This window comes from Antennarius striatus, chromosome 20 (assembly GCF_040054535.1).
Source record: "Antennarius striatus isolate MH-2024 chromosome 20, ASM4005453v1, whole genome shotgun sequence".
Lineage (NCBI taxonomy): Eukaryota > Metazoa > Chordata > Actinopteri > Lophiiformes > Antennariidae > Antennarius > Antennarius striatus.
Window position 1 is genome coordinate 2125942 of NC_090795.1, and position 120434 is coordinate 2246375.

Below are 120434 nucleotides of genomic sequence, written 5' to 3' on the forward strand. Positions count from 1 at the left end.
TATACATCCGCCACTAATTTGGGAAGGATTTAATATTGTATCTGCTTTATCTCTATCAAAAAAAAAAAAAAAAAGTTAAATTCGCAGCCGTTCCATAATTTATTTTGCGAGAGCCCTCTAGTTATGCCTTCTAAGCTTTAAAGAGAAGAGAGGGGAGGAATCTGAAATTAGCCTAATTCGGGGTGTTATGACCCACATGTGTCGTGGGAGCCTGATCAAAACTTCCTTCACAAAAAAAAAAAAAAAAAGATGAAATCTTAAGTTTCCAAAACTAAGCAGCTGCTTTTTTTTCTCCTCCTTTATTATAAATGTGCTGCTATTTAGAATGAAACACCGCCAGGTGCACAAAAACGGCGACGTGATTGATGCTGGTGAACGGTAGATCCCAATAAGTCATGTATATTTAATGCACTAAATGATCTTTCACCTCCAATTTCACCTGATGGATTGCACACGCGTGGTGTGAAATATTACATGGCTGTATTTTTAGTTATGTTAACAGCGCTTTGCACACCACACAGACAGAGGCCACATGGGCTGATTATGTTACAGTGATAAAAATAATGCCAGCCATCCATCAGAGGCTCAGGGGGAAAGTCTATCGCTCTGAAGCTGCAGGGGCGTGGGGTGTGTGTGTGTGTGTGTGTGTCGGGGGGGGGGGTTATCTTTACAGGGTGAATCAAAGAAAGGCAATCACACACAGAGACTGTATTCAAACTCCAAAGAGTGCTCTCTCGGAGGAGACCAATCACAGCGCAGAGCTCACGCGGGTCCATCACGCCCGAGTTAAGGGTCCAGCGTAGGATCGGTTCAAATCACCACCTGGCGGGATGACAGGTTACCAAAGCGCTGTCCAGCTAACAAGCTGCTTTTGTTGAGAAGTCATGTTGGCTTGTAAATTGGGCAAAGTGAATAAAATCTGAGCCAAAAACAGGCAGGAAAGACGTCGAGCATCGTCGTGTGGTTGTGTCATTCAGCCTCCAAATGCCTCATAAAGCAAATGATAGAGCGACAAATTATTTATCTTATTATTTAGGGTAATCTAAACGTTTACGAACCCCCCCCCCCCATACTGATATTAAACCACCTTCCATCTGTATTACCTTTTCTCAAACTCTGATAGACCGTTTCAAGGATGCGTTCCGTGAGTCTCGGAACGCAGCGCACTTCCGGATGCTGTCAGCCAATAGCATGTGCGTACGATATCACATGACTAAAAATTCCACACACAAAAAAAGTGATTAAATTACATTTTTAATAGGTAGGTTGTTTTTTTATTATTAATTAATATTATTTTTTAATTTTATTTTTTGCCATGTGGTATCGTAAACATTAGCGATGTAGTGAAGCTGTGCATCTTGAAGCACGAAGAAGCGACGGATTACTGTATGTTTAGTTTCTCCATGCCTCTGCGTTTTTTGTTTCTGCGTCGTCCCATTTCAGACTTTTTTCCAGAATCAAGACAATCCTCAACCAAAGCGTTTTACCTCTTTATGTCATCACTTCATAACACAGGCAGCTGAATACGTATATAACGACGCTTTGACGTGATCGTTGTATTCCCCGTACGTCGATGTATTCGAGCAACCGGGAGGTGTTTTTAATCTACAAGGCCAAATTCAAATCGGTTTCATATAAATCGAGAATTTTGAATTTACTCTTTTCAAAAAACGTCCTTCTGTGACTTTTTTATCTCCAGATGATTTAATCACACAGAATCACACATCCAAAAGGAAGTGCATTTCCATCAATGGCTTGTCTGCCTTCTTTTAGCCTCCCACAGGAAAAAAAAAAGAAAAAAGAAGAAGAAGTCAAAGCCAGCGTCTATCTGTTTTCATTTTAGATCAGTGTCAGATTCTAGCATTGTAAAGAAAAGAAAAATGTAAAGGGAGAGTAAATGGCAGTGTAAAAAATGAACTGCTGGTGCCTCCTACAATATCCAGGCATCTCTTGTCGAAAAAAAAAAAAAAAACCACACCAAAGTGCCAACGCTGTTCAGCAGATAATTGAAACTAGAAATTCAAGGCAGCATTTCTATCTCAGTTCCTTTGCTGGATTATTATACTATTGCATCCTTGTTTAAGTGCAATAGCAGGTGAAACCTCTCATCGCTCCTCAAAGTTTTTATTACTACCTTTAAAAAAAGAAGAGACTGGAGATCATATCAGGACAGAAAAAAATGAGGTAGAACCACAAGTTTCTATTCAGGAATGAAGCCCCCAAAAAAATACTATTTCCACCAAAATATAAAATTCTAGTGTGAGATGACTGAATCCACACACACACACACACACACACACACACACACACACACACACACACACACACACACAGGGGGAAATGACAGGGCCGGAATCAACAGAGTTAATCTCAGGCAAAAATCACCTGGGGAATAACGGTCCCTCAGCTCATCAGAGTCCGAGGCAGAGTTGAGGAAGACATCCCGGGCAAACACCGCCATAACACATCCAATATCCCTGCCATGTTTAGCTGTCTGCCCGTGTGTCCCCCACCCCCCGCCAGAGGAGAAAACCTGCAGATTAAATCCTAGATAACGGGACAGATGACCTGCAAGGTGGGAATTTAGGTCCGTGTGTTGAACTTCTCCAACAGGGGAAGCAATTCTTTCGGACAGGGCCGGAATTGACGCGGAGACACGTTTCCACGTTCCCGCGCCAAGAAGAAAAAATGTTTTTCCTACAGAAAACTGCAGCACAGACGCAGTTTATTGCTGCTATAAAGAAGAAACATTGCATTTGCTCACAACAGATTCCCAGGCCACCCCACGGGTTAATTATTATCCCTTTATAACTTTCAAAAACAGCTGAGTCCCCCTTTAAAAGTCCATAGACGATATTCCCTAGGACTAAATACACTGCCAGAAAAAAACATCCCATAAAGCCAGCAGCAGGCTCGCTAGGCCTATTTCAAGAATGAATGTGGTTTGTTTAAACGAGTCCTTTTGATGAACTTCTTTGGAACCTGATTCAGATTTAATATCCGAACAGGAAAGACGGCGCTTCAACGCGCCGTTTAATCCCAGCATATACAATATAACTTAAATTTATTAAAGGTCACTGAGTCTGTAGAGAAATCCACGTGTAAGAACGCCATAACAACCAGACTGGTGCTGTTTGCACGCTGGAGGCGGGGCATCCATAATCCGTGTGGATGGGCAGGGCACTAGGTTCCTGTGTCCCCTTCTTCCTGATGCTGTGGCTTGGGTAAATGAAATATAAATATCTAATTGAAGTGGATTGTGTTTCTGTCAGTCCGTTTTTAATGTAGCTGCAGATTAACATTCAAATAAAACTCTATTTTACTAATTTTACCATTTTTCGCTCAAAATTTTGTCGCGTCACACTCACCGAAAGCTCGTAGGAGCAGAAGCACCATTAACCAGATATAAAATAAATATTTATGTAGATATTTTTCAAAAAAAGAATTTCATTATTCAGTGAAATAGCGCTCTATTTTCCAATTTATTTTTTTTAATTCAGTTCAAGGCTCTGATACACACTCCGAAAGCCCGAAGGCGATGTAAGGATAACGGTCACGGTAGTCTTTTGTTTGCTACATGGATCATTTAAGTTCAGCTTTTGAGTTCATTGGAAAGAGATCTTCAACTCAGCGCGTTTTTTATTACATAAGAGTTCAAAATGCTCCAAATGGGTTTATTATGTATATAAAATCACATTTTCTCTGTAGCAACTCATGGATATTATAAGCAAGACTGTAGTAAGTGTAGTGACACCATATCTCATTCTTTACCACGTGTTGGTGGATGGATTCAACATCAGTGAGACCGGATCTCGTTCTTTACCAGAGTTGGCGGATGGATACGACATCAGTGAGACCGGATCTCGTTCTTTACCAGAGTTGGCGGATGGATACGACATCAGTGAGACCGGATCTCGTTCCTTACCAGAGTTGGTGGATGGATACGACATCAGTGAGACCGGATCTCCTTCTTTACCACGTGTTGGCGGATGGATACGACATCAGTGAGACCAGATCTCGTTCTCGTTGGTGGAGTAAAGACGTAGCTCGTGTGTTCTCATAACTTTTGTGTTTCTTGTCATACTTTATCATTATTTACATAACCTATATATAATTAATTATACACAGGTAAAGTCTGCGTGTCTATTGGTTGATAAATTTTTTTTTTTTTTCATAATTTAGGGGATTTGAAGCTTTTTTTACAAGGCTGGAATGGATTCGAATGATTTCAGTTATTTTAAATGGAGAACATTTGTTTGGGTTACAACTTGTTTGACTGTTCGACAGTCACTGAACGGTTAAATCTGTATCTCCAGGTACTACAGTGATATATACAGTGTTATCTTCATTTTAGATGTCAAAAAGTATTTGGCTCTCCCAGGGGTTTTTTTTCCGTGATAACTGGGTCCAAATGCTTCTTTGAGTGTTAAAGGTTTGCAACCCCTGATCTAACCGCTCCTGATGGAGATGGAGCAGAAAAGTACAGGGTGGAGGAGGGATTGCGGTAGCAGTCGGTGCGTGGTCACACGTGTTAAAGCATGCCGGGAACATGCTGACTACCTCCAGATGCTGACAGCGTTCGGCGTTCCGTTAAACCAATGAAGTTCCTCCCTGCTTCCACGGCGCCTACCTCCTTTTAAACCCCTCTTCCAAAATCAAGAAGGAGAGACTCGAGGAGCACCATCGAATTACGGGCACCCCGTCACAGAATGGAAGAAAAAAAATTGTACAGAGCTGAGAAAATTGTATTTGACTGAAAAAATTTTTTTATTTTGCACCCAAGACAATGACCGCAGAGTCTCGACTGTTTCAGTACTGCACCATTTATAAAGCATAGGCTTGAATCAATATCATACTGAACAATGTGTATCCCAATTATTCTTGCATAGCACTGATTCCTTTTAATGGAAATGTTTTTGGTGGTTTTGCTAACGCGCACATGGCATCCATATGGAGAAGGTTCCAAACGTCTCCCTGCGGTACACCGCCCGCTTCTTGCGGGTTGCAAAGAAAAAGGACTTTCATCATCTCCCTCGTAATCGACAGACTTGTTATAACTGCGTCTGAACGCGGCCACGGGAAACGCCATTTGACATCTGTTGCGGAAACCAACGGTGAAGCGTTTACAGCAGAAGAAATACCGTAATTCAGCCGTACCCTCCCTTTTTTGGTTTTCTCCACCTGGATCTCCACCTTTATGTTTCCACAATCCTCCCAGCTTCGCTATACATCCTGGTATGCTGCTAAAAAAAAATTTAAATTGTAGGTCATTTTGGTCGGGCTCCAAAAATAGAAGGCAATCCACGTTCGCCGGCCAGCAGGTCTCTGCGGAGTCTGGTAAAAAATCAGAAATGTTAGACTGTAATACTAAAACAATGTTAAGAGAGAATTCGTGTCTCTCTGCCAGTAACACACACTAGTGTGTACCGTGGAGAGAACAGCCCTTTGGAAAACCTTGTTCCATTTGATCCACATGGCTGCACAAACATGATGTTTTGTTCAGGAAACCAGGGCTTTAAATAATTCAGCTGCTGGTTTGAATGAAGGAAGTGATGACAGAACTACTGGAACTAGTCTTGGGCTGACTGTTATTTAGATTGATTACACTATTCTTTGAAGGTTATTTCATATTTCAGCATTTAAATGCACATGATTTTCTTTCTCGCTTCTTTGTCCCACCGCTCTTTGCCTGCGGTGGGTTCGGGGGGTAGGTTGGTTGGGGGGGGGGGGGCGGTTTATAAAATCAAAAACACAAAACACACCTCTGCTTTATTTTTTTATTTTTTTTGGATTCCATCATCCTCCGTTTCTCTCATGAAAGCAGGTGTTTTAATGATGAAACCTGTTGAAATAAGCCAAACCATCTACATGCACTTAGTCTTAAAGAGCACGTGCAGGCATACGTTAAACAGGAGCGGTTGCATCAGAATCGATGCATTTTGCGCCGGAAAACACGGGTGATGAGAGATCGCCCTTCCTTTAATAGATTGATGAGAATACATTTAGAAGATCTGACTCCTCTTTGTTGTTCGTTCAATCTATGTTTTTGTTCAGGGCACCACAAATAAATACCAATTTGGGAACCCCTGCTATCGTTCTATCTGTCGTTTCACCTAATATTCTGTTGTTTCAGCTATCTGTCTATGTATGTGACTGGCGAGGACGGGGTGAAGGGGACAGCAGTAATTTCCTCCTCGTCGTCCTCCTGGTCGACAGAGAGCTCTGATGGGGCTGTAATGGAAGCCGAGTGTCACAACAACATTGGCAGGATGGGAATGCGAGGAGACGGTGGCGACCGAGGCCAAAGGGCTGAGCCACCGAGAACAAGGGGGACTTTTGATGAGCTGATTGTGATGAAAAAAGGGGGGGAAGGGGCTGTTTTGGGAGCGGTGAAATGGCTTCACTCTGTGGGAGGAGCTAACAGGAAACACATTCGTTGTTTTTCATAGATAAGTTGGTCATAAAACATCTATTAGAGGGCGAGAGTAGTCATGAAAACAATAAAAGAGCTCATTCACACTAGGGACGGAGTTGTTAAAAACAGAATTGCAGTCTTTTAGTTTGTTTTAGAGGTAGAATCTTTGGCAGGAAGTAGATCACCAAGGGAACTAGTCCAGTAAATCAGGTGCATCCGGTATGATGGAGATGGTGGTAATGGGTGGACCTCGATGTGAGGATGATCTCATGACAGGAAGCCCTGATGGGAGGATTGGGTTGGTAGTGGTATCACGGGTTGAGGCGTTGGTGAAGATGACATGTGATTGGATCACGGGAGAATGAGTTATGCGTGACTAGCGAAGGGTCGTAGATGTTTCTAGAACGTTTATATCATCATTAAGTCTAGTTCCATAGAAAGAATCCAGAGTTAGACTCCATCTTTACCATGTTTCCTGTCTGTGTGGCCTGACAGCGACAGACTCATACTTTTTGTTACTTCTGATTGGTCGGTTGCCTCTCTTGGAGCATCCACCATTGCACACATGGACTCTTAAAAAGCCAGCATTACTAGTTGGTGCGTGGCCGAATGTGACTTCCAGTTTCCAGCGCCAGAGTTGAATGTCTCGCTGCTTCCACCAGGCTGCCTAAAGGTCGCCGCCGCCTGCACTGGCTCTAAATGCTGGCGTTGGACTTAAATGTCCTGGAGAATCACCCACTGTGAGCTTAATTCCTTGAAGGACAAAGCTGCTCGTATCAGCAGGCAGTAGCAACGAAGAAGAAACTTTTTTTTTTTGGTAGGAAAAGCGGTAACTCTGGTTTGCTGAGTCTTCTGCAGTCAAAGAAGGCAGATGGGAGAAACCAGGAGGAATGATTTGAATGTTCTGTTCTAGCAACCGGAGCATGTGGAATTAGATGGCAAGATGTTGCCTTTTTTTGAGCCGAGATCCCGATGACAGACTGCGATGAACATAGAATAACTATAAAGAGCCAAGCAGCAGCCTGAGAAATGGCGTTCTCGTTGAGAAGAGAAAGCTGAAGATGATGTTTTGAGGCGTTGTCATTGGCACCCTCTGGCAGAGAATGGAGCGACGCTGGCTCTGTGTAGAGCCGGAGAGAAACAGAAGAGACAAGGGCAAAGACCAGTTAAATCCACTGGTATTCATGCAAATGAAAACCCGTTGCAGCTTATTAAATTTCAAGGCTTTGTTTTGTCCTTCGTTCTCAAATGTTGCAGTCAATCTGAAGCCGAGCGAAATGTCAAACTTGTATCAGATTATATTCAAACTCTGGTATTGTCTGCGGTGAAATATGTTCCTATATGTAGCAGGAGTCTTCAATAAATGCAGCGGGGATATGTAGACATCCCTGTGGGGGTTATCATCATCTATAAATCAATATTTTGTGTCGCCATGAGCAGTGAAGGAATATATTCAGTCTGCAGCTGTTACACATTCATTAGCTGCAAGAACACAGCCTAGACAGCCAGCATGTAAAGAGGAATATACCCTCCTAAGTGCCATGTTTTCAACGGGATGTTGCAAATCGGCTTCTGCGGTGTTGCTTTCTCATCAGCCATTCATTGTCAAACCAAACCAGTGGTTAGCTGTCATTTCCTCCATTACCTCCCCTGCCAACGAAGTCCCTGTTTCCTTAAAATATATTCTAATCTTCCTCGAATCTGGCTCACTTATTGTCGAGGTGAACATCCCCAGGCGGGAATGACAGTAACGGCGCCGATGCACACAGCTGACCCCACTCCAGTTTCCTCCTCATCTCATTTCTACCTGGCTGCACTCCGCCGGAGAGAGAAAGAAGAAGAAGGCAGTCATCCTCCAAATGGAAATAGCCACTTTGAAGGAGGCCCCGGAAAATGGGCCGTCCCCTTGTGTAGTTTCGCTAGAGACTGGGGCATCAAAGAGCTCCACTGCTACGGCAAAGGATACTAATGATCCCATGACGCTTGGAAAGGGGTGCTGGAGCGTTAACCTCGCTCTAGACAACCCATCCTATGTAGGTCAAAATGAATAGGTTCTGCCTCAACACCCATCTACCTGAAAATGACAGATTCTGGCCTCCTTTTCCCTGTTCTAACACAAAGTGACAAAGGAGGACAGTTTGTGACACATTTTTGGACTTTACTGCAGTCGATGCCACATTGGGAAAAGCTTTACCATCCTAGTTTTAGTATCTTTAAACGAACTGACAATGTTTTGCCCATGTTTCTCCAATGGACGACCCAAACGCTACCTTGAGAGGAAGCCGTGTGTTTTTCTATGGTTTAATCAGCCACCTTACGTCCTACATGCTTGAAAGGGAAAGGTGAGGGGTGTTTAGTAGGTTGGAGTCTGCACACTCCCCACTCAATGCTACTAAATCCCACACATTAGACCTAAAAAGGCAATCTCTGAACTAGAGGGCTACGTTGAGATTGGGGTCGTTTAGGTTCAGCTGGACCTTCACAGATATTTAAATCTCGCGGGAAAGGGCAACGCTACCTTGGTCAGGTCCAAATCGACCAAAATTTCCAAATTTAGCTGGGTGGAAGATTAAAGTATTATTTGACGGCAGCGAAAGCCAACCTATAGTACCTTAATGCTTGTCACGTGTTTTGTAAACTAAACATTAGTGCTCAGTTCAAAATCAATATCCATGTGTTTTTCACCCTCTTGAGAGGAAACGAACACCTTATAAGCTTGATGTGGCGAGGCTTTCATTCCAGACACAATGACTCGCCCAGATGAATCTCCTTGGTGAGAAAAAAAAACACATTCTCGTCATTAGACTCGCATCTTAAAGGCCTCATACTCCACTATAATGTGATGTGAGTAATGTTAAGTGCGATATTGATTCATTCACATGCGTTCCCTTGCAACAGTGGAATAAAAGACATTTGTGAGAATTAATGAGCTGATTGGATTACGATGCAGTGTAAATTCCCACTTTCTGTACCCCTTATGAGGTAATAATAACACAATTTATTCATACAGACACATTGCCAGATTAATTTTCCACCAATTTTGAGCAATTATCATTATTGGGGAGGAATTTTATTCAAGATAAATGAGGTGAAGAAAAGTTTTGTCGGCTTCAGTGCTGATGAATACACACACAGTGCATCCTTATTAAGCACCACTTCTAATTCCAGAAGCACTCTCATTCATCTTTCATTAACATTTATTTTAGACACTTATTTTATTTGTTTTCCTCGCTTCGCTTTTATACACCCAAGGCTTGTTTCCACACACAAAAATATGTCTACTGTAGGAAATGGGAAGCCAGTTGCATCCTCTTTAAGGGTGTTTAAAATGCATTCAAGAGATACGTGTCTGTGCAAAAGCCCTCGTATGTGATATGCAGTCAGAAGGAATCAGACTCCTCATTTCTCTTTATGCTACGTTCACATTTACATAACAGCGACAGGGTCACACGTATGAGGCTGTGAAAGGGCCGCACAATCTAATTTCTCAAAGAAATGTTCGTTCCGTGCTGCTATTTCTCATTATGAACACCTTCTGCGGCTTTATTGGTTGCCATGTCAATACGTGTGTAAACCAGGAAGTTAATTAGCAACGTTTTCACCTCAGTACCACCTTCATGTTTTTATGCATCGATAAAAAAGTTCTTCAGCAACCTATATTCCAATATAGCATCTTTACACGATGCTACATGTAGATGATTTTTCTAGCCACTTGGATTCATCTACATGAAAGAGCACCGAAAACACATTTAAGACCACAATTAGAGGTGGTCTGGTACACATATGTCACATTCTTTCAGCAGTGTGTGCCCAATGTGTACTGAAGTCTCTAGCACAACAACAAGAAGCCACAACAGGCATCTTGGGTAGCATGTTCTCTCTCACCAATGTGATGTTTGTGAACAAACGGCTGGAGCTGATTTCACCATAGAAACAGCGACTGTGATCGACTCCCTCAGAATCACACTTTACAATCGTTGATTCATTTGCATTTAGCAGTTGCGTTTAGCCAAAGGGTCTTACAAGTGGCTTTGGCATTGGGGAAAATGTCCTTGTAGTGAATTTAGTATTAAATGAAATGAATCAAAGTGCCTGGTTTTACCTTTTACAGTTATTTCGTAAAGTATTAATAGGCTGCTTCCATGGTGAAAGTCCCCAGACTAGCTTAGCCAGGTGTTTCCTTGGGATAGATATGCTCACATCAGCTATCATGACTGACAAGACATTTCCTTTGGTTCATCCTGCTAAAGTTAGCGACAGTCCTCGACCAGGTGTTTCCTTTGGTTGGTCACGCTAACGTTAGCGACAGTAAAAAACAGGAAAAACCTTGTGGAACAATGTCAGTGACACATTCGAAATACTTTATTACTTTCAGTGAATTCAACATGCGTTACACGTACTGTTTATTAACATTTGGCCAGCGGCGTCATTTGGGTAAAGTTAGATGAAGATTGTACAACATTATTAGACTATAACGTGATTTTGTTGCACATGGGGTTGATTTGCAAATGAACAAAAGGAATAGTTTTAAGTGGAATCAGAAATATTTCATTGGAAAGGGATTTAAGACAAACCTGGTGAATAAACTCAAAATATCCAACTGTTTTCTGGTCTGCGGCGGTCCTGTTTACATCTCCTGGCCCAAGCAAACCTCTTAACTCTGTTTTGATGGCTTAAATAAAGGTTTCCCAGCAGCGGGACGACCCACGAGCCCTGCTTCTTAAATCTTCTCTGCACAGTTGAGTTTCTGGTGTTGACTCCCATTCATCCGTGCCTCCGTGTCAGCTGACACCAGCCTCGTGTTATGCCAGCAAGAGTAGCTCGTGAACTTGTTTGATTTTGTTGTAGGTCTGCGGAGCTCGCTTTTTTGATTACAGTGTATCTCCGGTTTTTTTTGTCGTCTTTTGATGAGAAAACCTTTTTAAGACAGTCTTTCATTCCGCGGAGTAATAACAGCTTGTCTTTCCAGTTGTGAACTGCTATTTCGCTACCATGATGACAGCTAAGTGCCCCAGTAGAGTGTTCTACTGACGATGTCAATCGTATTTTAAGAACCGAATAATTGACAACCTCTCAGATCCTAATGGATCTTTTAAAGCTGCATTTCTCAAATCACTTTCTACTGATTTTTTTTTATTTTACTTTCAATTTCAAGCTGTTTCTAAAGGAATGCACTCCCCGAGAGAAGCCACGAAACATGTTTAGAAGGAACAAATACTGACAGCGTGCGTTCCATATGCAACGTAGGCTACACTTTGTGGACAAGTGAAAGATAAATGAAACGATAATAACCTCCGACTCTCTTGTATACGCTATTTAGAGGGAAATCTTGTGCATCTTTTTCCTCTGCTTGTGTGCAGCCCAGTTGTCGCCATATCTGTGATTGTATCTCCATGCTCTATGTGTGCATTCCTATACACTGAGTGCACTATGTCCAGAAGCAGTCCTGTGATGCACCAGACTACAGACTAGAGATACGCCAGCACTCCAACTCCTCTTTCTCCTGCAACTGCAAGACATTTTCTATCTCTGCAGATTATTCCCAGCCAGGCCTATAGCTTTCATCTAAATGTCAGCTGCAAAGGCGTGTCAGAGAGATAAAAGCTCAGATAGAAGACCAACATTCAGGCATATTCAACGGTGCGGGGGTAGCAGTAGAGAGCAGAGGATTGTATATGTGTTGGGGTAAGGTATTGACGGATGCTACACACTGTGATCTATAGTCTCTCTCTGTGTGAAAACACCTTTTTTGCCGCGCATCTAAAGTTTTATCTCCTGATTTTGTTTGTCTTCGGTTTTGGCAAGTTTGGATGGGATTCCCGCGGTGAATGACGTCTGATTCCATTCCATTCCATTTTTTATTTTTTTTCCCCCTCGGCATCTTTTATTCACCGCGAGCAAAAAAATTCATGATGCAAATTAATTTCCAGATGCCTCGCTATTCTATCCTTCCAGCCTTTTTGAGTGCCATGGCACAGCTCATAAAGACAGACTGGCGGTATCTAGGCCACCGCCGTTCGCTATCAAAATAATAAATACGATGAAACAAACAAGCTTTATGAAGTGAAAATGTCTTCGTCCTTTTTTTTTCCGGCGTTTTCTTCTCCACCCTTCGCCCTCACTTGACCGCGACGCCTCGGCGCCTTCGGCTCAAAGTCCCTAAAGTCTTCCTGTTTCGTTTGACCCGGACAATCCTTTACCCAATGATGCGCATGATGCGGTCCTCAGCGGGGGCGGGGGGGGGGCTGCCACCCTGGCAAGACTCCCTTTCAGCCTGAACTTTAACACAAGGCCACGGCTTCACTCTCTAAGGGGGCGACGGCCACAGATGGGGGCCAGGCCGCCCGGGTTCGCCTGCCGGGCTTGATCTGGGAGCTGAATCCCGGCAAGACAGGACCGCATCTGAATCCGCCTGTTCACAAATAAAAAAAAATAAAAAAAACACAGCTCTGTGTTTATGTTAACTCACAATGATTGGTTTCACTGAGCGCCGAGGATAATTACCAAGGGCTTTCCTTTATTGAATGGTAATTACAAAAGACAAATAGACTCCAAGCAACTGACTTCCTGAGTAAAACAACTCTCTCCAACTTGCAGAGCTGTGGGTGGTGATGCCAGCCAGGAGCAGGGAACGTTTATTGGTGTTGCCGTCCATTCAAAAACACTGAAACAGCCAAAAGGTGTCTGATTATAAAGGGAATAATTATACAGTTTAGCGTGTTACGGTACAAGCTCTCTTTATTTTCAGCGAGTGGAAATTGCTCACAGCTTAGGTGAGGGTAATAAATCAGAAGCCGTCATAAGCGAGCGCTCATGCCTGCTGCTTGGCTCCTTCAATCCCACAATATTTCCAGTGAATCCTCCCGACCTTCAGATTAATGTTGTAACGACCTTTGATGAGCCTTCCTTTTTCCAAGGCCGGCCTGGTCGTAACGTATATACGAGCGGATATGGAGATGGCACATCATCATCACCGTAATTGACTTCTGTCCAGGTCTTGACTGAAGGTCACGCAGGCAGCCAGACAGATGAGTAATTAAAATGTCTTCTGCTGTTTAAGACACTCATTGAAGTCCACCCTTCATTTGGTACATCATTAGTCATGCTACGACTGACTCGAGCTGTATATCACGAAACTTCCCCGGCGCACATTTTCATTCGCACACAATGTATAATCATTAGCAATATCCTAAGTAATTGAAGGTGGCACTTGGGAAATGGTTACCTGACACTGACAAGCAGAGGATGGAGGGCGCTGTCAGCGAGGTGCCAGGCGTGTTCACCCTCCTTTCCTTCGCTTCATCAGTCTTGACCTGTCAAAAAAACGCGTCAAAAACGGGTTGGAGTTGAAAGCGTACGCCCAACTCCGGTTCCCTCCACTTTGAAAAGGATTAGAACGAATCCGTAAATATCTCATCTTCAGTCAAACACGACTCCGCGCAATCGTCTGCGCCAATTAAACGCCGACTGTCGAGCCGGTGTTTACCGTGCAAGTCCTCGCTAATCAATTTAGTTTAATACTTGATTGTTTTAAAAAGCTTCTCTAGAGCCACTTTTGCTCTACAAGAGGACAAACAACTCCAATTAACTCTTAAAGCAAATATCCCTGAAAAGTCAACACCAATTACCGTTGGAATATTTAAGCCGGAATAACAATAAGAGGAGAAAGGGGGGGGGGGCGAGAACATTAGAAAGACAAATAATGGCAAGAGTGTGTCGAAAGGGGCAAAAATGCAGGTTGGAATTGTAGGCGTATGCAACTGAATGAGCAATTATGTGCATATGTCTTCACAATGGCCCTTCTATACAGATTTAATGCATTTGTTATAGTGTTTTCTGTGAAAGACGACACGCGGAAATAAATGATTGATCCCCAACATTAACGTACGTCCATATGCAAAGCCTACAAACTGTTATTTCTCACTGAATGAATTAAATTACGAGATGAAGCCATCATGACTTTACTTTATCTGAGCAGAGTAATTTGTGGGAGGTTCTGAAACGTTGCAGATGTAGTTATTCGGCTTTCTTCGGGCAAATTGTTCCGCGATTCAGCAGCTGTCAATGTGACTAATTGTTAGGCTTTTCTATTATCTTGTCTTGGAAGCGAACACCAATGTTCAGGCAGTTGTAAACAGGAACAATGTGCACACTCACCCGTTCACCAACAGATACCAACACACGCACGAAAAAAAAAATACAAATATAGTGAGCGACAAACAGAACGGTTGTCCCTGTGTTCGCAGTAGCGCCGCTCTGCAACAGCGCCGCCAAGACAAACCTTCGCCTTTATTGTGTTTGGCAAATAAAGTGATTTGTGGGTCTGTTTTTGAAACAGCGCACCCATAACTGGAAAAAGAAACGGATGACACGCACCCGGACGCTCACAATCATGCGGACAGCTCTGGCCGGCTGTGGTGAGAGAAGGGAGAATGGACACATCGCAGCAGCCCGCGGTGCTGATGGAACCCGGCCCGTCCGTGGCCTCGCCAATCTGTCATCTACCGAGTGCCCTGCGCTTATGCACACACACGCACACACACACACTGCACACAGCCTGAGCGCTTACCCATGAATCAGTCATCTCCTGCTCTTCCGCAGCCTCCACTCACCGCCATTCGTTTCCTGACTGACAAAAGCAGAAGGCTGGACTGTCACAGCTTGGTTCCTCTCCTCCCTGTAGGAACCTGTGTGGAATAGCAGCTCTTTGATTCCTGTGTGAACCGCAGGCTCGACTCAAGCCCGGGGGCGGCTTTATGGCCTGGCGGGGTCACCACCGGGTCGGGTGTTCTGTCAGGAAAAGTTTTTGAGAAACATTCCGGGTTGAGATAAAGCATCCTTAAAAACACAAGCGAGCTGGAATATATAGACATCCTCTGAGTTTGGACTGATATCCACACCAGTCAGCTCATTTCACTCCAGACTGCGAATGTCACTCGTTGTTTCCGATCTGCACGGTCGCCGTTTTCACGCGGCGTCATACAGACGCTGAGTTTTGTACTGCCTGTGTTGTACTGCCTGTGTTGAACTACCTGTTGTACTGCCTGTTGTACTTCCTGTTGTACTGCCTGTGGTGTACTGCCTGTTGTACTGCCTGTTGTACTGCCTGTGGTGTACTACCTAGCGTACTTCATGTTGTTCTGCCCGTGTTGTAATGCCTGTGTTGTACTACCTGTTGTTCTCCCTGTGTTGTTCTGCCTGTGTTGTACTGCCTGTTGTACTGCCTGTTTACCATTTGTCAAAAAGGACTGCAATTCCATCTGTGCTGTATGTCCTGTATATATGGTACACTTGACTATAAAGCTGACTTTGACTTTGAGACGCTTACCTGCGCCGTCTCGTGTTGCTGTCGGATGTTAGCGTCAACTATGACGTCATCTGGAATATGCATCAAATTATCTTATCTGATTTAGAGGCTGACAATCTCTCACATTTCACTGCACTACCACCAGTGACTCTTGACTTATCTGGACGACTGGTTGAGTATCTCAATTGTGCGACACACACTAGCAAAAAGGTGCTAGATAGCCCTTTACAAAGGGCCTGATGTCAGATCGCTGTTAGAGGCCAAACAATACAAGATTAATAAGGAAGGGGAAAAGTTTTACTCAGCTAATTTATTCTTGTATCTTGTAGTAGGTGAGTCAAAGCAAAGGAGACTATAATGATTGGCCTGACCGCCCAACTCTACCCCATGCAGGCCTCGCAAAAGTCTCTAACCTGGCAGGTTGACAGCTCGCCCAAACTTTGTCCAATTAACAAGCTACATTTGAGTCCATGTGACTTTTGTTTACAAGCCCTGGTTGGCTTATAATTGGGAAGTTCTGGCTTCAATGAATCAAGAGTAAAAATGCACCAAAGTAAAGTCGACTGTGGTTGACAGAGAAGAGAAACAAACCGCCAGGCACCGGTACCTACAGTATCGATGGCTTGTCAGATTACATTCATCACATTATGCTGCTCTGTACATTCACAGCCTTTCATGGAATCCCCCTCCGCAGGAATGAAAGGAAAGAATAGGGCTGTTGGGAGATGCGCTTCAGTGATTTTTAAAATACGATATTATTTCCTGCAAATGCACCAAAATGGATGCTGATGACCGAGCAAAACGTCGGCTCAGAAAGCCGTGAATTCCACCGTCTTCCATCCTCTTTTTCCGGAACTCAAATGAGAGGATCAGAGATGGGGGGGGGGGTTGCATATTCGCCCAGCGTTGTGTTTGTCTGATAAACTTGTTTTTTCCTAGCAAGCCAACAGCAGCAGCGGCGGAGGTATGCAACATCCAACCCCCCCACCCCCACCCCCCCACCCGGTTCATGAATAAAACATTTTGCAAAGACAATCAATCTCTCTTTTGACACATAAAGTCAAATCACACGTCCGTTTCTCTGATGACTGTCTGCTAGAAACGCCAGCGCCGTCTTTGTTGAGCGTGTCAGGGAGGAGGTGAGGGAGATGGAGCAGGCAGAGAAGTCCATTATCTGTTCTCTCTCACTTAAACAACGTGGCTCCCCCCCCCAACTACCACCACCATCACCCCCCTCCCGCCATCACCTATGGACTTTCTCCCATGGTTCAGCAGCAGGCAAGTCTGATAATTGGTTAGACTGCTGCACAGTCAGAGAAACACTGTTCTTTTCTTAGCTCATTAGAGACAGCCATACAGCTGCATGGAAATTTCAATAAGCTTTTTTTTTTTTTGGATACAACCCACTCTGACATTTGCAGATATTTTATTGACTGAATACTTTCATTCTTACACCTAGGGGACGTGGCATATTTATTTATTGTATTTATTTGATTTGGCTCACGTGGCGAAGGGGCAGAGCTACTCATCTGAAAGGATGGATCAAGCGTGTTAAAATCGCACGTCTGCGTGGAAGTAAAACGCCATGTCGTCTACGTCGGATACATATAGGGCTGTTTATCTGGAAGCCGGCGCTTTAATTGTGTTAACCGTATTGAAGGCTTTCATCAACCTACGCTTTGTTTGTGCATCCGCTTGTGGAAGCGTCGAACATCGCAGGATGCATTTATTAGCAGATCGTACATTATGCAAAAGGGACGTACAGCGCACACACACACACACACACACACACACACACACACACACACACACACACACACACACGCTAAATGTTACGCTCGCTTCCTACTGTTTTAGCCTTAGCAGGAGACCGTGCTAATGATTGAGTCTGTGAGTGTTTTGCATCACAGGTTGATTAATAGATTGTCAAAAAATAGATGAGCAGCATCAGCTGTTTGGCCAAGTCTCTTTTAGACTAAAACGAAACGCTTTAGTTTGATTCAGGAAGTTCTAAAAGAGACTTCAACAGGAAGGAAGTGGAAGCGGATGGTAAAGAAGCTTAAAAAGTCACATTTTTTAATATTTTTACAAACAAAATCCACAAAAGTGTGAATGTCGGAACTGTTTCAAAATGACCGATTTGACGTTAGCGTAATATTTTTGTGAGCTGGCGATAAGTAACTCACTTTTTACATGAAAAATATAGTAAAATGATATCATACAACATGTTTACATCATGTTCTTTACTTCAAAAATAGAGTAATCCCTCACGCATTCGCGCATCAACACGCGCGACTTCATCACATCGCAGATTTTTAGTAGGCAGTCATGTGATACCGTACACGCATTCTATTGGCCGACGGCATCCGGAAGTGCGCTCCGTTCCGTGAGTCTCAGACTTCCGTGAGACACAAAAGTTAATCAAACAGTCTATCAGAGTGTTTTAAGGGTAATACAGATAGAAGGTGGTTTAATATCAGTATGGGGAGGGGTCAGAAACGTTTAAATTACCGTAAATAATAAGATAAATAGTTTGTCGCTCTATCGCGGAATTCGTTAATCCCGTGTGGTTCCTGAAACGTATTAACAGTGAATATATATTCAAAATATATTCGCAGACAAACCAACGAACATTTTTTGGAGACATTTTAGCATCTGACGTTAGCGGTCTCGCTCTAAATAAGAAAAATTACTCCAGTTTATCCTCCACACACACTCTTATAACGACCCAGGTATGTGTTGCCTATATTGGGCCGGGCTTGGCCTTTTTTGTTGTTGTTTTTTCTGCCTTGCCATTTGCTCAGCCTTGTGGGATATGACTAATGGAGTGTTGTGCTTAAAGGATTGTGGTGTCTGGTGCGAGTGTCCTGGGTCGTGGTGAAGTTAATTACCTCGGATTGAACAGTTACTTCGTCCCCCCCTCCGGGGAGCCGGTCTGCAGACAGCGGAGGAAAGCGATGCGTCTTGAACTGGCTGCATATCCAGGTCACTGCTGGGAAAAACAACACCTTTTTTTTATTTTATTTTTTATTATTTCTTTCTAAGCTTTAACCCTCCTGTGCGTCTCCTCGGTCTCTGCATATGGCTTAAGAGTCAGACTCATTTCACCGGAGCCATAGGACGCCAATGCCTCCCCCTTAAGGAGGCAGATAATGACCGCCTCTCTCACACCGCTGTTTATTCCCAAATGTACTCGCTTACCTCGTCCTCTTTTTCTAACACCCGTTCTCTCTGACCTTCCACAAACCGACAAAACATGTTTCTCACTTTATTTTAGATTGTCTAAAACAGCTTTTAGAAAAGCGAGCTTTCCATTTTTTCAAAGAGCACAATGAGTACGCCGTATAGATGATGAGAGAGGAAAGATTTACCTCCAAACAAGGCAAAGCCTTTTTATTTCTACCTGATAAGCATCAATTTTCTGTAATAACAGCGGTCACTTTTGTAAATGTTATCAGCTACGCCTGGCTTTGTAATTAACCCAACATTAACCAACGGCTTGGAAACGCCGTCATCCGACTAAGAGCTTTGACTTTTCCATGTTTTCAGCTGAATAGCTGCACAATTTTTCTTCATCCACCCGTTTTTTTTCTCTCCTCTACCTCAGAGGCGGTTGGATTCTCACACGCACAAACATACGGAATATTTTAAATGATATAGAAAGCGATGTGAGCGTAGCAACACTGAATGTAGTTACAATAGGAGGCGAATGTGAGACCCCGGGCCTCATCGATTCTTCATTTGGTGTAAACTGTGTCGCGTATTGGAGAATATATAACGGCTGTATTGAACACATAAATTTTACTGAGTCTGCAATCGCCGAGGAGCCTAAAGAGATCATCAAGTTTTAATAAACAATGAGCGGTTATTATAAGGACGATAACATGAATGAGCACTGAATCATTTTCATGACGTCGTAATCTGGACGTGAAAACGTAATCTGTATGGAATAACACGGATGCTTGAAGTTAGTCAGATGATGTATATTTTCTACTCTACTGTAAGGAAGTTGAACTTTGATTGGGGGATGGGCGGCGGCTGGTGATGGCTAAAGAGAGGATTAGCCGATGCAGAGAGATCCTCCAACGCACAAAAAAAAAAAAAAAAAAGCAAATAAACGCATGCAAACAAAGAGCGAGGTCACGGGGAGTGGATAGCCTGAACAGCTGTGTTGTATGAACGGGGTTTAAACGCCGCGGGATGAAGAGCGGATGATGACGAGGAGGGGGATTGATGACTGACACGCCCTACGGACACACAATCGTTTTAAAAGAGAGGCAGATAACGGAGGATGATGATTTCAGACAGATTTTTCCGTGCATGTCGTGAAACGATTTATCACGACTATTCCGCAGTCGGGCGTCGTATATAATGCCTACCGTTTGTGCGTTAAACTAGCAAACTAGCTATTTGTGCGATTCCGGCGAATCCGAAGTGACAGAAACGATCGCTTAGGTGTTCTAAAGGTTGGTTGTGTGGACTAAAATCCAAAGTGTCAGCTCATTTTATTCATTATACCACACAGAAAAGGGCAAAGAGGTGAAAAAAAAAAAGGCACTGGATAAACTTCATTCTGGAGTCGCCCGACCGAGGCGTTGAGGCTTTACAGCTTCCTAGGATCACAAAGTAGCCTCAAAGAGCAAAAAACATGGAAAAACACATCAAAAAGAGCTCCATCTGTCGCACTTTAGATGTCAAGCCTTAAACACTCAACCTCTCGCCTCGCTCTTAAGATGTCAGGTCTTAAACATTCAACCTTTTGCACTACAAAAAACCACTGACACATCCCAAACAACTGCGCTCCTGGCAACAATAACGACCATTCGGTTTGAGGAAATAATTTAATATGTGTAGAGGGAGAAGAAATTAAAAATAAAATAAAATTTAAAAAAAAAACACTGGAGAAATCCCCACGAGCACTGGAGCGTTTATCATGGGATATATATCCCCAACTAGTTGGCAAGTGTGCAATGAAGCCTGCCACAGTGTCACGCCGCGCCGTGGCTTTTAATAGGAACACGGCTTAAGAGGCCCTTACATCTTTCGTTTCACTTGAAGTTGTCACTCAGTAATCCCTCGGTAAAGTGTAATGCCGCTGGATTAGCGCCGCAACCCCCAGATTTTCCAAATTATCATCTCAAAAAAACCCACTGAATGATGTCTCTAATAGGAACCAAATTATGCAAAAAGAAGGAGAAGAAGTCCGTCCACAGATTTCTACCCTCTTTCAATTCGCCGTGTCACTTTTTTCTCTCCAACTTCCACAACGAGCAGATTAGCACGCCGCTGTGCTCATGTCCACTAGCTGGAATTTAGAAGGGAGGCGGGAAAAGGGAGGGTGGGGGGACCATATGAATATACAGCATCAGAGGAGGATTTATTAATAGGGGGCAGTCTCAGTCCATCTGTGTTGAGCTGGTGCCTAATCCTTCCCTGAATGAGACTGTACAAATTCCCCGTGATGGCCCACATCAACAGCTGCTGGAGTGGGCGGGGAGGATGAGAAGCAAAAGAGAAAGCAAAGGAAAAAGCATCCAAGGCCTCCACCCACTGTCCACACTCCCTGGAGTCATCTTAACCAAAAGCTGAAACCCAAGGCTGACCATGTTTGTTGTGATCGCTAAGCCCGGAGACTTCCGCTTTCAGGATAAAGATGATTTCCACTGGCCCTCCTCCAAACCCACACACCAAGTCTGACTTAGATTCTTTCTTTTTTTTTTGGCAAACTGGTACTGTCTGCATTCTCCTCTTCTTCCTTCTGCCTCCTCGTATGGCACTTTCATGTCTCTCTCTCCAAGTTAAAAGACTGTGAAGACTTCCTCCCTCCTCCACCACCACCACCCCGGTGCATCTCTGCACACTTCAACCACGCTAAAACACAAGCATTGGGGGGGTATCTTGTGCTTGTTTTTTTGTTTTGTTTTTCATCTTCGCTTTCTCGACATGATATTAAAAAAAAAAAAAATCCAGCAAAGTCGCCTTTTTGTCGTTGTGGTTGGCGACGACGGCCTGCTCCCCCGTCGAGACTCTGGATAGAGAGAGTCTTTCTTTCTTTTCTTCAGACACAGCCAGGGGACACCGGAGGGGAAGGAAGGATGATGGGAGCTTCGGCCTGCCCCTCGCAGCACAACTGGGCTGCCTGCCACGAGCCCCGATGATTTATGATGCCGTCAAAATGTACACTGTTTTTTCTGTTGCCTCACCAAGGGGTCACCGTGTTGTCTTAGATGCCTCTATCTCCCCGTTTGCCCCGCAATCCAGAAAACAGCCGCTAATCTACGTCCATTTATCTGCTACGCCGGATGTTAAAATACTAAGTCGCGTCATTTTTAACATTCTTTCTTTATTTCCCCGATGCTGTGATAGGATCCATTCTCCAGCTCTTGCTGCAAGAAAAGGAGCGGTAATTTAGATGCTGTGTGCCGACATAGTCTTCAGATGTTCTCACCAATTACTAGAGAAACCTGCAGAGCTGCATGCAGACTTAGAAGGGAATATTAGGCTTTGAAAATCACCTTAAATGGTGAACCGAGTAAATTTCTACCTTTACATATGCATGAAGCTGTGCTATTCAAATCTCAGTAGAGCGTCCAGGAAAAAAAAGCAAAACTCCCACACACCTTTGCAAAAAATCTTGGAAGAAGCGGAATTAGCATCATTTAACGGGACGTTTTTGTTTGTGCTTTTACTGCCAAATCTGGAAGAGTAAACGCGACGTGACAAACTGTTTAGGTGTGTGGCCAATTCATTTACCCAACCCCCACTACCACACACACACACACACACACACACACACACCTGACAGGTAGAGAGATCTCTCTCCGTCAAAGGACACGGTTCGGCTGGGCTGATTAGCTATGCCCGGACGCCGAGGCCCCCTCATCCTTAAGAAAGAGGTCGAATGGATTTGGCTTCGGGAGGGGTGGGGCAGCAGGAGGATGGGGGGGTGGTTTTGTTGACTGTGAGAGGTTGCATGCTAATAAACACAGGGTGTCACAGTGTCATGCAAATATAAACTCCCCTTGGCGATTTTTTTTTCCTGCATGTCTGATGCTGCTGCTGCTCAAGTTTCCCAAAATGCCCATTTAAAATCCTTTTCAAATTCTTCAACTGCAGTTTATTGAGTGTCGTATCTGAAGTGCCACCTCCCCCCGCCAAAAAAAACTAGCACTCCTGTGCGAGAGTCTACGAGGACTCCAGCGAAGCCTAGTGAAGACTTTTCAATAAAACCCACCCAAAAAAAAAATCACCACGGCTTGATTTTGCATCAGCGAATCACTCATCTGAAAATGAAAGTCTCATCATGGTGATATGTCTTTGTTTAAAAAGTATGAATATTTGCCAATAAGGTGTTCACGATCTGGGATAAATTAGTCTTGCGGGCCTCTCTGAGCTGCAAGAAAATCCTTTAAAATATTCCCCTTCGCTAATCTGCTGATCGGCATGAGGTATGGCTGCCATTCCTGTCAGCAGAGAATTATGTTGATTACCGCACAATGTCAGAAAATATGCAGCAAGTCGGGGGTCCTTCCAGACGCCGTTATAGCTCTGCACATGACACATTTCCACTCAGTGGAGAGTAATCACAATATTATGGTGGGGTATGGATGAGACTTCCTGGATTGTGTTTTTCTTTTGAGGAGAATTGAGACCTAATAACTTTGAAAAATGCTGCTTGGGGAAACTTGGGTCGATTAATTATCGGAAGTAGGATCCCTCTCGTTAAATATCTACGTTAAGAGCACAGAGACCTTATCAGTTTTTCAAATTAGTAATATGAGCATGGAGGAAACAGCTGTCTAACTGTTAGCATGCAGAAACACTTTAATTGGCTTCATGCTTAGATGCTTTTGCCAGCATCCTATAAAAACATGTTATAGCCGCTTCCTATATGGAGCCACTGCACCGCACTGTAAGTTAGATTAAACAGCAGCTCTAAAGTCGTTAGGAGGTACATCAGATGGACTTCACTGACTAAACTAGCGTAACTTCAACTTTTTTTTTTGCCTTTATGTATTTAGCTTTCATTTTGAAACAGAAGGTTTTAAATAAATACACAAATGAAATGTGGAGTGGAAATGACGTCCGAACAGCGGCACAAGTTTCCCGCGACGCTCGCCGAACAAAGCGAATTTGAACTAACGATTAGCCGCAGTCGCTAACGGTCTGATCAGGTGACGCTGCTGTGAGTGAACGGAGATAAACTTCCAATCGCTGATGAATGGACTGTGTTGTTTGAAAGAGAGAGAATGTGTTCCCCTTTAATATGGCTGCACAGCAACATAATCCTGCTTCAAGCAATATTCAGAAGGTTGAGAAAAATATTGAACAAAAAAAACAAACATCACTTGATTTTTTTGTGCATCCTCGAGTTACGGGGGGGGCTACCAACGGCTAGCCTGAGGGCCAAATCCAAATCATGAGATAGTCCCATCCAGACTTTTAAAGCATTGATATATTGTAAAAAAGAAAACCAAGGGGTTGTTATAATAATAATAATAATAATAATTTATTATTATTATTATTGTTATTATTATTATTATTAATAATGATAATAACAAAATAAATAATAATATTATTATTTTTGTTGTTGGAAAGTCTTTGGGATATCATCTCCATTGCTTTTCGTAATCTGGTGGTGACGGCGGCTGATGACGCCGCTGAGACGGACAAATCCAAGAAAGTTGATGTATTTATGATGTTGGTGAATCTGCGAAGACCCTCCCCCCTCCATGTTCATTTACAGGAACATTTGTGGTGGGGGGGGGGGGTCAGCAATAGGCCTATATGTGGTTTAATGGATGTTCGTATCTCTGTACATTCTTTTCTGGTTGGGCGTAAATGCGATTGGTGGAAAAAGGTGATACTTTGAAGCTACATTTCACCAGCTTCAAGACTTAATAAGATTTCACAACTCGCATTATTTTACCTTACCATCTGCTCCGACTCTCACCTTGTCAGTTTCTCCAGATGTGAAGCATTTTTTGCACGTTAGCACGTGTTATTTTTCATACTTAGAAGGGCTTGAAAAAGCCCAAATCTTTTTTCTTTTCTTTTTTTCTACCTTTTTCAGGAAGTCAGCTTGGTCAGCAGTCAAAAGAAATACATCCCATAACCATGTCACACCATTATTAAGGTCAAACCCCTGAGCACCGGAGAAAACAATCCACCACACAGTGCAAAAACTTGTGACCATCAGCTGTTTTAAGTGTGAGTTCCTCAAAAACAGTAGAGCGATTGAAGAAACGCCTCAAACTGTAATTATTCAAGTTACTGTGTTTTTGGCGCTGGAGACAGAATTGCTTCTTTATTTTTAAGTGTTGCTTTATCTTTTTGTAGGAAAATGACAAAAGAAATATTGTCGACTCGAGGCAGAGTTCCAGCTCACGCAGGAAGCGACGCATTATTTGCGACAGAGTGAATATTTATGCCTCCTTCCAGTTGAAAGATCCAAACATTTTGTTGTATTTATTTCTCTTGGGAGTTGGGGAAACTGTTGATAAAAACTTATCTTCACTTCTCGGAACAGCGGCGTATCTGATATTCTTTAAAAAAGACTATGATATCTGTTATACCGGGTGCTCGGCGCCTGACTCCTCTGTGCTCCCTTGTTCACTTTGCTGTAGCATATTGATCTTTTTTTTTTTTTTGCTGCTATTGTTTATAGGACTAAAACGAGACCTATCGATTTCCTTTTTTTTGGGGGGGGGGGGGGTTGCGCCACAGCAGAGGTCTCTTGTCTCGCACATTAAACGCATCATAAAACAAGCCAACTTAATCAAACGCAAAGAGTCTCCGTAGTGCAAACACACATTTTTTACGCTAAATGTGAATCTTTTTAACATTTTTATGACAACTCGATGTGTTTTTCCTCTTAATTTAACTCCAGAAATTGTGCATAAATTGTGTGTAGGAGGTAAGAATGAAGCAGAAATGCTAACATATGTGAATTATTACACTGAGGATCTTCTATATTATCCATATTGTCAAGAAAAACTCCTTAGGATGACAAACCTATCTCAACTCTCGATGTAATCCTTCATTATAACGACCAAAAATCACTTTATGTAAACTAAAATATAGCTTCTGTTGCTCATTGTGAGACAATCCTACCCCTACATAAAACTCCTAGTGAACTCATGGAGTCATAAACAATGCAGACATTTGTTAGCTTCTGTTCAAGCCTATTATCTCCAGCTGAAACAATGGGCTCAGCGCTGAACGCCGCGGCTATAGGCCGGCGCGTGACATCACGCCTTTAATCACTGCTTTAACGTTCATAATAACCCGCATGTGTAAACACAAACAACAACAACCACAGCCAAATTGCTCAAACAAGACAGAGATAATGAGTGTTACTATGGGGGGAGTGAGTTGTGGTTGGCATGTGGGGGGGGGGGGTCTCCTGGGGCCGGATCTCATCGTGATCTTAGCTCATTGTGTCCTGCATTTTTATTTATTGTTGTCTTCACACACTTACTGGGCAAACTGGGAGGTGTGGATTTTTTTTGGGGAGGGGGGGGGTATTAAATATGTGTGTCTCTAAACACAGAAGACAAGACAAGATCAAACGAGGTTGGATTTGCAGATCTGATACTCAGAACGTTTCCTCTCCCTGACAAATCTTAAAGGCATCTCAGCTGTCAGGAATAATAGGGGTGCAAATTTGTTCTGAGGTTGCCCTCTGCGTCTCCTGTCTAACTCCATGCCCCATAAATGTCATTTTTCTGCAAAGTAAAGCACGGTTGCACGAGGCGTTCTGCTCTCGTCTGCTTGCAAAAAAAAAAAAAACAGCACTTCTTACAGACGTTTAGAAGGATTTTAAAGGCGTATATTGAATTGTTTTTTTGCAGCGGCGACGCCATTTGCTTGCGTTAAGTTATTCAAGATGCAAACTTGCGCTAATTGCAACGCGTCTATTGTTTCATTTTAACAAGTGGCGCATATGGCACATCAGGACAAATCTGCACTCCACTTTTTTTTTTTTACCCCCCTGTTTTTGATATGTTTACAGGAGCAGGCTGTTAAATAAACTGCACGAAATACTGAGGCGATGTAAGCTCATTGAGTAGCAATGATGCAGTCAAGGGCAGCGGTTATTCATCTCAGGCTGATCTCCTGATGGAACACGATGCCAAATGCAGACGTCCCCTTGGCTCGCTGCGTTCTGTGCCATAGGCAAGAGTTTGATGTTTGGTTGAGAGGACAGGGCAGCAGCAAAGTGGATGCTTGGAGCACTTCCAGGGATTAAACTCATGAATCTAACAGCAGCCAGTGGTCATCATGACACAAACAGTGCATGGGTGGTAACGCATGCACAGCGTGGGGTCTCCGGATTGGAGAAGAAAAAAACAAAAACAAAAACAGAAAATTGAAACCATAAAACCATAAATGCCTGCAGACCTTACCTCCATTTTTACGTTGCACTATTTTTTTGCGTGTCTTGATTTTATTAGATGTGGAGCGTGATTCGTGGGGTTAAGTCTCACTGTTTTAAATCTGCCTGACATAGACGGTAAAGAGGTTACTTGTATTAAATGTCATGCAATCCTTCTTTTTTTTTACACCTTCACCTTAAAGCTTGCGTCTTAAGTCGTGTGTAGGAATCATATTTAGCGGTTAGCAGCTAATTGCTCATTTTAATCGCGCTACTTTTATTTTAATATCACAATTTAATTATCTCATTATATCAGAAAAAAAAGCCTACTTTATTTACTTTTGATTATAATTCCACTATCTAATTTTCAGGAGCTGACTTTACGACATCGCAACTTAATTACTGATTTGGCTGATTATGAAGCCAGTTTTTTATACGTTTTGCGATGACATAATCTAACTCTTGGGTGCTAAATGATGGTGTGATATGGTTTTCCACACTGAAACTAAATGGGATTCTCTGAAAGGTCAACACCAGCTAAATGGTTGTGAATCACATATGCATCATTAATTGGTTATTATGAGATAATTAAATAGGCATTATGATACTCCACTCCTTGTTTTTAAAACTGTACATCATCATAATTTAGTTTAAACTGTATGCAGTTCAGTATAACTGCAAATTATCTTAATTAAATGCATCAGATTTTCTATCTGGAAATATTTGAAACTGTTTTTTGGTACCGACTTGTCGAGAAGTCGCAACCTGTGTGCAAAAACTACATGCAACTCCGTGCAACCAGTTGTTTGCATCATGTGAAGCCAAACTGAGGTATGCAAAAAAACTACAAATGCTACCCTATGCTAACTGATAGCTGTGTTTACTGCTAATGCTTGTGCAGAACATGCTTCTAAAACATGCTAACTCCCCATCAGTATTGTCGTATCTGCAGCTCTGACAGCAAATACCAGAGTATGTCAAACGGGCATGTGCGCATACAAACAGAATATAACAGATTACAGCGTGTAATCTGGTCAAAGCAGGGCACTGGATGGAGCATTAGTTTGATTACTCTAAAAACCCTCACAGTTTATGTTCTCGGTCAGGAGTCAGATTTCCCTCCATCCTTCCCTCCGAGCAGCATCTAGCATCATTAGCAGCTCTGCACATCAATAGACGATGTAGAACAGATTCTTCTTGTACAGGTACACAAGGTCTCGCTTGTAAATCACAGCTACACACACACACACACACACAACACACACACACACACACACACACACACACACACACACACACACACACACACACACACACACAAAAGTGACTTTAAGAAAGTCTAATCAGCTGCAAACGAAGAGCTGAGGTGAAACCCGACCTCGGCGCACTTTTGTTAAAAATAGCAGCACGACTGAAGGTGTTCGATGTAAAGGTGTGAAGGCTTACGCTGTTGATGGAATTATTTGTTATTATTAATATTAATGCAGGTGTTGTTTTTATGCTCAAGAGGTCATTCAATGAGGAGACACAAACTAAAACATGCACTAATTGTCAATGTTAATTGCCACAGCTGATAAGTGATCATAACGTCTTCACGGCGTTGACTCATTTAGATTTTGCACTCAGGTGGCGGCGGCGGCTGATGACTCTGCTGAGACTGAGAAGCCGATTCACTTTGGAAGTTGGTGGATCTGGATTGGTCCACGATGGGGTGGTGGTGGTGGGGGACCAGTCATAACAAGAGCTCAATTTTAGCTACTGGAAGACATGCTAACTGTATTAGCAGCAGTAGCATTAGCCACATGCTATTCTTTAACAGAATGACGCATCGGTTTTACGGATGACATGTTAAAAAAAAAAAGAAAAAACAAACAACAACGACCAAAATGTGAATTTCTCAAAAATCAAAGCCACAAAAGTAGACTTGTGTGACTGATGCCCCCCCCCCCCCCACTGGCATCAAAACCCCCTTTTGCCACACTTCTGGATGAGATTTCTGGTGCATTTAACCGTTTCCCTCACGCAGAGATGCTCAGATGGAATTCGTCTCTTGCAGCCACGCATGATCCGCGTTTTTTTTTTTTTTTTTTTTGCGTTGATTTCTACCAGAAATAGCTTTTTTAAAATTATTATTATTGATTGACTCCAACCCACACTTGACTTTGCAAGTATTAATCAGGGAAGATTGTGCAAATGCAAAACACGTGGACAATAAGGTCTTACTAAACTTGAACATCCACAAAAAAAAAAAAAAAACAACAACCCACACACACCCCAACCAGGAGCGCTGGTCTCCCTCTCGGTGTCTCACCTCCCTTTTGTTTTTGTCGGTGGTGTATTTTTTTTTTTTTCTACCGTGTTCTTCTGGGGACTTGTGAATGGCAGCCAATGGGAGGGTTGAGTCCCCTCAGCCTCTCAGCCTCCCTGACATCCACAGCGAGAAGTGATGCAGCGCGACTGAGACGCGCAGTTGAGGTGGAACAACGGGCAACAAAAGCTGCAGTGTGCGGATACGCTCGGCTCCGACGTGCGCCCTGACGAGAGATCAACCTCCCCTAGAATAAACTTCTGCGTCAGGTGAGCGTTGCTTTACCTTTAAACTTGTTTTTCCTCTGTTAGGTGGGGGGGGAAATGGGCTCGTTTGTGGCGCATTCCCGGGTGCGTTTGTCGTCGATTTCGAACGGTCCCGCACCGGGGATGAGGCGGCTCGAACGCCCGGTGACCTACGCGTAATAGTTGTGCCGTTTATATAAGAGCTCCATGTCCTCCGGTAGCCTTTTAAAAATGCCATGAAATCAACCGCTGGAGCAAAAAAAAAAAAAAAAAGTGTATCGATTAAATGTTGGAACAGCTTCGACGTTTTTTGTCTTTGGAGATGAGTTTGAATCGGAACTTATTTTATTTTTATTCCACCGCCCGCTCTTTTTTTTTTTTTTTTTTTAAAAAGAGGGGGTTCGATGGATTGTGCTCAACTTTTTAAGATTCTGTTCAAATGCTTCCGTGCGTCATTCCTCATCCATATGCCGCTGCGGTGGGGACTGAACGTGCGCCGGCACGGAGCTCCGTATGCCGGACGCGTTACGCTTTTTGCCCCGCCGCGCTGAGCTGATTCGGACATACAGGCCCGGACTCCGAACGCACCTTCACCATATTTTGTCTGACTTGAACCTTTGCAAAGCTTGCTTGAATATATTGGGGGTGGGGGGGTGGGGGGTGGTCCACCCCTCCCGTATCACCGATAATCGCACTGCAGCCAGTGGCAAATCCACGGGATGTGAATCGATGCAGGTGGGACAGCGCGCCCCGATAAAGGCGGGTGGCTGTCGGTGGTATTTCTCTTTTATAGTGGAGATATTTGCTGCAAAAGATCAGTTTGAGGCCCGTTTTCTGTTGTTTTTTTTTAAATTTTGTTTGGTGGGAGGTGGTGGTGATAGGGTTAAGCTAAGGGGTGATGAGGGTGGGGTGGGGGGCACACCTAGAGTTGACTCAAGTTTGCTAAAACAACTGTCCTCCAGCGTTATTGACTTCAAGATGATGTGGCTGTGAATATTTAATGGAGCTGCTGATTAATGCAGGCTTCAAAGAATTAACTTGGCTCCATTCCTAAAAAGTCGCAGGTATTGACAGAGTTGGGGGGTGTGAGTGTGGGGGGGGGGGGGGGTAAACCTGAAAATTGAATTTAGCGCTCTGGGAAGTTTTACTGTCGTCCTTGTTGCCTGCAGATTTATCCATGTTAGTAATTGCTCTGGCTCAATGTAAGCCTGAGGTGATACGCCTGAAGCCAGCCAAGAACTTGTTTTTCTTATTTTATTTTATTTTTTGGGGGGGGGTGTTGTCAAACTAACAGTAATCACATCTCCTCCACACGTATCTTTGGAAATTCCCAGCTGGAATAAAGCTTTACATCCGTAACAAGTCGGTTGACATCGCTGCTCCTCTGCCTTTTCATTTTATTTTATTGGAACAACTTCCTGATTGATCCAGGAGGCAAAGAGCAGCTTGGTGTAAAAAAAAAAAAAAAAAAAAAGGGGGGGGGGGTGTCTGAACCAGAACACGTTTTGTGGTCCAGGTTTTTCCACACGCTGGTTTGAAGTTCAGAGATGAAAGGGACAGAGTCGAATCTGTGGCTGATCAAAGTCATACAGAAAACACGGCAGGTGCTGAATATTTAAAGCCTCTGCAAATAGAGTTCCTGTGTCTCTCCATGTGTGTGTGTGTGTGTGTGTGTGTGAGAAACCTACATCACGTGGTGTGTATGGATGTTATACCTTCCTGGTCCGAACGCTTCCAGGTGAAGTCATACAAAGCAGAGGGGGGCAGCAGAACTGATTTGGCAAACGAGGAAGGGTAGGGGGTAGGCGGAGGATGTGGACGCATCAGAACCATCTGCATTTTGTACAGCGGGGGCTCAGATTTCAGGAGACAGTCGCTCACATTTCATCAAATGTCTTCACCCTTCATCGACTGAAGGGATATTCCAGAAAGCTCCAGTTCTGGATGTCTCCGCCCCGCCCCAGCGGTGGTGACATCACGGGACGGTGGGGTTTACCCGACGGCCACACGATGACGACCGGTGACCCGAGCTGATTGCATTATTTGTGCTCCAGATGGGCGGCATCAGTCTGATGCGTCCCGCTCGTGATATATACGGAACGTTTCTTGTCTTCTCTTTCGACTGGCATCTGGAGGAGATAAAATGTGTGTGTGTGTGTGTGTGGGGGGGGGGGTGCTGCTTCATTCAGGGCCTGTTTGAAGTCAGTGGCAGGGAGCACCCGTGGGTTTTGTAGTTCACTAGATGCACCTTGATTGTTTGAGAGCATTAGTCACGGTCTGCATGAGGCGATAATAAATCATGACGTTGTTTGTACTCCAGCCGCTCCGGGATTCCTCCGAAGATGCCCCCCACCACCACCACCACCACCACCACCACCACACATCTATCTGGAGTCGCCGCTTCCAAACGCCTCATTTCTGTTCCTTTTACTCTCTTGCTTTTTGCATTTCCTTTTCAGGACGTTGCCCCCTACTGTTCAGGAAGTACTTGTTTACCCACTCAACATTTTATCTTATTTGCCCCCCCTCTCTCACTCTCCGCTACCATGACATTGTCTTTTATTTCTTGAGGCATCTCTCGACCATTAGAGCAAATTTCCTGAAGACACAATGGCGACTTAATAACTGCTCCTTGCTAATGAGACAGATTCCCTTCAGAGACGCCTAATTACGGTGCAGTCACAACCGCATTTGCACAAAAAAAAACAGAATCAGGAGGGATGGGGTTGGGGGGGGCAGAAAATGCCTGTTTCCGGCTGAATCTGCCTCTGGCAGGAGGCCGGGGCGTCACCTCCTCTCTGAAGGTCAACCCCCAGTCCCCGATTGAATTTGCGGCGACTGTAGATGTCGGAATCAGACGGGACATGGTTTAAGCTACGGCGAGGCTGGTTCTCGACAGGTTTGAGAGCTGGACGGAGGCCAGGGGGAGTCCGACATCACCGCCACCCCCCAACCGCCCCCCAAAAGAAGGCCTGTTTTAGTCTCCATGTGCAGGGAAGATGGAGTAAATACCCAGTTCAGACGATTTAAACCTCGCCTAACAATGGTTAATTATCTCTCCCCGCTTTGTGCAGGGAGAACACCAATTACACCCAAATACACACATAAATCTATTTTCCAAGTGGTTGGGGCGGAGCATGTGTGTGTGTGGCGTCCACACGGCGCTGGACGGCGGCGATAGGATACAGTGCGTGGCTTAAGAGACGATAAGAGACGAGTCCGGCTTCATACAGTATGGCCAAGCTAGGAGGGATGTGACTGTGAAATCACTTAGATTCACGTCTTTGGGGTGGGAGATGGAGTAAATTGCTGCCAATGTTGAATAATGCAGTCTGCCAACACCTTTTTTTTTTTTTCTTCTTCTTCTTCTTCTTCTTCCTCCCTCTTCCCCCCTCAAACTGTGGCTCGGCTCCACAGCTTTTCTAATTATGAAGTGGCTGTGAGATAGCTTCACAACTCCGATAGCGCAGCGGTGGCGGCGGCGGCAAGCGGAAACTGGCCGAATAACAATCTAACTGAATTACCAACAAAGCCTGACAGACTTGTGGAGTTTAGTGAACATATTTGGGAAAGGAACATCCACACCTTACCTATTGAGTCACCCAATACAGACGCCCCGGACGCATATTTTGAAGTAGGCGCACGCAAAAAGAGCGCATGCATGCATGCAGGCAAGTAGGGAATGCAAACAAGCAAACCTAGTACAAAGAGAGAAGGTGTACAGTTCTGTGCACGCTTCTCAGCACAATTTAACAAGATATATTAGTCACCCAGGAGGCAGCAGAAAGCCAGGCATCCACAGTGTACAGCAGACTGCAGTCTGACAGTGGGAGATAGTGATTTACAACAAAGCCCCGTAGACCATGGCACAATTTCAGAGTTTTCAAAATGACACTGGTAAAGCAGGGGCATGAAAGTATATCCACCAAGCCACGTCTCGTTTCTTACATCACTTGCCCCCCGGAAGGGCAGGGATGGCTAAGGAAGGAGGACCTATGGCGAATCCGGCGCCGTAGCTACCTCGACAATGTCGAAGTCTGAGAGCCGGACTCTGTTTTGGGGAGTCGTCTGAAATACGAGCGAGAAAGCCCAGAAGGAAAGCCGCCTTCAAGGACACCGAAACAGTCCTGTCTGTCTTAAATTTGAGGTGAAATCGATTTTGTGACCCTGCAAGTGCACCGTTAGGGTTTGGATTGGATTTGGAATTAAATCTCTGTATCCAATATGTGGGAGGAGGAAAAAAAAAAAACAATAATCATCTAATAGTGAGAATCACAGATCCAGATCACTATCAGAATCTAATCATCTTTTCCGTGGCTCCGGGCCGGGCTTGCCGCTAAATTCCATGGAAATGTGTTCATTTTTCCGACACCTTGCTGACATACAGATAAACTAACAGGGGTGAAAAACAACTTCCTTCCAGCTGATCTGGGTGTTCATGTAAAATAAACAATTTATTTTTTATATTCCCTCTTCCAGTACTCCAAAAAATCTGTATTAGATGGAAGGGATGTATATACATGCTCCAAATTTTTCAAAAAAAGAGTCCAATTTTAATTTGGGAGCTGCTGCTTGTCCAACAGGAAGGGAACAGATATCCTGGAGGCATGATGCTACGTGTGTCCATGTGTGTGTCCATACGTGAGTGTGTGTGTGTGTGTTCCTGCTTCGCCTTGAGGTAGCTGATGCAGGAGGAAGAGTGTGAGTGAGTGTAGCAGACAGATCATGTCCGCAGGTCTTGCTTTCCCCCTCTAGTTGGATTCCTGTCTGTGTAAAGCCCAGAGGCTTAGCTCTCGCTCCAGTAAGTGGACTGAGGAACGCTAAACACTGTCTGGGGGAAGGCTGCTGAACATGACAGCCAGTTAATAAGTGTATGGAAGATGAGCTAGCGTATGAAGGAGTGGAGACAGGGGCAACATTGTCTGACTGACTTTCACCAAGGCAAAAAAAAGGTTAAGGGAGAGTGAGGGGAAGGGTTGGTCAGGATGGAAAGGGGGTGTAATATGGACTGTCTGACGAGATGAGAGGGTAATGGGAGATCAGAGAGTCCGGCCACGGGACAAGGAGCATTAGCGCCTGACTGAAGTACAATGAAGACCGAGGAGGGAGTGAAGGGAACAGGGTCGGGTGGTGTGTATAAAAGACTGAAAAAGTGTGATAGTTGTTCCGAGTAGAGGGAGGAATGGCGGTAGGAGGCGTTAATGATGCTGACTTTACCCCTGCGAGGCAGCCGCGGAGAGAGCTGTCAGCTTCAGGCGGCGCTGGCTGGTGGGACGATGCGATGTTAACCCCCCAGACGCCTTCTGACAGTACGTGATAGATTGCGGGTGTACGATTACACACGCGTGTGTGCGTTGGTTGGTTTGTTTGCGAGTGTGAACGGCGCCAAGGGTGAGTCTGCTCGTGGGCCTTTGTGCGTCGTTGTGTGCGCATGTCGAGGTGTGTCTTTTGTGTGACTTTTAGAGTGTCAATTTTTCTTGGCAGCGGTGAAAGCGGAGTGATGTGATTTTCCCCTCTAACAGCCTCCAGGAGTAATGATCCAGGTTATTGCAGATGACGTCTAACACCTCAACCCGGCGGCCATCGGCGCTGTCCTTATAGGTTAGGCTTCAGGGAGACTGTTGTCTCGGCGCACAATTTCTCCGTCTTCCAAAACCTGTCACCTTCAGACGGGCCCCTCCTTCTGTGGATAATGGTCTCCTGTCTATGTTGTGAATGATATCTGGACTCCATTGTGCGCTCCTTTCCTTCTCCGAGCTATTGTCCCTCCGAATGCCTTTGTCATTTTTTATTTGGAACAGGTACAATGCGCAAGATGTATTCCGAGGTATCCGTAAATGAACAGGCGAGGAAATCAGCAAAGGTCCTATTTGCCGTCGGTCCCCGGTGTGAAAAAGACAGGTTTCCGCCATTCTTCTGCTACTTCTCAAAACATTAGGATGGTTCTCATTGTGAGCAAAAGAAACGGGAAGACCTTCGCTCAAACTACACGGCGAACCAAAGCTTGTGTGTACCTTTCTGGGACTGCACATTCCTCAGGGAAGGACACAATACAAGCTTTCTGCAGCAGAATGGGACACATGGTAATAACCGTTGCTCTACTGTATGAGGCAGAATAATACCCAGGGCGTCTCACAGGCAATAAGGGAAACCTGTCCCTTTTGAGAAAAGGTCAGTCTTTGAGAACCCCAACAGCTGCACACTGCTTTGACATGAATAACTGACAAACGGACGTGTACGGGTCTTGCAGGCCTCCAATTACTGTTTGACGCCGCTGTCCATCAAAGGCAAATGGGGCAGGACCCGCCAGAAGACCTTCAAGTTTGCAGGAGCAGGCAGTCTCAGCCAAACCTTTAGATAGAGGACTTGCAAGCACTCTGCAATAATTGAGTTTGATCTAACGAAGGTGATGCCAAAACTTGGGTTATTGTTTGCCTGAGGACAATACGAGAGAGTTGAATTCATTGTTGAGAGAGAGAGAGATGCCAGGGGAATTTCTTTGAAATGGAAAAATTGCATTAAACATTCCATTTGTATTAATTATATTGCCTCTTATTAACGTCGGCTGCATTCAGTAGCGGCAGAGGCAGCAGTAGCAGAGCTGCCGGTGGTATTTGGCTTAAAGCTGCACTCCAAGCACTAATATTAGAGGCAACCATGCCAGAGGCACCGAAGCTGCTGGTGATGTCACCGAATGAATGAATATAGCTTTTATTCTAAAGCGTCGCGTCTAGACCTTTTGGTCCTACGAGACATCAGTCACTCAAGTTACTCACCACTAAATTCAATTAATCATTGCCTTAATTCAATCGGACGGTCAGGCCTCCCAGCTGTAAGCCTCTAAGTGGGTTTTAAGAGAGCTGGAGTCTGGTGGTGTACAATCCTTCATGCAGGAGCTGAAGGGCTGCCTGTCTTGCTGGGGATTTAGTGACACTCCAGAGGTCAAGGGTTAGACTCACAGGGGCAGGTGGAGTGGTCCGTTTTACACTGCAGCAAAGGTGTAAACACAAATAGTGATGTTCTGCTTCCATTCCTTCCTTCCTGGCTCCAATAGCTGAAGCCACATCTCTTTTGGTGAATACCAACAATGTCAGGCCATAAACGAGCATTTTAAATAAGCTTGTGTTGGTTTCTTGAATGACCTTTTGTAAAATATTAAGAAATATTTGCAGGGATTAATAATCCCGTTCAATCTTTCCTTTTATTTTCTAGTTTGATTCTCAGTCATAACTAAAAAAAAAAAAGGTTAAGGTGTAATACAGCGTCCCTTGCAATTTCAGTCACTTTATAAAGCATTATCATTTCCTCATTGATGACATGTTGTTTGTGCTGATCACTTTTTATAATAGATAACCGTAAAAATGTCGTTTCTGATGGCAGCACAGCACGACTTGCCATGTTGACTTCTGTCTCAGAACGAGGAAGACCAACCAACTTCATCCTGATAAAACCACTTTTGCAAACTTTTTTTTTTTTTTGGAGGGGGGAAGGGAACAATTCTGACATGCCATTTTTCCCACCGTCAACCAATATGGATGCATGAATAGATACGTTTACTGACACGGGCTTGAAGTCACACAAGTTACTTTTTGCAGCTTGTAGGTTTACAGGAAATTGGTCGAATCGGCACAATTTTTGTGTGTGTGAAAGCTGTGTACAAATTGCAGGATTCAGTTTCGTGGCCAATTATATGATATCAAATTGGCACGCAGACTTGACATGCCTGCTCATAACGACGCAGCATTGTTGCATCAGAAGCTGTTTCCAGCTCTGAATAAAATCAGTACAATCCTGGTTTTTGGGGGCGAGAATGCAAACAACCGGACCTTTACATTCAGCATCACCCTCCACCGCAATCCGGGGAAGAGAGTGTGTACGTATGCATGGACACACACACGGAATACATTGTCAGAAGTCGACCTACAGTAGCAGGAGCAGACACTTGTGAAATGAGGTGTAGATCTCCTCAGTCTCATAAATAATGGACGTTGGTGAAGCACCTGTCAACTTTTCTGTCAACCCTGCCTCCAGATGGGAGTCAGGCCAGAGCAGCATGTTACATACACATAACAAACCTCCATCCAGGGTGTCTCATGCCCCACCAGCCCCCCACACATGTACATCAGCACGCTGACATCCGTCTTCACCTACACGCTTCAACCTATCTCCTGTTTTATTGGGTCCTGCACCCGACCGTCCTTGACGACTTCATCTTGGAGCCGCTCGCAAAAGCACACCCCAGATGGTTCAAATCTAATCCCCCCGCAAGAAAGAGGAACCTCCCCTTGGTGCAATAAATAATCTTTTTTTTAAATATATGCCTTGCTCTCTTTTTAAATAAACACGTGCTTCCAGAAATCTCTTCCAGGAAACACATCGGTAGCAACCCCTCCACTTGGTGGCAGGGGGTTCTGGTCAACACGCACCTCCAGTACCTCACATATCTGTTGATTTAAACGTGACACCGCTTTCTAAACATTAAACACTCGCTGTGAGTTCCTTCCTAACATAGCCCCGGAGGCGAACCCTCGCTAAGTCATACTTCCGTGACATTTGGGGCTGGGAAAAGTCAAGATGCGTTGTCCATGGGCACGAGGCCAGGAAAGGGACAGCGAGCAAGTTCAGGGTTTGTGCACTGGAACAAGTTTCGACTTGGTTTCTGCCTTGTTTCCCTTCAGTTCCCACCACCACCACCACCGGCATCAGGGTGGTAGGATGAGTGGATCTGGTGCTGCCAGGTGGCGGTTACTGTACGTTTGCTTTATGGACTGAAGCACTGTCTTCCCGGCCTTGTCGTAATAGAGGATTCAGCTCATAAAGCAGCATCATGATTTGCAATAAGCAGAGTTAGGGGAGAGTAATGAAGGTGTAAATCAAGTGAGCCATCCCTTTTTTTCCCCCTTTCTTCTTTTAATCTGACATTGGCAGTCTCTCTCCTTCTCTCTTTTTAGTTCTGTCTGCCTCCCCTTCCAGCCTCCCCAACGCCTCCCCGCCCCTCTTCTCTCTGCCTTTGCAGTAATGGAAAGCCTGGAACGCCGTAATAAAGCAGAGTGAGCAGCAGTATTAGTAAACCGTCCCTGCAATCATTCAAGTCCAACTCCTTTATTTTGTGAGTGTGAGTGTTTGCGAGGTATTTCATACCCCCATACGGTCTCCGGCTTGTGGGCGTGAAGGCTAATGAATGAGGATGGAATGAGGAGTATTTAATTCTAGTCTGGGAGAAGGAGCAGCGGGGTCCATTTGTTGGGCCTCCTCATAAGAACGCCTTTGTTTTATTTTTTTCACAGACAAAAAAAGGCTCTCTTTTCAAAAGCAGCGTTGGGAATATAGATGCAAATTTGGTCCACACAAGCTTTGCAAAGAGGGGAAAAAGGGACCACACAGGCGCCGACAGGGCACCGGGGTTCGCCTCGCTCCCTGGAACCTTTTCTCAAATAAAGATGTCATCAGAATTTTTTGAAATGGACTTGCAAGTTGGATTGGAAGCCGTCATCAAAAGAGAGGACCCAACAGTACTCTGAATTAAAATGTCTGGCTGGGAATCGTGTTAAAAAAATTTCCATTCCTCGCTCAAAATCGATCGTATGGGTCCCGGCTCTCCAATATCAATGGTCACCTTTGCCATAAAGTAGGGTGTTGCTTCTAGAACACAGTGGGATTTGATTCTATGACCAATAGGGAAGGAAAAGAAATGGTGACCTCAAATAAAAAAGGTACGATGGCTGAGAATAATAACAAAAGAGGGCAGAATTTTCAATCCATATGTATATATATATATATACTTTCCCAGTTCACAAGAAAGATTAGTTGCTTGACATCTGCCCATGACATTGGGTTGAATTATTTTCCTCGCCTGACTGTTTAACTCCAGGTAGCCTCCGCGGACGTGTTAATGCAGTATTGATTGTTTATCTGTAATAACACCATGCTGTTTCCCTGCTGGTAACAACCCTGGAGGGAGGGGGCTGTACAGGAGTGGGTCTGGGGGATAGAGCGGAGGGTGCCGCGGGTGGTAAGGTGGTGATAGATAACACTCTGTACCCTCTTTTGACTCGTGGCTGTCGATTGTGAATCTGCAGGTAAAATGTGGTTGCTGAACATGTCCTATCTGGCAATAGTCCAGGTGTGAAATGGGAAATAGAAAATGGGGTGAAAACGTCAGTGCAATGTGGCCCCCGCTCGATAAGGCCCGTCTCAGAATAATTCAATCTCTTCCTCCAACCATTCGGGTAACTTCCCAATGCCAACGCCACCACGGCGTCCGTCCAGTGTCCGCCCCTGGGCGTGGAGCCCATATGGCCAGCGACAGTGTCTCTCTCTGACCTCTGTCCGGGGCTGTTGTTCAGCCAACTTTCCCCTTCCCCCGAGGTTTTTGGTCATTACAAATAAGCTGGATGTCATGCCAACCAAGGGAAAAAGGTGAACAAGATTAAAGATGTGAGCACAGCAAAGTTCAAGGGGGTGCTCCGGTGGCATGCCAGCATATTGAATCCAGTGTCTTGGCAATGCTGTGCAATCAAATGCTAACAGATCAATCAGGCTTCTTTGTTCATTATAGTTGTTGGTTCCCATGAGTGGGAATCAAAAAAACAACCCACCGCCACGCTCATTTCAATGACGAGGACCGCTGTCCCTCGGGGATAAGTAGCCGAGGTAAATAAACATGAGTCACAGTTAAGGTCAGAGGAGATCACGGCCGTCTGTTGTTCATCTCAGAAGGACGCCTGCATCCTTTTTGACATGATTGGATTGAAAGCAGCGAAGAAAGATGCTTTTTTTTTTTTTTTCCCCAGCAATACTCGCAGGATTTGTTCAAAATGCAGCAAATGAAAATATCCTCCTCTCGTTTCTCGAGGAGAGTCGTTGAGGAAATTTGTATTTAAACAAGGCGTTTCATTTCAGATGCCATCGCAAATTGTGAGGCTTATTCTTGAATGTTATTCATACAATTCATAATACTTTCATTTGTTTGGTATCCCAAGGCTGGTGGCTGATACCCTGGCAAGAAGTTACGCTGTGACAAATGGCTTCCTTAACACTCGAATGCCTCGACGGCTTCAGTTGGGTGCTGTTTGAGGGAATGCTGCCCAATTTAAGGACAATCAGAATATATCAGCACAAGTCTCCAGCTTTTGAGTATTCCTGATATTAATAATGTATGAACAGGTGCTCGTAACTGTTGGTGTGTTTTCATGATGGGCGTCTAACAAAGGTCATTACTCTTAGTCAACGGGGGGACACATTTTCTCTACCTAACGTTTCATTAGGGTCATATTTTAGGTGTGTGATGTCTTGGTTGGAGCCCAATGTATTATTTAGTGTTGTGTGACAATTGTGTTTGTGGCTGCCTCGTCGCTGACCCGCTGCTACAGTCAATATACGCCTGAATGGAAATGTGCTTCCACGCCTTTCCCTCTCATGTAATTGTCACAACAGGGAGGCCGAGACAAACGTGAGAACACAACTCCTTCACTGATTTTCAATTCACTGGGCCAAGTTTGACCTTTGTTCAGTCCAATCAATGGATTTGTTTCCAGAGACACGCTATTCATTTAAAAGAAACAACTGCAGTGATCTAATATCCCGGTGGCGCGGTATTATCAAGCAGTAAAGAGCATTATTGATATAGAAATAAGAGCTTTTAATCACCAGATTTAATCTGGGGGTATTATTCCCTACGCTGAGGCAGCGTTGGCCTTTTGCTCCAGACTGTGAAAACCTAAATGAACAAAAAAGACTCTAGCGCTTGAATGCACCACCACTCATATGCATAGAGACGGGGGCTCCCGTAACCAGCAATGTATTACCACAATACCCACAGCGGGGGGAAGCAGGAAGCAGGCGGACCCCTTCCATCGAGCCCCTTGCCACAACCCCACCCCCTCCGTCATTGTCAGCCTCTCTGAACAGAGCTGTTTGCTAGACCACACCACCACTGGTGACAAAACATATGCTCCAATGAACATATAGAATAGAAACCAGGGATGTCTCATCCGCTAACATGCTAGCAGATGAATACCATTAAGCCATGACTCCTTAGCAGTCCATGTGAGAGGACGTCTTGTGCCCATTTGTTCAGCCGTTGAGTAGGGATGACCACATTTGTTAGCCACCAGGGTACTAGGCGTTATTAATCTTCGCAAGAGGACATTTAGAGAAATCAAACCTCCATTTATTAGCCCCCAGTGCGGGATTGGAGAACTGGCGAGGGGAGATAATGACTTTAAGCTCTCGTTTAGTCAATTAATTCTGAGGAGGAGAATCAGAAACTACTCACACAAAAAAAGTGAGAGTCTCTGTTGTTTATGGTGACACAGTTCAACGCCATATTTCAGGGCAAAAAGTCATTACTTGGAGCTGGAGTTGGAGGAAAATAAAGCTCCTCTAATACACTGGGTGAATTTGGAGTGACTTCACACAGGAGGGACCCTTTAAAACAACGTGCCGAGAGGTCCTGAACTGCGCTCGACTGCCACCTCCGGCAAACGCAGCCATAAACACTGGTGCAGGTTCACAGAAACTCATTTTGGGTTTTTTTTTTTTTTTTTTTTGTCAAAGTGACAACGGGGAGAAAAGGAAAGGCAGCCAACTGGAGAGGTGGCAACTCACAATTTAGTCCAGACTGTAGCGACGCAAAATCGAGTGCACTTGAGGAAGGGTTACTTCAGGAAGCCCTCTGTGGTTTAGAAACTGGGCCACTGTTGCGACGGCTGCGAGAGCTTTGGACTGAGTGATGCAAGCTCTGCTGAATGATGGCGTGGAGGAAATAACGAGAAAACTGGGAAAATAGGGGCCTCCATTGGCCCAGATTGTATGATATATATGGGTTATTTGGTATGCATTTGGGCAGCGAGGCAAGGTAATGTGTTTGCAGTGAGCTCTGGAGCGGCACACTAGAATGAATGCTGTGGGCACAGCCCTGCCTGACGGGGACAGCGTGAGCTAGTGTTGGTTTTACTGTCATTCAGCTACACATAGATTCATATCAGTGTCATCTGTGATCAGGAAGCTGAACACACTTTTCATACCTAGAGGTGGTATAAAATATATCGGAGAAGGACTTAAAAGTGAAGTCAGTCCAGGAAGTGGAATCCCGGCCACGTCGATGTCATCTCCACCATTTACGTAACGAGAAACCGTCGCTTGTAATCTTTAACGTGAGCACACACCCTTCCCGTCAAAGTTGCAGAAGTTTGAATTTGCGATCTTAAACAAGTCTATCTATAAACGAGTCTATATTAAAGTTTTCAGCTGTGGAAAGAGTAAATAACATCTACTACAATCAGTGTGAAAAATCGGGACATGGATGGTGTCTCGTAAGATATATGGAGTAGCTTTATGTTTGCCTTTGGCTATTTTCACATCTTAAAAGATCTCATTTAGGAGGATGGTCAGACTTTGTAGACTAAAAACATCACAGTTTTCATTTTGATGTCAACAAATTTCCTACTTTTTTAAAAATCGAGAAATAATGTTAAAGAAAACCACACAATTTTACCTCATTTCCTTATTTATCCTCCCAACTCTAACTCGTACCAAAGCTTCCTCTGTTCTTTTTGTTGCCTGATATTTATTTTTCAAAACCTGGTTGTGTTCGAATGAAACTAATGTGCTGTTTAGAAGCAGAGAGGATCTCAGTCCTGTTCCAGTGTTGTAGGGTGAATCCTAATTTCAGCTGGAGGACTCGGGGAACATCAGTTCAGCTTTGCATTCCAATTTGACTGGGGATTTTCAGCTGTTTATGTCAGTGTTCTACCGTGATGATTTTTTTACCCTCCTCAATCCATGAACATTTTGTACTTTCCTTTCCTGGTAATATCCCCCATCAGTCTGAAATCACATTTTAGTGATCAATTTCCTTGCCTTAATCTGTGAGACGTGTGCTGCTGTATGTCAAATTGGAATGGGGGGGTGTTATTTCAACACAATAGGACGGCGTGTCTAGACAGTGGTACTCGGGTAAACAAAGGATCAATACGTATTGACAGGCTTCTGAGGGAATCTTTTCCTCTTTGGTCGCATCTGGTAGCATTTAGTTCCCAGAACAAGGGACGCAAATCTTGTTTTCATACATTTGGAGCACAAAAGTTATGAGTTTTTCATAATTTACCAGCAGGAACCCGGTAGTGAACCAGTAACCCACATGGAGCGATAAGACAAATGGAGAGGCCCAGATTTGGGTTGAATGCACGTTTTTCCAGTTCCTGCTCGGGATGTGGTTGTAAATTTGTCCAGCCTTTTGTGTGAATCTAATTTGAGAAAGACACCTCCTAACAAAATGAATCCAAGATGAGGCGGGTAGATGTGTGCGTGTGTGTGTGTGTGTGTGTGTGTGTGTGTGTGTGTGTGTGTGTGTGTGTGTGTGTGTGTGTGTGTGAGGATGGGGAGAAGGGAAAGTATAGATACACAGAGGAAAGATGGTGAAACAACTTGCTGGTGACACCTCCACACATTAGCAGCCTTTAAGGGCCTCCTCTGTGGATTCTAGCATGACCATGTTACCTGTGGCACCAGCACCCAACCCTTCTCCTCTACCCCCTCCCCGTCTCGACAACCACCCCCCACCTCCTACCGCCTCCATCCACCTTCTCTCTTACTCGTCGCCCTGGCTGACATTCTCCTCTCTCACTTTTAATTGCACCCCCGGGGCTCTTTCTGGGTTGCTGTGGAAGTCTTCAGCTCAACGGGCACGATAGGGTGCTTTTCCGTGTCGCTCATATCCCTCGTTAGGGAAAAAAGAAAAAAAAAACCAGGAAGACGAGGTAGAAGAAGAAGGTAAGAAGGGGATAGGAGGAGAAAGCCTCCTCTAAGAGGCCACTCTCTAGTCTAGATTAGGCTAAAATGCCGTTCAAGACCATTGTGCGGAACAGCACACGTGCACTGGAAAGGCCATTAGCTGGCTAGATCCAATATGTATTGACAAATGCATTTGTGTGACTGTGTGTGTCCCCGTCTCTATCCTCGTGGTCTCGTGTTCGATAAAACCAATAGATACATTTAATAGCTAATTGTTCTGATTCAAAATGTTATCCCAGGCAATTCTTTGACCATAGAATCCCAGTTACGTTGGAAAATTGGCCGCAGACACATTAATCTTGCTTACCCAGCACCCAACACAATGCTCAAGTCTTATTGCTCGATGGCGACTTCCGTGCAATCTGTGACAGGCAATTTAAAGCAATTTACTTTTTTTTTTTTCTCTTTTTTTAAAAAAACGCAATTAAATGGCATATGATATGAAGCGAGGACAGGCCAGGCGAGAGGACTAGACAAAGGGAGAAGGAGTGTGTGAGGAAATAAAAGGCAGCCTTGTGCTAGTTGTAAACACTGGCTCTTAACGGGGAGAATATAATTATGGTGTCATGTTCTATTATACACCTTCATTATGACGATGGTACTCCCTGAGAAAGCGAACAGGGAAAGACAAGACCTGTAAGTCCTTTTCAGAAAGCACCTACGGCGACGTGCATTCAGGGAAGATGGCTGCGAACGACTACACAATCTTTCTCTGGCGTTGACACAGCCTCGCTGCAGTTTCTGTTTCTCTAAGGGAAAGCTCAGGTTTATTGCTATTAGAGTTTGTCGTTAGGGGTTTTACGTCCATCGGTTTACGGTGACTTGTGTGACTTTTGTCACATTGCTACTCTGAATATTGCTACTCTGAATATTGAAGTAGCTTTAGATGAACTTTATTTGGGGATAAAAATGAAGTTAGTACACCCTTTATGTACGTTAATAAAACTGAGTTCTCACGCTGACAGGTCAAAGTTGAGGAAGGACTTCAGTCTGTAAACCGTGGTTGATGTTTACAACCATTTTCTGATTCAAATTTAGTGCGGCGAAACCAAGGTTGGCATACAAACTAAAGGACCGCTCGGGTTTTTCAATATTAATCCAAGTTAGCAGCATGCTTCCAGTTGAGGGGAAGGCCAACAGAACGAATGAGATCCAAGTTGCAAGAAATTCCCTTCAAGTGTCCCTCCAGCTTCCCTCTCACACAGCACAGATGTAAGGAGGCAGGCATTTTGTCATTGCCGCTGGACTCCATGTGGCACCATAGCATTCTTAACCTGCTGTGACATTTCTTGACATAGCAAAATAAAGCTTTAGCTGATTTACTCCTGGTCGTGGTCCCTTGTCAAGAGAATTATCAGGGCAGGGAACTGTACAATATGGCTTCCAGGGTATGACAAATGTGGTCAAGGGGCGAGCACTCCTCGGGGACAGTAGAGCCCTTCATACAGTGAAAGCATTAGCTTTCCACTGTGACGTTATGAAGAAATCTATTGAAAAGGCCGACTTTCCGGTGCTGGGGGGACCCGAGGTAGAAAGCTTCATGAGTCCACCCCAGAGACAGACTGATATTTCCAACTACGCATAAGCCTACAGCAAATCAATAACTCAAAGTCCCTCATGCTCCTCACCAGCGTCAATTAAGTAAATTCATAAAGTCGAGTGCACTGGGAGTTGGGAGAGGGAAGGAGCAAAAAAAGGGGGATGGATTGGGAGAGAGAGCAAGGAAAATTCGTCAAATCATCTAGCAAATTTGGATAGGAAACAGAGCTTCTGTCATGAGATTTGCGGCTTAGAGGAAGTAGACTGGTGGTCTGAGAGACTATTTCTCTACGGGCATTATTAAGAAGGCTGACAGTCCATCTCACTTTCACCTGCCTCCATCAGCACACGCACTGTTGACCTGGGAGTCTTTTTTTCTCCTACTCGTGCTGAGCCAAGCAGAGGACACATGCAAAGTGACTAGCTTTCAGCGAAAAGCCCCGGCGATAATGCATATCAGCTCCAGCCTATGCAAGCAAAGTAGGCAGCGGCAGGGGGATGGGGTTGGGGATGGGGGGGGGGATGGTGGAATGGGACGTCGGGGCAGGATGGGGGAGAGAGTGGATGTGAGTTGAAGGGCTCTATAAACTGCAACGCATGAGGGAAAAGAGAAAGAGGGGACCTAACCCCCCAGCTTCGACTTGCTCGCAATTTGCCTCATAAGGGGAAAGCAGGGCATGCCTTGGCTGCCTCAGGAAGACATGTAGCGTAATGGATGGGCCGGTCCTCCAGCCTGACTGCTGACGCTGCTCCGACAGGACATTTTACCTCTCCTTCACTTCCCCCACGCCACCCCCTTCTCTCCTTGTTTGCCCCCCTAGTGTTGTCACAGTAACTTCCTCTGATATCAGAAACTTTTAGCAAGTAGGTCCTGAGATACATCAAGAGGACGTCAAGGAATTTTGAAGGAACAAACACTGGGATGGGGTAGAAAATGTTCAAGAGATTTCAACTGACAATTACTTTCATCATCAGCGAAGTTGCTGATTCTTGTCATAGTTAAATACGTTTAAACAAATTAAATCCTTAGATGTGAGAAACTAGAATAAAAGAGTCGCCGAGAGTTTTGGTCAAAACACGTCTTCGTTCGTTCAATTAATCCGTTGTTAAAATCTCTGCAAAATAATTTCCTCTTGATGGATTGATTGATTAATTGTTGGAACAGGAAAGAGTCTACTATTGTACGTGATAAATCTTTGTTTGCAAGTTGAACAGCTGGTGACTTTTTTTCCTAAGTCTGTCAGTCCAGTAATCCGTCGTTCCTCGCGGTTAATGCGTTCCAGGACCACCTGTGAAAAACGAAATTCCTCGATATAGCGACAACCTATTAATCTTGTTATTTATGTTAATTAAAACATTCATGAACCCTCCCCATACTGATTATAAACCACCTTATATCTGTATTACCTTTTCCCTCACTCCTATAGACTGTTTGAAACACTTTCAAGAAAGTGCTCTGCGTCCCGTGAGTCTCTGATTGCAGCGCACTTCCGGATGCTGTCGGCCAATAGCATGCGCGTACGGTATCATGTGACTACCTACTAAAAATCCGCGATGTCTTGAAGCCATGCATCTTGAGGCACAAACAAGCGAGAGATTATTGTACTCAAAATTGCTTAAAATAGATGAAATGCTATTTTATTCAGGATTCATACTGACGAGTTTTCTCGTTTTCTATATTATCAAATAAAATCAAGAGCTGGTTTCCTCCGTTTAATAAAACAGGTTATTATGAAGTTATTATAAGTGTGTGCTGTGCTGTGACTGTGTCCTTTATTTCCTTCCTTTTCTTTCCTGTGTCATGAATGCTGCTTTGAAAACCATAAAGGGGGAAGAGGAAAAAAAAAAAAAGGCTCTCTTTCTAACTAGTTAGCTAACAATGTTCCGCGGCTCGTTGCGAGACGTTTCTTTTCACCAGGGCCTTGATGTGTAAACAGTGGTGAAGTATGGCATTGTTGATTAAAAACTGCTCACATTCAACGAGTACTTCGCTGTGATAATGCGTCCTTTGGAAAGTACTCGTAAAAGTGAAAGACGATAGTCAAACTGTCTTTATTAGCCGGCTGAGCGGGCGACGCAACAAAATAAAGCACCCAATGGCTCTCTAATATGTTTCCAACCAAATCTTTTCTTTTTTGCTGCAAACGACTTGACAGACTGCCACACAAGAGAAACGCACGGCTACTGTATTTAGTTTTATCAAGTAAACAAAGACACCCGGTCGACATCAAACCCCTGTACAGAAGTTTCTAACAAAGCCGTGGATGTGTGAAGACGTCTCTTCGGATGAAGCCCAGCGGTTGTTGTGACATTGTTTGATCGTTTGTTTTTTTTCTTTCCGCGGTATCAAATTTTCAGATAGCCAAAATTAGCTTTGCTATCCAAGACAAATTTGGCGGGATTGTGACAGCGCTACCTCGACTCCCCCCTTTAGCCGACACCTTTCTACGGTCCTCTCTCGCTCCATTTGTCCCAGTCCCTTCAGTCCGTCTGGCTCTACTTGCGCATGCAGGTCAGGGTACTTAATTCATACCTGGAGACGTTTCCTTGTTCCCCGCGTACCGGCTGAGGGAGGCCGACCATACACCGGGACTAAACTACACCCACCCTTCCGCCCTGTTGCCCCCCACTCCCTCCACCAGCCTTCTGAGAACATGCGATATGGAGGTAACGTCGCAGACGCTCCCCAGCGGACCGGCTGATAACCCTCCCACCAAACCCCCCAGCTGAGGAACACTGGCAGCCTGGATATCACCCAGCCGGGTAGAAATAATGAGAACAAAAGAAGAATACATGTCCTTCTTTCTCTTCCTACCTACCCCTCCTCTTCCTCCTCCTCCTCCACCACCTCCATCCCGCAATGTTCCCTCTTGTTCTGCTTCTTTCTCACATTTGCCAAAGCATTCTGCGCCGGCCTTCAGAGAGAGAGAGAGAGAGATTGAGGAAAAGGGGAAGGATGGGCGATCTGTCAGACGGGAAGCGGCGCTGTTCCGATGCCCACATCAAGGCCTTTTTCTCTGCGGTTTGCAAACAGTCATTTTGTTTTGTATCTTTGCACTGATCTTAAGGTAATAAACTGGGGTTGACATTGCCCTGGGTCTCCATTGGCATTCTGCTGGGCCTGATAACAAAGTGTGCTGAAGCAGATTGTTGGGAAAGATAGAACATAGAGCCTCGAACACTATTAGATGTTGATTCAGAGGCTTAATGCAGATAAAGCAGCGCTACACATGCTGTACAAGCGGTAAGCCCATACGTCAATGTGTAATATTTCTAATCTGATATTTATCACATTGGGCGGCACTCTGCCTGCCTATCAATCCAGTGACTGACATTCAACATACAGCAGGCGTGTGCTCATGAATGCATATCGGGGACTTGTGGAAGTCGTTCACGTACCGTCAGAGTTTTTTAACGTCTGCTCTCCAGATTATCGGCGTCAAGTGGCTTCAGAAGGGAGCGTTTATTTACACCCGTGTCCGTTTGGAGGTGGATTTAGGTAGAACTACGCAGCAGCTCTTACGTAAATCTTGGTAGGAGGATGTAGCATGGGCCAAGAGAGAGATATTGTTTTCAGTTTTATTTAACCCTGCAAAAATCTACTTTTCCCTCAACTACGCATAAAGTTGACCTTAAACTTTGCGGATGGGATGCGACCGGAGGTGTTTGCACACCTGAGTTCCTAGAAGTGAGTTTATTATGAAAGAAAAAACCCCTGAAAAGTTTAAAAAAAATCTGTGAAAAAGAAAGAAAAGAAAAACTTTCAATTGTAAAATCAGTAGAGGGAAATGATCAATCACATTTACACTGCACTCCGGGAAAATTTGAGTTTCTTTACTCAAGTGCTTCCAGTTGATGCAGCTTTTATCTTATTTTTTCTTCGCTATATAACATTTTAGAGGAAAATTCTTGATTTCTGTTTATTTCTTCACATTTATCTGACAACCGCTTTTCAAATTGAGAGTTTTACAATTGCCAATAATTTGCCAAACGACAAATGAAATAAGCTAAATCCTAACCATTTGCAACTTTTAATTGCTGACGATATGACATACAGTCGAAAACATGAGAAATTCTGCTGCTGCCAACTGACGCGATATTCATGCGCAACTGTGAGACTTTAATTTTAATCATAGGACTACATTCTATTTTAAGGTTCTTGGCATGCAAAAATTGAATGGTTTTTTTTTTTGCTGTTGTTGTTTTTATAAAAACAACTTTCACGCAGCGCCGCTGTAGAAGAAGCCTCTGAACACGAAGTAACACATTTCTAATAATGTTAATATCTGTGCAGCCTTGAGTGGAAAAACTGAGCAGATAACTGTCATTTGCATCCCTTTGATAGTTTAAGCGCAATCACAATGAAATATGTTGCTGTCTTAAAAGTGTAATGTTCACATTAAAAGTGTTGATACTTGTGTAATTTGACAGCTAAAGCATGCAGGAGATCTCAGTCCTCCTTCCATCGACGTGCAAACGGGAAAACTGAAATTTAAAAAAGAGAAAATCAAACGACTGCATCAAGGATGTACAGTAGATTAAATAATTTACAAGCTCGTGTCCGGAGTGAAAAACAACGTTTGTGTCGTAAATGGGGTGAACCGATTTCACTTGAACAGGTGTTTTCATTGTTTGTTTATTGGGTGTATGTTTTATTCACTGTATTATCGTGTTTCATGTTTAATTTGTGATGAATTCTGGGATTTTACACACAATTTCTTGCTCTAAGCCAGTTTTAAAAAGAACATTAAAAAAAAACTGAACTCAAAAGTTGGCCTTGACTACAGAAGATTAAAAATAAATTAAAAAAAAGCAAGGCCCAGTAGCAAATGGAACCCCCCCGCCTTCATCGTATTGACTCTTATTTTTCTGTTTACCTGTTCCAGGTCCAGCGTGCGCCCCCCCCCCCCATGTAAATCCGAGGATTGTTTTTTACTTCACCAGATGACATCATGAGGACGGCCCCATTACTCTGACCAACCACCACCGGACACAGACCGCCGAAGGGGGGGGAGAAGACAGAAGGGTCGGGGGTGGCGTGGCCATGGATAGAAGGAAAGTTTGCGTGCTGATGGCGTTATGGGTCATGGCCCACCTCAGCTCTCCAGGGTGTGGCCTCAGGGCCCTGCGAAGGACTACAGGGGGGCGGAGGGGTTCCGCGGGGCTGACGGGGCAGGACGCCAACGGAGTTCCCCTCAGGCGCTCCAAAAGAGGCTGGATGTGGAACCAGTTCTTTTTGTTGGAGGAGTACACCGGGACAGACATGCAGTATGTCGGAAAGGTATCTGTTCTGTAACGCACACCTGTACATATATTAGTCCAGATCCTGGTCTGGTCTAATTACTGGAAGTCCGTGGCTGTTTTCCTCTGATTTCGCTCAGGGCAGGAAACAGAAACATAACGTAAAGCTGCTGCGGACCAAAAAAAACCTTATAATAAAGGTTATTCTTGATTGATCAGCAAACGCAAACAGTATAGATAACGATCATCAGGGTATTCTTCAAGGTAAAACAACATGTTTGATAGGTCATTAGCAAAAGCAGATCCCACTCGTGTGGGAGTGTTTGACTTCCAGGCTTAAAGACATTTATTCAAGATGTGCGGCTGATATTTCAGAATTAATTCATGCCTCTTCCTGTCGTATCCGGTAACGAGGAAGTGATTCAACGGGTTATTAAATGTGTTGTTTTTACCTTGAAAATGTTCCTTCGTATTGTCACTATTCATCGTGTTTTCGGTCGAATATTAATGAGGAAGCAGTGGAATAATAAGGATTTGTCACATTCTCTGTGTTTATTCCTCTTTAACGACCCACAGCTTTGAGATTTGAGCTTCCCTGAGTGTAACATCAGAGGAAAATGTCAGTCTGCAAATGCATCCATCAAATTAGTTTGGATGCTTTGAGACCAGAATAGCTCGCATTAATAAAAAAAAATGGTTAGTAGTAATACCATCAACACTCAGAATCCTATTTAACACATGTACACATGGAGAATCAGTGTTGTTTGATGCGTTTGAGGCTACTACCTTATACAAAACCAAGGTGACGTTGGCGTTTGTGTGAGATTAATGAGTAAATTCTGAAAAGAGAAGCATAAAGAGCAATGACAGCGATGTTGTCAACAAAACAAAAGCAATAATTTCCATTTATATTCCAATTATTTGCTTTTAAACACAGTGCGTTGAAGTCACAGGTTTAGGTATACCCCCATTCCGTCTCCCATTCCTTCCTCTGGGATTCTATTTCCTTCATTTTCCAAACAGCACAACTCGAGCGTCACGCAAGCCGACGTTTGAATCGTTGCTATTTTTGGATGTTTAAAATTGCCTCCTTATAGACCGTCTGGTCGATGCATATTTATAAAGACAAGAGTTTTATTATTGAATCCCCAAATGAATGCACATTTCATTCACGTCAGTCAAAAAAATGGAGAAAAAAAAATGGAATACATGATTTAGGGGAAGTTTAGTTTTGTCGCAGAACCAGAAAGAACCCTGTTTGTGTTGTTGTTGTTTTTTTTGTTGTGTGACAAATTTGTAGGTCGTATAATTATTTCCACTGCAGATTCGCGCTCAATGAGATGCTTCGTTCACGAGTGCATCGCGCCATCTCTGCTCGTCCGAGAATCACCCTGTCATGAGATACCAGACCTGACGTGACTCTCTGATCTGCTGAGGCTCAAGGATTGGCCTCCCCATGCAGTCATCCTCAGGCTTTGTTTGCTGTTGGCTGTCCGACATATTTTGCGCTTACTGTCAGCTCCCTGACTTCTTGAGCGATGTCTATTTCACTCACATCAAACCATCACAAAAAGAAGCGGTTCTTGCCTTACGGTGAAATATGACTTCCTCTTTGAAGGACTTATTTGTTCAACAATGTGAAATCAGAATGTTGACCTCGATAACATTTGGGGGGGGGTGCATGAGAACACGGGGCCGAATCGTGCTCGCTTTACATACTGGCAGAGCGGAAGTCAAGATATCGCTCTCGTCTTCGAAAGCTACTGTAATTGAGGAGATTGTGAAGCGTCGTCGCAAGGTCAGGACAACCGATGAGGGAAGAAAGGCCGTTTTGTGCGAGGACTTGAATGGCGGGGGGGGGGGGTGGCTAGCGCTTTGCATTCCCGTCATGTGTCCGCGGAGGATAGAGCCATCCACCCCAAATGAGATTCTGGCGACATACGTCCTCCCCCGAGCGAGGGGTTGACTTTCAGACCCCCGGCCCTAAAAGGATTACTCCGCTCTCCATGGCACGAGGCGAGCAAATATGAGATAGAGCTAAAAAGTTTGAGCAACAAAGAATGAATGAAGATCAAACGTAAGTACAAGCGTGATCAAACCACTTTGTCTTCAGAGAGAGTCGTGATTGATGTTCCACTCTCCTTTTAGCTTGTAAAAGGACTAATAGCAGAAGAAGAATGGATTATCGGAGGGTGGTATATACTTAGAGAGCCAAAAGCTGAGGCCCTAAGAGCCCCTCTCCTGAAGATGCCATTAAGGGATCAACCTTTGAGTACCACACTTAATCATGACTCCGAGGGCTTGTTGTTTCCTCCCCAAGCACATGCAGCTCGGAAAGCCTTTTCCTTTGTCGTCTCGCTAGCCGGTCGTCACATAGGATAGCAGTACGTACGTCTTATCTGATTTCAATTACTGTTTGTTAATTGCCAGATAGTGTACGTGTGATGAATGAGCCTCGAAATGGGGATGAATTTGCGAGAGAGAGAGAGTGGCGCACATTGGTTCGAAGTCAAGAACCGCCATCTGTATCCTCAGGTGGAGTCCGTGTTCTCGCATTGTTGGCGGTTTGAACAAAAAAAAAAAAAGCTTATGAGAGGAAGGGAAGGCCTTTGTCATTACAATTGACATCATGGCAACAACAGAAAGTGGAACAAAAAAAAAACACTTTTGCTCACGCAGAAGGGGAAAAAATGAATTGGAAATAACACAATGGCAGGTTATTATAAGCAAGGGAGCAGCTCTTGACACACAGTAAAAGATAGAATGATGAAACTGCACTTGAATTACAGCATCCCGTCTCCAGTTGTTTCGTAAACTCAATCTCCGCCGGTTGCTTTTTTTTTTTTTTTTTTCTTTCTCTCTCCTTCCCTCCCCCCTTTTGCACGATTGCATTATCGAGTTGTGAAGTGCGAACAAATGAAAGTTTAATCTTTTCCTGAACAAGCGGAACAAAAGCGGTTGGAACAGGAAGGAATTAACAGAAGTGATCGAGACAAGGGGGGGAGAAAAAAGCCGACTCTGGCAGTGTCTTCTCTGGGAGCTGGGTGGCTCTAATCTTGCTAATCTTGCTGTATTGGCCAATGATTTTTTTTTTCTTCCTGCAGGAGGCGAATTGCACAGTGCCTCTCATTAGCAGGCAAGCTGCATACAGGCCTCGAAGGGCCTGGGCTGTCACTGGGGGAAGAGAATGTTTGTTTATTTCATTATTTCTTACTTTACCAAAGGGCACATATCCACTGAAAATGGTTAATGGCCTGTGGTTTAGGAGTGTTTGTGCTGTACTATCATATCTCATAAAGTATTTACAGCCCCTGATAGGCCCCAGTGGTTCTAGGCCTGGTGGGTAGACTCTTCAACGTAGTCCCTAGCAAGTAAGCAATGTTCCCAGCATGCGAAACAAACACAAAATCAGGCACGCGAGGCCTGCAACGCTCCGGTAATAGGCTGGAAATCAGATGAAAGGAAGAGGCAAATAAACACAGACATGCTTCCTGGTCCAGAATGAGTCAGCGGCGGAGCTACCTCGGGGAAAGGACTGCAGCGTCTTATGGCGGCGGGATGGAAAAGATGCAGGGATTTGTGTGTTTTTCCATTGGGGTTATAGGGGGATTTGGTCCCTGTTCATCACCCCACCCCCACCCATTTACCAGCTGCTCACCTTGGCAAACACATGTAGAGTTTGCGGTATGCCTGAGCTCGCGCCATGCCAAAACCCCTTGTGCTCTCCAGCAGCGACGTGGAGCGTGCACTGGCAATGTTTGTTGATTAGGTGATAAGTTCCCTACTCGAGCTCTGGGAGGGGGCGACTTCAATTATATCCGTCTCCTTCGCAGCAATTGGAAAGGGTGTGATGAGGTCATGTGGCGACGAGGCTAGGCAAACATCTGTCTGACAAGGGGCGAAGCAATGTCAGAGCGAGATACGCCGGCGTCACCGAAGCACCTGACGATCGTCTCCTGTTGGTTTTGTCAGGGTGAGATTAATTGGCTTTTTATTATCAGACATTCACACCCTTTCTCTTTTTTATGGGTTGGGAGAAGTTTTATTCAAATGAATAGCCAAGTAGGTGAATTAAAAGCAACAATATTCCTATGCGAAATCTGATTCAAAAGTAATACTAGAATCAATTTGAGAGTCGTTGTACAAGGGATTATTTTTTTGGGGGAGTAGGGAGGATGAAAATCCTCTGGATTTCCAGAAACAAAAAGTGAACACATGACATCAGCGTCCTCTCGCTGCTCCGGCCCTGCAGCAAAGCGGATGCAAACTGTTCAGAATCAACCGTAATTAAAAGATAACGGGCTGGAAATTATGCAGAGGGCAAAAAAAACAAAACACACAGAAAAAAAACAAAAAGATGTCAGATGTCCACACCAGAGAAACACTATATATGTCAAAAGACACTTCACCTTTAAGCCTGACCACATATCTGAAGTTTACACTTCAGCGGACATTTGATAGGCTATTTCTGTGCTTCGTCTGAGGCTACCATCTGGCCACCCTAGAAGGCAGCCAGTTCTCGACAGGCCAGGATACAAGCCCTTAAAGGCTAACTGGCTAATTGCCCTTAGCAGCCCACTTCCAGTCCCATCTTTCTGGCCTAACTTGAGTGAAGCACAAATGGCGGCCAGATCGAGTGTGCAATAACATTTGCTACACTTGAAGCTGATTAATTTCACAAACAAAGACGGGCCGGCTTGCGGGTTCTTGCACACAGATGTCTGATGAGTACCACTTAATTTCTCAGCCTCTTCAAAATACAAGATGAAGGACATGGGAATAGAAATACATATCTTCTACTCTGGAAAATGCCAACCATTGGACATATTGTTGTGTCATAGATGGCTACTTGAATGGAAGCTTTTGTCGACGATAAAGTAATTAAATCCCTGATCGTGAAAACATCCCCTTTAGTCATTTTTTTTTTGGCTGTCTTTTTTTTTTTGACACTTTAAAGTGTTTTGTAGAAAGTGAGCATATTTCAATCCATTTCCAATGCAAAAACCACTTTCTTTCCCACTTGTCTTTTGAAATCAAGTTTTTTTTTTATCATCTTGAGTGCCGCAACTTTCCTAGCTCTATTTTGTTGTTTTTATAAACCACTTTCTGTGTTGCAAACAAGTTCAAATAAATTAAAAAGGCCCGCCAAACAATTTTATGCTCACCAGCTAATGGGAAAATGCGCCCACTTTGAAGTAGTTTGCAGTAGAGCATTAGCCTTGTTTTAAATAATAAAGATTTGCGAAAAGACCATAATGTGTAAATGGGTGAAACTAAAAGCTTGATTTTACTGTCGTATCGGTTGCTGATTGTTTTAGCTTCCGATAAATCGGTAGAAACAGTAGCAGATAGCACAGATCGTTCCAGGGGTTAAAAAAAAAATACTGTGTGAAGCAGTCCCAGAAGTGCTAGTATTATTAGCCGTAGCGTCATGTGCTCTGAAGTTTTTTTTTACAATTTGGTACCATAGGAGGGCAGAGGAGAAAAGGCTAGCTATCGATGCGCCAGAGCGTCCTGGTGGCCATACTGACTGCACATGTGGCTTTCCTTTCTCCCCCCTGTGACAGTTTAATTGTATTTTCAATATAAATTGATCAAACAGCCATTGTGAAAGCACGTTGGGCTGCCACATTGATTTCTGAGAGGGGACTTTCTCTCCACCACCCTTCTCTTAATTTGAGTGGAAGGGCAGCAGTAAATTTTCCTTGCAAGTAAGGTGGGCAACTGGGAGGGACGGGGTCACTGCAATAGGAAGAGTCTGAATGGCCTTGTAACACCCTTTTGGGGGGATGGAGGGGAGGAAGTCTTCATAGGCACAAGATCTCTCTGTTTCCATAGAAATGCAAGCATATGTCACGCTGTCTATCTCAGATCTCAGCCCAAAGGAGTGGACTCAATAGTTATTAACCGAATTGCCGTGCTGGCAGAGATAGGCAGCTTGATAGACAATCATAGAAAAGGACATTGCAGCTATAACAGCAGGGGAAAGATAATAACATTGAAGGGGATTGTTTTCAGCCAACTGAGTTTCTGTTTGGAAGAACATACTGTAAAGGAGAACAGAAAATAAATTTGAAAAGAAAAGGACAGTCTCTTGGCTTGGTTAGACAGAGGGTATAAGAAGAAAAAAAAAAAAAAAAAAGGGAAGTTGTTTTGACCAGAATTCAAGTCGGTTAATGAAACAGTGCTTTAGTGGAGATCCGGAGATGCAAAAGAATAAAATCCTGCAAACACTTGACTGGCTCTTTGAGACAGACATAGAAAGGAATGAAAACAGTCATTTCTAACAGCATTCAAGCAGGCGAACAAAATAGTGTTAAAGATGCTAATCCACAAAGCTGTTCGTCTCACACGCGCCAAGCTTTCGCACTGATAAAACAGCATGAATTAGTAAAGCTCCGAGCACCTGGGATGAAAAGCTTTTTAATATATGATGAGAAGGGAGACTTTGCAATGTGCTTCCCATGTGACCCGGCTGCGACACACAATATCCCCGCTCAGTCTGTCCAACGGCGAAGCCAAGAAACGCTTCTAGACGCCACGGCGGCTCACACTCCATGGGAAATACAAGCAAACCTTGGTTTTGGAACGCTTTAGACGTCGAACAAATCGAAATTCGAACAAAAAATTCAGAATTTTCTTGTCTTAGAAGTCAAACAAAATGTGGAAGTCGAACACGAAACGAACGCGTTTTTGGGGGGCGACCGTGGCTCAGTGGTATCGCGGGTCGTCCAATGATTCTAGTTCGGCGGTTCAATTCTCGCTCCTGCAGAATATGAACGAGGAGTGAATGAATAATGGATCCAATGTAAAGCGTCTTTGAGTGTCAAGAAAAGCGCTATATAAATCAAATGCATTATTATTATTATTATTATTATTATTATTATTATTATTATTGTGATTTCTCACCGCCAAGCGCCAGAAAAAGGCCAGAAAAGTTGAGAGAAAACTTAACGGTAATGTGCTTTTTATTTTAGTTTACTGTATTCAATAATTTTTCACTTAATTTGCGTTCCATTGCCTCTGGTACGAGTTACGGTAACTTCTGTCCAAAAGACGACGGTAACTCGTACCTTAGGCTAACCTGATTACGTCTTTCTTTCTCGTGTTTGCTTCTTTCTTTTACCTTTCTTTGATATGTTTCATTACTATACAATTTGATAGATAAATGACATTATGATATAACATATTACGTTGAAAAAAGGTAGTTTTCTAGCGTCATTTCTCGCGGATTAAGACCATTTACATTATTTGTACTGGGGAAAATGAATTTGGAATTGGAACAAATCGCTATTGGAACAGCCTTCAGGGACGAATTGTGGTCGGAAACCGAGGTTTGCCTGTACGCAGCAAAGTCAAGCATTCCGGTTAGCAAAGTGGCGGTAGCATTCCGGAATTACACGAGGGTGACCACTACAGTGCCCTTTTGCCTGCTTCCCCCCCTCCTTTAATTATCACCATGTCCTCGGCTATTAAAGAAGAGGAGGAAAGATAGTAAGCATGGAAGCAGTGGACAGGCTTGTGATGAGTTCTCTGAGATAAATATGTTGGGAGGGGGTGGGGGGGATTTGCCGGCGGAATTAAAATGTCAGCGCATGCTAAGCTGTGGTTCATGCAAGAAAAAATAAAAAAATGAAACAAGAGTTGGAGAGGAAAATATTAAGGAGAAGCCGCGCAGACGAGCGGCATGTTGGGAACGCATTGGAACATTGGCTGGCGGCGAGGACTCCAACCCACTTGTGTTCTGTTTTACAGTGAAAATGCCACCGTGGCCCCCGTGGTAAGAAGCTCCGATGACAACCTGTATGTAACACCCCCCCCCCCCCCATTTTAAATGCTTCTAGCTGCGTCTGCTTCCCCCTTGGTTGGCAGGGGATGTGAGTTTCACGAGGAAGAGGTGAAGCCACGTCAAGAAGCGAGTGACAGTTTACCAAAGATGATATGAATCAGTTGAATAACACCAAACGCTCTTATCAAAAGCTGTCAGTGTTTCTTTGCCAAGGCCCCCACTCTCCCCCCAAGAATAGTCAAGATCGCTGATACGTTGCACGGCGAATCAGAAATACTTAAGTGGGAAAAAAAAGAAAAAGAAGCTGCGATTCCGCTGTGAAATTTCATTATGTTGACATCTTTGGTACAAAGTGCTCTGACGCCGATGTTTTCCTTTTGCTCCGCACCAACCCGGAGATCATCTGTCAATCACGCCGTCATATCCATGTGTTATTCTCGAGCTTTGTGCATTGGAAGCGTCTGTGGCTATTTCTGCTCGTGCTAACCGTGAGACACCTCCCTGGAAAAAAAAAACCTAGCAGATACTTGATGCTGCATGAAAGCAAATGTGGAACCAGATTTGGAGATTAGCAACAGAAAACATTCATTCATTAACCTTTTTAATTGCTTATCCGCACTTTCGCGGGTCACAGGGGGTTGCTGGGGCCTATTCCAGCGAATTTACGAGTAAGAAGTGGGGGGACACTCCAGTCACAACGCCATTTTTTTTAAGCTTAAAAAAAGTTGTTGTCTTTTATTCCCGCAGCTTCACTCGGATGCAGATCGAGGAGACGGAAGCGTCAGATACGTACTGATGGGGGAGGGAGCGGGGACCCTTTTCAAGATAGACGAGAACTCGGGGGACATCCACGCCACCAAGAGGCTGGACAGGGAGGAGAAAGCCTACTACATACTCAGCGCCAAAGCCGTCAACCGCTACACCAACGACGCGCTGGAGGGTCAGTCCGAGTTCATCATCAAGATCCACGACATCAACGACAACGAACCCCGATTCACCAAGAACCCCTACACGGCCAGGGTGGCCGAGATGTCCGACATCGGTACGTTTATTTCATAATATATTGTGATTTCATTGCATCATTTGAATATTGCAGTTAATTTTGTTGGTAATGATTGTTTTTACCCTTCATTTTCTCATATTTGGTGCTTTCTTTGGTCGTTGAAATTGTGTTTCTGCAGAATTTGACGTCAGTCGAGGCTAAAATGTCTCCATGATGGAGTTATTTTTCGTTTGTGCTCATTTCATCCACAGTGCAAGGGGCATTTTTATTAAAAATCTTCACTTGTCAGGGTCTCAACATGATGTCATTGCCTCGATATAGGAATATTTTAAATTTCGTGTAACCTGCTGGCTACCTCTGGGATACAGCAGTTCTGCCCCCGCGGGGAAACAAACGAGTTAATAACGTCGAAAACAAACAAAAAAAATGACTTGCAGATAAGCGACAAACTGACGTCTTTTGTGTGTGTGCAGGTACAGAAAATAACGATTAATGTTGTACAATCACATCCATTGATCATGAAACAGACGGCGATTGTGCTCTCACGCAAATGACGGTGTTGTGTGAGGAGTCGGATGAAAAGGATTACGATTCAAATGGGATAAAGGCATTCTAATGTGCCAGTCTTACTGGATCAATGGGACTTTATCAATCATAATAACGATGCAGGCTCAACAAAGAGCCCCCCCGACTAATTAATTGAGAGACTAGGAGCTGCTTTATGAGCGGATAATAAACAAGGTAAAGCGTGTCTGTGATGGCTACAGCCCTGCTTGCAGATAATCTTTTAAATACAGCATTGTATCCTATTAAAACACTATTTAATTTACTCTCCAGCCATCGGAAACTGAATAATTGCAGATTTCGTCTCTGCAGCTTCCAGAGCTTCCATTTGCTGGTTTACTATTATGATTCCTTCTTGTCATTCTACTCTGAATTAAACTTTAATTCAACCGTGCACTTTGTGTCTCTGGCACTCAGTCTAAAAGTACATTCTGGGCCTCATGAATATAGATCAACAATATAAAAAGGTTTCCAATCAATATTGGCATGAAAACATGGATTGAACTCTCTGTTCTGGCCGTCGATGCTGATGCTGATGCTGATGCTGATGCTGCTGCAGCTTCGGGGACGGAGGGACATGTGACAGAGTTGTCACTCGGTTCGGTAACCTCCAGAGAGAGGCCGCCACTTATCTAAGGGCGAGCACAGGTGCCCATGGCAACAACCGAGGTGTGATGTCACCGCTTGGCAGAGCATGTGTTCACGAGTGACTGCGTCAAGACACTGCCCCTTTAAATGTGACATCCACTCGGAGTTTTTATTCTAGTCTCTTGGCTCTGACGTCCGTTTGGTCAGGGGGTGACTTTGACGCATCCTTTTCTTTGACAGCTGAAGGATTATACTTGTGGTAATCTACTGTCCCTTCAGATAAAAAAAAATAAAAAACATAATTATTCCTGGCATTGATTGTCAGAAAAACCCTTTTTCTCCAAAAGCTTAAAGTCAAGCAATGAGATGGCTGATGTGGATCAGTGATATTTCTCTAAAAAAGCCGACGTGTCAGGAAAGCCTCTTTGAGTCTAATTCCCTAGTTAAAGGTATTAGTGATCAAGGTTCGCTGAACTTTCTCAAGAATCTTTCCCAAACTGTCACTTGCACCAAATCAGACATCCGTGGTCTTTTTCTTTTTATTTCTTTCTGTCTCTAGTTTGGCTTTTTTGGGGGGGGGTTTTCTTTTGATTTTGCAGCATCCGTTACGGATCCCGTTCAGGAAACTCCGTTCCTCAGATCACCACCGACATCGAATTAGACAAGTTTCACAGGGTCGTTATCACGTTGTATCGCACCCGTTCTATATTTATACCACTTTGCCATTAAATATTTCTACTCAATTAATTTTCTACTGCATGTAATGAGGCAACACTTTGGCCCCGCAAGGCGCCATTTGGGGAGGTAGCACTTGGCTAACTGTTTCTCCCTTTTGTTTGTCTGAAATAGGGTTTCAGCTTCGCTCTCTGGAAGAGAAAACAGATCACTGGTGTTCGCCTGCTATCAGATATTTGGTTTCTTAGACACTCCAGATCTGTGGATACACTAATAGGCTTCTAAGGGGCTTCCTAAGAGGCGGCATCGGTGCCGGCTGCATGCTCAGAGAGATATACTTAGAAAAAGATACATTAGGATTTATCGATTACCTGCGAAAATCAATCACGTGTAAGGGTATAAGTGGACCGAAAGAATAAAGATGGGTGTTGGTAATGCAAGGGGACAGAAATGATCATTCACATTCTGCATGAGCGTGATTAGAAGAGGAGCAGACACCCCATCAGAAGGTGCATCAGCTTTAACCAATTATCCAGCAGGCAATTTTCAGCAGGATTGAAGAGTTGATCTAAATCATTGTCATGAATCGTCTCCCCCCCCTACAGGGACCTCGGTAATTCAGGTGACGGCAACGGATGCGGACGATGCCACGTACGGGAACAGCGCCAAGGTGGTGTACAGCATCCTGGAGGGTCAGCCGTACTTCTCCGTCGACCCGGAAACCGGTCAGTGATGATGTGATCCGGAAAAAAAATCCAGCGTGTTTTTGTTGTCCCGCCTCCTTCGTTTATGAAATTTTAGATGATACAGTGGTTCCTCTACTTACGAACGTCTCTACTTACGAACTTTTCTACTTATGAAACGCCTCAACAGGAAAATATTGCCTCTAGTTACGAAAGAAATTTCGACTTACGTAAGGTAAAAATACAGTATGGGCTGATACTCGCAGCTCCCACAGGTTCCATTGCCATTGGCTATTACCTAGCATCCTGGCATCCCATTGGCTCAGAGGGACCTCTGTGTGGAGCTAGATCGGTGTCTATGCAGCGTCCTCGTCTTTCAGCCCTCGACCCATGACGTGTTCTGATAGTTTTACGTAAATATATTAACTTTTAGAGTATTCACTATGGACCCCAAGAAAGTGACGGAGAAAAGAGGAAAAGAAAAGAAGAAGAAAAGTTTTTTGTCCGTACAAACAAAGGAAGAGATGATAGAAAAGCCTGAAAAAGGGATGCGTTTGGTTGATCTCTCCAAAGAATATGGCCGTAATGCATCTACAATCACCACGTTATTAAAACAAAAGGAAGTTTAAGGAGTTTAAGGCGTCGCGTGGGTGGTTGGAGAAGTTCAGAAGGAGGACTGGAATTCACTCTGTTGTTCATGGGGGGGCAAGAGGGCATGAACAAAAGAGGGCAAAAAACAATGAGGACAGCAGTTAAAAGATAAATGACCGTCATTATTATTCTTTATTCTTTGTTTTTTACGTTATGCACAACTCTCATTTATTGTGTAATAATCTAATTGTAACATGTATTTGTTACATGTTTTGATGCATTTTTATGCTTTATAAAACATTTATGTCTGAATTTTGGGGGGCTTGGAGCGGATTAGGGTATTTGCATGGAAAACGCGTCTCTACTTACGTAATGTTCTACTTACGAAATTTCTTCCAGAACCAGTTAATTTCGGAAGTAGAGGTACCACTGTATTATGTGATAAAATATCCATTTGGTTGATTTTTAAGAGTTTTTCAACCTGATTTTCCTGCTGAACTCTTTAAATCCAAAGCATGGCCTCATATTCATGAGAGCTGGGACTCTGGGGCTTCACAAGAGAAGCACGTCGCAAGAAAAAATCTCCATTTTCCTCCATTTCTCTTTAAAAAAAACCCAACGTCAGCATGGCTGTTTTTCTTAGGAATAATATATAAAACTTAAAGACGATGGCCTGTAGCTCCAAACGTCAAACGAGCTGATTTTTTTGTTCGATCAAACATATTTTCACTTCAAAATCCTGTGAAGAAAATAACTTTTTTCCAGAGCAGCAGTCATTGAGATCTTTTTCTGCTTAGCTGCAAGGGAAACGCGATCACAGGAGTGAGTCAGAAAACCTCATTTTTAGTCCTTTAGAATCAAAAGATAAGCTTTCTTTTTCTTTTTGATGACTAGTTTCCACTAAAATTTAAGAAATCCATCAGAAAAAAAAAAAAAAAAAAACCCCAACATTATAATTGCCTCCCTTCTTGCTCTGCTGTGGTCATGTAGGATGTAGCTTTATGACGAGAATCTCCAATGCTAATGCCCTCTCCATCTCCCAAACCCAACTTGACAACCTTCGCACGTAGGTGATCATTCTGGGAAATGTAAATCACAAAACCAGAAGCAGAAATAGAAAAAAACAAGTTGATCTTTGGTTGGAAATTAAATTTTTTTTAAAAAAACTAACTCGACTCAACTGGACCAAAAATACCAACACTCCCCCCCCCCCATTTGCTTCATGACAGGTGAATGGATTTATCTAATAGCCGCTTGCTCGTTTTTAATCATTAATGTGCGCTTTTGGAACGCACCCGCGTTTCTTTCGCTTAAACAAAAGGGAGACAACAACAACAAAAAAAAATCCATTTGCAGATTAGCGGCGGGATTAGCAGTAATATGGTTTATCCCACATGTGGTATGTAAGCTGACATCCCTCCTTACACAAAAGACATGCCTGGACATCGCATTTATAAGCAGGATTTGTTTCTCCTTTCCTCCTGAATCGTAATCATTTAAACGGTGACAAAGGTAGATGGAAGTGGCGCCGCCGCCATCGATAGCGCCGCCATCGTCCGTCAGATGTATTTCACGGCGTTGCAAAGGGAAAGGAAGAGGTTGCATTTTGTTGTTTTGGGGGTTTTTTTGACACTCAAAGCAAAGGGAGGAAGAAAAGAGCGAGTCGCTAGGCCTTTTTTTTTTTTTTTTTTTGAACGTCAGCCTCTCCGTCTTCATTATTGTTTGATTTCCAGTGTCTCGTCTATCCGGGCTGAGAAGCTGTGAAGTTTGTCAAGGCAGTTTATTTAGGGTGAAATGTCTTTTTTTATTTTTCATCTTTATTCTCCCACTTCAACCCTCCCCCATCCATCCATCCCTCCTCCTCCTCCTTCACCTGGTTCTTATTTATGATGCTTCAAATTCAGAAATGCGAAATAGCAGACAGGATTTAATACCGGCGCTGATGGGAGATGGGAGCGCACCTTTTTTTGAATGCGATGCCAATTACAGCTTCACTCCGTCTCTGTCCTGACTCCAAACTAGAGATCTGACGTGTCGGAGCAGCAGAAGTAAAGCAAAACCGCTCGGCAACATGAAAAGGCTCCGACGTCAGGAGTTCTTCATTCCAAAAGAGAAGATAAATGGCGCCGGATGAATTCCAACGCCACGTTTGGAAAAAAATTAAAGCGATGGCGCGGTCGTTGGGGTTGATTGGCCCCTCGGTCCACTTAGTGGTTACATCCAAGCCGAACATGGAGCCGTGACCTTTTTTCGTGATAAAATATACTTCATGTTGTGCACACATCATGACGCATTGAGCGCCGACCGTGGTCTTCATCGGTTAGTCCTTCGTTCTCCTGATGAAGCGCTTCACCCACCATCCAGTTCATAGAATTTTATATTCTAAAGGGACGGAAAAACGGGCGTGGTCGCCTCGTCGTTGGGAAGTCGCCAGCATCCTCCGCCCCCTGGGTCAGATCCGCCCCTAGCTCCTCCCCCTTTCCCCTCCCTGACTCCACCCTTTTGTTCCTCCCTAAAGATGCATGAATTATTTAAATAAAATTGGTTTTAGTGTAGTTTTATTTGAAAAGGGGACAATGCGATGTCATCAAACACATGATTGGTTAAAAAAAGACAGAATTAGCCAGAATTAACTAGTTTTCATCTGTCGTGAAATACATCTACAATATAGTGAAAATATACATATTCAAACACTTACTGTACATTTAAAAGCGAATAAGACGTCACAAATATCAACATAAAATTTAATCAATTAATAGTAATGTAATAAATGATAAATGATCAATTAATAGTAATGTAATAAATGATAAATGATCAATTAATAGTAATGTAATAAATAATGGGGATGAATGTGTGTTTTTTGCTCAGGCCTGATCAAGACAGCTCTGCCTGGCATGGACAGAGAAGTGAAGGAGAACTACCAGGTTGTGATCCAGGCTAAAGACATGGCCGGACAGATGGGGGGGCTCTCGGGAACCACCACTGTCAACATCGCCCTCTCTGATGTCAACGACAACCCGCCGCGGTTCACCAAGAGTGAGTACAGCCTTCTGGATACCCCCCCCACCACACACACACACACACACACACAACCCCCACACACACTCGATTGACCGATGCAAACTCATGGCTGCGCTCGTCGGCACGCGGCCGTGCCAGGCTGGCGGTCCCGCCCCCCCCCATCTGGTGTCAGTTTCAAAATGAATTTGGATTATTGCAAGGGAGCTCTGGAGGGGGGGGGGGGTGTGCGACGGAGGCGGGCCTCTTAAAGGCAGTGAATAATTAAATATAGAGCCATATGACAGAGCAAAGGGTCCAGCAAAGTGCATCAGATCAGCCCCGTAATCCCTATTAAATGAAGAGTACATTCGCTGAGCTTTATCTCCCCCCCTGCCCCCCACCCCGCCTGCTTTGTCTCTCGCTCTCTGTTAAGTCTTTATTTTGTTCTGCCTTGACTTTACTTTTCCCTCCTTTTTTTGTTCGGCCAATGAATGAGCAGCGGCGGTGGGATGGAGGAGGCGATGGGAAGAGGAAGAGACGTTGTAATGGGACACCCGGAGTGATGCTAACCGATGCTAAATACCTGTTAGCCCAGGAAAAACCTCCTCCTCGTCTTCCAGCGATGCGACCGACTCAGCCAACCCCCACACCCCCCCCTGCATGTCCGGCTATTTATTTAAGCACACCAAGATACAGCTTGATCCCGACGGGCAAGCCATCAATTTTGTGGCCCACCCCGGAAAAAACCTGGAAATCATCTCACATATAAAAAAAAAAAGAAGAAAAAAAAAGAAGCAATTAATTCATGTGGAGAAAATTGCCCCCCTCCCCCAGAAAAATTTATGTTTCGCCCTAAAGTCGCAGTCGATTCCTGCTTGAAATGAAATACCGCTTGACAGCGTACGAATCGCTCCACAGCTGATCTACAAATGTTTCAGCGCTAAACCCCCCCCCCCCACTTGCCTCACCCCATCCCCTTCCCTTTGCCGCGCTCTCTCTGATTGGCTGTGACTCACTCTTTCCCTGACTCGCGCCTCTTGCGCTCTCGCTCTATGACTCACCCGCTTACACTCCTTCTTGTCTTCCCTAACAGGGTCATGGGGAGATAGCGGGGGCTTGTGATGCCGGCTGGGGGCCAGGGTTGTTGTTTTTTTTGTCTGTTTTTGTGAATTAATCTTCCATTCCAGGGCTTTCCTTTGCTTTTTTTAAAAATTTCGATTAAAACCTTTAAAAAAAGAAGCATTGCTTTACATCTGTCATTCATGTGACCTTCTTGACCTCTTACACACTTCCTGTCTGTCGCTTTTTTGTTTTGTTTTTTCCTTTCTCATTTTCTCCACTCGACAAACCATCAAATCACAAAAGATTCAAATCTTTTTTGCTCCGCAGCCCTCTACGAGTTCAGGGTACCCGAGTCCATCGAGCCCGGGTCCACGGTGGGGGTCATCCGGGCCATGGACGCCGACATTGGCGAGAACGCCGAGATGGACTACAGGATCATCGGGAGTGACGGTCCAGGCATGTTTGACGTAGCCACCAACAGGAGCACGCAGGAGGGCGTCATCATCCTGAGGAAGGTGAGGCTACCTCCGTTAGCATCTGGCTAGCATTCTAACTGTTTATACAAGGGAGCGAAACCTCACATGATTTAAGTTAGACAGTCTTTAAAGCACAAAACTGTCTTCCTTCCATGAGCAGAGGTGACCTAAGGGGTCAGGGTTGCCTGAGAAAAAGGTCAAAGTTTGAAGTCAGACAAAGTCAATACTTAAAGGGCATTTCTCTCAAAGCCTTAAATATATACTCTAAGAGCTAAAAAATTTAAATAAAATCAAAAATGAGACAAAAAAAAGGTTTCACCTCAAACCAAGAATCCAAAACACCTCGATTTCAAAACAGTCTTGTACGTTAGTGGTCCCCAACCCCTGTTGTGGGACCAGTACCGGTCCATGGGTTAACTGGTGAATTCTCTCCATATATGTCTATGAGTCACTCTTGACGGAGATGCTTGCCTCGGTCACATGACCACCTTCTTAAAGGGGCCGCCCCAGCCGCCAACACAGAATACATTACCGCTAAAAACCGAAACTGCCCACGCTAACAGAACCAACAAGAAACACACGCTGGTGTGACGTTACGAGGACGCTGCTAATAAAGTTGATACAAACTGGATTCACTTTTATTATTATAGTTAGAATAAAGCAGCTTTTATGCTGGTTTTATTTTGTTGTGTTTATCCGTCACACCTTAGAGGACGGTCTGGGAACATTTTGTCTGACATGTTTCTTAAGGTGCTTAACTCGCTTCAATCCTCCCAAAGTCAGGTTAATTCTATTCCGATCGGGGGGGGAGGGGGGTGACGTTTGGATGACCCAATGAAAGCTCCCGATCAGACTTTGATTGAGACTACCAGGTGGTCGGGGTCGAGCCGGCGGACGGGTCCAGGTGGGTTTACCTCTGGGCGATGACAGATGAGTCTCAGCAGATGGAGAACGAGCATATTTAAAAGTTTGGCAGGTGAAAGATGATTGGTCCATGGAGAACAAATGGGGGGGGGGGGGGCAACGAGTCACTTGGGAGTGAAGATCACCCCGTGATGTCACTGGTGACAGGCGTCTTCTTTGAAACATGTTGGTGGATTCTAAAAGACAAAAGGTTCAATCCCATTTTTTTTCCCCACGGCATCCCTTTGTTTTTGGGACCGGGGGGGGGGGGGGGTCACTCGCCACTCGCCATCAAAAAAAAAAATAAAAAATCCATACCATGACCTTGTTTTTGATGAACGATGGTGTTCAGGGCTCACATGGGTGACAAATGTGTTGGGCTGTTTCACATTAAGAGCCGTCCTTTGTTTGCGTGTGTTGAAAAAAAGCCTCCGCGTGACGCGGCACGTGTTTCCCGTTAGTCCTCTCGTGTGCGGAGGAAACCGGAATGCAACACGGATGGATGGCTCCCCCAATGGAATGATGTCCGCCGTCAAAAATTTAAGAAATGGGGTTCGATTTTATGGCAGTCATAAGGATAATAAATGGAACGAGACCAGCCTTTTTTTTTTTCTTTTTTTTTAGCATCAAGCACGTCTAGATGTTATCCTGGAATTATTGCGAACTCCAAACGCCAATTTCTGGTGTAAATTGATGACCGTTTACATGACAACCGTTATTGGGACGTTCGTTTACACCCAAACAGCATTTTGAGGCCTGAAACGCCAACGGTCGAAGCGCAGGTTCGTCTGCAAAATGAATTTTTTTTTGTTTGTTTTGGAAACAAGAATGGAAAAAGTTTGCCGTTTCCATGTAAACGGGGCTTAAAGAGCAAAAAGCGTTACCGTTTTACCCCCCCGTTTTTTCCGGGGGGCTTTTTTCCATTTAGCATTGCTTGAACATCCTTGACTGCATTCAAGTTTACAATTTCTCATTCAACCGGAAAAGAAAAAATAAGAATGGAGGAAGCTACACAATGAACTGCGCTCGATAAAGCAGCAGAAACTTTTTATTTCCATATGCTCTGATGGCCAGAAGACGGACAGAAGAAGAAGAAGAAGCTACATGTGTTTTGAATGAGGTTCATCCTTCCTCTCCGATGAGAGCGAACCAGAAATATCGACGCTGCGTATGGATTGTGGCGTTCAGCGGTGCGCTGCGGTCTGTTTCCGATGTATTCCACAGAATCTAGCAGATGCCTTTTCAAGCGCCTCTTTTGCAAGCCTCCGATCGATCACGCCATCATTAAGTGGAGAATGACATAATTGCCTTTTTGTAGCTGTGGTGATGGTGTAGTGGATGTAGTTTGTGGGCTGGCTATGTGTAGGGGAGTGAGCGTGCCCTCATTCCGAACCTACTAATTAAATGGGCTTGTCAAGTGGGGGAGTGTGTCCCGTCTCCGCTCGCATCAGTCACATCGGCTCGCCGTCTCCTCACCCGCCTCACAAAGAAGGAGCGGAAAAATCACCGCGGCTTCAGAAAAAAAACGCTTTTCCCGTGCTGATTTCTCGAGTTTCTCATTGGCAGTCACCAACCCAGGCATCCTTTTAAATGTATATTCCTGCAATTATTTCCATCAATCGGTGATATCTTTGGTGGCTACATAAAAAAAAAATACAATAAACAGCCTTTAAAACCAGAAAAGAAAAACAGAAAATGCGGCCAGTGGAGCAGGAATCGGGCTACTAATCATCCGGCGGTCCATAAATTACAGGATGCGAGAGCGGCGTACGGAAGATGCGGGATTATATGGCATCATAGATGAAGAAAAATTACACAGCTGTTTCCTTTTAAGTTAACAAATAGGCAAAATGAAAGTCTGCAAATCATCTGGAAAAATCTGGAAAAAAAACAAAAAAAAATTAAATCACCCAATTTACTGGCAGAGCCGCAAAAGTGAACCGACGATGGATCGGATGTCGTCGTATCATCAGGATGATCACCGTTTTCATTTTTAAAAATTAAAAACGATATGCTTGATGTTACATAATGGTTTTTTTTATTTATTTCAGATTCACTTTTTTTTAACTAATGACTTAAAAAGTTTAGTAACTTCCAAAACCAAACATAATGATGTCATCATCGTCAGAAAACCCATTATTTATTTGTCTTTCAATTCCCCATTTTTCATCGTGAAGACTTATGATCCATCGCATTTTCTGTTACTTATTCACTAATTTGAAGCTCTGATCTCTTCATTTAACAAAAAAAAAATAAGAAAGCGAACAGATGTTACCCAGCGAACAACAGAGACGAGTTTGATTGATCGTTTTATCGACTGCGACAGGAACGAGGAAATTAAGTTGAAAAAGCACAAACGTTGGAGAAGTTGTTGTGCGAGACAAAAGCGGAAAAGAAAAATATGCATATTACGCCCCACTAAAACGATAAATACTCTTTCGTCCAATCAGAATCCTCAGTTGGGGAAGTTTTGTTTTTTTTGTGTTCATCATCTGTGAAACCGCTGTGAGCTGTTTTTGTACATCAATACGACCAAAGTGTTTTCATGTTAGCTCTTCCATCATAATACCACACCAGTCAGATAATTCAGGATGTGCCGGCTGTTGAATGAAAGGCCCCAAAAAGGCCTGATCCTGATGCAGCTGCCAATCAAAAGTCTTCTTAGCGTCCTTGAACGAGGCACCCAGCCGCTCATTAGACGACGCTCTGGAATGGATTGTCAGTTTAATGAATAAAATCCTAATCTGACCTGAAATTAAATGTGGCAGGATGCTCTCAATGGAGATTAGTTTTTCCCTTTCCCCCCTCCCCAACAAACTCAAAAGCTGAACGTGTTTCTGCATGCAGATGAATGTTTAGCGCTAAAGAGCTACGAGGAAAAACAAAAACAAGCGTCCAAAAGCGTCGCTCTTCCTTCCTTTCTTTCTTTCTTGTCCCCGCAGCCTCTAGACTTCGAGAGGAAGCGTCAGTACAGCCTCCGGATCCAGGTGGAGAACTCCCACATCAACCCCCGCTTCTTCTCCGTTGGCCCCTTCAGGGACGAGGCCAGCGTCAAGATCGTGGTGGAGGACGTGGACGAGCCGCCGGTGTTCGAGCGCGGCAGCTACGTCATGGAGGTGAAGGAGAACGCCGCCAAGAACACCACCGTCGGCTCCGTCAGCGCCTCGGATCCCGACGACAAGAACAGCCTCGTCAGGTACGTCGACGACACCCCGCATTTAAGACGTAATATCAAAAAGTAAACCAATAGCGTCATAATTAGCATTTATATGCTCCAAATGTCCTGGTTGGGAGTCTTCGATCAAGAGGAAGTCATGACAGCGAGGTGAACCTTCCACTCCGTCTCAAAGACTTTCATTTTTATGACGCACTAAGGGAGTTGGCTCTCAAGGTTGAAGTTCTGCCACTTTATTGCAGGTGTCAAATATGATATCATTCTCTTTTATCACCCATCATCAAGGAGGTAGCTACCCCGTGGCATTTAAAGCCACACAGTGGAGAAGGACCCAGGAAGCCTAAGGGCTGCCTGAGATGAGGAAGTCACCCAGACGCTTATCTTTATTAGCTCCACAACATGGAGAAGTACCGCAGTCCATCCTCTGCCAAGGACGGGGCGTGGGGTTAGCTCCGCGTCCAATCAGGACCCTGCAAATGTCTTATCGACCAAATGTATAAAACGAAACAAACACAAAAAAAAATTCAAAGTTTTTCGTACTTGAAATTATTTGTTTTGTTATCCGGGTTGATCTGAACGCGTCCGACTCTGAAGAGACTTTTATTTGTTCTTTAATGAAGTGTTTTAGTGCTTCTTTAGGGCAAAAACAAACAATGAAAACCTTTCAATAAAACAGCACGGAAGTGAAATCCCAGAACAAAAGTATCTCAAACTTAAAACCGACCTAAAATGAACGTTTGACGTCTATTTTTGACCCTTGACCTTTGCGACTGACCTACATACGACTAGTAAAAACAGATAAAGCATAAACCTGCGTGCTAGATTCCTCTTCCTGTTAGATCCGCTCCAAGAAAAAAAACTCTAAAGACCTCCTTTTTAGGGAACCCAACCCTCTGTGTCCTTCGGTCGGCCCCCCCCTCATCCGGCTGCCCCGCCTCCAACTGCTGAGCGCAGCATTTCAGACGCCCCGGTCAGGAGGACGCGGCGCGCTGTCATCACGGAGCCATTAATCAGGTTAAGCTCAGGCAGCTGAATTATTGGGAATATTAGAAAAGCAATTAGTAAAGCCCCCGGCTGATGCAGATTTAACGAGGGTAGAGTTACTGTCGGACCGGCGGGGCGGGCGGACACGAGGAGGGAGTGTCTCCTAGATAAAGACACTAAAAGGGTAGATGTTGGAGAACAGGCAGGGAGGGGCCGGGGGGGGGGGGCTTCAGAGTCTCCCCTCGGGGGTCTCCTCCTTCGTTCACCAGGCCTCCTGATGCCGGCCGCTCCATTAATCACCCTGATGGATCGCGTTAGTCTGGGAGGTAGAAAAACACAACGCCACTGGATAACCTGTTGGCTGGTGTGTGTGTGTGTGTGTGTGTGTGTGCGCGTGTGTGTGTGTGTGCACGCTACTGCAAATGCTAGCATCTTGCTCAAAAGCTGCAAAGGCCAAGCATGGAAACTTTTAGTTGGGTTGGTGCAGATCTGTTTCAGTACTTCCTGCCCACCGGATCCCCTCTAAACACACCAGTTGTCAATTTATTCAAGTCACGCCCGCGGATGCGAGTTCTTTGCACCCCTGGGAACGTCTGAGCGCCGCATCCCGCGCCGTAGGGAACACAACGCACCTCCTCACAGCCAGGAAACACCAGGCTAAAAGCCGATTCCCGTGTGTGTGTGTGTGTGTTTTTGAACGCAGGTACACCATCGATCGGCGCACGGACATGGACAGAGTGTTCAACATCCACGCGGGGAACGGGTCCGTGTACATCCTGAGGGATCTGGACCGGGAGGAGAACGCCTGGCACAACATCTCCGTCATCGCCACGGAGTTCAGTGAGTGCAGAGAAACTGTGTCTGTCGGGGGAAAGTCTGTGGAAGCCAAGCCGACTCAACCGGTTCCGTTGGTGTCTGTTAACCCCCGCCTGAGCGGCATTACCCTGCCGGGGGTTTAGTAAGAATCAATACTAGATAAACTTTTTATTCCGACTCAAACGAACCAGAAGCTTCTTAATTTGATGCAAACTCAACCCTTCCGTCGTGATTCGTATCAGCCTCCATCGCTTCTCCAGAAAGTCCTATTTCCTCGGCTTTTACATTCGTCATGGCAACATAGACTCGTGTTCCCATCACTTATCTCCTGCAAAACACAATTATTGATCTCAACCTCTAATTAATTTTGCTCTCTCTTTAGTTTTATTTGTCGTTTTGTCATTTCAGCAGCGCTTCTTCACTGAAAGCCCGAATGGAAGGAAAATAGGATGACTTTTATTTTGTCAGCTCTATACAGGAAACACATTGTCATCACGGTTTATCACGTATTAATGCATCATCACACACATGGATGAAAAAAAAAATAGCATTTAAAAATTTTTTTTTTAAAATGATTAAAAAAATGGAAATATCACAATTCAACCACCACATTTTGTAACTTTACAATGTTGGGATGACTTTTTTGCTCACCTTTATGAATATGGGTTACTTCCTTATCACAGGTACAGAAACCATTAGCCTAAACTCATTGTGTTCTCTTCTTGGTCTCCTAGGCAACCCACGACAGATCAGCCGCGTCCCCGTTTACATCAGGGTGCTGGACGTCAACGACAACGCGCCGACATTTGCCACCAATTACGAGACGTTCGTGTGCGAGAACGCAAAGGCTAATCAGGTTGGTACCGGGGGGCCAATCACGAAGCAGTCGTCATGGTTTCACCTCGACCCCCCCCTCCCCTGATATGTTGGCTGAGGATGTAATTAGTAGAGTTCAGAGAGAACTTGTAAATCTGTCACGTGTGTGAAGTGTTACCAAACGGGCGGGATAACTACCATAAAACACTTTTTTTTTTCCTTCAGGCCTATAAATAAATCCAGAGAGTATAAAAAAAAAAGGATGACGTTTTTCAACTGGTAAAGGTCGACTAACTCAAACTATGACTTTTTTTATTATAGAGGATACAAACCGTGAGCGCCACCGACCCCGACGAGCCCCTCGGAGGACACAGGTTCTTCTTCAGCCTCGCTCAGGACGTTGGCGGGAAGGCCAACTTCTCTGTCCGCGATAACAAAGGTAATCCCTTCATCGTCAGACCGGCCTCGGGTGTAATGTTTCCATAAGGCACTTACATCTGTTGTTAAGCGTAACCACATTTAATGTTGCTCTGGAACCTGATGCGATTTGTCGTTTTTCATCCCGCTCGCACTAAAAGCACGTCCCGCGGAGCAAATGAAATCTGCAGCGGAGTTGATTGAAATATTCATTCAGGTTATCGATCGCCGCTCGCTAACCGAGTTCCCTGGCTGTTTTTCAGACAACACGGCCTGGATCCTCACCCGCAGGAACGGCTACAACAGCCTGCAGAAGAGCGTCTACCACGTGCCGGTGGTCATTTCCGACGGGGAGTTCCCCATGCAGAGCAGCACCAGCACCTTGACCGTCAGGGTGTGCACCTGCGACCGCGAGGGCAACATGAAACTCTGCAACGCCGAGGCGCTCACGGCCAGGGCGGGGCTCAGCACGGGAGCCCTGGTGGCCATTTTGCTTTGCGTCATCATCCTGCTCAGTGAGTGTAACAAAACCAGGTTTGATTCCGATGCCACGGCGCTTTTTCGCAAAATATTTGTTTTTCAATTTTATCTTCATTTGAGCGGCTGATTTAAAGATTTCCTCAACCGCTGCTGGAGGGATTTCCACGAAGGCGAGTCACCTCTTGCAAGGTGTTAAGGAGACAGATTTGTATTTCAGTCCTTAATGTGATTCATGGCTTCCTGTGGGCGGGTAATTCTAGCAGTGACCACAGCTGACATGTTAATTTGATTTGAACAGAAAAGATCTACAGCGTCTCAGCTGGGGGAATGGAGCATTTGGCTTTATTGCACCACAACTTTATGCTTTAGAATCAAAAGAATAACAACACTTTCACACAGATGTGGCTTTGTCAGCTTCCTATAAGTCCTGCACAGACGCATCAGGCATGGCTGAATTCATGCAAACTCAAAAAACAATTGGAATATTGGCTACAGAACTGGCTTAAATCCTTTAAATACTCAGTATCCCATGTATTTAGCACATGGGAAGGTTTTTTCAGCTGGACAAACATCCTATAACCCTTTGTTTAGTGACTGCGCTAGGAGCTAGCGAATGTGGGTATGTCGCAACTGTGCATAAATGACGTTCAAGGCAAAACATCAGAAGTATCTCGAGATCGTCACACGGCTTCTATCAATCAATCAATGAAGTTTTATTTATATAGCACTTAATTATGGCCACAGACATTTCAAAGCGCTTTAACAGACAGAAAAACCCAAAAGAACCCTCCAGAGCATTAGCGACAGTGGCGGGGAAAAACTCCCTTGTTGAGGAAGAAACTCCGGACAGGACCCAGACTCTTTTGGGGGCCATCCGCCTTGACCTGTTGGGTGGAAAAGAAATAAAAGGAAGATGAGAACGGGGTAAGAGAAAGAGAGACAGAGAGAGAGTCAGATAGACCAGATAGAGTCAGTGTCAATATGGTTAAAGTTAGACGATTGGGATTGTTGCCTTTGATTCATGTTCCCCATCATGTAGTTGGTAAATTCAATTCACAATTACAGCTGCATGGATGACTGTCGGGTGGCACGGAGGAAGAAAGGAAGCAGGACCCCAGCTGATGGATAGATGAGGGGTGGTACAACCGTAACTCCTCAAAAGTTTGCTAAAATATTCCAGCTTTCTGTCAGTGTTGGAATTGCATAGTTTTGAGAAAAGTTTTGAGGAGTTGTGGTATTGAGAAGCCGTGTGACGATCTCGCGAAACTTCCGATGTTTTGCCTTGAACGTCATTTGTGCACGGTTGCGACCACCCTAATGAACCATATGTGTGCACATACTCACACTTGCCAGCTCGTAGCGCGGCCGCTAGCGTCGTCGGGGAAGGGTTAAACGATTTGATGCTGCGCAAGCAACACAAAAAGCTTAGTTATCTTCAGCTGCAGTGGTGGAAAAATACACCATTCAACCTTGTGGTGGTTGAGCCTGATCTACAAAGTAAGACAAAGTTCCCGAGCATCAGTGAAACTCATCCAGCATGGGCTATTCCCCCTGGACGGTGTCTGGACTCCAGAACAAGGAGAGAGAGCAAAAGAGAAGGTGGTAAAAGTCACCTAACTCTAACTTGGGCTTTGTTTTTGTTCTCCTTGCAGTGATCGTGGTGCTGTTTGCTGCCCTGAGGAGACAGCGGAAGAAGGAGCCTCTGATCATCTCCAAAGAGGATGTCAGAGACAACGTTGTCAGCTACAACGATGAAGGGGGCGGAGAAGAGGACACTCAGGCTTTTGATATCGGAACGCTGCGCAACCCGGAGGCCATCGAGGAGAGCAAGCAGAGGCGGGACATTGTCCCCGAGACCTTTTACCCTCCAGTTCGCCGTTCTGTGTTGCCCCCGACCCGGGACAATAACGGGGACGTGAGAGACTTCATCAACCAGAGGCTCCAGGACAACGACAGCGACCCGACGGCGCCGCCTTACGACTCCCTGGCCACCTACGCTTACGAAGGGAACGGCTCCGTGGCCGAGTCCCTCAGCTCGCTGGAGTCGGTGACCACCGAGGGCGACCAGGACTACAACTACCTGAGCGAGTGGGGACCCAGGTTTAAGAAACTGGCAGACATGTACGGGGGCGACGACAGCGACAGGGATTCCTAACGAGAGCCTGGCACACGGACGAGGAGAGGAACAAAGTACCATTGCAACTTTTCGGGCGATTCTGGTGCGAGAAAAAACGGTGAAAGGACCGAGAAAGGAGCAACGTTGCGTCCGAGTGCTTCTTTCACCACCATCGATCACCATTTCAGTCGTCCCTCCGGTGAACAGACGTAGGCTTTGTGTGTCCTGTCAGTGTTAGTTGCGTTTTTTGCAAGGGTGAAGTGAAAAGACTTTGTGTCGAGACTTTTTTTTTGTGTGTATATGGGGTGTACACAAGGCTCAAATATATCTATACCGATTCTTTTTTTTTCTCAATTGTTTTTCCAAAGCTGCTCGTGACGGACCATTCGACAAGCAGTTTTGTAAACCAACAGATATGCCTATGTATTTTTCAGTGTTTCCTGGACAAAAACATGCTGCATATTGTGAGTTCTATCTTAGCTTGTGTCCGTACGGTAATATGAAACATTACGCTGTACAGTTGTTTGATTTTCTAGGGATTTCTCTCGTCTAAATGATCCCTCCTTTCAGCGACGGCTGCCTCACATTAGTCACTTTTCCATAGGTGTGCCAGAAACTCCAAGTATTGTTCCGCATCGCCGTCTCGGATGAGAACATGAAAAATCATTGGGTGGTAGAGGTACACATCGTTAAAAATCTGTGCGAGGCGTAACACGGTGCTGTCGACAAATCGCTAACGTTTAAAGCCTACATGAAGCTGTGGTAAAGGAAAGTGGATTTTACATCCACAAACAAGCCAGTTTGTTATTTTTGCAGTATCTAATTTTCAACCCCACACAGCTTTGAGCTTTCGCTGTGAGGTGAGCAGAAAGACCAAATATTTCTTTATTTAGCTGAATGTCTTTGAAACCAGTTAGTACAACAGGCTCATGCTGTTTTCTACGATGCACCGATAAAAAAACAAAAAAATAGCACCAATCCAGTGTGAACCAGGTGCAGTGAGAAGTAAAATATCGGTCCTAGTCGGACCTCCTCGTGCATCTCCGTCCACATGAGTCCAGGTCACGTTTTGGTCCCCAGAAGGACGTCAAAATTCACTTTACGCAGTTACAGTTCATCATGCAATTTGACTTTTTTCCATCTCAAGTAGTTTGTTTTGTCCAGGTGATGAATGTCAAACAAGAAAAGTAGCATTTAAATCTGAAGTAAGCCTGAAGAGATTTTATGGAGTTTGTGGGTCAGTTTTTACTCACAAGAACTTTAGCATAAAAAAAAACTTAAAAACATCAATCAATCAGCCCTTGTTTGTATAGAGCTTAATCACTTCAGCAGACATTTCAAAGCGCTTTAACAGACAGAGAAACCCAACAGGACCCTCCAGGGTAAACTTAAGCGACAGTGGCAGGGAAAAACTTCTTCACTGAGGAAGAAACTCCAGCCAGGACCAAGACTCCAGAGGGCAGTCATCTGCCTTGACCGGTTGGGTAGGAAAGGATGAAATCAGCACTTGATAACTCTCTGCCCTGCACAGCTGAATGTATAATCTGTAGCGTAGCACTTCAGTAATGGCTGTGCCACACCAGTATTTCCCTTGATAGACCTTCCAGTTTCAGTAAATGTCCTGTATGTAGTACCGGGCCACAACACAGTCCCACGTGAGCTCCGCAGAGGCCAACAGCCTTCCCCATAAAGCCTCTTATCAAAGGAGCCCCTGACCTTTTGGTGTATGTGGAATAAGGTTCTCAAACCCAGAGGTGTGTCCTCGGCGTCAGAGAGAAGGTCAGAACATTATGCGGCAGTAGGGGAATACACGGCAGTTTGGGTCTTAACGCAATTTTGGAAGAGAAAAAAGTAATACCGCAGAATTAGAAAATAAAGAGTGTGGTTTGAACTAGAAGAAGAAGAAGAAACAAACTGATAAAACAAGCTCTGGTCTCACTTTAACAAAAGGCCAAACTGTGAAACATCTGACATTTATCAGATGTTTGGAGCGTAATTGTCACGGCGGTACACTTTTTTGTATCCGTACTCTGAAACAGGCTTGACATCACCAATGATGCAGCACATTTAGCAAATAAACATGACGCCACCGTGGTTGGAAAATTCTTTATGCTGAGCTATTGTATGCACGCAATCCCTGTTTTGCCCCCTTGTTTCTTTTATTAGCTTGTTGCTCGAGCTTCCTTGGTGTAAGTGGCCATTTCAGACTGCAGCGACGTCGCCATGATAAGCAGTTAATGGGTTTAGAAACCCTTCACTCAGAGAAAAGTGTTTTCTTTCTGCCTCAAGGTAGAGTGTGAGGTCTCAAATGGAAATCAACATGACAGCACTCACCAAAAGCTTTTTCTTTTTTTTGTTTTTCCCATCAGTCTTCACTCTTTTCTGTCTCCACATCGCACATTTTTGTGTTTTCCTTCGGAGGGCGGAACTGCCTCTTGAGTGTTGGCGCCATGCTAAGATAAAATGTCGCACGTCGTAACGTACCCACACTGCCACGTCTCGGGGGGGGGGGGGGGGTTGGACTGGGGGTAGTGAGTCGCCTAGATGGCAAGGCTGATGTCCTCTTTCTCCAGATACAATAGATCTGTAGTTGTTGATGTGTAGACGCTGTCAGCCTCGGGGCTCGCCTCTGCTATGGTATATTATGTTGGTGACAATGTGATTGAGCAGTGGAGTTTTGTCAATATAGAAACAAGTTGAGAGGTTGTGGTAGTGTACAGGGCCCCAAATCATCGGCCATTCATCGATCTGCTTTGTAAAACGTGATATTTTGTACTGAATATTTATATGACACAATTAAACATCTTCAAAATCAGAGCGTCTGTTTTCTTTGATGGGAAATAGCACCAGGAAGACTTAAAGGTAAGCTGAAACATCTGAAGATGATGTAATAAATGTTTGCTTTTCGGATTGACTGGTTTTATTACGAAGCGTTTCTCTTGTTTGAAGCAAATAAGTTGTAACTTCTTAATTTGATTATTTGCTGGTTTTTAACGCTGAAGAAGTAAATGACATAATAACAGCCAATAATAAAAGTCATGATCCAATAACAAAATAACTTTGGCAAGTAACATAATAGTTACGGGATAGGGTTAGAGTTAAGTTTGAGTTGTGGTTACAGTTATGTTTAGAATGGAATGAATGAATGAAGTGAAATGAATTAATCCTTTGCAGGTAAATTGTTTTTCCACTCTAGCACACAGTCAAGTGTGTCTGTGTTTGTGTATCGGCCTGTGACACACACAAATCCAAAAGGAACCTGTGGGCATGCAAGTGATGGGGAGGTAGATTGACGGGTAGCTACTCCTTGGTGCGCCCGAAGAGAAATAAAGGGGACAGTGCCTTGCTCAAGGGCACCTCAGCAGTGCTCAGGTGGTGAACTGGCACCTCCCACTGCCAGTTCACACTCGGACATAGGTGAGTGGTTGTTAAAGCCAATAACATTATATCAGCCGATAAAACGAATTTGCCCGTTTTGAAATGTAATAGGTTCTAAACCAATCAGTCTTTTTTACCAACTACCTAGTAATTTAAGACTAACTAACCCCTAGCCATAATGTGTAACTCTAATTCCTAACTCTAACCATAACACTAAATGTAACCCTAATCCCTCACCCTAAATTTACCCTTAGAGTTAGTGTTCAGGCTTCCTAGGGGTTAAGTTTAGGAGTTACAGCAAACAAATGAAAAAAAATTTTTTTTTACCCAATCAAATGACCGGGGGAAAAAAATCTTTACACCAACCAGCCTACTGAAAAAAAAATTTTTAGACAGCTGACCGGTCAAAGAAAAAATTTTGAAAACAATCAAACTACCGAAAACAAAATTTTTTACACCAACCAACCGGCCGAAAAAAAAGACGACCAACTGGTCGAAACAAAAATGTTTTTAACCAATCAAATGACTAAAAAAAAAATGTTTTTACACATACCAACCATCCAAAAAAAAAGTTTTAGATGACAGACCAGTGGAAAAAAATTATTTGAACCAAACGACCGAAACAAAAAAAATTGACTAATCAACCAAGAAAAACAAATTTTTTAGACGACCAACTGGTTGAAAAAATTTTTTTACCAAATCACACGACTGAAAAAAAGTTTCTTTGATGACCGACCTGTCGAAAAAAGAATTTTTTAACCAATCAGACTACAGAAAACAAAATTTTTTACACCGACCAACCGACCGAAAAAAAAAAATTTTTTGACGACCGACTGGTCGAAGAGAATTTTTTTTTAACCAATCAACTGACCAAAAAAAATGTTTTTTGGACGACCGACCAGTCATAAAAGATTTTTTTTACCCAAACGACCAAATGAAAATTTTTACACTGACTAACCTACCAAAAAAAAACAATTTTTGAAGAAAAATTTTTGAAACCAATCGAACTACCGAAAACTAAACTTTTTACATCGACCAACCTACCGAAAAAAAAAAATTTTGGACAACTAACTGGTTGAAATAAATTTTTTGAAACCAATTGAACTACTGAAAATTAAACTTTTTACACCAACCAACCGACCAAAAAAATACATTTTTTGGATGCCCGACCAGTCGAAACAAAAATGTTTTTACCCAATTAAACGACTGAAAAAAGAAACTATTTAGACGACCGGCCGGTCCAAAAAAAATTTTTTTGACCAATCAAATGACTGAAAGAAATTTTTACACCGACGAACCGACGGAAAAAAAAAACATTTTAGACGCCCAACCGGTCGAAAAAAAAAAATTTTAGCCAATCAAATGACCGAAAAAAAAACATTTAACCAACCGAAAAAAAAAATTTTGCCCAATCAAAGGACCAAGAAAAAATATTTTACAACTGACCAGTCGAAAAAAAAATTTTGAAACAAATCAAACTACTGAAAACAAAACTTTTCACCTTGACCAACCTACTAAAAAAACGTGTTTTGTTCACGACCAACTAGTCGAAAATAGATTTTTTTTAACCAATCAACCGACTGAGAAAAAAAAACCTTTTTTGGATGACTGACCGGTCAAAAAGGATTTTTTTACCTAAACAACCCAAAAAACTTTTTGGAAAATTTTTTTTTTAAACCAATCAAAATACTGAAAACAAAAATTTTTACACCACCCAACCAACCGAAAAAAAATTTTTTAGGTGACCAACCAGTCGAGACAAAAATGTTTCTACCCAATTAGACGACTGAATAAAAAAATTTTTTAGACGACCAGCCGGTCGAAAAAAATTTTTTTTACCCAATCAAACTACCGAAAAAATTTTTACACCGACTAACCGACGGCAAAAGAACATTTTAGACGCCTGACTAGTCGAAATTTTTTATTGACCCTCGGGTCAACAAAAAAAACAACAAATTTTTACAACCTGCCGAAAAGCCATAGAAATAATTTTATTTGACCCGCCGGTCAACCAAAAATACCCTTATGTGATCCGCCGGTCAACAAAAATAAAAAAATTATTACAACCTGGCGATAACAAAAAAATCATTATATTTGACCCACCGGTCAACCAGAAATACCTTTTATTGACCCGCCAGTCAACAAAAATGAAAAAAATTATTCATCAGCCAGTCAACGAAAAAAAAATTTTTATTGACCCGCGGGTCAACAAAAAAAAAAGAAATTTTTACAACCTGCCAAAAAGCCATAGAAATAATTTTATTTGACCCGCCGGTCAACCAAAAATACCCTTATGTGATCCGACGGTCAATAAACATAAGAAAAGTTATTGATCAGGCAGTCAATAAAAAAAAAAAATTTATTGACCTGCGGGTCAACAAAAAAAAAAAGGAAATTTTTACAGCCTGCTGAAAAGCCAAAGAAATAATTTTATTTGACCCGCCGGTCAACCAAAAATACCCTTATGTGAACCGCCGGTCAACAAAAATAAAAAAAATTATTACAACCTGGCGATAACAAAAAAATCATTATATTTGACCCACCGGTCAACCAGAAATACCTTTTATTGACCCGCCAGTCAACAAAAATGAAAAAAATTATTCATCAGCCAGTCAACGAAAAAAAATTTTTTATTGACCCGCGGGTCAACAAAAAAAAAAAGAAATTTTTACATCCTGCCAAAAAGCCATAGAAATAATTTTATTTGACCCGCCGGCCAACCAAAAATACCCTTATGTGATCCGCCGGTCAATAAACATAAGAAAAATTATTTATCAGCTAGTCAATAAAAAAATTTTTTTTATTGACCCGCGGGTCAACAAAAAAAAAAAGAAATTTTTACAACCTGCCGAAAAGCCATAGAAATAATTTTATTTGACCCGCCGGTCAACCAAAAATACCCTTATGTGATCCGCCGGTCAGTAAAAAAAAAAAAATTATTACAACCTGGCGATAACAAAAAAATCATTATATTTGACCCACCGGTCAACCAGAAATACCTTTTATTGACCCGCCAGTCAACATAAATGAAAAAAATTATTCATCAGCCAGTCAACGAAAAAAATTTTTTTATTGACCCGCGGGTCAACAAAAAAAAAAGAAATTTTTACAACCTGCCAAAAAGCCATAGAAATAATTTTATTTGACCCGCCGGTCAACCAAAAATACCCTTATGTGATCCGCCGGTCAATAAACATAAGAAAAATTATTTATCAGCCAGTCAATAAAAAAAATTTTTTTATTGACCCGCGGGTCAACAAAAAAAAAGAAATTTTTACAACCTGCCGAAAAGCCATAGAAATAATTTTATTTGACCCGCCGGTCAACCAAAAATACCCTTATGTGATCCGCCGGTCAATAAACATAAGAAAAATTATTTATCAGCCAGTCAATAAAAAAAAATTTTTTATTGACCCGCGGGTCAACAAAAAAAAAGAAATTTTTACAACCTGCCGAAAAGCCATAGAAATAATTTTATTTGACCCGCCGGTCAACCAAAAATACCCTTATGTGATCCGCCGGTCAATAAACATAAGAAAAATTATTTATGAGCTAGTCAATAAAAAAAATTTTTTTATTGACCCGCGGGTCAACAAAACAAAAAAGGAAATTTTTACAGCCTGCTGAAAAGCAAAAGAAATAATTTTATTTGACCCGCCGGTCAACCAAAAATACCCTTATGTGAACCGCCGGTCAACAAAAATAAGAAATATTATTACAACCTGTGATAACAAAAAAATCATTATATTTGACCCGCCGGTCAACCAGAAATACCTTTTATTGACCAGCCAGTCAACCAAAATGAAAAAAATTATTCATCAGCCAGTCAACGTAGAAACATTTTTTATTGACCCTCGGGTCAACAAAAAAAAAAAGAAATTTTTACATCCTGCCAAAAAGCCATAGAAATAATTTTATTTGACCCGCCGGCCAACCAAAAATACCCTTATGTGATCCGCCGGTCAATAAACATAAGAAAAATTATTTATCAGCTAGTCAATAAAAATTTTTTTTTTATTGACCCGCGGGTCAACAAAAAAAAAAGAAATTTTTGCAACCTGCCGAAAAGCCATAGAAATAATTTTATTTGACCCGCCGGTCAACCAAAAATACCCTTATGTGATCCGCCGGTCAATAAACATAAGAAAAGTTATTGATCAGCAAGTCAACGAAAAAAAAATTTTCATTGACCCGCGGGTCAACAAAAAAAAAAAGAAATTTTTACAACCTGCCGAAAAGCCAAAGAAATAATTTTATTTGACCCGCCGGTCAACCAAAAATACCCTTATGTGAACCGCCGGTCAACAAAAATAAAAAAAATTATTACAACCTGGCGATAACAAAAAAATCATTATATTTGACCCACCGGTCAACCAGAAATACCTTTTATTGACCAGCCAGTCAACAAAAATGAAAAAAAATTGTTCATCAGCCAGTCAACGAAAAAAAATTTTTTATTGACCCACGGGTCAACAAAAAAAAAAAGAAATTTTTACATCCTGCCAAAAAGCCATAGAAATAATTAAATTTGACCCGCCGGCCAACCAAAAATACCCTTATGTGATCCGCCGGTCAATAAACATAAGAAAAATTATTTATCAGCTAGTCAATAAAAAAAATTTTTTTATTGACCCGCGGGTCAACAAAAAAAAAAAGAAATTTTTACAACCTGCCGAAAAGCCATAGAAATAATTTTATTTGACCCGCCGGTCAACCAAAAATACCCTTATGTGATCCGCCGGTCAATAAACATAGGAAAAATTATTTATCAGCCAGTCAATAAAAAAAATTTTTTTATTGACCCGCGGGTCAACAAAAAAAAAAGAAATTTTTACAACCTGCCAAAAAGCCATAGAAATAATTTTATTTGACCCACCGGTGAACCAAAAATACCCTTATGTGATCCGCCGGTCAATAAACATAAGAAAAATTATTTATGAGCTACTCAATAAAAAAATTTTTTTTATTGACCCGCGGGTCAACAAAAAAAAAAGAAATTTTTACAACCTGCTGAAAAGCAAAAGAAATAATTTTATTTGACCCGCCGGTCAACCAAAAATACCCTTATGTGAACCGCCGGTCAACAAAAATAAAAAAAATTATTACAACCTGGCGATAACAAAAAAATCATTATATTTGACCCGCCGGTCAACCAGAAATACCTTTTATTGACCAGCCAGTCAACAAAAATGAAAAAAAAATTATTCATCAGCCAGTCAACGAAAAAAATTTTTTATTGACCCGCGGGTCAACTAAAAAAAAAGAAATTTTTACATCCTGCCAAAAAGCCATAGAAATAATTTTATTTGACCCGCCGGCCAACCAAAAATACCCTTATGTGATCCGCCGGTCAATAAACATAAGAAAAATTATTTATCAGCTAGTCAATAAAAAATTTTTTTTATTGACCCGCGGGTCAACAAAAAAAAAACACAAATTTTTACATCCTGCCAAAAAGCCATAGAAATAATTTTATTTGACCCGCCGGTCAACGAAAAATACCCTTATGTGATCCGCCGGTCAATAAACATAAGAAAAATTATTTATCAGCAAGTCAATAAAAAGAATTTTTTATTGACCCGCGGGTCAACAAAAAAAAAAAGAAATTTTTACAACCTGCCGAAAAGCGATAGAAATAATTTTATTTGACCCGCCGGTCAACCAAAAATACCCTTATGTGATCCGCCTGTCATTAAAAATAAGAAAAGTTATTGATCAGCAAGTCAACGAAAAAAATTTTTTCATTGACCCGCGGGTCAACAAAAAAAAAAAGAAATTTTTACAACCTGCCGAAAAGCCATAGAAATAATTTTATTTGACCCGCCCGTCAACCAAAAATACCCTTATGTGATCCGCCGGTCAACAAAAATAAAAAAATTATTACAACCTGGTGATAACAAAAAAATCATTATATTTGACCCACCGGTCAACCAGAAATACCTTTTATTGACCCGCCAGTCAACTAAAATGAAAAAAATTATTCATCAGCCAGTCAATGAAGAAAAATTTTTTATTGACCCGCGGGTCAACAAAAAAAAAAAGAAATTTTTACATCCTGCCAAAAAGCCATAGAAATAATTTTATTTGACCCGCCGGCCAACCAAAAATACCCTTATGTGATCCGCCGGTCAATACACATAAGAAAAATTATTTATCAGCTAGTCAATAAAAATTTTTTTTTTATTGACCCGCGGGTCAACAAAAAAAAAAGAAATTTTTGCAACCTGCCGAAAAGCCATAGAAATAATTTTATTTGACCCGCCGGTCAACCAAAAATACCCTTATGTGATCCGCCGGTCAATAAACATAAGAAAAGTTATTGATCAGCAAGTCAACGAAAAAAAAATTTTCATTGACCCGCGGGTCAACAAAAAAAAAAAGAAATTTTTACAACCTGCTGAAAAGCCAAAGAAATAATTTTATTTGACCCGCCGGTCAACCAAAAATACCCTTATGTGAACCGCCGGTCAACAAAAATAAAAAAAATTATTACAACCTGCGATAACAAAAAAATCATTATATTTGACCCGCCGGTCAACCAGAAATACCTTTTATTGACCAGCCAGTCAACCAAAATGAAAAAAATTATTCATCAGCCAGTCAACGAAGAAAAATTTTTTATTGACCCGCGGGTCAACAAAAAAAAAAGAAATTTTTACATTCTGCCAAAAAGCCATAGAAATAATTTTATTTGACCCGCCGGCCAACCAAAAATACCCTTATGTGATCCGCCGGTCAATAAACATAAGAAAAATTATTTATCAGCTAGTCAATAAAAAATATTTTTTTATTGACCCGCGGGTCAACAAAAAAAAAAGAAATTTTTACAACCTGCCGAACAGCCATACAAATAATTTTATTTGACCCGCCGTTCAACTAAAAATACCCTTAGGTGATCCGCCGGTCAATAAACATAAGAAAAGTTATTGATCAGCAAGTCAACGAAAAAAAATTTTTCATTGACCCGCGGGTCAAAAAAAAACAACAAATTTTTACAACCTGCCGAAAAGCCAAAGAAATAATTTTATTTGACCTGCCGGTCAACCAAAAATACCCTTATGTGAACCGCCGGTCAACAAAAATAAAAAAAATTATTACAACCTGGCGATAACAAAAAAATCATTATATTTGACCCGCCGGTCAACCAGAAATACCTTTTATTGACCAGCCAGTCAACAAAAATGAAAAAAAATTATTCATCAGCCAGTCAACGAAAAAAAATTTTTTATTGACCCGCGGGTCAACAAAAAAAAAAGAAATTTTTACAACCTGCCGAACAGCCATAGAAATAATTTTATTTGACCCGCCGGCCAACCAAAAATACCCTTATGTGATCCGCCGGTCAATAAACATAAGAAAAATTATTTATCAGCTAGTCAATAAAAAAAAATTTTTTATTGACCCGCGGGTCAACAAAAAAAAAAAGAAATTTTTACAACCTGCCGAAAAGCCATAGAAATAATTTTATTTGAGCCGCCGGTCAACCAAAAATACCCTTATGTGATCCGCCGGTCAATAAACATAAGAAAAATTATTTATCAGCCAGTCAATAAAAAAAATTTTTTTATTGACCCGCGGGTCAACAAAAAAAACAGAAATTTTTACAACCTGCCAAAAAGCCATAGAAATAATTTTATTTGACCCACCGGTGAACCAAAAATACCCTTAGGTGATCCGCCGGTCAATAAACATAAGAAAAGTTATTGATCAGCAAGTCAACGAAAAAAAATTTTTCATTGACCCGCGGGTCAAAAAAAAAAAAAAAATTTTTACGACCTGCCGAAAAGCCAAAGAAATAATTTTATTTGACCTGCCGGTCAACCAAAAATACCCTTATGTGTACCGCCGGTCAACAAAAATAAAAAAAATTATTACAACCTGGCAATAACAAAAAAATCATTATATTTGACCCGCCGGTCAACCAGAAATACCTTTTATTGACCAGCCAGTCAACAAAAATGAAAAAAAATTATTCATCAGCCAGTCAACGAAAAAAATTTTTTTATTGACCCGCGGGTCAACAAAAAAAAAAAAATTTTTACAACCTGCCGAACAGCCATAGAAATAATTTTATTTGACCCGCCGGCCAACCAAAAATACCCTTATGTGATCCGCCGGTCAATAAACATAAGAAAAATTATTTATCAGCTAGTCAATAAAAAAAAAATTTTTATTGACCCGCGGGTCAACAAAAAAAGAAAGAAATTTTTACAACCTGCCGAAAAGCCATAGAAATAATTTTATTTGACCCGCCGGTCAACCAAAATACCCTTATGTGATCCGCCGGTCAATAAACATAAGAAAAATTATTTATCAGCCAGTCAATAAAAAAAAAATTTTTATTGACCCGCGGGTCAACAAAAAAAAAAGAAATTTTTACAACCTGCCGAAAAGCCATAGAAATAATTTTATTTGACCCGCCGGTCAACCAAAAATACCCTTATGTGATCCGCCGGTCAATAAACATAAGAAAAGTTATTGATCAGCAAGTCAACGAAAAAAAATTTTTCATTGACCCGCGGGTCAACAAATAAAAAAGAAATTTTTACAACCTGCTGAAAAGCAAAAGAAATAATTTTATTTGACCCGCCGGTCAACCAAAAATACCCTTATGTGAACCGCCGGTCAACAAAAATAAAAAAAATTATTACAACCTGGCGATAACAAAAAAATCATTATATTTGACCCGCCGGTCAACCAGAAATACCTTTTATTGACCAGCCAGTCAACAAAAATGAAAAAAAATTATTCATCAGCCAGTCAACGAAAAAAATTTTTTATTGACCCGCGGGTCAACAAAAAAAAAAAGAAATTTTTACATCCTGCCAAAAAGCCATAGAAATAATTTTATTTGACCCGCCGGCCAACCAAAAATACCCTTATGTGATCCGCCGGTCAATAAACATAAGAAAAATTATTTATCAGCTAGTCAATAAAAAAAAATTTTTTATTGACCCGCGGGTCAACAAAAAAAGAAAGAAATTTTTACAACCTGCCGAAAAGCCATAGAAATAATTTTATTTGACCCGCCGGTCAACCAAAAATACCCTTATGTGATCCGCCGGTCAATAAACATAAGAAAAATTATTTATCAGCCAGTCAATAAAAAAAAATTTTTTATTGACCCGCGGGTCAACAAAAAAAAAAGAAATTTTTACAACCTGCCGAAAAGCCATAGAAATAATTTTATTTGACCCGCCGGTCAACCAAAAATACCCTTATGTGATCCGCCGGTCAATAAACATAAGAAAAATTATTTATCAGCCAGTCAATAAAAAAAAATTTTTTATTGACCCGCGGGTCAACAAAAAAAAAAGAAATTTTTACAACCTGCCGAAAAGCCATAGAAATAATTTTATTTGACCCGCCGGTCAACCAAAAATACCCTTATGTGATCCGCCGGTCAATAAACATAAGAAAAATTATTTATCAGCCAGTCAATAAAAGAAATTTTTTTATTGACCCGCGGGTCAACAAAAAAAAAAGAAATTTTTACAACCTGCCGAAAAGCCATAGAAATAATTTTATTTGACCCGCCGGTCAACCAAAAATACCCTTATGTGAACCGCCGGTCAACAAAAATAAAAAAAATTATTACAACCTGGCGATAACAAAAAAATCATTATATTTGACCCGCCGGTCAACCAGAAATACCTTTTATTGACCAGCCAGTCAACAAAAATGAAAAAAAATTATTCATCAGCCAGTCAACGAAAAAAATTTTTTATTGACCCGCGGGTCAACTAAAAAAAAAGAAATTTTTACATCCTGCCAAAAAGCCATAGAAATAATTTTATTTGACCCGCCGGCCAACCAAAAATACCCTTATGTGATCCGCCGGTCAATAAACATAAGAAAAATTATTTATCAGCTAGTCAATAAAAAAAAATTTTTTATTGACCCGCGGGTCAACAAAAAAAAAAAAGAAATTTTTACATCCTGCCAAAAAGCCATAGAAATAATTTTATTTGACCCGCCGGTCAACGAAAAATACCCTTATGTGATCCGCCGGTCAATAAACATAAGAAAAATTATTTATCAGCAAGTCAATAAAAAGAATTTTTTATTGACCCGCGGGTCAACAAAAAAAAAAAGAAATTTTTACAACCTGCCGAATAGCCATAGAAATAATTTTATTTGACCCGCCGGTCAACCAAAAATACCCTTATGTGATCCGCCGGTCAATAAACATAAGAAAAATTATTTATCAGCTAGTCAATAAAAAAAATTTTTTTATTGACCCGCGGGTCAACAAAAAAAAAAGGGAAATTTTTACAGCCTGCTGAAAAGCAAAAGAAATAATTTTATTTGACCCGCCGGTCAACCAAAAATACCCTTATGTGAACCGCCGGTCAACAAAAATAAAAAAAATTATTACAACCTGGCGATAACAAAAAAATCATTATATTTGACCCGCCGGTCAACCAGAAATACCTTTTATTGACCAGCCAGTCAACAAAAAGGAAAAAAAATTATTCATCAGCCAGTCAACGAAAAAATTTTTTTATTGACCCGCGGGTCAACAATAAAAAAAAAAAATTTTTACATCCTGCCAAATAGCCATAGAAATAATTTTATTTGACCCGCCGGCCAACCAAAAATACCCTTATGTGATCCACCTGTCAATAAAAATAAGAAAAATTATTTATCAGCCAGTCAATAAAAAATATTTTTTTATTGACCCGCGGGTCAACAAAAAAAAAAGAAATTTTTACAACCTGCCAAAAAGCCATAGAAATAATTTTATTTGACCCGCCGGTCAACCAAAAATACCCTTATGTGAACCGCCGGTCAACAAAAATAAAAAAAATTATTACAACCTGACGATAACAAAAAAATCATTATATTTGACCCGCCGGTCAACCAGAAATACCTTTTATTGACCAGCCAGTCAACAAAAATGAAAAAAAATTATTCATCAGCCAGTCAACGAAAAAAAATTTTTTATTGACCCGCGGGTCAACAAAAAAAAAGAAGACATTTTTACATCCTGCCAAAAAGCCATAGAAATAATTAAATTTGACCCGCCGGCCAACCAAAAATACCCTTATGTGATCCGCCGGTCAATAAACATAAGAAAAATTATTTATCAGCTAGTCAATAAAAAAAAAATTTTTATTGACCCGCGGGTCAACAAAAAAAAAAAGAAATTTTTAAAACCTGCCGAAAAGCCATAGAAATAATTTTATTTGACCCGCCGGTCAACCAAAAATACCCTTATGTGATCCGCCGGTCAATAAACATAAGAAAAATTATTTATCAGCCAGTCAATAAAAAAAAATTTATATTGACCCGCGGGTCAACAAAAAAAAAAGAAATTTTTACAACCTGCCAACAAGCCATAGAAATAATTTTATTTGACCCACCGGTCAACCAAAAATACCCTTATGTGATCCGCCGGTCAATAAACATAAGAAAAATTATTTATGAGCTAGTCAATAAAAAAAATTTTTTTATTGACCCGCGGTTCAACAAAAAAAAAAAGGAAATTTTTACAGCCTGCTGAAAGGCAAAAGAAATAATTTTATTTGACCCGCCGGTCAACCAAAAATACCCTTATGTGAACCGCCGGTCAACAAAAATAAAAAAAATTATTACAACCTGCGATAACAAAAAAATCATTATATTTGACCCGCCGGTCAACCAGAAATACCTTTTATTGACCAGCCAGTCAACCAAAATGAAAAAAATTATTCATCAGCCAGTCAACGAAGAAAAATTTTTTATTGACCCGCGGGTCAACAAAAAAAAAAGAAATTTTTACATTCTGCCGAAAAGCCATAGAAATAATTTTATTTGACCCGCCGGCCAACCAAAAATACCCTTATGTGATCCGCCGGTCAATAAACATAAGAAAAATTATTTATCAGACAGTCAATAAAAAATATTTTTTTATTGACCCGCGGGTCAACAAAAAAAAAAGAAATTTTTACAACCTGCCAAAAAGCCATAGAAATAATTTTATTTGACCCGCCGGTCAACCAAAAATACCCTTATGTGATCCGCCGGTCAATAAACATAAGAAAAATTATTTATCAGCCAGTCAATAAAAAATATTTTTTTATTGACCCGCGGGTCAACAAAAAAAAAAAGGAAATTTTTACAGCCTGCTGAAAAGCAAAAGAAATAATTTTATTTGACCCGCCGGTCAATCAAAAATACCCTTATGTGAACCGCCGGTCAACAAAAATAAAAAAAATTATTACAACCTGGCGATAACAAAAAAATCATTATATTTGACCCGCCGGTCAACCAGAAATACCTTTTATTGACCAGCCAGTCAACAAAAAGGAAAAAAAATTATTCATCAGCCAGTCAACGAAAAAATTTTTTTATTGACCCGCGGGTCAACAATAAAAAAAAAAAATTTTTACATCCTGCCAAATAGCCATAGAAATAATTTTATTTGACCCGCCGGCCAACCAAAAATACCCTTATGTGATCCACCTGTCAATAAAAATAAGAAAAATTATTTATCAGCCAGTCAATAAAAAATATTTTTTTATTGACCCGCGGGTCAACAAAAAAAAAAGAAATTTTTACAACCTGCCAAAAAGCCATAGAAATAATTTTATTTGACCCGCCGGTCAACCAAAAATACCCTTATGTGAACCGCCGGTCAACAAAAATAAAAAAAATTATTACAACCTGACGATAACAAAAAAATCATTATATTTGACCCGCCGGTCAACCAGAAATACCTTTTATTGACCAGCCAGTCAACAAAAATGAAAAAAAATTATTCATCAGCCAGTCAACGAAAAAAAAATTTTATTGACCCGCGGGTCAACAAAAAAAAAAAGAAATTTTTACATCCTGCCAAAAAGCCATAGAAATAATTAAATTTGAGCCGCCGGCCAACCAAAAATACCCTTATGTGATCCGCCGGTCAATAAACATAAGAAAAATTATTTATCAGCTAGTCAATAAAAAATAAATTTTTATTGACCCGCGGGTCAACAAAAAAAAAAAGAAATTTTTACAACCTGCCGAAAAGCCATAGAAATAATTTTATTTGACCCGCCGGTCAACCAAAAATACCCTTATGTGATCCGCCGGTCAATAAACATAAGAAAAATTATTTATCAGCCAGTCAATAAAAAAAATTTTTTCATTGACCCGCGGGTCAACAAAAAAAAAAGAAATTTTTACAACCTGCCAAAAAGCCATAGAAATAATTTTATTTGACCCACCGGTCAACCAAAAATACCCTTATGTGATCCGCCGGTCAATAAACATGAGAAAAATTATTTATGAGCTAGTCAATAAAAAAAAATTTTTTATTGACCCGCGGGTCAACAAAAAAAAAAAGGAAATTTTTACAGCCTGCTGAAAGGCAAAAGAAATAATTTTATTTGACCCGCCGGTCAACCAAAAATACCCTTATGTGAACCGCCGGTCAACAAAAATAAAAAAAATTATTACAACCTGCGATAACAAAAAAATCATTATATTTGACCCGCCGGTCAACCAGAAATACCTTTTATTGACCAGCCAGTCAACCAAAATGAAAAAAATTATTCATCAGCCAGTCAACGAAGAAAAATTTTTTATTGACCCGCGGGTCAACAAAAAAAAAAGAAATTTTTACATTCTGCCGAAAAGCCATAGAAATAATTTTATTTGACCCGCCGGCCAACCAAAAATACCCTTATGTGATCCGCCGGTCAATAAACATAAGAAAAATTATTTATCAGACAGTCAATAAAAAATATTTTTTTATTGACCCGCGGGTCAACAAAAAAAAAAGAAATTTTTACAACCTGCCAAAAAGCCATAGAAATAATTTTATTTGACCCGCCGGTCAACCAAAAATACCCTTATGTGATCCGCCGGTCAATAAACATAAGAAAAATTATTTATCAGCTAGTCAATAAAAAAAATTTTTTTATTGACCCGCGGGTCAACAAAAAAAAAAAAGAAATTTTTACATCCTGCCAAAAAGCCATAGAAATAATTTTATTTGACCCGCCGGTCAACGAAAAATACCCTTATGTGAACCGCCGGTCAACAAAAATAAAAAAAATTATTACAACCTGGCGATAACAAAAAAATCATTATATTTGACCCGCCGGTCAACCAGAAATACCTTTTATTGACCAGCCACTCAACAAAAAGGAAAAAAAATTATTCATCAGCCAGTCAACGAAAAAAAATTTTTATTGACCCGCGGGTCAACAAAAAAAAAAGAAATTTTTACAACCTGCCGAAAAGCCATAGAAATAATTTTATTTGACCCGCCGGTCAACGAAAAATACCCTTATGTGATCCGCCGGTCAATAAACATAAGAAAAATTATTTATCAACAAGTCAATAAAAAGAATTTTTTATTGACCCGCGGGTCAACAAAAAAAAAGAGAAATTTTTACAACCTGCCGAAAAGCCATAGAAATAATTTTATTTGACCCGCCGGTCAACCAAAAGTACCCTTATGTGATCCGCCGGTCAATAAACATAAGAAAAATTATTTATCAGCCAGTCAATAAAAAAAATTTTTTTATTGACCCGCGGGTCAACAAAAAAAAAAGAAATTTTTACAACCTGCCAAAAAGCCATAGAAATAATTTTATTTGACCCACGGGTCAACCAAAAATACCCTTATGTGATCCGCCGGTCAATAAACATAAGAAAAATTATTTATGAGCTAGTCAATAAAAAAAAAATTTTTATTGACCCGCGGGTCAACAAAAAAAAAAAGGAAATTTTTACAGCCTGCTGAAAGGCAAAAAAAATAATTTTATTTGACCCGCCGGTCAACCAAAAATACCCTTATGTGAACCGCCGGTCAACAAAAATAAAAAAAATTATTACAACCTGCGATAACAAAAAAATCATTATATTTGACCCGCCGGTCAACCAGAAATACCTTTTATTGACCAGCCAGTCAACCAAAATGAAAAAAATTATTCATCAGCCAGTCAACGAAGAAAAATTTTTATTGACCCGCGGGTCAACAAAAAAAAAGAGAAATTTTTACAACCTGCCGAAAAGCCATAGAAATAATTTTATTTGACCCGCCGGTCAACCAAAAATACCCTTATGTGATCCGCCGGTCAATAAACATAAGAAAAATTATTTATCAGCTAGTCAATAAAAAATATTTTTTTATTGACCCGCGGGTCAACAAAAAAAAAAGAAATTTTTACAACCTGCCGAACAGCCATAGAAATAATTTTATTTGACCCGCCGTTCAACTAAAAATACCCTTAGGTGATCCGCCGGTCAATAAACATAAGAAAAGTTATTGATCAGCAAGTCAACGAAAAAAAAATTTTCATTGACCCGCGGGTCAACAAAAAAAAAAAGAAATTTTTACAACCTGCCGAAAAGCCAGAGAAATAATTTTATTTGACCCGCCGGTCAACCAAAACTACCCTTATGTGAACCGCCGGTCAACAAAAATAAAAAAAATTATTACAACCTGGCGATAACAAAAAAATCATTATATTTGACCCGCCGGTCAACCAGAAATACCATTTATTGACCAGCCAGTCAACAAAAAGGAAAAAAATTATTCATCAGCCAGTCAACGAAAAATTTTTTTTATTGACCCGCGGGTCAACAATAAAAAAAAAAAATTTTTACATCCTGCCATAAAGCCATAGAAATAATTTTATTTGACCCGCCGGCCAACCAAAAATACCCTTATGTGATCCGCCTGTCAATAAAAATAAGAAAAATTATTTATCAGCCAGTCAATAAAAAATATTTTTTTATTGACCCGCGGGTCAACAAAAAAAAAAGACATTTTTACAACCTGCCAAAAAGCCATAGAAATAATTTTATTTGACCCGCCGGTCAACCAAAAATACCCTTATGTGAACCGCCGGTCAACAAAAATAAAAAAAATTATTACAACCTGGCGATAACAAAAAAATCATTATATTTGACCCGCCGGTCAACCAGAAATACCTTTTATTGACCAGCCAGTCAACAAAAATGAAAAAAAATTATTCATCAGCCAGTCAACGAAAAAAATTTTTTATTGACAGTCAACAAAAAAAAAAAGAAATTTTTACATCCTGCCAAAAAGCCATAGAAATAATTTTATTTGATCCGCCGGCCAACCAAAAATACCCTTATGTGATCCGCCGGTCAATAAACATAAGAAAAATTATTTATCAGCTATTCAATAAAAAAAATTTTTTTATTGACCCGCGGGTCAACAAAAAAAAAAAGGAAATTTTTACAGCCTGCTGAAAAGCAAAAGAAATAATTTTATTTGACCCGCCGGTCAACCAAAAATACCCTTATGTGAACCGCCGGTCAACAAAAATAAAAAAAATTATTACAACCTGGCGATAACAAAAAAATCATTATATTTGACCCGCCGGTCAACCAGAAATACCTTTTATTGACCAGCCAGTCAACAAAAATGAAAAAAAATTATTCATCAGCCAGTCAACGAAAAAAAATTTTTATTGACAGTCAACAAAAAAAAAAAGAAATTTTTACATCCTGCCAAAAAGCCATAGAAATAATTTTATTTGACCCGCCGGCCAACCAAAAATACCCTTATGTGATCCGCCGGTCAATAAACATAAGAAAAATTATTTATCAGCTATTCAATAAAAAAAAATTTTTTATTGACCCGCGGGTCAACAAAAAAAAAAAGGAAATTTTTACAGCCTGCTGAAAAGCAAAAGTAATAATTTTATTTGACCCGCCGGTCAACCAAAAATACCCTTATGTGAACCGCCGGTCAACAAAAATAAAAAAAATTATTACAACCTGGCGATAACAAAAAAATCATTATATTTGACCCGCCGGTCAACCAGAAATACCTTTTATTGACCAGCCAGTCAACAAAAATGAAAAAAAATTATTCATCAGCCAGTCAACGAAAAAAATTTTTTATTGACCCGCGGGTCAACAAAAAAAAAAAGAAATTTTTACATCCTGCCAAAAAGCCATAGAAATAATTTTATTTGACCCGCCGGTCAACGAAAAATACCCTTATGTGATCCGCCGGTCAATAAACATAAGAAAAATTATTTATCAGCAAGTCAATAAAAAAATTTTTTTTATTGACCCGCGGGTCAACAAAAAAAAAAAGAAATTTTTACAACCTGCCGAAAAGCCATAGAAATAATTTTATTTGACCCGCCGGTCAACCAAAAATACCCTTATGTGATCCGCCTGTCAATAAAAATAAGAAAAATTATTTATCAGCCAGTCAATAAAAAAAATTTTTTTATTGACCCGCGGGTCAACAAAAAAAAAAAGAAATTTTTACAACCTGCTGAAAAGCCAAAGAAATAATTTTATTTGACCCGCCGGTCAACCAAAAATACCCTTATGTGAACCGCCGGTCAACAAAAATAAAAAAAATTATTACAACCTGGCGATAACAAAAAAATCATTATATTTGACCCGCCGGTCAACCAGAAATACCTTTTATTGACCAGCCAGTCAACAAAAATGAAAAAAAATTATTCATCAGCCAGTCAACGAAAAAAAAATTTTTATTGACCCGCGGGTCAACAAAAAAAAAAAGAAATTTTTACAACCTGCCGAAAAGCCATAGAAATAATTTTATTTGACCCGCCGGTCAACCAAAAATACCCTTATGTGATCCGCCGGTCAATAAACATAAGAAAAATTATTTATCAGCCAGTCAATAAAAAATATTTTTTTATTGACCCGTGGGTCAACAAAAAAAAAAGAAATTTTTACAACCTGCAAAAAAGCCATAGAAATAATTTTATTTGACCCGCCGGTCAACCAAAAATACCCTTATGTGATCCGCCGGTCAATAAACAAGAAAAATTATTTATCAGCTAGTCAATAAAAAAAATTTTTTATTGACCCGCGGGTCAACAAAAAAAAAAAGGAAATTTTTACAGCCTGCTGAAAAGCAAGAGAAATAATTTTATTTGACCCGCCGGTCAACCAAAAATACCCTTATGTGAACCGCCGGTCAACAAAAATAAAAAAAATTATTACAACCTGGCGATAACAAAAAAATCATTATATTTGACCCGCCAGTCAACCAGAAATACCTTTTGTTGACCAGCCAGTCAACAAAAATGAAAAGAAATTATTCATCAGCCAGTCAACGAAGAAAAATTTTTAGTGACCCGCGGGTCAACAAAAAAAAAAAGAAATTTTTACAACCTGCTGAAAAGCCAAAGAAATAATTTTATTTGACCCGCCGGTCAACCAAAAATACCCTTATGTGAACCGCCGGTCAACAAAAATAAAAAAAATTATTACAACCTGGCGATAACAAAAAAATCATTATATTTGACCCGCCAGTCAACCAGAAATACCTTTTGTTGACCAGCCAGTCAACAAAAATGAAAAGAAATTATTCATCAGCCAGTCAACGAAAAAAAAATTTTTATTGACCCGCGGGTCAACAAAAAAAAAAAGAAATTTTTACATCCTGCCAAAAAGCCATAGAAATAATTTTATTTGACCCGCCGGCCAACCAAAAATACCCTTATGTGATCCGCCGGTCAATAAACATGAGAAAAATTATTTATCACCTAGTCAATAAAAAAAATTTTTTTATTGACCCGCGGGTCAACAAAAAAAAAAGAAATTTTTACAACCTGCCGAAAAGCCATAGAAATAATTTTATTTGACCCGCCGGTCAACCAAAAATACCCTTATGTGATCCGCCGGTCAATAAACATAAGAAAAATTATTTATCAGCCAGTCAATAAAAAATATTTTTTTATTGACCCGTGGGTCAACAAAAAAAAAAGAAATTTTTACAACCTGCAAAAAAGCCATAGAAATAATTTTATTTGACCCGCCGGTCAACCAAAAATACCCTTATGTGATCCGCCGGTCAATAAACAAGAAAAATTATTTATCAGCTAGTCAATAAAAAAAATTTTTTATTGACCCGCGGGTCAACAAAAAAAAAAAGGAAATTTTTACAGCCTGCTGAAAAGCAAAAGAAATAATTTTATTTGACCCGCCGGTCAACCAAAAATACCCTTATGTGAACCGCCGGTCAACAAAAATAAAAAAAATTATTACAACCTGGCGATAACAAAAAAATCATTATATTTGACCCGCCAGTCAACCAGAAATACCTTTTGTTGACCAGCCAGTCAACAAAAATGAAAAGAAATTATTCATCAGCCAGTCAACGAAGAAAAATTTTTAGTGACCCGCGGGTCAACAAAAAAAAAAAGAAATTTTTACAACCTGCTGAAAAGCCAAAGAAATAATTTTATTTGACCCGCCGGTCAACCAAAAATACCCTTATGTGAACCGCCGGTCAACAAAAATAAAAAAAATTATTACAACCTGGCGATAACAAAAAAATCATTATATTTGACCCGCCAGTCAACCAGAAATACCTTTTGTTGACCAGCCAGTCAACAAAAATGAAAAGAAATTATTCATCAGCCAGTCAACGAAGAAAAATTTTTAGTGACCCGCGGGTCAACAAAAAAAAAAAGAAATTTTTACATCCTGCCAAAAAGCCATAGAAATAATTTTATTTGACCCGCCGGCCAACCAAAAATACCCTTATGTGATCCGCCGGTCAATAAACATAAGAAAAATTATTTATCAGCTAGTCAACGAAGAAAAATTTTTATTGACCCGCGGGTCAACAAAAAAAAAAAAGAAATTTTTACATCCTGCCAAAAAGCCATAGAAATAATTTTATTTGACCCGCCGGCCAACCAAAAATACCCTTATGTGATCCGCCGGTCAATAAACATAAGAAAAATTATTTATCAGCTAGTCAATAAAAAAAAATTTTTTATTGACCCGCGGGTCAACAAAAAAAAAAAAGAAATTTTTACATCCTGCCAAAAAGCCATAGAAATAATTTTATTTGACCCGCCGGTCAACGAAAAATACCCTTATGTGATCCGCCGGTCAATAAAAATAAGAAAAATTATTTATCAGCAAGTCAATAAAAAGAATTTTTTATTGACCCGCGGGTCAACAAAAAAAAAAAGAAATTTTTACAACCTGCCGAAAAGCCATAGAAATAATTTTATTTGACCCGCCGGTCAACCAAAAATACCCTTATGTGATCCGCCTGTCAATAAAAATAAGAAAAATTATTTATCAGCCAGTCAATAAAAAAAAATTTTTTATTGACCCGCGGGTCAACAAAAAAAAAAAGAAATTTTTACAACCTGCTGAAAAGCCAAAGAAATAATTTTATTTGACCCGCCGGTCAACCAAAAATACCCTTATGTGAACCGCAGGTCAACAAAAATAAAAAAAATTATTACAACCTGGCGATAACAAAAAAATCATTATATTTGACCCGCCGGTCAACCAGAAATACCTTTTATTGACCAGCCAGTCAACAAAAATGAAAAAAAATTATTCATCAGCCAGTCAACGAAAAAAAATTTTTATTGACAGTCAACAAAAAAAAAAAGAAATTTTTACATCCTGCCAAAAAGCCATAGAAATAATTTTATTTGACCCGCCGGCCAACCAAAAATACCCTTATGTGATCCGCCGGTCAATAAACATAAGAAAAATTATTTATCAGCTATTCAATAAAAAAAATTTTTTTATTGACCCGCGGGTCAACAAAAAAAAAAAGGAAATTTTTACAGCCTGCTGAAAAGCAAAAGAAATAATTTTATTTGACCCGCCGGTCAACCAAAAATACCCTTATGTGAACCGCCGGTCAACAAAAATAAAAAAAATTATTACAACCTGGCGATAACAAAAAAATCATTATATTTGACCCGCCGGTCAACCAGAAATACCTTTTATTGACCAGCCAGTCAACAAAAATGAAAAAAAATTATTCATCAGCCAGTCAACGAAAAAAAAATTTTATTGACAGTCAACAAAAAAAAAAAGAAATTTTTACATCCTGCCAAAAAGCCATAGAAATAATTTTATTTGACCCGCCGGCCAACCAAAAATACCCTTATGTGATCCGCCGGTCAATAAACATAAGAAAAATTATTTATCAGCTATTCAATAAAAAAAATTTTTTTATTGACCCGCGGGTCAACAAAAAAAAAAAGGAAATTTTTACAGCCTGCTGAAAAGCAAAAGTAATAATTTTATTTGACCCGCCGGTCAACCAAAAATACCCTTATGTGAACCGCCGGTCAACAAAAATAAAAAAAATTATTACAACCTGGTGATAACAAAAAAATCATTATATTTGATCCGCCGGTCAACCAGAAATACCTTTTATTGACCAGCCAGTCAACAAAAATGAAAAAAAATTATTCATCAGCCAGTCAACGAAAAAAAATTTTTATTGACCCGCGGGTCAACAAAAAAAAAAAGAAATTTTTACATCCTGCCAAAAAGCCATAGAAATAATTTTATTTGACCCGCCGGTCAACCAAAAATACCCTTATGTGATCCGCCTGTCAATAAAAATAAAAAAAATTATTTATCAGCCAGTCAATAAAAAATTTTTTTTTATTGACCCGCGGGTCAACAAAAAAAAAAAGAAATTTTTACAACCTGCTGAAAAGCCAAAGAAATAATTTTATTTGACCCGCCGGTCAACCAAAAATACCCTTATGTGAACCGCCGGTCAACAAAAATAAAAAAAATTATTACAACCTGGCGATAACAAAAAAATCATTATATTTGACCCGCCGGTCAACCAGAAATACCTTTTATTGACCAGCCAGTCAACAAAAATGAAAAAAAATTATTCATCAGCCAGTCAACGAAAAAAAAATTTTTATTGACCCGCGGGTCAACAAAAAAAAAAAGAAATTTTTACATCCTGCCAAAAAGCCATAGAAATAATTTTATTTGACCCGCCGGCCAACCAAAAATACCCTTATGTGATCCGCCGGTCAATAAACATGAGAAAAATTATTTATCACCTAGTCAATAAAAAAAATTTTTTTATTGACCCGCGGGTCAACAAAAAAAAAAAGAAATTTTTACAACCTGCCGAAAAGCCATAGAAATAATTTTATTTGACCCGCCGGTCAACCAAAAATACCCTTATGTGATCCGCCGGTCAATAAACATAAGAAAAATTATTTATCAGCCAGTCAATAAAAAATATTTTTTTATTGACCCGTGGGTCAACAAAAAAAAAAGAAATTTTTACAACCTGCAAAAAAGCCATAGAAATAATTTTATTTGACCCGCCGGTCAACCAAAAATACCCTTATGTGATCCGCCGGTCAACAAAAATAAAAAAAATTATTACAACCTGGCGATAACAAAAAAATCATTATATTTGACCCGCCGGTCAACCAGAAATACCTTTTATTGACCAGCCAGTCAACAAAAATGAAAAAAAATTATTCATCAGCCAGTCAACGAAAAAAAATTTTTTATTGACCCGCGGGTCAACAAAAAAAAAAAGAAATTTTTACATCCTGCCAAAAAGCCATAGAAATAATTTTATTTGACCCGCCGGCCAACCAAAAATACCCTTATGTGATCCGCCGGTCAATAAACATGAGAAAAATTATTTATCACCTAGTCAATAAAAAAAATTTTTTTATTGACCCGCGGGTCAACAAAAAAAAAAAGAAATTTTTACAACCTGCCGAAAAGCCATAGAAATAATTTTATTTGACCCGCCGGTCAACCAAAAATACCCTTATGTGATCCGCCGGTCAATAAACATAAGAAAAATTATTTATCAGCCAGTCAATAAAAAATATTTTTTTATTGACCCGTGGGTCAACAAAAAAAAAAGAAATTTTTACAACCTGCAAAAAAGCCATAGAAATAATTTTATTTGACCCGCCGGTCAACCAAAAATACCCTTATGTGATCCGCCGGTCAATAAACAAGAAAAATTATTTATCAGCTAGTCAATAAAAAAAATTTTTTATTGACCCGCGGGTCAACAAAAAAAAAAAGGAAATTTTTACAGCCTGCTGAAAAGCAAAAGAAATAATTTTATTTGACCCGCCGGTCAACCAAAAATACCCTTATGTGAACCGCCGGTCAACAAAAATAAAAAAAATTGTTACAACCTGGCGATAACAAAAAAATCATTATATTTGACCCGCCAGTCAACCAGAAATACCTTTTGTTGACCAGCCAGTCAACAAAAATGAAAAGAAATTATTCATCAGCCAGTCAACGAAGAAAAATTTTTAGTGACCCGCGGGTCAACAAAAAAAAAAAGAAATTTTTACAACCTGCTGAAAAGCCAAAGAAATAATTTTATTTGACCCGCCGGTCAACCAAAAATACCCTTATGTGAACCGCCGGTCAACAAAAATAAAAAAAATTATTACAACCTGGCGATAACAAAAAAATCATTATATTTGACCCGCCAGTCAACCAGAAATACCTTTTGTTGACCAGCCAGTCAACAAAAATGAAAAGAAATTATTCATCAGCCAGTCAACGAAGAAAAATTTTTAGTGACCCGCGGGTCAACAAAAAAAAAAAGAAATTTTTACATCCTGCCAAAAAGCCATAGAAATAATTTTATTTGACCCGCCGGCCAACCAAAAATACCCTTATGTGATCCGCCGGTCAATAAACATAAGAAAAATTATTTATCAGCTAGTCAATAAAAAAAAAATTTTTATTGACCCGCGGGTCAACAAAAAAAAAAAAGAAATTTTTACATCCTGCCAAAAAGCCATAGAAATAATTTTATTTGACCCGCCGGCCAACCAAAAATACCCTTATGTGATCCGCCGGTCAATAAACATAAGAAAAATTATTTATCAGCTAGTCAATAAAAAAAATTTTTTTATTGACCCGCGGGTCAACAAAAAAAAAAAAGAAATTTTTACATCCTGCCAAAAAGCCATAGAAATAATTTTATTTGACCCGCCGGTCAACGAAAAATACCCTTATGTGATCCGCCGGTCAATAAACATAAGAAAAATTATTTATCAGCAAGTCAATAAAAAGAATTTTTTATTGACCCGCGGGTCAACAAAAAAAAAAAGAAATTTTTACAACCTGCCGAAAAGCCATAGAAATAATTTTATTTGACCCGCCGGTCAACCAAAAATACCCTTATGTGATCCGCCTGTCAATAAAAATAAGAAAAATTATTTATCAGCCAGTCAATAAAAAAAAATTTTTTATTGACCCGCGGGTCAACAAAAAAAAAAAGAAATTTTTACAACCTGCTGAAAAGCCAAAGAAATAATTTTATTTGACCCGCCGGTCAACCAAAAATACCCTTATGTGCACCGCAGGTCAACAAAAATAAAAAAAATTATTACAACCTGGCGATAACAAAAAAATCATTATATTTGACCCGCCGGTCAACCAGAAATACCTTTTATTGACCAGCCAGTCAACAAAAATGAAAAAAAATTATTCATCAGCCAGTCAACGAAAAAAAATTTTTATTGACAGTCAACAAAAAAAAAAAGAAATTTTTACATCCTGCCAAAAAGCCATAGAAATAATTTTATTTGACCCGCCGGCCAACCAAAAATACCCTTATGTGATCCGCCGGTCAATAAACATAAGAAAAATTATTTATCAGCTATTCAATAAAAAAAATTTTTTTATTGACCCGCGGGTCAACAAAAAAAAAAAGGAAATTTTTACAGCCTGCTGAAAAGCAAAAGAAATAATTTTATTTGACCCGCCGGTCAACCAAAAATACCCTTATGTGAACCGCCGGTCAACAAAAATAAAAAAAATTATTACAACCTGGCGATAACAAAAAAATCATTATATTTGACCCGCCGGTCAACCAGAAATACCTTTTATTGACCAGCCAGTCAACAAAAATGAAAAAAAATTATTCATCAGCCAGTCAACGAAAAAAATTTTTTATTGACAGTCAACAAAAAAAAAAAGAAATTTTTACATCCTGCCAAAAAGCCATAGAAATAATTTTATTTGACCCGCCGGCCAACCAAAAATACCCTTATGTGATCCGCCGGTCAATAAACATAAGAAAAATTATTTATCAGCTATTCAATAAAAAAAATTTTTTTATTGACCCGCGGGTCAACAAAAAAAAAAAGGAAATTTTTACAGCCTGCTGAAAAGCAAAAGTAATAATTTTATTTGACCCGCCGGTCAACCAAAAATACCCTTATGTGAACCGCCGGTCAACAAAAATAAAAAAAATTATTACAACCTGGTGATAACAAAAAAATCATTATATTTGATCCGCCGGTCAACCAGAAATACCTTTTATTGACCAGCCAGTCAACAAAAATGAAAAAAAATTATTCATCAGCCAGTCAACGAAAAAAATTTTTTATTGACCCGCGGGTCAACAAAAAAAAAAAGAAATTTTTACATCCTGCCAAAAATTCATAGAAATAATTTTATATGGCCCGCCGGCCAACCAAAAATACCCTTATGTGATCCGCCGGTCAATAAACATAAGAAAAATTATTTATCAGCTAGTCAATAAAAAAAAAATTTTTATTGACCCGCGGGTCAACAAACAAAAAAAAGAAATTTTTACATCCTGCCAAAACGCCATAGAAATAATTTTATTTGACCCGCCGGCCAACCAAATTACCCTTATGTGATCCGCCTGTCAATAAAAATAAGAAAAATTATTTATCAGCCAGTCAATAAAAAATATTTTTTTATTGACCCGCGGGTCAACAAAAAAAAAAGAAATTTTTACAACCTGCCAAAAAGCCATAGAAATAATTTTATTTGACCCGCCGGTCAACCAAAAATACCCTTATGTGATCCGCCGGTCAATAAACATAAGAAAAATTATTTATCAGCTAGTCAATAACAAAAAATTTTTTATTGACCCGCGGGTCAACAAAAAAAAAAAGGAAATTTTTACAGCCTGCTGAAAAGCAAAAGAAATAATTTTATTTGACCCGCCGGTCAACCAAAAATACCCTTATGTGAACCGCCGGTCAACAAAAATAAAAAAAATTATTACAACCTGGCGATAACAAAAAAATCATTATATTTGACCCGCCGGTCAACCAGAAATACCTTTTATTGACCAGCCAGTCAACAAAAATGAAAAAAAATTATTCATCAGCCAGTCAACGAAAAAAAATTTTTATTGACCCGCGGGTCAACAAAAAAAAAAAGAAATTTTTACATCCTGCCAAAAAGCCATAGAAATAATTTTATTTGACCCGCCGGTCAACGAAAAATACCCTTATGTGATCCGCCGGTCAATAAACATATGAAAAATTATTTATCAGCAAGTCAATAAAAAAATTTTTTTTATTGACCCGCGGGTCAACAAAAAAAAAAAGAAATTTTTACAACCTGCCGAAAAGCCATAGAAATAATTTTATTTGACCCGCCGGTCAACCAAAAATACCCTTATGTGATCCGCCTGTCAATAAAAATAAGAAAAATTATTTATCAGCCAGTCAATAAAAAAAATTTTTTTATTGACCCGCGGGTCAACAAAAAAAAAAAGAAATTTTTACAACCTGCTGAAAAGCCAAAGAAATAATTTTATTTGACCCGCCGGTCAACCAAAAATACCCTTATGTGAACCGCCGGTCAACAAAAATAAAAAAAATTATTACAACCTGGCGATAACAAAAAAATCATTATATTTGACCCGCCGGTCAACCAGAAATACCTTTTATTGACCAGCCAGTCAACAAAAATGAAAAAAAATTATTCATCAGCCAGTCAACGAAAAAAAAATTTTTATTGACCCGCGGGTCAACAAAAAAAAAAAGAAATTTTTACATCCTGCCAAAAAGCCATAGAAATAATTTTATTTGACCCGCCGGCCAACCAAAAATACCCTTATGTGATCCGCCGGTCAATAAACATGAGAAAAATTATTTATCACCTAGTCAATAAAAAAAATTTTTTTATTGACCCGCGGGTCAACAAAAAAAAAAAGAAATTTTTACAACCTGCCGAAAAGCCATAGAAATAATTTTATTTGACCCGCCGGTCAACCAAAAATACCCTTATGTGATCCGCCGGTCAATAAACATAAGAAAAATTATTTATCAGCCAGTCAATAAAAAATATTTTTTTATTGACCCGTGGGTCAACAAAAAAAAAAGAAATTTTTACAACCTGCAAAAAAGCCATAGAAATAATTTTATTTGACCCGCCGGTCAACCAAAAATACCCTTATGTGATCCGCCGGTCAATAAACAAGAAAAATTATTTATCAGCTAGTCAATAAAAAAAAATTTTTATTGACCCGCGGGTCAACAAAAAAAAAAAGGAAATTTTTACAGCCTGCTGAAAAGCAAAAGAAATAATTTTATTTGACCCGCCGGTCAACCAAAAATACCCTTATGTGAACCGCCGGTCAACAAAAATAAAAAAAATTATTACAACCTGGCGATAACAAAAAAATCATTATATTTGACCCGCCAGTCAACCAGAAATACCTTTTGTTGACCAGCCAGTCAACAAAAATGAAAAGAAATTATTCATCAGCCAGTCAACGAAGAAAAATTTTTAGTGACCCGCGGGTCAACAAAAAAAAAAAGAAATTTTTACAACCTGCTGAAAAGCCAAAGAAATAATTTTATTTGACCCGCCGGTCAACCAAAAATACCCTTATGTGAACCGCCGGTCAACAAAAATAAAAAAAATTATTACAACCTGGCGATAACAAAAAAATCATTATATTTGACCCGCCAGTCAACCAGAAATACCTTTTGTTGACCAGCCAGTCAACAAAAATGAAAAGAAATTATTCATCAGCCAGTCAACGAAGAAAAATTTTTAGTGACCCGCGGGTCAACAAAAAAAAAAAGAAATTTTTACATCCTGCCAAAAAGCCATAGAAATAATTTTATTTGACCCGCCGGCCAACCAAAAATACCCTTATGTGATCCGCCGGTCAATAAACATAAGAAAAATTATTTATCAGCTAGTCAATAAAAAAAAATTTTTTATTGACCCGCGGGTCAACAAAAAAAAAAAAGAAATTTTTACATCCTGCCAAAAAGCCATAGAAATAATTTTATTTGACCCGCCGGCCAACCAAAAATACCCTTATGTGATCCGCCGGTCAATAAACATAAGAAAAATTATTTATCAGCTAGTCAATAAAAAAAAATTTTTTTATTGACCCGCGGGTCAACAAAAAAAAAAAAGAAATTTTTACATCCTGCCAAAAAGCCATAGAAATAATTTTATTTGACCCGCCGGTCAACGAAAAATACCCTTATGTGATCCGCCGGTCAATAAACATAAGAAAAATTATTTATCAGCAAGTCAATAAAAAGAATTTTTTATTGACCCGCGGGTCAACAAAAAAAAAAAGAAATTTTTACAACCTGCCGAAAAGCCATAGAAATAATTTTATTTGACCCGCCGGTCAACCAAAAATACCCTTATGTGATCCGCCTGTCAATAAAAATAAGAAAAATTATTTATCAGCCAGTCAATAAAAAAAAATTTTTTATTGACCCGCGGGTCAACAAAAAAAAAAAGAAATTTTTACAACCTGCTGAAAAGCCAAAGAAATAATTTTATTTGACCCGCCGGTCAACCAAAAATACCCTTATGTGAACCGCAGGTCAACAAAAATAAAAAAAATTATTACAACCTGGCGATAACAAAAAAATCATTATATTTGACCCGCCGGTCAACCAGAAATACCTTTTATTGACCAGCCAGTCAACAAAAATGAAAAAAAATTATTCATCAGCCAGTCAACGAAAAAAAAATTTTTATTGACCCGCGGGTCAACAAAAAAAAAAAGAAATTTTTACATCCTGCCAAAAAGCCATAGAAATAATTTTATTTGACCCGCCGGCCAACCAAAAATACCCTTATGTGATCCGCCGGTCAATAAACATGAGAAAAATTATTTATCACCTAGTCAATAAAAAAATTTTGTTTTATTGACCCGCGGGTCAACAAAAACAAAAAGAAATTTTTACAACCTGCCGAAAAGCCATAGAAATAATTTTATTTGACCCGCCGGTCAACCAAAAATACCCTTATGTGAACCGCCGGTCAATAAACATAAGAAAAATTATTTATCAGCCAGTCAATTAAAAATATTTTTTTATTGACCCGTGGATCAACAAAAAAAAAAGAAATTTTTACAACCTGCAAAAAAGCCATAGAAATAATTTTATTTGACCCGCCGGTCAACCAAAAATACCCTTATGTGATCCGCCGGTCAATAAACATAAGAAAAATTATTTATCAGCTAGTCAATAAAAAAATTTTTTTATTGACCCGCGGGTCAACAAAAAAAAAAAGGAAATTTTTACAGCCTGCTGAAAAGCAAAAGAAATAATTTTATTTGACCCGCCGGTCAACGAAAAATACCCTTATGTGATCCGCCGGTCAATAAACATAAGAAAAATTATTTATCAGCAAGTCAATAAAAAGAATTTTTTATTGACCCGCGGGTCAACAAAAAAAAAAAGAAATTTTTACAACCTGCCGAAAAGCCATAGAAATAATTTTATTTGACCCGCCGGTCAACCAAAAATACCCTTATGTGATCCGCCTGTCAATAAAAATAAGAAAAATTATTTATCAGCCAGTCAATAAAAAAAAATTTTTTATTGACCCGCGGGTCAACAAAAAAAAAAAGAAATTTTTACAACCTGCTGAAAAGCCAAAGAAATAATTTTATTTGACCCGCCGGTCAACCAAAAATACCCTTATGTGAACCGCAGGTCAACAAAAATAAAAAAAATTATTACAACCTGGCGATAACAAAAAAATCATTATATTTGACCCGCCGGTCAACCAGAAATACCTTTTATTGACCAGCCAGTCAACAAAAATGAAAAAAAATTATTCATCAGCCAGTCAACGAAAAAAAAATTTTTATTGACCCGCGGGTCAACAAAAAAAAAAAGAAATTTTTACATCCTGCCAAAAAGCCATAGAAATAATTTTATTTGACCCGCCGGCCAACCAAAAATACCCTTATGTGATCCGCCGGTCAATAAACATGAGAAAAATTATTTATCACCTAGTCAATAAAAAAATTTTGTTTTATTGACCCGCGGGTCAACAAAAACAAAAAGAAATTTTTACAACCTGCCGAAAAGCCATAGAAATAATTTTATTTGACCCGCCGGTCAACCAAAAATACCCTTATGTGAACCGCCGGTCAATAAACATAAGAAAAATTATTTATCAGCCAGTCAATTAAAAATATTTTTTTATTGACCCGTGGATCAACAAAAAAAAAAGAAATTTTTACAACCTGCAAAAAAGCCATAGAAATAATTTTATTTGACCCGCCGGTCAACCAAAAATACCCTTATGTGATCCGCCGGTCAATAAACATAAGAAAAATTATTTATCAGCTAGTCAATAAAAAAATTTTTTTATTGACCCGCGGGTCAACAAAAAAAAAAAGGAAATTTTTACAGCCTGCTGAAAAGCAAAAGAAATAATTTTATTTGACCCGCCGGTCAACCAAAAATACCCTTATGTGAACCGCTCAGTCAAGAAAAATGAAAAGAAATTATTCATCAGCCAGTCAACGAAGAAAAATTTTTAGTGACCCGCGGGTCAACAAAAAAAAAAAGAAATTTTTACATCCTGCCAAAAAGCCATAGAAATAATTTTATTTGACCCGCCGGCCAACCAAAAATACCCTTATGTGATCCGCCGGTCAATAAACATAAGAAAAATTATTTATCAGCTAGTCAATAAAAAAAATTTTTTTATTGACCCGCGGGTCAACAAAAAAAAAAAGAAATTTTTACATCCTGCCAAAAAGCCATAGAAATAATTTTATTTGACCCGCCGGTCAACGAAAAATACCCTTATGTGATCCGCCGGTCAATAAACATAAGAAAAATTATTTATCAGCAAGTCAATAAAAAGAATTTTTTATTGACCCGCGGGTCAACAAAAAAAAAAAAAATTTTTACAACCTGCCGAAAAGCCATAGAAATAATTTTATTTGACCCGCCGGTCAACCAAAAATACCCTTATGTGATCCGCCTGTCAATAAAAATAAGAAAAATTATTTATCAGCCAGTCAATAAAAAAAAATTTTTTATTGACCCGCGGGTCAACAAAAAAAAAAAGAAATTTTTATAACCTGCTGAAAAGCCATAGAAATAATTTTATTTGACCCGCCGGTCAACCAGAAATACCTTTTATTGACCAGCCAGTCAACAAAAATGAAAAAAAATTATTCATCAGCCAGTCAACGAAAAAAAATTTTTTATTGACCCGCGGGTCAACAAAAAAAAAAAGAAATTTTTACATCCTGCCAAAAAGCCATAGAAATAATTTTATTTGACCCGCCGGCCAACCAAAAATACCCTTATGTGATCCGCCGGTCAATAAACATGAGAAAAATTATTTATCACCTAGTCAATAAAAAAATTTTGTTTTATTGACCCGCGGGTCAACAAAAACAAAAAGAAATTTTTACAACCTGCCGAAAAGCCATAGAAATAATTTTATTTGACCCGCCGGTCAACCAAAAATACCCTTATGTGAACCGCCGGTCAATAAACATAAGAAAAATTATTTATCAGCCAGTCAATGAAAAATATTTTTTTATTGACCCGTGGGTCAACAAAAAAAAAAGAAATTTTTACAACCTGCAAAAAAGCCATAGAAATAATTTTATTTGACCCGCCGGTCAACCAAAAATACCCTTATGTGAACCGCTCAGTCAAGAAAAATGAAAAGAAATTATTCATCAGCCAGTCAACGAAGAAAAATTTTTAGTGACCCGCGGGTCAACAAAAAAAAAAAGAAATTTTTACATCCTGCCAAAAAGCCATAGAAATAATTTTATTTGACCCGCCGGTCAACGAAAAATACCCTTATGTGATCCGCCGGTCAATAAACATAAGAAAAATTATTTATCAGCAAGTCAATAAAAATAATTTTTTATTGACCCGCGGGTCAACAAAAAAAAAAGAAATTTTTACAACCTGCCGAAAAGCCATAGAAATAATTTTATTTGACCCGCCGGTCAACCAAAAATACCCTTATGTGATCCGCCTGTCAATAAAAATAAGAAAAATTATTTATCAGCCAGTCAATGAAAAAAAATTTTTTATTGACCCGCGGGTCAACAAAAAAAAAAGAAATTTTTACAACCTGCCAAAAAGCCATAGAAATAATTTTATTTGACCCGCCGGTCAACCAAAAATACCCTTATGTGATCCGCCGGTCAATAAACATAAGAAAAATTATTTATCAGCTGGTCAATAAAAAAAATTATTTTATTGACCCGCGGGTCAACAAAAAAAAAAAAGAAATTTTTACATCCTGCCAAAGAGCCATAGAAATAATTTTATTTGAACTGCCGGTCAACGAAAAATACCCTTATGTGATCCGCCTGTCAATAAACATAAGAAAAATTATTTATCAGCAAGTCAATAAAAAGAATTTTTTATTGACCCGCGGGTCAACAAAAAAAAAAAGAAATTTTTACAACCTGCCGAAAAGCCATAGAAATAATTTTATTTGACCCGCCGGTCAACCAAAAATACCCTTATGTGATCCGCCTGTCAATAAAAATAAGAAAAATTATTTATCAGCAGGTCAACGAAAAAAAAATTTTCATTGACCCGCGGGTCAACAAAAAAAAAAAGAAATTTTTACAACCTGCCGAAAAGCCATAGAAATAATTTTATTTGACCCGCCCGTCAACCAAAAATACCCTTATGTGATCCGCCGGTCAACAAAAATAAAAAAATTATTACAACCTGGTGATAACAAAAAAATCATTATATTTGACCCACCGGTCAACCAGAAATACCTTTTATTGACCCGCCAGTCAACAAAAATGAAAAAAATTATTCATCAGCCAGTCAACGAAAAAAATTTTTTTATTGACCCGCGGGTCAACAAAAAAAAAAAGAAATTTTTACATCCTGCCAAAAAGCCATAGAAATAATTTTATTTGACCCGCCGGCCAACCAAAAATACCCTTATGTGATCCGCCGGTCAATAAACATAAGAAAAATTATTTATCACCTAGTCAATAAAAATTTTTTTTTTATTGACCCGCGGGTCAACAAAAACAAAAAGAAATTTTTACAACCTGCCGAAAAGCCATAGAAATAATTTTATTTGACCCGCCGGTCAACCAAAAATACCCTTATGTGATCCGCCGGTCAATAAACATAAGAAAAATTATTTATCAGCAAGTCAATAAAAAGAATTTTTTATTGACCCGCGGGTCAACAAAAAAAAAAAGAAATTTTTACAACCTGCTGAAAAGCCAAAGAAATAATTTTATTTGACCCGCCGGTCAACCAAAAATACCCTTATGTGAACCGCCGGTCAACAAAAATAAAAAAAATTATTACAACCTGGCGATAACAAAAAAATCATTATATTTGACCCGCCGGTCGACCAGAAATACCTTTTATTGACCAGCCAGTCAACAAAAATGAAAAAAAATTATTCATCAGCCAGTCAACGAAAAAAAATTTTTTATTGACCCGCGGGTCAACAAAAAAAAAAAGAAATTTTTACAACCTGCCGAAAAGCCATAGAAATAATTTTATTTGTCCCGCCGGCCAACCAAAAATACCCTTATGTGATCCGCCGGTCAATAAACATAAGAAGAATTATTTATCAGCCAGTCAATGAAAAAAAATTTTTTATTGACCCGCGGGTCAACAAAAAAAAAAAGAAATTTTTACAACCTGCTGAAAAGCCAAAGAAATAATTTTATTTGACCCGCCGGTCAACCAAGAATACCCTTATGTGAACCGCCGGTCAACAAAAATAAAAAAAATCATTACAACCTGGCGATAACAAAAAAATCATTATATTTGACCCGCCGGTCAACCAGAAATACCTTTTATTGACCAGCCAGTCAACAAAAATGAAAAAAAATTATTCATCAGCCAGTCAACGAAAAAAAATTTTTTATTGACCCGCGGGTCAACAAAAAAAAAAAGAAATTTTTACATCCTGCCAAAAAGCCATAGAAATAATTTTATTTGACCCGCCGGCCAACCAAATATACCCTTATGTGATCCGCCGGTCAATAAACATAAGAAAAATTATTTATCACCTAGTCAATAAAAAATTTTTTTTTATTGACCCGCGGGTCAACAAAAACAAAAAGAAATTTTTACAACCTGCCAAAAAGCCATAGAAATAATTTTATTTGACCCGCCAGTCAACCAAAAATACCCTTATGTGATCCACCGGTCAATAAACATAAGAAAAATTATTTATCAGCTAGTCAATAAAAAAAATTTTTTTATTGACCCGCGGGTCAAAAAAAAAAAAAAGGAAATTTTTACAGCCTGCTGAAAAGCAAAAGAAATAATTTTATTTGACCCGCCGGTCAACCAAAAATACCCTTATGTGAACCGCCGGTCAACAAAAATAAAAAAAATTATTACAACCTGGCGATAACAAAAAAATCATTATATTTGACCCGCCGGTCAACCAGAAATACCTTTTATTGACCAGCCAGTCAACAAAAATGAAAAAAAATTATTCATCAGCCAGTCAACGAAAAAAAATTTTTATTGACCCACGGGTCAACAAAAAAAAAAAGAAATTTTTACATCCTGCCAAAAAGCCATAGAAATAATTTTATTTGACCCGCCGGCCAACCAAAAATACCCTTATGTGATCCGCCGGTCAATAAACATAAGAAAAATTATTTATCAGCTAGTCAATAAAAAAATTTTTTTTATTGACCCGCGGGTCAACAAAAAAAAAAAAGAAATTTTTATATCCTGCAAAAACGCCATAGAAATAATTTTATTTGAACTGCCGGTCAACGAAAAATACCCTTATGTGATCCGCCTGTCAATAAACATAAGAAAAATTATTTATCAGCAAGTCAATAAAAAGAATTTTTTATTGACCCGCGGGTCAACAAAAAAAAAAAGAAATTTTTACAACCTGCCGAAAAGCCATAGAAATAATTTTATTTGACCCGCCCGTCAACCAAAAATACCCTTATGTGATCCGCCGGTCAACAAAAATAAAAAAATTATTACAACCTGGTGATAACAAAAAAATCATTATATTTGACCCACCGGTCAACCAGAAATACCTTTTATTGACCCGCCAGTCAACAAAAATGAAAACAATTATTCATCAGCCAGTCAACGAAAAAAAATTTTTTATTGACCAACAAAAAAAAAAAGAAATTTTTACATCCTGCCAAAAAGCCATAGAAATAATTTTATTTGACCCGCCGGCCAACCAAAAATACCCTTATGTGATCCGCCGGTCAATAAACATAAGAAAAATTATTTATCAGCTAGTCAATAAAAAAAATTTTTTTATTGACCCGCGGGTCAAAAAAAAAAAAAAGAAATTTTTACATCCTGCAAAAAAGCCATAGAAATAATTTTATTTGAACTGCCGGTCAACGAAAAATACCCTTATGTGATCCGCCTGTCAATAAACATAAGAAAAATTATTTATCAGCAAGTCAATAAAAAGAATTTTTTATTGACCCGCGGGTCAACAAAAAAAAAAAGAAATTTTTACAACCTGCCGAAAAGCCATAGAAATAATTTTATTTGACCCGCCGGTCAACCAAAAATACCCTTATGTGATCCGCCTGTCAACAAAAATAAAAAAAATTATTACAACCTGGCGATAACAAAAAAATCATTATATTTGACCCACCGGTCAACCAGAAATACCTTTTATTGACCCGCCAGGAAACAAAAATAAAAAAAACTATTCAACAGCTAGTCAACGAGAAAAATTTTTTTATTGACCCGCGGGTCAACAAAAAAAAGAAGACATTTTTACAACCTGCCGAAAAGCCATAGAAATAACTTTATTTGACCCGCCGGTCAACCAAAAATACCCTTATGTGATCCGCCGGTCAATAAACATAAGAAAAATTATTGATCAGCAAGTCAACAAAAAAAAATTTTTCATTGACCCGCGGGTCAACAAAAAAAAAAAGAAATTTTTACAACCTGCTGAAAAGCCAAAGAAATAATTTTATTTGACCCGCCGGTCAACCAAAAATACCCTTATGTGAACCGCCGGTCAACAAAAATAAAAAAAATTATTACAACCTGGCGATAACAAAAAAATCATTATATTTGACCCGCCGGTCAACCAGAAATACCTTTTATTGACCCGCCAGTCAACAAAAATGAAAAAAATTATTCATCAGCCAGTCAATAAAAAAAAATTTTTTATGGACCCGCGGGTCAACAAAAAAAAAAAGAAATTTTTACAACCTGCCGAAAAGCCATAGAAATAATTTTATTTGACCCGCCGGTCAACCCAAAATACCTTTATGTGATCCGCCGGTCAATAAACATAAGAAAAATTATTGATCAGCCAGTCAATAAAAAAAAATTTTTTAGTGACCCGCGGGTCAAGAAAAAAAAGAAGAAATTTTTACAACCTGCTGAAAAGCCAAAGATATAATTTTATTTGACCCGCCGGTCAACCAAAAATACCCTTATGTGATCCGCCGGTCAATAAACATAAAAAAAATTATTACAACCTGGCGATAAACAAAAAAATCAATATATTTGACCAGCCGGTCAACCAAAAATAGCTTTAATTGACCCGCCAGTCAACAAAAATAAAAAACATTATTCATCATCCAGTCAACAAAAAAAAAAGAAATTTTTACAACCTGCCGAAAAGCCAAAGAATTAATTTTATTTGACCTTATTGTCAACCAAAAATACCCTTATGTGAACCGCCGGTCAACAAAAAAAAAAAGAAATTTTTACAACCTGCCGAAAATTCATAGAAATGATTTTATTTGACCCGCCGGTCAACCAAAATTTTTTTTAGCCAATCAAATGACCGAAAAAAAAAACATTTAAGCAACAGAAAAAAATTTTTTTACCCAATCAAACGACCAAAAAAAATTTTTTTTACAACTGATCAGTCAAACAAAATTTTTCAAACCAATCAAACTACCGAAAACTAAACTTTTTACATCGACCAACGTACCGAAAAAAAAATTTTTTTGGACAACTGACCAGTTGAAAAAAAAATTTTTTAACCAATCAAACGACCGAAAGGAATTTTTATACCGACTAACCGACGGGAAAAAAAAATTTTAGACGCCCGACCGGTCGAAAAACAAAAAATTAGCCAATCAAACGACCGAACCTACCGAGAACAAAACTTTTTACATCGACCAACTGTCCGAAAAAAAAAAATTTTTAGACGACCGACTGATCCAAAAAAAAATTTTTTTAGACGACCGACTGATCCAAAAAAATTTTTTTACCCAATAAAACGACCAAAACAAAAAAATTTTTAGACAACTGGCCAGTTCATAGATGGGTCCACTTAAAAATTTTTTTGTGGTAGGGTGAAAAAAATATTTCAATTTTTTTCAGTCGTTTGGGTAAAAAAGATTTTTTCGACTGATCGGTTGTCTAAAAAAAATTTTCTTGCAAGGTGGTTGATCGGGGTAAAAAAAAAATTTCCGATCGTTTGGGTCGGTCAGTAGGTCTATAAAAATGTTTCGTTGGTCAGCCTATAAAAAATCTTTTTTCATCAGGTGGGTCCGCCTAAAGTTTTTTTGTGGTAGGGTGAAAGAAATTTTTTCAATTTTTTTCAGTCGTTTGGGTAAAAAAGATTGAGTTGTCTAAAACAAATTTTCTTGCAGGTCGGTTGATCAGGGTAAAAAAAAAATTTTCCGATGGTTTGGGAAAAAAAAATGTTGGGGTCGGTCGTTGGGGTCGGTCGTCTAAAAAAATATTTTTCGGTCCTTTGGGTAAAAAAGATTTTTTCGACCGGTCGGTGGTCTAAAAAAAAATTCTTCAGTTGGTTGGTGTAAAAATTTCTCATTTTGGTCGTTTGTTTGCATAACAAAAATTTTTTGATTGGTTTGTCATCTAAACAAATTTTTTTTGGCCAGTCAGTCAGTCTAAAAGATTTTACTTGTTCAGTTGGTCTAGTAAATTTTTTTCAGTCAGTCGGTCGGTCTAAAAACATTTTTCCAGTCAGTTGGTTTGTCTAAAAAAAATTATTTTTTGGTTTGGTCGGTTGGTCGAAAAAAGTTTTGCTTTGATTGGTTGGTTGGTTTAAAAACGTTTTTTTTTTGGTTGTTCGGTCTAAAAAAATTTTTTCGGTTGGTCGGTCTGTGTAAAAAAATATTTTTTCGGTCGGTGGGTTGGGTTAAAAAAACAATTTCTTTGGGTCAGTCTGTCTAAAACATTTTTTCAGTCAGGTCGGTCTGAAAAATTTTTTTTGGGTCGGTCCGGTTGGTTAGTCAAAAAAACTGTTATTTTTCAATCGGATGGTCGGTTGGTCGGTCCAAATTTTTTTTTCGGTCAGTTCATCCGTCTAAAATATAAAAGAAAAATTTGTTTTCAGTCATTAGGGTAAATTTTTTTTTTCGGTTGGTCAGCGTAAAAGAAATTTTTTTTGGTGGGTCGGGTTAAAAATTTTTTTTAGTCTGGTTAAAAAACCTTTTTTTCGACTGGCTGTTCGGTTGGTCTAAGTAAAAGTTTTATTCAGTTGGTTGGTTGTCTAAAAAAAATTTTTCAATCGATCCAGAAACTTTTTTTTTTGGTTCGGTGTAAAAAAATGTTTTTTCGTGTCAGTTAGTCGGCAGGTCAGTCAGTTGGTCTAAAAAATTTTTTTGGTGGTCTTTTGGTCAGTTAGCCAGTCTAAACAAATGTTATTTCCGGACAGTGGGTTGGTCAAAAAAAAGGTGGGGTTTTTTTGGGTCGGATTGTCAGTTTGTCGGTCGGCCTAAAAAAATGGTATTTTGGTCGGATGGCCGGTCGGTCAGTCTAAAAAATTTGTTTTTGGTCAGTCAGTCGGTCTAAACAATTTTTTTTCCGGTCGGAGGAACAGTGAGTCTAAAAAATTTGGGGGGTTGGTGGGTAGGTCTAAAAAAATTTATTATTTTTTTGGTCAGATGGTCGGACGATTGATCTAAAAAAATAGTTTTCAGTCGGTCTACAAAATTTTTTTGTTCATTTGGATGTTCGTCTGGTCGGTGTGTCGATCTTAAAAAAACTTTATTCGGTCGGTGAGTCCGTCGGTGTGTCGATCTTAAAAAATTTATTTTTTCGGATGGGTGGTCCAAAAAAGTCAAAAGATGTGGAGCGAGTGGGACTTGAAAGCATGTGCTTAAAGCTTCGAGCTATAGCATCTGTATGCTCACCTTCAGGTTGGAATTCTTGGAACTTGCCTCTACACCATCAGATGGACACAATGAAATGGGATATGGAAACATAACTCAGGGGTAAGGGTGAAAAAAGGAAGGTTTTGGTATCAGGGGTTAGGTTAGGGTTAGGGTAAGAGGGGGGATTAAGAAAAATAAATAATAATGAATAAATTATTGGTTATTATTACCCTTGAAGTAAAAGAACAACTTAAAAAGTGATGTGAATAGTAATGAATTATCAATCTAAGGTAAGTGCTCTGGTTTGGTGCTATGTATATAGAATATATATAATAAATAAAATATAGCATGCAGTTAAAGTTTAAAGCAATAATTCAAAAGAAGAAAAATGAATTTATATTTATAAAATAAAGGGATCGTACATAGAAAAGCAATGACCGTTAACTCAGCATGAGCCAGCAGTTAGACACAACAGATGGACAAAAGTTTTTGCTTTATTGTGTACCTGCACCAGGTTCAAGATGTACTCCCTAAATGCACGTGCTAATGTCTCCCAAATGGAAGCATATTTACAAAATCATTCTTACAGTCAAATGTTTGTTTTTAGGGGTAATGTAACTCATTTTAAGCAATATTTTTCCCACTTTATTGCCTTTTTTCTCGTTTTTGAGAGATAACGTTTTCCTCAGTGTAATGGCGAGTATGTCTGACAGCTATATTTATTTTGGTAGTATCTCCTGTTGACTCCTGTCCCTGTTTTCTTCTGGTTATGGAGAATAATCTGACTTTAACTAAAGATATGACAGCGCCCCGAGGCTAGCAGACGTTTACTG

The 120434-nt window shown here is 40.7% G+C and overlaps 1 protein-coding gene and 1 long non-coding RNA gene across 2 annotated transcripts; one reads left to right on the plus strand and one right to left on the minus strand.

Annotated features, from left to right (window-relative positions):
- Positions 1–15016: 15016 nt before the first annotated feature.
- Positions 15017–29899, minus strand: LOC137614185 (uncharacterized). The gene is made up of 3 exons (XR_011039038.1): positions 29693–29899; positions 18614–18711; positions 15017–15102 (listed from the first exon to the last, which is right to left on the minus strand). It is a non-coding gene; the product is annotated as an uncharacterized lncRNA (long non-coding RNA).
- LOC137614184 (cadherin-6-like) lies at positions 29457–80181 on the plus strand. Its single transcript, XM_068343818.1, has 12 exons — positions 29457–29676; positions 50874–51268; positions 59765–60059; positions 62453–62572; positions 65990–66157; positions 67511–67698; positions 71505–71758; positions 73425–73561; positions 74272–74393; positions 74675–74792; positions 75034–75285; positions 76903–80181. Exons 2-12 carry the CDS (start codon positions 51032–51034, stop codon positions 77403–77405), a joined length of 2394 nt encoding a protein of 797 aa, XP_068199919.1. The 5' UTR covers positions 29457–29676; positions 50874–51031; the 3' UTR covers positions 77406–80181.
- The last annotated feature ends 40253 nt before the right edge of the window (positions 80182–120434 follow it).

What these genes read in the sequence shown, in the direction of transcription:
- LOC137614184 (XM_068343818.1), top strand. Translation starts at nt 51,032, where the DNA reads ATGGATAGAAGGAAAGTTTGCGTGCTGATGGCGTTATGGGTCATGGCC. An exon ending in CGTCATCGCCACGGAGTTCA is followed by an intron (nt 73,562 to 74,271) that starts GTGAGTGCAGAG and finishes TTGGTCTCCTAG; the next exon opens with GCAACCCACGACAGATCAGC. An exon ending in CTCTGTCCGCGATAACAAAG is followed by an intron (nt 74,793 to 75,033) that starts GTAATCCCTTCA and finishes GCTGTTTTTCAG; the next exon opens with ACAACACGGCCTGGATCCTC.